Below are 132723 nucleotides of genomic sequence, written 5' to 3' on the forward strand. Positions count from 1 at the left end.
TCAACTCACAAAACTACAGTATATGGTCAAACGAAAATCCCCACGGGGTAGTGTCTAGATTTTTATTATACCTGCATCATAATCCTTGATTAAAACACGCAGATGCGTGAGCAATCGGGCCTTTAACATAGCAGTGTTTTAAAGTCGTCTAGGCAACAATAATTATTATCAATAAAAAAGGAGGTACTAATTTTTATACCCCGTTGTTTTAAACTGATTACCTACTATTTGTTAATTGAAAACTTGTAGTAACGTCTGCATTTTCACTGTTTGGTTGAAATTCCATAGGTGTTGATGAAGTTGATTCAGCAACAGATGTGTTAAGAACACCAGCAATGCGTTTGGAAACAACTATTTTGTTTGAAGTGGATTCTTCAATATTGCCACTAGCCACGCTCGAAGATTTTCACTTTAATTGACGTTTCAGCTCATTCACGCTCACTCAACTATTTGCTATGGTCGTAGCCGAACTTCGTCTAAAAGCATGACCGGTGTGTTTCTCAGCGTCTGGGAGATTCAGAAAATGGGCTACATGAAAAAGACATTTTCACATTTTCAAAAGTATTAATTCCAGCGACTTGCTTCCTGCATTTTCCATTGGCATACTTCAAAAACACTATCTGTAGTTAGATTTTTTGGACGGAGTGACAGATATTTGTTGATTAACTTGACATACAATATGTCAGAATCATCAATAATCGCAAAATTTTCGGCCTTTTTCCGTCTAAGATGGATGAATAGTGATTAATAAAGCAGAACCCTCTCTCTTAATGTCAGACATGCGCAAATTATAGACTTCATATCTTCTACATGATCCAAATATAGCACAAATAGCTACAACCTGAAAAGCAATAGCATTGATTAACAGATTTAAATGTGTTTTAAGTTGGTACTTACTTTCAAAAACAAGAACGTATCATCTGGGGCTTCGGTAAAAAATGTACGTAACTTTTTTGCTGGAAATACTAACTCATAGCCTTTGTTAATTCCTTTCGTAAAAGTGTGGAGTTTATGAAAGTCAGCTAAATTAATTCCTTTTTTAATTCTCAACATTGTCTGTAATTTTGAGTGAATGCACCAAAGTGATGACGATTTATATTGACTTGATTGGAAAATTAGTGATTAAAATTTAATTAACTACCGTTTTACCATTGCATTCATGTAAGCAAGCATCTCTGTTTCATCCACAATGTCGAAATTTTTTCTTGCCATCCATTTCACTAATATGTCGTATTCTTTATAGTAGGCAACCTTGGATTTCTCAGGAATTAATCTTAATTCTGCTTGTTCTGCCAATTTTTTAATATCTTCATTCATACTATTTTTTTTTTTTTTGTATTTCGAGACTAGTAGACGTAACAAATAAGAAGAAGAGATTGATGTCTTCTACCTCGACAGTTTCGCAGTTTAGTTTACCGCTTTTTCAAGACGTCTGCAAGTTGTGAGATTACATTAAATTATATTTAAATTATAATATATGACTTGCTCAATTATATACAAATAATAATTGAGTAAGTCATATATCATCATTTAAAAGTACAACATAATAAATATAAAAAAGCAGATGAAACAAATAACATCTAGGTAAACAACTACAAGAAAAAAAAATCAGTACTAATTCGATAACTATTTTTTCAGTAGTTTCATCATTTTCGTTGCTACTGCCGTCATACATAGCATTCAGTCGTCGTAGCTTTTGAGGAGGACAATAGACATTTAAGTTATTTTCCGAATCATTACTAACAAAAGATTCGTCAGAGTCAGAATCAGCCAAGGATATAATAAATGATGGCATATCGTCAACAGAAAAATCCCCCATTAGCTTTTTCCAATCAGCCTTAATAAGATTTTCTCAGTGCCTAACACTTTTCATCCACATATCTTGCGTATAACCGTCCAAGGCTTCTTTCCACAAATTAGACACTCTGTCTTTGGTGGGAGCTCGTACACGAACATGTTTGTTATAATACGATTTGCAAAACCCCACACCATTTCAATTGGATTATATTGACAATGGTATGGGGCTAAACGCAATACATTATAATTTTTCCTTGCGAAGATTTCATCAATATAATATTTTTGGCTCTGCTTGGCGTCGTCTAGGTCGCAAATTCCAAAGATCTTTTTTCTTCATTGAAATGTCAAAATTAATGTTTTGGTCCTTCAGCCATTTAATATATGTATAATTAATTTTGAAGAGTTTGAAATAGGGTCGAATTCTGTATCTTAACCTTTTAATAAGGGATCCGTTTGTTAAAGGCTTTATCGTAAAGGAAATGTGAAAGTGAATCCTTAAGGCTCTACCACACCTCAAGAAAATTTCTATTTTAAAAGATATGCAACTTGTAAAACACCCATGCTACCTCGTTATGACAGCTGCCACTCATCTCTAAGGGTTAAAATCGTTCACTTCGTTTACAATAATTAACTAGTTTTATTACTGTTATTGTCAGCGGGGGAAGTGTATCCCAGCTTGCAGGTGGAGCAGAGTAAGGAACTAAAATATTTATCTACTATGAAAGAAAACAAACAATATTTCTTAGCTTACGTTCGAGAAGTAAAAACGCAAAAACACGTCTACTGGTATATAAAAATTGCCATTTTGTAATATTAGTTTCAAAAGTTTTGGGCGATATTTGACAGGTGTATAACGTCATCGATAATTTTTTAAATAGCACCTCCTACCTTTTTTTAGCATAAAGTCCCTTGAAAGAGAATTTTTGATATGCGGTTTAACCTAATTTACTGTCATAAGAAAAGAAAAAAGCCAAATGTGTGTTTTAAAATAAATTAATAAAATCATTGTCAGAGACTGTTGAGATCTTTACTCGCAATACACACAACAAAAAAATGCTTGTTCATATATATAATTCCGACCATAATTCTTCCTCTTATTTTTAAATTCCTGTTTCCATAAAAATTCGTACATGTTGGGCATATTCTGTAAGTAGGTAGAAAAGTAAAATCTTATTCTCTATTGCATCCCTGAGGAGAAATTTGGGCGTTAGTTGGACTTTATGTAAAGGGACGAACGGATGTTTTTATTACGATAGTATACGCTAATAGAAAAGGAACGCTTACGTTTACCATTGTGTCAAGAGAGATGGAATCTATTGTACATAATCTTAAATTTTCACAATATCGGTATTGTTGGTGTGACGTAATTGGGAGATTTTTAAACTTAACTTTTGTTAGTTTATTAACGAGTGGACTAAAATTATCCGGAAAAATTTTGTTACTCAAGTTAAAAAAGTATTTACAATAAAGCAATTTTATTAACAAAAACAACAATATTTAGACTTTCAAAAACTAATATTACAGTATTGAAAAAGGACCCTTTGCTTCAATTTTTCTTAATTTTCCCCTGACCTTTAACATCATCCTTTCGATGACGTCAAGGCCTACTTCCCGTAACATTTTTTTGATACGAAGTTTCCAGACTTCTGGTGGATTTGGCTTCCCATCCTTCAGCGTAGACCATTGAAGCTAAAATACCCCAAAAATCTTCTATTACATTAGGATTTACACTTTTGGGTACAAAATTGTACCTCTGTCATGCAACCATTCTTGTGTGTTTTTGGCATAATGTGACGATGCCAAGTCTGGACAAAACACATAGTTATTATCAGAATGATATGTATTAATAAAATCATTGACAATTGGCAAAGATTCATTTTGATAAACGTCGGCGCTGATGGCTGGACCAGTCGAATCTCTGATGACAGGCTCTGAAATTCCATTCTCAGAAATTATCACCCACACTAAAACTTTTTTTTCAAATTTTGCTTTGGCCTTGAATTTTATGTTATCAGGAACATTTTCTTTGTTGCGAGTGTAAAACCCATCATTTCGTGGCATGTTGTTATGTGTAAAGGTGAAATATTTTTCATCGTCCATTACGATTGATTTATTGCCCTTCAAAATATCTTTTTCGCCAGCCGTCTTAAAAGATGTCACTTTTAACGTCAATTTTGGACGGAAAACTTGACGTTTTTGTGAGAGTAAAAAAAAGTTGCGTTACTAAAGTAACAACGTCATTTTTGCCTTTTTAATCCTAGCATTAATTTTTTTTTTAATCCTAGCCTTAAAAAGTTTTCAATTGTTTTATTTTGAGAATGAAATGCTATTAATATTTTCCAATTTTATTATTAACTTACATTGTTATTAATTATTTAAATTTTAAAATTAATATTGAATGTACAATAAGAACAACTGCGATTGATTTGGATTAAAGATTTTCCGTCACTATTATCATTTTTCATGCGGTCAGTAATAATATTTTGCGCTAACACTTCTACCGCTCCTGCTGTCTGGTTGGTCACAGTGTCAAAATTCAGGTTTACTGCTCCCACATTCCTACTTATTCCGTCTTCACGTGTGATCATTCTATTCGTAGTTCCACTACTTGTACCTGATTCTTCTAGGTTTACTTCGCTCACATTCCTATTCGTTGCGTCTTCATGTATTTTACTTGTGGTTTCACTACTTGTACCTGGTTCTTCCAAACGAAAAATTTTTTTTGCTACATCTTTTTTGTGTTTAAGAGACTCTTCTATGTAACCTTCGGCTACACTGTCAGATTTCCACCCACCGTGCCTCTTGAGGGACGTAATATCACCGCCAGAATCCACAAAAAGCGTGGCAGAAGTCCGACGTAGGCAATGTCCGCTGTGTTCTTTAAAGTTTTCTAGCTTTAAATATTTGGCTACTTCTTGGGGTACACCACTAATTTTATGAATGCCAACTACTTGTCGATGGCACATTCCGTCGACATATTTAATAAAAAACCGACCTTCATTAAACATTTTTGGACGAAGCGCAACATACTTTTCGTAAAATTTCAAATACTTTTCCCCCATAACCGTAAATGATCTGGGTTTTTTCGTTTTGGTATCAGGAATTTTTACCAATAAACCTGCTTTAATATTTTCAATATCTTCAGTTTTTATTTGTAATAGTTCGTGACACCGACAAGCTCCGCTAACGCCAAAGATTACAACAATCTGAAAAAAATTCGTAAAATAAATATAAGCTCTTCATTAGGTTATAAACATACTTTCATCATCAGGAATTTGAAATCCGGAGCCGTGTCTAAGAAAACTTCTATTTGTTCATTAGTTAAAACCCTTGATTTCTTTGGAACGTATCCTTCTCCTTGTTTCTTTATAAACGCTTTTAATTTTGAATACTTTCCGATTTCTATGCCATTTTTTATATTTAAAGTTGCTTTCACCATGGAATACTGCGACCACAGTGTGGATGACTTCATTTTTGTAGCCAATTCGGAAAAATATACCAATAGGACGTTCTCAGAATAAGTTTGAATCTTTTTCCCTTCGCACCATTTGATGAAGCGGGTATACGCGCACTCATACACTTCGCGCGATTTTGTTGGTAACAAGTTCAGTACCACGTTTTGTGCTTCTTCTAGCACATCGGGAGGTAACTCTTCTTCAGGATTCATTATTAACACTGCAAACGTTTTCACAAAACAATGGTATGTAAGCAAACAAAAAAAGCCTTGACGACGTGGATACCAGACTACTTTGCAGATTGATTCATTTCTGCTCGATATTATTGTTATCAATATTTTGTATTTTTGAGATTTACTTTTTGGCTGGCGAAAAAGTAGTATGTTTCATTCGGATTAAAAGTCAGTTTTTGACTCGCAATTTTGCATCCGCTCGGCTTCGCTTCGCTCCGCCTCGCAAATGCAAAATTTGCTCGTCGCAAAAAATGGCACTTTTAATCCTAATAAAACAATCTACTATTTTTCTCCAACCGTCATAAAAGCATGACGTTTTTTGACTGTCAGGGATCTCTAAGGTTAACGTTTTCTTTACTGAGATAATAAAAGATGGCATCCTAGCAACAAACAAGTCATTTTTATTATCTTAGGAGCTAAAGTGTTACTTTTACTCCTGCCGTGGAACTAGCAGGAAGAGTTGCTGAAGATCTGCAAAAAGTAATGTCTATTTTAACACCCTTAGGTACGTTTCCTCAGCCTAACAAAATCATTAGGCTTGGAAGCAAGAAACCTAACGTAAAGAGGCCACTAAAAATTATCTACGACTCTGAGTCTGTGGCAAGAGAAATTTTAAGGTCAAATAAGTCTAATCCCAACAGGGAATATCATTTTCGTCCTGACCTAACCGTATTGCAACGAGATTACAATAATCGAGTGAGAAAAGAATATCTTGATAGAACTGCTAATGGAGAATCTGATATTGTTTTGAAGTACAAGAATAATTGCCCGTTTATTGCTAAACAAAATGTAAAAGGAGGTCCATCAAAAAAGTAGTTCATTTTTATTATCACAATGTGGGTGGGATGCGAAGCAGACTTAAGGAGTTTTCTCTTAATGCTAACTCTAGTGTTTATGACATAATTATTATAACAGAAACTTGGTTATTCGATGAAATATCAAATGAAGAATTGCAACTAAGTAATTATAATATTTATCGCACGGATCGGGATTTGAAGAGAACCATGAAATCAAGAGGTGGGGGTGTGATGGTTGCTGTTAATAAGAGTTTAAATTATAATAATTATAATTAATAATAATATAAATAATTGCTGGGGATTATAATCTCGCTCATTGTGTATGGGAAAACAACAAAGTAAACTTAGATTTGCTGGGTAACTCGAAGGATTATTATGATGTCATTAATGCAACCTACTCTTTTTTAAATTTGCTACAAGTTAACGAAATTCCAAATAATAGAAACGTTTTCTTGGATTTAATCTTTACAAATATCACGGATATAAAAGTCTGCGCTGCCATTGATTCGATTCTCCCGGAAACTTATCATCATATCCCATATCATTGGTCAGTCTACTCATTATATGATTTTTAAAATGTTACTTCTGAATATGTAAGTTTTGATTTTGCAAATGGTGATTATCATTTTCTCAATGAATTTATTGCTTCTGTGGATTGGAAAATTCTTTTTGACGGTCTTGAATTTGAGGTGATGGTTTCTACCTTTTGTAATATTATTTTCACTGGCATTGAAAAATACATTCATAAAAAAACTATTAAATATTGTTCTAGTTCTTTTCCTAAATGGTTTAATAAAGAATTAATAGATTTGTGTCGTGATAAAAAGGTTGCTCATTCAACCTACATTAAATCGGGAAAATATGCGGACTATTTACATTTTAAAACGTTGAGAAGTCGATGTAAAGATCTTAGCGTACGTCTTTATAACTTGTATCTTGTAAATGTAAATAATAGTATTACAGATAATCCGAAATATTTTTGGAAATTCGTTAATGATAGGAAAAAGTCTCGTGGCATTCCGAATGAAATGAGTCTTTTTCATACGTTTGCCAATGGTGGAGAAAATATCTCTAACTTATTCGCTAAATTCTTTTCATCAGTGTATGTTATTGATGACAATAGCAACTCAGACTTTAACTTCAGCCTTGACGGAGAAGTATGCGATAGTGGATTAAATGTAAATCTTGTTGAAATATTTGAATTAAAGTCTTCTTGCAATCCTGGTCCAGACGGAGTGCATAGTATTCTGATAAAAAACTGTGTTTTTTCAATCTCATTACCATTGTTTTTGTTATTTAAGACTTCTTTATCTTTAGGGAACTTTCCGACAATGTGGAAAAATAGCTTTGTAAGTCCCATCTTCAAATCAGGCAATCGGAATAAAATTGAGAATTTACCTCAGGTAGTTTTAGCCAATAAAAACGCTTTATTTTTAAAAATTCGACCAATCAGATTCATAGAAAAAAAATTATTTCGAAAATTTTTTTGGCGTAAAAAATTATCGCGATAATTTTTTTATGTCAATAAGTCAAATAACTCAAAACATTGTTGATTTATTTTGAACTGTCAGAATTAAATATAAAAGTACACTTATTATAATTATAGATACTATTAGAAGACGCCTTCGCTTGCAGCTCATTGGTTGCAGATACGACAGTGTTCGATTCCTTTTCTTGCAAACGCATTTTCTTAATGATTTGTTCATGGTGTTCTGTGTCAATTTCCAAATAAGGCGCCAGTGAACTAGTACTAGCATGACCTGTAATTTTTATAATTTGTTGTTCGTCAAGTCCAGATTTTGCCAGGTGTGACACAGCCGTAGCTCTGTTGGAGTGGTTGGTTATATTGATGTTACATACGTCTAAACCAATTTTTTCTGCTGCCAATTTGGTCCATTTTCCTGTTTCGTTCTTGCCTACAGGACAATTTTTGTACCATGGGGAGTTGTCGTTTTGCCATTGCGGATTCGGAGTTAAAAAAAATCTCTCCGTAGTAATATTTGTGGTCCGTTTTGACGAAAGTTTCTTGAACAATCTAAATAAAAAATAGATACCATGAAAACCGCAACTGGAGTTGTTTGGCTGTATGAAACCTACCTTACGGGACAAATATTTAGGTCGTCCTTGTTAGCAATTAACCATTTACTGTTGGCCAAGGGTTTTGCACCTCCTTGTGTAGTTTTTGAAAACACCGAATTGTATTCTATTCTGCCAGTTTCCTCTCCCTTATTATTTTTTTCAATTTTAAAGTAATGGAGTAGACAATTAGCCGCCTCCCCACCACGCCATGCAAGTTCATACGCTGAAATTTGGTAGAATTTCTTTTGTAAACCGGCTGGTGTGTCCTCGTTCCAAGCTGTCACCATTTTTCGTATTTCATCACCAGAAAGAACTGTGGAACTACTTCTTCTTTTTTTTAATGAACTTTGCAGTTTTTCGTTTAGCATCACGAGCCCTTCTTGCTTCGTTAAACGTTGAGTCAGAAAAAGGGTTGAACTTAATATTGTACTTGTAGTCGTACATTTCTTGGACTTCTTTGGCAACTACATTCCAAAGCGTCTTTACGACACACTCCTTATATTCCTCACCATTCTTACGCCTCATATTGTAGCCCCAATCTTTCAAAATGTTGGCGATTTCTTCAATGGATCTTTGATGGTCCAGTACATAATTTTTCTCCTGACAAAAGGCATTAAATTGTTTCCACGCAGATTTTTTTGATTTTTTTGTATTTTCTGGGATATTAGAATTAATAATTGCTTCATCAATAGTTTGAAAACAGGAACTTCCAAATCTCTTAGAAGTGCACATTTTTCTCGTACGTAAATTATTTTACTTTTAATAAAATTATTGTTTACGTGTCATTGCCATCGATACTAACTATATTGGCAACTTGATAGAACTGTTGAATATAATAAAGTGCCGTTCATCAACGGTGGTTCCTTCGGCAAATTCTCATATAAAATACCACACGCGATGGAAATATTCTCAGATAATTTTTCTTCTGAAGCACTCGTGTCTGCTGTTTAATTCCCTCCTGCTTCGCAGTCGGGAATTATTACAATAGCAGACACTCGTGCTTCATAAAAAAATTATCGATAATATTTCCATCCCTAGTGGTATTACTATTGATTATTGCACTCACATGTCACATGATGTCAACTGACCAATCAAACGCGTCAATATTTGTAAATTCAACCAATCAGCATACAATTACGTGATAATTGCACACTGTGCAATTACCACTACCGATAATTATCACTAGCCAGATGTGCCAACTATAAGATAAGCAAGTACCAGTTAATTGCAAAAAAAAACAAGAGGTTACTAACCAAATATTTAATTATGAAACTAAGAATTGTAATTAATTATGGTACAGTTGTAGTAATTTACAGGGGTTTGTGTGCTTGGTGAAGTAGTAACTATATTTTTAGACATTTGTACCAAAGCAGACGGTGCGCAATTTGTGGATTTGTTATTAGACTCTTCCATAGCCGTTGAGTTGGCGCGTAATTTGTCAATCATTTGATAATGATGATCTCCATCGAGCTGAAGGTATGGTTTGATGGAGAAAGTATTGGCATGACCGGTAATCTTTATAAGCTGTTCTTCACCGACTCCCGCTTTTGCAAGTTGCGACACTGCAGTTGACCGTAATGAATGATTACTAATCTTCTTTTTCTTTATGTCGATGCCTATTTCTTCTGCGGCGGTTCTTGTCCATTTCCCCATTTCATTCCTTCCAACGAGTGAATTTTTGAACCATCCTACAGAACTAGGTTCTCTCCATGCAGGATTTGGCGTTAAAAATAAACGATCGGTGGTTATATGTTTACCTCTCTTGCTCAGCATTTTTTTGTAGAGCCTTAAATAATAAAATAATTATTATTTTGTATTTGAAACAGTATTTAATTACCTAACAGGGCAAATTCTAGGATCTGTGGTGTTTGTTGCAAGCCATTTGCTGTCTGTTAATTTATGGCTACCTCCTTGAGCTGTTTTGGAAAAAATACAATTGTATTCTATTCGCCCCGTAGGCAAACCACAATTATCACTTTCTTCCTTAAAATGTTTGATAGTAACGTTAACACCTTCACATCCCCTCCAAGCTAATTCTAATCCAGCCACATAAAAAAACATTTTCTGTAAACCATCTGGCGTGTCTTCGTTATAAATCTTTAGAATCTTGTTGTATTCTTCTAGAGTCAAAATTGAGGAACTAGTTTTGCGTTTTTCCGGTTGTATTTGTAGGTTCCGGCGTTTTGCGTCGCGTGCATTTCTACTACCCTTGAATTCCAGGTCAACAAAAGGATCAAACTTTATACCAAATTTATTGAAATACAGTTCTTGCAACTGCTTTGCCGTTACATTCCACATCGTTTTTATTACTGCTTCTTTGTAGTCATTACCATCGACTTTTTTCATATTGTACCCCCAATCTTTGAGGATGAATGCTAGTTTTTCCGTGGAAGTGTTTCCATCAAAAACATATTTGCGTTCACCGCAAAACTTCTCAAATTGCCTCCAGATTGAATTTCGTGAGTTCTTCGTATTTAGCGGCGTAATGTTTGTAATAGAATCATCAATTTCTTTTGGCGTGTTACGACCAAAACGAAAATTGGACATGGTTTTTTAAACCCACACAAATTTTGCAAAATGGCTGTTCTTATTTACTTGCGTCGCCATAGTATCGCACACCAAACTACTTCGTAAATCATTATAAAATTATTTTTAAAATGTTTGTTCTTGCAATAATCTGTTGAATATATTGCGTGCATCACAATGAAATCGATAATTTTGAACAACAATAATCTCTCATGCTTGTTGCCTAAGAAAAATGCACTCGTGCTAAAGCACTCGTGCGTTTTCAATGCAACAAGCATTCGAGTTATTGTTGCTCAAAATTATCGATAACATTGCGATGCACTTAATATATTATAACTGATAATTATAGGGGGGTATGTAATCAGTCAGTAATACCAAAAATATTAGATTTTATTGTGGCCAAACAATTACAGTGGATTTCTTCGTCTCTTATTTCTGTTAAACAAAATGGTTTTTATAAAAGTAGATCAACATTAACTAATTTGATGGAATACTACTGCTATCTTAATGATGCTTTCTCTCGAAAACGACAAATAGATTCTTTATACGCAGATTTCTCAAAAGCGTTTGATAAAGTCAATCATAGGTTACTTATTTTTAAGATGACTAAATTAGGTTTCAGTGGGAAGACTATCGAGCGGCTAACATCGTTTTTATTTAATAGATCTCAGCAAGTTAAAATTGGTAATCATCTGTCTTCTCAATACTTTGCATTTTCTGGGGTACCACAAGGTTCACATTGTGGACCTATACTGTTTCAAATTTTCGTTAACGATTTGACAATTGGATTTCAGAACTCTAAATTTTTACTATATGCTGATGATCTGAAATTATTTAGAACTATTCAATCTGTTGATGATGCTTCAGTTTTTCAACTAGACCTAAATACTCTGCATAAATGGACAGTGAGCAATTTACTTCCGTTGAATTTGAAAAAATGCTGTATTATTTCTTTTTTTAATGTCAAATCAGTGTTGTATTTTGATTACCAATTAGGGAAATCTTCAGTAATTCGTGTAAATGAAGTCAAAGATTTAGGAATCATTTTTGACTCCAAACTTACGTTCAAGGAACATTTTCATTATATATTCAATAAATCAATAAGCATGCTGGGACTCATTTGGCGTAACTGTCGTACATTATCTGTCTCTGCTCTTAAAACCTTGTATTTTTCTTTGGTGCAGTCAAATCTTCAATATTGCTCTCCTGTATGGTCGCCATTTTATAGGAAAGATATCGACCTTTTAGAAAGAGTCCAGAAAAAATTTCTACGAGTGTTGGAATTCAAACTTAATCGGGTCCATCAAAGAGGGGATTATTCGTAGATTATGTGTAATTTGCAAATATTGTCATTAGAGGATCAACGTAAAATGTACGATGTTTGTTTTCTTCATGGGCTAGTTAATGGTTACATAGACAATCCTAGCTTGTTGCGTCAACTAACATTTCTAATACCTCCTTCAAATAGTAGAAAAACTCGGAGCACAGTGATATTTAGGGTACCTGTGTCCACGACTAACAAATCACAAAATCATCCGATCAAACGGATGATGGAAACGGCTAATAGGATGGCGGAAAGTTCAATATTTTTATTATTTGATTGTGGCAGATCAAAATTCAAATCTAGAATTAAGTGTATTTTAGGTCTGTAAATTAAAGTGTATGCTAGAATGTTAGTATTTTAGTTTAATTCATTTTCAATTCTTTAGGAAAATTATTAGTGAAGGGTTTATAAGTATATAGATTTTATTTACTTAATTAGTTTTTTGTTTTTGTATTTTCTAAGATAATTTCAATTTGTATAGTTTATAGTATTGTAAATTGGGGTTTTCCCGTCAAATTAAAATTAAATTAAATAAAATTAAAAAGATAAAAAGTATTCAGGTATCAAAATTTAAATTTAGACTTTGGTTAGTACTTTCATCAAATCTTAATTGTTTATTATTTATTAACAGTAATATTAAACGTACAACTTTCACAATTACTAAAATTAAATAAAGCACTGCAGGAACTACCAATACCATCTTCCGTAGAAGAGTTTTCAGAGCAACGGAACATGTCCTCACTAGCTGATGAAATAATTATGTTTTCAAAAGTAGTATTTTGCTCAGAAACATGATTAAAACTTAATCCTAAAGTTTTGAGTTCACGCGATGAAGTTGGTCTTGGTATATCAGGTTGAAGTATTTTTTTTGCAATGATTTCTTTGCTTAAACAGGATTCTTCAATATACCCTTCAGCCACGGCACTTGACCTCCACCCTCCGTGGCGTTTAAGGCAGGTGAGGTCAGCTCCGGCGTCAACAAGAAGGGTTGCAGATTGCAGATGTCCGACGCAATGTGTGTCCCGTATAGTCTTTCCAGTTATATATTTAGCTTCAAAAATTTTGCAATTTCTTGTGGTACGGCACTAATTGTATGAATACCAACTGCCATTCTATGACACTTCCCATTAACATATCTAAGAAACAATCGACTTTCCTCCAAACCTGCAGGACGTAAACTATTTTCGAAACAGACTTAAATAATCTTCCGCCAACACTGTAAAAGAACGTGGCCTCTTCGTTTTAGTGTTAGGAATCGCTATAATCAAAGCCGATTTCACATCTTTGATGTTATCCGTTTCTACATTGACTAATTCGTCAGAACGGCATGCGCCTGCAATTCCCAATATTAAGACAACCTGTAAAAAATACGAATATTTACAAAAAAGTCTGTTTTTGTTTAAGATTTCAAACCTTCATCATCAAATACAAATTATCTGGTGCTGTATGTAAGAAACGATCAACTTGCTCCTTTTTAAAGACAGGTGCCTTTTTTGGAGTATATCCCTCGTTTTGCCTTTTAAGAAACGCGCGTAACTTGCAATATTTACTAATATTCACTCCGTTTTTAATATCGAATGTTGATCGCAACATTGAATACTGTGACCATAATTTAACGTAGACGGTTTCACTTTCTTTGGTAAGTTGGCGAAATACACCATAAGGACATCCTCAGAATGTATTTGAACTGTTTTTTCTTTACACCATTCCACGAAACGTTGATATGCACTTTCATAAATTTCTCGGGATTTCTGGGGAAGAAGATTTAACGAAACTTCTTTGGCACACTCTAATATATCCTCTGGTACTTTATTACAATCCATTTTCACTTTAACTTGCAACTTAATTCGCAAATTTGCAATATGGCGGATAATGTTTGAAAATTTTCCATGACTACATCGAAATAGGCTACTTTATTTTCCAACGAGTTTTTGGTTAATTTAAATTGTTCAAAAACAAAAACGAAATAGTTTCGTGATTGCGGTTGGAGAAAAAATAATATATATTATTCGGTTCTAAAGTGTCTTTTTTTGCCTCGCAATGATTGCTTTCGCTCGGCTATGCTTCGCTCCGCCTCGCAAATGAAATCATTGCTCGTAAAAAAAAGATACACTTTAGAACCTAATAATATAATATACTATTCCTAAATTACCGCACTTTTTGGGAATTTCCGCAAACTGTTTTTCGGTATATTTAGGGGCTTTCGGTCTTTTATAATATTTTACACCATATTTTTGCAATGTATAACGTATACAGCCTCTTGAAACTAAACATTTTCTTGATAATTTGCGCTGGGAGGCACCAAGCTTGTGTTCTGAAGAACGAACCACTTTTCTCTGTTCTTTGGTACTTAGGCGTGATGGTCTTCCTGCCCTTGCTTTATGATTGAAAGGCACATAATTTTCGAAATGTTTAATAATATCATAAATTGTAGTCGGAACATTTTCAGCCCGAAAATGTTGAATCACTAATTTTTTGTCCATACATCCAAGTAGTGCATAAACACGCTTTCTTAAATCTTCACTTTTTGACATTTTATTATCAGAATAATTAGTGTAAAGCTTATAAAACAAGAATTTACTCTAAATAGTGACACATATAAACTGACATTAAAAATTGTTTGACATCAGCCTATTACGTTTTTTAAACTTCCCGGATAATTTTAGCCCATCCGTTAGATACAAATAGTGGATGGTATTTACTTTAAAACTCTGTCCTGAGATAAACATCTCCATGCGGTTTTTGGAACTCCAATGCATCGTTCTATGCTATTTCTAGCTAAACGATGAACAAAAGTATATCGTCCTTCTGTAGTATTTGGATCTGCCCCATTAATTGGCGTCAGTACATAAGGTGTTAACGGATGTGCAGTGTAGTGTTTCTTAAATAAAACTCCATAGTTTCCTTGCCTTATTTAATACCCGCGATTATATACAAATAAAGAAACACAACTTCTCTAACTTAACGCTCTATTCGACGGCCATCATTGCTCTCGGCTCTGGCGCATGCTCTCCACTGCGTGCGCCCACACCTATGCAACTACCTACACCACACTACTCTCCCCTTAAAAAAATATAAGAAATCTCCTTAGTATCGGAAACGGTCTGGCGGTTTCAATTGACTACGCCGTCTCAGCTTTGTGACTAAAGAGCTTTCTTTTGACAACTCTGTTTGATTATCCTGCACGTCCTGATCAATCTTACAATCTAACAGAATTTTCCTATCCTCTACATAGTTCTTATCCTCAGTATCTACGTTCTTATCTTGTACATTCCGTAGTGCCCTATTGACTAACAGCTGATTTATATGTCGTTTCCACACATAACCTTCCGTTATTTCTACTAAATAGGTGCGCGGCCCTAACACCTTGACAATGCTGCCTGCACACCAAGCTGGCTTGGCGTGGCGATAATCACGTGCTAGAACAGTATCATTGACATGAAATTGTTGGGATCGCTTACCTTTATAATGTTTAACTGCCTGAGCTTGCTTTTTACGCCACGTTTGCTGCAAGCCTGCCTTACCAACATCTACGGCCCTGGTGTCGGGTCGTAACAAATCTAGTCTACATCTTAAATTCCTACCTAACATTAACATTGCTGGTGATTGACCAGTCATACAATGAACCGTATTTCTATAATCCAAAAGGAATTTGTTTAACGCTAAATTAAAATTTGCAAGATTGTCATCTTTTAAACATTTGTATAACGCCCTCTTGACCGTTTTAACAGAATTCTCCGCTTGACCATTCGTAGCGGGGTGATATGGAGCTGATCTTTTAAATCGGATACCATTAACTCGCAAAAAATTTTCAAATTCTTCCGATGTAAAAGCTCTGCCATTATCCGACACAATGGTTTTGGGAAACCCAAACCTCGCAAACAAACTTCGCAAAACATTAATGGTTGCTTGAGTTGAGATGTTTGTCATAACAAACGCTTCTGTCCATTTACTGTACGCATCCACCACAATTAAAATTTGTTTATTGAAAATCGGCCCTAAAAAATCTATATGTATACGTTCCCAAACTGAATCTGGAATTGACCATGGCATTAGTTTACTTAAACCGGGAGCCTCCCGCAACTTTAAACAATTTGGACAATTTGCAATAAAATTTTCTATTTGCGTGCTCATATTAGGCCACCACACGTACGAACGTGCTAAACTTTTTGTTTTCACAATTCCCATATGGGATCTATGTAGCTCCTGAAGAATATTATGCCGCAACGCTTTTGGAATCACGACTCTATAACCAAACAAAATACAATTCCCTTCTACGGTGAGATTATTCTTGTACTGTTCGTACCCCTTTAACTCCTTGGTTATACGTTTCGGCCACCCTTTTTGAAGATATTTCAACACCTTACTTAATGCCTTGTCCTTCACAGTCTCCGATGCGATACAAGCACTGTCGATAGGTAGGTCTGAGTTAGAAAAAATATAATTAAAATAAGTATAGTCAGCAGCTGGTTCCGTAAACTCGTCTGCTACTGGTAACCGCGACAACGCATCGGCATTATTATCCATTGACTTGATAAACCTAATATCGTACTCATAATTCGCTAATATTAACGCCCAACGCTGTAAACGATTCGCCGCTAAAACTGGTAAGCCTCGTTTAGGGCCAAAAATTGTAACCAAAGGCTTATGATCTGTCTGTAAAATAAACTTATGACCAAAAAGATATTGATGAAACTTAGTAACACCGAATATAATTGCTAAAGCCTCCTTCTCTAACTGACTGTATTTCCTTTGCGCGCACGATAACGTTCGAGAAGCGAACGCTATTGGTTATTCGACATTATTTACTACATGCGAAATAATAGCTGCAACCCCATGCTCTGATGCATCAGTCGTTAAAACTATTGGCAATGTCGCATCATAATGCGCTAACACTCGATCTGATGTCAATATTTCTTTTACTTGCATGAAAGCTCGTTCGCAATGCTCCGACCACACAAACTGTGTATCCTTCTTGAGCAATTCATATAATGGGTGCAACAGACTCGCATTATTAGGTATAAATTTATTGTAATAATTTACCAACCCTAAAAAAGCTTTCACTTGCTTAACATTCTGCGGTCGTGGAGTGTTCTTGACATCTCTCACCTTATCCTCACAAGGATGTAACCCAGTCTTGTCAATCACGTATCCTAAATACGTTACCCTATCTTGGAAAAATGCACATTTCGAAAATTCAATGGTTAACCCGCAATGTTGTAATCTAGTCAACACCGCGTGCACTCGCTCTACATGCTGGCTAAAATTCTCTCCCGTAATAAAAATATCATCGAGAAAACAACACACCCCATCTAACCCTTGTAAAATCGTCTCCATTATTCTTTGAAACTTAGATGGTGCACATGCTAGCCCGAACGGTAAGCGCGTGTACTGAAATAACCCCTTATGCGTTGAAATTGTCGTAATTTCTCTTGACTGTTCATCTAACCCTATTTGCTGATAAGCTCGTGAAAGATCTAACTTCGTGAAGGTTTCTCCTTTCAATTTTGCAAAAATTTCCTCAATCCTAGGTAAAGGAAACAAATCCGCCTCTACCGCTAAATTTGCTGTGATTTTATAATCCGCACATATCCGTACGGTGCCATCTTTTTTAATGATCGGAACGATAGGCGTTCCCCAATGACTAAAATTAACCGGTTGTAAAATTTCCAACTTAACTAACCGCTCCAGTTCTTGCTCCACCTTGTCTTTAATTGCAAACGGTAACGGCCTAGGTTTATAAAATTTAGGCTGTGCTTTTTCTGAAATATTTAACCGTATGGTGCTCCTATTGAACAACCCTAACTGATCTGAAAAAACTGTCGGAAATTGCCCTAACAATTCCGCGACGCTCCCATTATTATTATTTGCGGACTCAATTTTATTTAAAAATTCCAGATTAAATTTGTAATAAAAATCTCGACCTAGTAAAGGTGGACCTCCGTTTCTAATGACATACAACTTCAACTTATGGCGCAAATCTTTAAACTTAATTTCCACTTCGACATAACCTAATGGTACAATTTTCTGTCCATTATAATTGGACAACCATTTACCGTCTGACCTTGATGCTAAATTACAAAAATGTTCACTCCAAAACTTTTCAGAAATTACCGACACAGATGCACCACTGTCAAATTCAAACCTTAACTTGTCCTCACCAACTTCGACTTCTACCTGAATTGGCGCGTACCTGACCTCGTTCGTCTGCACCCTGAACATGGTTTCTTCTGCCTCCGTCGACAAAAAATTATGACTTGACCTGCCACCTTTCTTTGAACTTGAGCAAACCGCTGCTAAATGACCTCGAATTCCACAAATATGACATATGTAATTCTGATAACGACACTTACTGACATGGTGTCCCTTTTTACCGCAAACCTTACACCATAACTGCGATCCTGACTTGGCTGCTAGCTGGGAAGTAGCCCCAAATTCCGCCTTTCCTGTCACACGACCGTTGCCTCTTCTTAAACTTTTTGACTCTCTTCCCTGGCCTTGTGACTCTCTCCAAATTTTTTGATGAGACAACTGGAACATTTCCGCCTCTTCCTTCTTCCGGGACCTTTCTGAGTCCAATACATAACGGTGCCTCGACGCCTCCTTACTAGCCGCAATATCGACACTTTGCTGCAACGTGAGGTTACTCACATCTTCCTCCAATAAGCGATCTAAAATAACTCCTTCGCCAAGCCCCATGATAAAGCGATCTCTCAGTACCACTTGTAGTTCCGCCCCGAACTTGCACTTCGACGCCAAATGTCGGATTCGGGACGCCCACTCGACTATCTCTTCGTCTCGCCCTCGTACTGCATGATAAAACTTATACCTCTCTGGGAAATGTAACTTGGGGGGGACAAAATGCTTGTCAAACAGTGTAATTAACTCCCTGAATGTTTTCTTCGTTGGATCTTCTGGAACGCATAGATTCTCCAGCAACTTGTATGATTCTTCGGTGCAACAATTGATCAGTAGAGCTTGTTGAATTTTGTCGTCTGTGATGTTGTTCACCACAAAATATTGCGTCAACTGAGTATAAAAAATCTTCCAGTCTGAATTGAGTGTAAACTGCCTCAGATGACCCACATTCGTAAATCTTGCCTCACTTGATTTCGTATCTTCGCCGCCCATCTTGTTTTTTTTTTTCTTCCAACGCTTAACTGCCACGTGGCCACCGCTTTTTCACTCTCTCTTTAACTTACGCCGATCTGTCCATAATTTTCCTCGTCGCCACTGTAGTGTTTCTTAAATAAAACTCCATAGTTTCCTTGCCTTTTTTAATACCCGCGATTATATACAAATAAAGAAACACAACTTCTCTAACTTAACGCTCTATTCGACGGCCATCATTGCTCTCGGCTCTGGCGCATGCTCTCCACTGCGTGCGCCCACACCTATGCAACTACCTACACCACATGCAGAATCCCCTGGTAGCCAGGTTGTCTATCATTATTATTAAAGAAACGTCTCATAAATCTGAATATCACTGAGTTGCCAAATAGCTGCATCATGCACACTTCCGGTAAAACGAGCATTCATGTGCAGAATTCTTAAATCTGAATCACATATTATCTGGCAATTCAAACTGAAATGGCCTTTTCTGTTCATAAACACTAATCTTGGCATATCAATGTTCTCTAGAACTATAATGAAACTGACAGCTAATTTGCATAAAGTGAAACGTTAAAGGACCTTACCTTTATACAACGCATCTATAAGGGTCCTTTACGTTTTACAGAATAGGAATATACTTATGTAAAGGTCAATCGTTTTACTAGAGTACCTTTATACTTTACAGAATTTGGCCCTTAGGTAATTTGTCGACCACCATGTTTTCATAAGGAGCGTTATCCATTACTACGACAATTTTTCCAACAATTTTATCTAGGGCTGCTATTAGCTGGTTTTCAACCCAAGTTTTGAATATGTGACCATTCATCCTCTTATGGTAGTCCGTATCTTCTATTCTACTGTCTAAGAGATAACTACAAACCCTTCTTTGTGGTCAGCATGAAGAACCGTAAACCTTTTGCCTTCTTTTGGAGCCGTCTGGCTTTTTATCATTTTCTCAAATCCAACGACAAATATCACTTGATATATCCGCGTTTCGTCAAGATATATAAATTTAACGTTGTCATAAGTAAATCGACTTGTGAGGTGTCGCAAGTGTGTGGATGTTCTCTCTGTTTCTTGTGAGTTTATAGTGAATATTTACAAGTCATTTTTGTAATAATGGTGTATACAAATTAACCGTTATCCGAGAGGTAGTGGTGTAAGCATAGCATCATATTTAATAGTGGTTACTTTGTAAATCTTTAATTTAGTTAAGCGCGGGAACTCGTATACTGGTAAAAACATTCTTTACTGCTGTCGTGTATTTTCTTATGTTGATAATTAAGTGTGACCTTAAAGATTAGTGCAATGTCGAATTGCACTAAATGTAAATCTTCAAAAAAGGATGGTTTAATAGGCTGTGAAGGTATTTGCAATAAGTGGTTTCACTACTCGTGTGTTAACTTCACGGAAAATGAATTTAAACTGTTAGAAAAAAATAAGAACTTATTCTATCTTTGTGATACTTGCAAATGTAGTTGTCAGGTTTTAGAGAAATCCGTCTTCAATAACGTAAAAAAGAACATTACTGGACTTGCTGATGATATCGCTACTTTGTGTGCAAATTTTGAAAAATTTTCGGTAATTCAATCGCAGAATTTGAATAGTGAAATTGAAAAGATTAAAGTGGATTTACGTACTCACTTTGAGAATGAATACCAAGAACTTAAAAAATCACTTATAGAAGGTAACTCGATATCAACCTCAGGCAATAAAAATTATGCAGCAGCAATGAAAAATTCATCCACTGTCATTCTTCAACCGAAAGACGTAAAACAAAATATATCAGTGACCAAGTCTGATGTTCTGCATGCTGTTGATCCTGTAAAATCTGGTGTAGCGGTATCTAATACTAAGATGGGGCGCAATGGAAGCTTAATAATTAAGTGTCCTAATAAGGATGATGTTGACAAAATATCGGTTATAGCTGCTGATAAATTAAGTGAAAAGTATGTGGTAAAAGAATTACCGCAACTAAAACCTAGGGTTAAAGTGGTGGGTATTTCAGGTGATGAACTTATTAAAGATGATATGTTACCAAATTATATCGTGAATCAGAATAAAGATTTATTTTCTGATACTGCTGCTTGTGAAGTAATTACTTGGTCTGCTCTAAAGAATAAAAAGGGTAACAACACTTCTAATAAACCAGCGAACACTGTAAGGTATCAAGCTATAATTCAAGTGGATATTACGGCTTATAATAATATACTTAAGAACGGTTATTTAATCATAGGACTTGACTACTGCATGGTGTATGATGCTGTGGAAATAAGGCGCTGCTTCAATTGCTGTGGCTACCACCATTTCTCAAAGCAATGTTCTCAAAGAATGCCAACCTGTCCAAGATGTGCTGAACGTCATGTTGTTAAAGACTGCAATAGCGAAAATCTCAAATGCGTTAATTGTGTAGTATTGAATGGTAGACAAAAAGATAAAGTTGATGTAGAACACGCAGCTTGGGATCTTGCTAACTGTAGTGCGTATCAAAGAGCTACATCAGATTTTAAGCGAAATATACTTAGTATCCAATAGCAATCACTGCAATCAAGTTCCAGTTGCAATCAGTCTGTATCTTTTAAACAAATCAACATTTATTATCAGAATGTACGAGGTTTAAACACCAAAATTTTAGATATTTACAATAATACACTGTCATCGTTAGAATATGATATATTTTGTTTTAGTGAAACATGGCTAAACTTTGGGGTTAACAACGCTGAAATATTTGATCTCAATCAATTCAATGTATGGCGTACTGATCGCAGATTTATTCAAACATCAACTTCTAGAGGGGGAGGGGTTCTCCTAGCTATACGAAAGAACTATGAGGCAGTACTTGTTGATTTACATCCTTTGTATGACCATCTTAAAAGAATTCCATGGATAGATATAGTAGTAGTTCAATGTAAATTTGCCATAAATTTTTCTGTTTACATAGTTTTGGTATACATTCCACCGAGGTGTTCTGTGGATGAATACTCCGTATTTGTTGAATGTATAATGACAATGAGTTGGTTGTATGAGTCAAAAATTATTATTCTTGGTGATTTAAATGTTACGGAGTTCTGGAATTGTACTACAGGTGATGTTCTTCTTAGTAATAAAGTAGCAATTTTAGGAAATATGTCAAATTTTTATGAGCTCATCCAGTATAATAATAATATAAATTGTGATAATCGAATTTTAGATTTAATTTATGCGAACTTTAATCTCTCTGTAACATCGGCAACTGATTCGGTTACTCCTGAAGACCCTTATCATCCATCACTGGAGATTACATTCGGTGTTAGTAATGATAGGACAAAAAAACAGAAACATGGGGATCATATTTTGGAATTTAATTTTAAAAAAGCTAATTTAATTGATCTTTACACAGAACTAGCAGAACTTAATTTTGATTTTCTTAAGAATTTAAATAATATACATGATGCAGTTACTATGTTTTATGATGCCATACATCCAATTTTACGCAAATGTGTGCCTACAAAGAAAAAACCTGCCGGTAATTATCCAGTTTGGTATAATAGAAATATAATCAATCTGATCAAACAAAAATATAAATTTTGGCTGCAATTTAAGAAAACGAACTGTGTAATTGCTCATGAAAATTTCAAAGCACTGAGAAGGGACATAAAAAAACTTGTTAAAGATGCTTATTTGATATACATGCATAATGTCTCAGCTAATGTTAAAAACGATCCGAAAAGGTTTTGGGGATTCATCAAGGCCAAAAACAACATTTCATCTGTTCCTACTACGATGTCTTATAAAGAAAATGCTTTAAACAGCCCCCAGAACATTGTGGAAACCTTTGCAGATTTCTTTAAAACAGCTTTTAACATCTCTAATTCTGTTCAAAATTCTGATTACAATAGTTCAAATGATCCAAGTATCGACTACCTCAATATAGAGAACTTCGATGAAGAAATTGTATTCAAAGCTATGCGTAAATTGAAACCAACTATGACTGCAGGACCGGACTTAATACCATCATTCTTAGTGAAAGATTGTGCGACAATTTTGGCAAAACCGGTGACAATATTATTTAACATAATCTTGCGTACATCCACATTTCCTGATGTGTGGAAGCAGTCGAGGATTACTCCTATTTATAAAAATGGCGATAGATCTAATGTTACCAATTATCGACCCATAACAATAATTAACAATCTGGCAAAAGTTTTTGAACATGTCCTTCATATTTTAATCTATCCACACGTTTCGAATATGATCACAGATAGTCAGCATGGTTTTGTGAAAGGTAGGTCTACGGTGACTAATTTGGTGCTGAAGACACAATATTTATCTGAGGTGTTAAACGAACAGGGTCAGGTGGACTGTATTTATACTGATTTTTCCAGGGCGTTTGACCGTATAGATCATCGCCTTATGTTGATTAAACTAAAATATTTTGGTTTCTCAGATCATTTGATAACTTTAATAAATTCTTACCTCTTGGGTAGAACTCAGTATGTCTTTTTGAATGGTTATCGGTCTAAATGGTATGAACAACTTTCAGGTGTGCCTCAAGGCTCGGTTCTTGGGCCTCTATTGTTTAATATGTTTATTAATGACATAACTTTACATTTAACAGCGAAATGCCTAATTTATGCTGATGATCTAAAAATTTTCCATCAAATTCGAAATTGGAGTGACTGCCTTAATCTTCAACGTAATCTGGATACATTAAGTAACTGGTCTGTAAATAATAATCTTCCACTAAACTATAGTAAGTGTTATGTCATGACTTGTTCAAGAAAACAAAATACTATCGATTTTGATTATTCCATAGCTAGTAACGTTTTGGAAAGACTACACCATATAAAAGATTTAGGAGTTACATTTGACCTAAAGTTGAATTTCATGCAGCATATTGAATGTATCGTTGCGTCGGCGTACAAATCTCTTGGCTTTATCATTCGCAACTCCAAAGGAATAGAGGTGATAGATTCGTTAAAGATGTTATATTTTAGTTTTGTTCGGTCTAGACTTGAATATGCATCTGTAGTTTGGAATCCTATTTATAATATTCATATCAACAGTGTAGAAAAAGGGCAGCGACGTTTTCTTAAATTTATTGCATTTTTGGAGGATGGTGTTTATCCTATACAAGGTTTTCCAAATGATCTTTTGCTATTTAGATTTCAAATGCCAAGTCTGGTAAAAAGACGTAGCGTGGATAGTATCGTTCTTCTATCAAACATTATTAATAATGGCATTAATTGTCCTGCTCTCGTGTGCCAAATTTACTTACGTGTGCCTAGATCCAACTTAAGGAGTGGCAGAATTTTTGAACTCCCTCATTCTAGAACTAATATGTTAAAATCTTCGCCATTGTATCTGGCAATTTTGAACTATTTGAATGTAGAAGAAACTATTGACATATTTTGTTGCAAACCAGCTGATATTAAAAAAAAACTCCAAACTCTATCTTAATTATCTATTTAGTTCTTTCTATGTGTTTGGGGTTTCTTTGTTTGTTTTATTTATTTCATTAAATTTGTTTTCTTTTTGGTAGTTGTGGATCTCGGTAAATGGGTTACATACCTGTTGAGTTCCCGTATTTCAATAATAATAATAATAATAATAATAATAATATTTTAAATACATATTGCAAGTATTTTTTTAAAAAACAAAGTTTTCGTTATGTAAAGCGTGAATTTTCAAAGCTAATTCTTCTTTAAAACAAAAATTTCCAAAAAAAGTCACACTTTTTACAACGTTTATTAACTGAGGCAGAAATATCTTGGCCTTTTTCATGCTGACTTAAAATTGGTTTTACGGTACTTTTGGAAATCTTGAAGAGGAAGGGAACGAGGAAAATTTTAGGAAATTATATTTATTTTTGTTTCAATTCTCACCGAAAAAATCTTGTCAAGTTTATCATGCAAAAAGGATTGTTCGGATTGAAGATAGGCATTTTGCAATTCTTCGCTACATTTAATTGGCGCAATTTTCATTTCTAGCGACGACAGAGTCTTCTTTTTTCTGTCCGTCATTTTGCTATAGAGGAGAGGCGGTGATTGTGGAATACCCTTTTTGTTCTTGCTTGCAGAAAAAAATGTTTTAACAAAAAATCATGTAACTATGTCAAATGATAGGCTAATTATTATTCTATAAACCTCTCAGAAGATTTTTTTCAATTATGGATTTTTGTTCGATATATAACAAATTTTGTACTTTTATGTAATTTTCGGGGGTCGAGAAAATGGGTGGTTATTGTGGAATACCGCCAAAAATCTCACATTAGCATACAAAGGTACATGGAAATGATGAAATATTTGGATTGTTTTATTTAAAAATAATAGAAAATTCTAAAATATAATAAAAATAAAATAAACATTTTTTTCTAATTAATAAACATAATTTTTGCAACAAAGTTACTGACAAAAGTCACAAATATAAACGTCTTTTTCTGCGCCACCACACTCTTCGTGCGCCCACATGCCACACACGACGCACTGGACCCACATTTCACCTTTCTGGCTATCCAAAAACTTTTGCCTACAAAAAATGCATTCTACATTTTCGTCTGGATCTTCACGGATAGACATTTCTTCATCTGAAGAATCGTGGAACGAAACGTTGCTGCTGCTGCTGCTGTTAGCACTTCTGCTAGGTGGAGCTCCTCGTGGTTTACTTTTTCTTTTATTCTTCGTTGATGTTTTTAAAGAAATTTTGCTTGGTCCAGGTTCTGTAAAAATTCTCTTTTTAACGCTATCCCTTTTTTCCTTTTGGTTCATCGATTCTTCGAGCTCGTCCTTGTTCGGTGTTGAAGTAATTAATTTTGCTTTTCCACTCTTTCGCCCACGAGTACCTTGTGTTTTCTTTAACAGAGGAATGGGTACGATGTCCTCAGGTAAAACTACCATTTTTACCTGATTTTGAGCGGAAATTTCTTCATTTACAGCGTTTTTCTTAGCTTGGTGTTCCACAGTGTTTAAAACCTGAGAAGCTGCAATAAAATCTTCTTCTGTGAACACATCTCTACGACAGGGATAAATCCCAGTCATTCTAAACCCCTTCACAGCCCTTTCGCCTGATTGAACTTTTAGGTAAGCTTTTCCAAAAAGCTCAGATATATCGAAATGTGTGACTGCGCGTTGATGTAAACGCATAAAACATCTTATTTCTTCAGAATAGTAGGTTTTTAAAGCTCCCATGACCGTTTTGTCCAAGGGTTGCATTTTGTGGGATGTGTGAGGTGGTAGACATAAAATCGAGACAAAGTTGTTTCTTGCTTCTACAATCACGTCAAGGTTTCTTGTGTGTGTGTTATGTCCATGCAGTATTAGAAGCACAGGATTTTCTTTAGTGGGTTGGACTTTTTTGACAAAATGACGGAACCATTCCGTGAAAAGATGGGTTTGGATCCATCCTGATGGGTGAAAAGCAAAGAGCGTTTCTGGTGGAGCACCTTTTTTGAGAATTTCACTTGAATTTTTCCTCGGAAATATTAACATGGGTGGGATAAACACGCCACCTGCACTCATGCATAAAACTGCGGTTACCAAAGAGCCTCTTTCCGCAGATGTTATTGCTCCTATCTGACGTTTTCCTTTCAATGCAATAATCTCAGCAGTTTTAGACTGCACTATGCAAAGGCCAGTCTCATCCACATTAAACACTCTATTTGCTGAAAAATTAAAGTGTGCCATTAACTTTTCTAATTCGTTAAAAAATATATCCACTTGTTCTCTATTAAATCCAAGTGACCTGGAGATAGAAGTACCCGTAGGTTTTCTTATACTTAAATTTTGATGTCTTTTTAAGAATCGTCGTAACCCATCTTTCCCGGCGGTTGCTGAAAATGCGTTAAATGGATTCTCAATTTTATTTACTTTGGCCAACTGGTGAGCAATTGAACGCACATCTTTCCTCGTTAGGCCAAAAAATTTCGACTCCATAGTCAACAGATATTGAACAAGTTCTTCTTCTAGTTCTAATTTTTCTTTCTTAATTTCCTTGTTTTTTTTAACATATCTATATAAAGTCGTTCTAGGCACATTGAAATGTTTGGCTGCCCGCAAATAGCCAATTTTTTTACTTTTTACAGCTACGGCAGCTTTTTCCATATCGCTTTCGGACCATAGTATTGTTCTTTTTTGACTGACATAGTCCTTAAAATACAGGTAATATTAGAATTAACTTAAAACCTTAGATCATATAATAAATAGATACCACCACGCCGTGTTCTTTCCCTAGCAGAGCCTGTGACGACATCCTCCTGTCACACATCTCTCTTGTGCATAGAGGGATTACAATCAAGGTATCCTTGAGTGATCACTATTTGAATTTTGCGCGCCTAAATTTTAGAAAGTATGTCTGAACTAACTTCCTACGAAAGATGTTGACAGCTTGATTTTATAAATAATTCACAGTAGATAACGAAAGGAACAGTAAATTATTGGGCTGCAATTGTGATCCTTTATGATTACATCACTTAAAATAGGATCTTTATTCTAAATTCTAAAACTGTTTTTCGTACAAGAACTCGAAAGAGAGGTTAGAAGAAACATCTGTCAAAAGCGATTTGTTGCGCTGGTGCGGTACAAGGATGGAAGTGAAATAGACATATACAGATGAAATGCATATAACAAAGATGAAGATGTGGTGATCACACAAGGATAGCATTATACTACTCCCCTTGACGTAGAAAACGACAACAGATAGCTTCATGTCTAGTCACAGCTTTCAGTTTGAGTATTGGTATCTATTTATTATATGATCTAAGCTTAAAACCGGTTAATGTGGAATAGTTCATATTACCCTACTAGTCAGTATTCCACATTAACGCAACGAGCCTACGAACGATTTTTATTAAAAAATAATAGTAATACCTCATAAATAAATGTTAAATGAGATGGCATTTAACTGTTGATTAGAGACGTATTCTGTATGACAATATCTATGACTTTTAGAACACTTATATGAAAAATATAAAGTAAAATTGAAACTTACCAAAACTTTTCTACTCTGCAGAATATACAAATAAATTAATTCTTAGGTTATGTTCACAGTTAAAGCAGGTAACTGCAGCTGTGCATTATTATGCACCAAAGAGTGTTTGAGTTATGCCAGCAGAACACAGATAGCGCTGTCAATTTTTTCAAAATAGTGATATTCCACATTATCGCCCTATTCCACAATCACTGCCTTTCCTCTACTATTTGAAATTTTGGAATTTGAATTAACAAAATATCAGAACTGAAATGAAAGCAAATTACGTTTTCAATTTGAAAACTGTAAAATGACAAAATGTTACTGCGAAGGTTAAGGTGTAAAACACATGAACTTTTTAAAACTCCCTAAACGATCTGCAGGTAACCAACATAGGTAATTAGTAATTACGAATTTGACAGGTTCAATCCATCGTGTTTTAGTTTTAGATCACAACTGGCAGAAAAAAGTTAAGATATTCACAGGCCCGGACCGTTTAATATTTTTATTCTTAAAAAAAGAACCCATACAAAACCTCTCAGTCTTCCCCTAATTTCCTATTGTGATACAACAGATCTAGCACCTTCTTAGAAGGAATTCCCATCTGACCTGAAATCACATTCCACACTGTAAATATTAATGTCAATTTTGTAATCTTATTCGTTTGGTTATTGCCAGAGCATAAAAAACAAATTTTTTATGGCTATTTTCTGTGTTAAAACTAAATGTATTGCAAAATGTATCCAACTATGCAGCTAACTATCGCATGTCACGATTGACAGATCTGTCACAGAATTACTTCCCTTATACTTATCATTATTAGGGTTACCAACCTGCATCAGATGAAAAAGAGTACAATTGAAATTTTTATTATTACAATTTCCAAGTATTCATAGAGGTATATACACATATTGTGTATTATTTTATTAAAGAACCACAACACTATGTATGTATGTATACATGTATTTCTCCTGAATAACAGTTCTAAACTTAAAAAAAAAAAATAATAAGACAAAAATATCATATTCGTTCGAAGTAAGTTAACAATAAACATATATAAACAACAGTAAAAAACTAACAGGAAGAAGAAGCAGCACCAACTGAAAAGTCATATTTAGCCTTGCTTCTCACTTCTTTTAGGAGTCCTTTGTTTCGAAGACAGTAATCATAAAATTGTTCACAAGTCAAATTTTTGAAATTATATTGCACCATCAATATCTTTTTAATAGATTCCGGCATCAACCTGTTTCTTTGGTCAGTCCAGGTTGCTTTCATCATACTAAATATTCTCTCAACATTTGCGTTATGACCCGGAATGGCAAAAAAATAGAAACATATTTTTAAAAATTCAGAACTTGCTGCTTCTGTTCTCTCTTCAAAATATTGTACCCATTTTAAATCAGCTGAAAGCGTAGCGAATTCATTATTTGACTTTTTAATCTCGTCTAAAAATATATTTAAATTCTTGAATTGATCAAACAGCATGGAATCGTTTATCTGTAAGCCCTTTTCTTCAACCAGGTACAAAATACAATTTTCAATGTTATCTCAAGAAGGTTTATCTTCAAGTAACATCCACTCAAATATTTTAAATTCCTGGAAAGATGCCGTCCACTTTTGTAAATAGAGTATGCCTCTTTCATACACATGTACCAACTCGTCTTTCATTGTCGTGCTTCGTAAATTTTGTACATGACTGTTTATGATCTGTTTCACTTTCAGAGGCAGAAACTCCTGTTGCTTCCTCTCAATCAAACTAGATTCCACTGAACTTAAAATTTTCATTACTTCTATTAGTGAATTACTTTCTTTTTCCATGCCTTCTATTTTTCCATGAAAAATATACATAAGAGAATGTATGAGCCACAGATAAGCCTCATTCAAAGGATTCTCGAAAAAATTTATAATTATTACAGGTGGATGGTCCAGTGATGAAAAGTACGATTTTAGAGCTGGATATATTTCCAGCAATCTGTTAATAGCAGGAAATAAAGATAACCATCTTGTTTTGGAGTGGAACAAGAGTTTCTTGTATTGTATTTCGACAAAATTACAAAAATCATTTAAAGCCTCTGTTCGAACAGTGTATATAGAGAAATAATTGTATATTTTCAAAACGATGGATTCGATATCTATAGGAAGTCCATCTAAAGCATGTTGGATACAGTTATTTAGAATGCGAGCTGGACAACCTATGCCAATAAGAGACTTTTGTAAATGGTTTTTTAAATGTTGAAAAACGTTGTTAACTCCTTTTCTGCTTACACCTCCAAAATTCGTGTTGCAATTATCACCAGTGAATGCTATACACTTTTCTTTTAAATTGTTTTTTTCTAATGTAGCGGTTAATAAAGCACAAATTGTTTCCGCTTTTTCATCTGGAACTGACGTCATTTCTATGAGTTTGTGTGTTATCAAAAAATTGAATCAAAACTGGAAATAACTTCGTTGCGCCGTGATTCGAACCATCGGTACATACTCCAATAAAGGGAATACCATTAACTGTCTCCATAGCCCTCTGGAGAGAATGTGGTGCTAGCACGTTATTGACAATAGCCTCGGTTTTAGTACGAGCAGAAGAAATTTTGGAAGCAATTTCAGAATCCGAAAACATGTGCTTGTATAATTTTGTTGTACAATCACATGATTTATAACTTGCATGATGTTTAACCGTGTGAAAAGCGTGTGTAGCTTCTGCGCACAATATTTTTTCTTCTAATTTGGTGTGTTGTGTTACAAAAAAACCGTCAATTTTTTTTGAACTGCCCGCAGTTTGTATTCTTGTTTTATGTTTCACAGACGAAACATGTTGGTACAAATCAGCCTTCCCTTCATTTGCCACCGAAACCGTTACGTTGCACGATTCACAATATGCTTCGTACTCTATTTTGGTTTTTTTAAACATGGGGTATTTTGTAGCCAATTCATCAGAAAACTTGCATTTCCGACGTGACATCTTTCGAAACTATGTCCGGGAACTTAACCTATACCTATGAGCAATGATTGAAATTACAAAATATATATAATATATAATTTTTATAGTAGACTTCAAACCTTTCAGTAAATGTTCAGAGTCCGTAATCAATTCGCCTTTATTTTACGTACCAGGAAATATAGATAAAAAGTAACAACAAAATTTAACACATGGGAATCACAGGATACATAAGTGAGGTTATCACGAAAGAAGTACCTTATTTTCTAATTCACAGATGGCGCTCAACGTTCCGTTTCTCTACGTATAATTACTACATTTATTTCGTTTACTTTACTGTTTTTACCATATTTGGTATTTACTAGTTTCATTTCTGTTGGCTAAAATCTCGGACTTGCTGTTGTTGATCAAAAAAGAGCACATTTGCAGTTAAAATAAAAAAGTAAGAGTACTTCATATTTTGAGCTCTAAAAGAGTACATGTACTCTTTAAAGAGTACGGTTGGTAACCCTAATCATTATCAACATAAACACCAGAAAAGTTCACATTTTAATTTAAACAGACTCAGTTATTTCTGATCACTCGGCATTTGGTTGATATCATTTCGGTCAGGATATACCTGAATCATACAACTCACTTCGCATCACTCGCAAAGAAAGCGTTCATTTTCAAATGCAAAAAATCATTTCACGGTCTAGAACCAGAAATAACTATTTCCCAACGACACAAACACAGTCATAAAAATTCTTTGTCCATTGTCCCTAAAACGGGACAAGGTTTTGAAGAATTCCTTCGTCGAATTTTGATTTTATAAAGACGTTTATAAAGTGATGACGGTTACCAAAAAAATTCGAGAGTGATTAATATTCAGTTTTATTAAATTTATTCTTATCCGTATTTACTATACAATACATCAGATGTTTGGGGTGTGCATTCGGACTTTCCCTTTCTTCGGTATTTATGTTTATTGCACTTCACAGAGAAGCATTCCAATATTTCCAGTTGGTTCTCAACCACCGAAACTTTCTCGTGTATCCGTTACTCACTTCATTTTTAACGCAGTTTTGTGCAAATTTATGTCATTCAGTGTGAGTTGTACTTATTTATAGTAGGTAAGTTAATATCTAATAAAGTAATCATTTTAATTTTTACGTGTTTCTGTTATTTTTGATAACTGTACGTAGATAACAAAAGCAGTTTTTTCAGATAAGCTGGAAAGACCACCATTAATCACTGAAGATACTCCCACTGATTATGAAGAACTTACGGTGATTGTTTTTGAAAATGAAGCGCTATAAAATATTGCAAAGGTATGTTACTGCAATTTTTTATGAACTAATGCTAATGAACATAATTTTATTTTAGATTTGAAACAAATACAAAACACATGTGCGAAACGAAAGAAATGCTAAAGGAAACGAGTGAAAAAATCTCCCAACATGGAAACGTCATCAAATCTGACAAGTGAAAAAGAAAACAAAAATAGAAGTTATGCCGCCAAAACCACACCTAAACAAATTTTGACGAATTACAAGATTATGTTTGCATATTAGAACAAGCAGATTTCTTTGTAAGTTAAAAAAATACAATGAATTCATATATACATATATAACATTAATATTGGATATTATATACCGGTAGATGCCTGTAATACTACGATACTTTTTGGTAACTTACTATTTACACATACACATTTCGCTTCATTGTAAAAAGTATTGACAATGAGATTTTCCTGATAGGCTGTACGTTTTTGTCAATGAAACCATTTTACGATTATCCGTTAGATTCAAGTAAATTTAGCATTTTTAAAATACAGAATTTGTCTTCTGCTTTAAGCTGTAATCCCTTAAATTTAATAATAGTCAAATGCTTGCTATTGCCCATAGATGAAAAAATGATTGCATTTCCATTAATCCATGCACTCTAACGGGTTTTTCTTTTCAGTGCAATAAATTGAAGCAAACTTAAAAAACTTAGGTTATTGATATGATTGTTAAAACAGAATTAATTCTTAACGGTACTTTTTTGTGTGTTGGGGACAGTCAAGTCGTCGTGAATTAGATAGTTTTACATATACTGTGGTTTTACAGTGCATTTTCAATCAAGTAACTTCAACAATGCGATTCAATTGTCTTTTCCCTTTATTCTAGTTTTTTTTTGAATATTTTTTGTAAATAGATTTTTTTGTGTTTTTAAGACTCATCTATAGTTTATTATAGTTTTTTTATATTCTTTGTAACTAAATAGATTTCTTTGTGTTTTTAAAACTGATTTTTCTTTAAATAGCAACGTTTATTTTTGATTATATATCGTACAATATCCTTTTTTTTGTTTATACCAATTATACTCGTAATTACCTGTATGTAGATTTGTTTGTGTTCTTAGGAGTCGTTTATCTTTAATTTGTTTAATTGACATATTTTTTATTTGTTTATTGAAGTTCATTGTTGGTTGTACAAAATTGTAGTAAATTTAATTTTTTTAGAGTAATTTGTTTCAACTTTAATTAATATATACTTTGTTTTGGGCTTTACTTGGTGATTATAACGAATTATAATATTTTATTTAAGCTAAACAATATAAAAAAATAAAATTATTTCAGCGTTTTATTTATTGCATATTTTTTTCTAAAAATCAAAATATAAAAAACGTCTTAAAATGGACAATAAATGCCGTCTCTGGGACGTCAGTGAATCACGTCAATAATTCGTTACAAAATGACGACTCTAAGACGTCAGTACATCACGTCAATAGCTCGTGAGAAAATGACGTCATCTAGACGAGACATTTGACCGTCATTGCTACGTCAATATCACGTGAAATCTTTGGTCACTATGACGTAAATGATGACCATTTATTCACGTGAAAAAGACGACATCATGTTGCCTGGGAACTAAGTTATACAGGTGATTCATTGCATTCCTTTTATATTATACAAAAGATTGTTATCTAATTTCCTTTTTTTGCGAAAATTTGGATGCCTAAAGGCAAGATGGACTCATAAACCACAAATACAGGCGCATGTTATTTTATAGAGTACTATTTAAATGGCATTATCTACGCAAAATTTTGAGCTGACGTCACCAAATTGTTGGTGGGGGTGATTAGACAAATTTTAGGTACCATCTATACGATGTACATATATTTTAGGAATTATACATATAAAATTTGACAACAACTAACACAGACGACAGACAGACGGAGACGGGAGATTTAGTTTTTCATACTCTACGGGCCAGGAAACAAAATTATCTATTCCCTGGATTACACTATCACACTATCTATTGCCTTAGCTACTCTCGGAAAGTAAAAATCGAATTTTAAGACGAATAGGTGCGAAGTAAAAAAACTTTATTATACGATTTTATCTGTAAGATTCATGTATCAACTGCATATTTTTGATGACTGACAACACCGCCACAAATTCTTCGATATAAACCGAATTGCTTATAATTTTCTATCAACCCAAAATGGATCGAACAATAGGCTGAACAAACCCTACGTTGTTTGATATCTTCTGAATAAACAATTTCCTATTCTGTTATTTCATCCGTAGTTGATCAATATTGGCGGTTATATTTAGTAGAACGAATATCAGAAAAATAATTAATAGTAGTTTTTAATAAATCAATTTACCTTAAAATCATATCAGGCCTATAAACCTAGTTTATCATACGGGGTCCATTCATTAAATGTAACATCCTTTCTCGCAATAATGTTGTGCGTCCACCCCTATTTAGAGTACATACACAAACGTCCCTGGTAAATGTAATTTCCAGATACTACGTCGTTTTCTAGATAGTAGGTACTCTGTAACAGCCCCTATATTAGCCCATTGTCTTGAAGCGGTACATTCGTCAGTTGTATTTCTTTATTTTCAAACATTCAACAGAAAAATATATACCGAAGATAATCACATCTGTAACAAGAATTTAGTATAAGAGTACTTTTATGAATAGAACTATTAGTATTAGTAGCTTCTGTGTGAAAGTTTCTTTCTTCGTGGATATTTTAGATATTTGAATCGAAGTTTGTTATTTTTATAATGTAAAAAATCAGTCAGTTTTGAATGTTTAGTAATATTGATATTCATTTAAAGTCATATATTTTACATAGTATAATGTGCCTACATGGATGTTGGGTTATCCGCATAATGCGCAAATGTAATAGCTTCCGAGACATTGCAGAATTGCTTGTAAACTCCTTTCGAATTTTCCGCTAAGCATAGTTTGAGGAATGTTGGAATCGCTAGCCTTAGTTTAATAATTAAACTTTTCTCTGGCAACTTTTTGCTACACATTGTCAAAATAAATGCTTTTTGTAGAAATTTTCCCAAAACAACTGGGGTATATGTTCAGTATTTATTGCGGTTTGATAAAGTCTTAAAGAATTATATGTTAATTAACAAGTTAAAATGTAAAAAAAATGTTGTTTGTCTACGTAACTATTAGAGCTTTCAGAAGCTGCTCTTCATAAATAAGCTGGGGAAACGTGCCTTAAACCTTATATTTCACACTTTGAGACCTTCCTGTAAAAAAAGATCCTTTCATATCAGTAACTCCTAGTTACTTAATTTTTACATAGTAACGTCACTATTTGTTTAAGTGTGTCTCTAACTTCTCTTTTCACTATTTCATTCCTCATGTTTATAGTTTTAATGTCAATTTGGTTGAATAACACACTGTTTAATTTTTAACTTCCTTATGTAATGTTAACGCGTTTGAATAAGAAATCTTAAATATTAAATTTGGGGATATTCTACAATTGCAATTTATATTTTTTTCGTTCGGATGTATAAATTTATCAATGTGTAGAAAGCTGAAATAAATAAGCTTGGTTCAATGATCTTGTCCTTTAGCACATGTTGATTACTATTTTAAGCGCAGACGCGGGCCCGGAGCCCGTCCGGAGCCGCTCCGGGAACAGTCAAAGGTTTGCTACCAACCTGTTGGTTCCCGTAGTGTGTCTTAAAGCTATTCATGAATTGTTTCTTGTATTTTATATCGCACACAGCTTTCTCTGCTTAAATAGAAGGTGAGTATTTTGCATGTTTTTGTATTTATTTAATTAATAATAACAAAAGGGAAACTTCAGTATTTCATTGTTTGGTGCAATATGTCTGTTCATTTCTAAGCACTCATCGTGTTATAAAAATTGTTCAAAATATGTTGATAAAAAATAATTTTTTTTTTACAATCTGGTTATTTTATGGTAGTGCTTTTAATTCACTTTGTTAGGAAAGTTACATATTTGCAGGAATTTGGAGATATAGTTATCGTATCAGTTTTTATCAGTTTGGTGACAAATGCACTTATTATATGTATCCACAGAATTCATATCGGATAATTTCACTGTACAGAAATAAATGTTCTCGATATTGAAGGCCATTTACATTTTTTATCAAGTAATAATCCAGCTCTTTTTGTAATATTTTAATGTGTCTAGGATAAAGAACACCTGGTACATGTGACTCGGCAGTAGTATAAAATAAATATATTTTTGTTTTGTCTGTCATATGTCGCAAATATAATTGGAAAACTGTGAGTGGGATACATTATTATGTTAATTCACTCTTTTATTAGAAATACAGTATGGATATTATCGTATTCGTTTTGCTAATAGTAAATATTAAATGACTATTATATCGATTTGATGAAGATTTGTAAAACCCTAAAGGAAATCAGATACAGATAATTAAGAGTGACGCTTAATCAGTTAAATTTTTATAACACATTTTAGAGTTAGCAATATCAAAAGTAAAGTATAAACTATATTTACAAGTTTTCACGTCAAGACTAATAAGTCACTTTGTAATAATGTTACATTCTTATATTAATTATAACGAATTCTAGTCAAGTAATCAGTAAAATTTTTATGCGTAAGTACATTCTACTAGATCTGATAAAAGACTTGTTTAACTAATTAGAGCGGTCTGTCATTGATTTGCAATACATGACGTCATAATTTTTGTGTTGTTTCTGAGTTTGCAATAGTAGTTTTAAAAATCCGAATATGGAATTAAATGCCAGAAACAAATTAAATATTATCGTCATATCACGGTAGACGATTTATTCTACCACTAGTTTTTGTTGTTTAACATAGTTTTGAACAACAAAATAAATAAAAGCTAATGCAGTGCCTCTATACAATGTAGATTAATAAAAAAATCAGAATTTTAAATTGAGATACAACAGTGGATATATTCTGTGTTAAGTTAATATAATAATATAATGTTACACCTAAAAATAAACGTATTATTTCACTGATGAATTAAAAACACTTCTTAGCACGTACAACCTAAATAAAAAAATAAATTTTAGCTAAATATATAAATTAAACCCAAAAAAATTAAAATAAACTAAAATATTACACATTACTTCTTGCACTTTATTTTCTCGTAACTGAGTGTAGTTCGGATAATTTTAATTTAATACGAATTTATTTGAAATGAGAACACAGTGAAATCAAGGCTAAGACATTTATAATTTCGTTTTTGACAGATTTGAAGAACAGCGTAACGAACATTATAGAAAAATGAGCATATTTCGTGCTACAACTTATTCTTATAATTATTTAATTCCGGTTTCCATTAAGAAATTGGTTTTGTGTATAATATACACAATGTTCGGAAATTGGGGCACCAAAATTCTGTTACCGTCAGCGATAATTCTGAAGACTGTAAATCACATGAATTAGAATTCGAACCAACTTTTCGTAAAAAAAGCTAACAAAAGTTAACACAAAAGGACAGCATTGCATTTTCTAAAGTAGATGAAATAGTTGGTTGAAATAAGTAAACCATGCCACCATGCGTATCGTGGACAACAATAGTAATAAATAAATGTGTCCGAACGTATCAAGCTTGCGAATCAACGAAGACAACTCTGGATCAAATTACCAATTTTTTAACATAATTATTTTGACAGTTTTGTGAATGGTTTTGTGCTTTAAGTCCACTCAATTGCAGTGTTTCAGTAGTACCATCATGCAGACATCGCTTGGGTTTTTTTTTTTTTTTTTTTTTCAAATCAATCAATGTTAATACAATTGTTTGTGGAACTTTTTAATATTTCAGGCAATTATTAGACCCAAATCACTTTGAAACTTGTTAAAATCTCTCAGTAAAATGCAGTCGTTAATTGTTTCAAATAAAATAAATCTGATGATTTTTAATTATACACACAATTTAATAGATCGACATCGTACCTATGAGCACTCAGTTAGCTGGATGGGCGCAAGCAACAAAAATTTTTGCAGAGTGTAGTCTGCTTTTAGGATAAATCAATAGCGTTTGGAAACATTATTTTTGCCATAACAAAGTAAAAATTGTTAATAATAATTTGCTGTTAAAACTGAAAAATTTTATTAAATATCAAAAGTAAAAAAATTAACAACCAACGCAAAAGGTTCAAAATTTTGACCATGTACTTCACGCTACAGCTCGTCTTCTGACATTACTGCACTCTTTCAACCATTTCAGGGATTACTGTGGCTGCGGTTGACTTTATGCGTTCGATTACATCTTCCCGATTTGGCAGCGCATTACGATAAATAAGATTTTTCATATATCCCCATAAAAAAAGTCTGAGGACCTGGGTGGCGATGCAACCGGAGCACCTCGTCCAATTCATTCTTGAGGGTATTGTTCATTTAGTCATTGCCGAACTGTGACTGCAAAATGCACAGTGCCCCTATTTAATTGTATCTACATATTCTGGTGAACTTTCACTGGCACATTATCAAGTAGATTTTGCATTTTGTTGTTTAGGAGATCTAAAACCGCATTATGATCTGTTCTACGGGCAAGCACAGTGGGATTATTGAGGTAGTTATAATACCTTACCGAACGTTAACAGAACTCTGCTGTTGAAATCCTCTACGTCTTATTACATGAGGATTTACAATATCCCAAAAATTAGTTTTTTAATTAAATACTCCATCGCTAGTGAACGTGTATTTTGTTGAATCTTTTTTCTGCAACGACCGTTGTCAATAATTTGTTCGTGGTTCATAATGTCCGTTGTCCACGGCTTGCGCTTTGCTATAGCGTCAAGGATGTCTTGGGTGTGGATAGGTTTCCCTATACTCAACTCCCGACCTTCTGGCATTCCTATTATTTCTCCCCAGTACCAATTACATGTCGCAGAGTATTCAACGAATAAAAACATTTTGCTGCTAAAAATGAAACGACGCCGACGTTGACAAATGATTGACATTTTTTTACCGAATAAGAGCTGTAACTACAACTGTCAACAACAGTAAGATGTAAATTTTATTGTTGAGATAGGGATGTTGCCGTTGTTAATTCAACGTAAAAGTAAATTTTTTGGACTGGGGTTTAAAATGATTTCAAATTTAAAATTTCCTGTTTTGATTAACGTATTATGTTTTTAATATTGTTTTAAGTAATTAAAACAATTTTTGTAGTAAATTATAATCATGCATTATAGAAATATTTAACAGAAAAGTTAAATTTTAGGCTCCACAATTTGAATAATAAAGCCCCGATTTTTTTTTTTTCAATATTTCTCCCCCATTTAGTAAATGTTTCTAGGTATCTTCTTAATATTTTGGTGCTCGAATTTCTGAACGCCTGTATGTGAAAACGCTTAAAAGGTTTTTAATACAAAATCACATTCTGACATTGACCTGAAAACCGTGACTAGGTGTAGAAACATATATTGTATGATGTTTGCTTTTTGGAAAGTGGATAATTGAAAAACAATTCGAACTCCAAGTCTTACAAACTCATTTGTTTAAAAAAAAAAAAAATAATGTCGGAGTCATGTTCTGCGAAATGGATTATTATTTAAAAATAAAAAAGTACCTGATAAAACTCCATAAGGGCATAAAAAGTTACATAAACAATTGTAAGACTTATAAAATTCCGCAGAAATCAGAATTATCCATTGTACGAAAGAAAAATGGACCTTAGCAATTACGAAAATTATGCAACTTATTTCTGTACTAAAAGTGGAGTCGTCTGTTGTAAATAAATTGGTAGGGAGAAAACAATACATTTTCCGATGTTCACGTCAGGATAAGTGCTTTTCTCTAGCCATAATTTACAGTAATAATAGCTTTAGTTACGAAAAAGCAACTTGTTGATAACATAGCGCTAAGCTTTACACAAATTCTTCCGCAAAGAAAAGTAAAAGCAAAAGGCAGATTCTGATTATAGAAACTATGACAACTCGGGTGATAAAATATCAATGCCAGAATATGTTTCCAGAAGCAAACAAAGATAGAAAATCTTCATAGTGAATGGAAAAGAGAAAGCAATTTATTTGCCGAGCAGCAAATTGGGGAAAGTTTTTAACATGAAAGATGCAGTACTCCAAATGCAGAAATTGTATATTCTGGCACATTGTTAATGAAAAGAATCCCACACATTATACAATTTAGGATATTAAAGATAAAGTACAGTAAAGATAATATAAAATAAGTTTGATGGCAAACTCATTGAATCCTGAGAACTTTGAGCTATCATTGTTGTTTATTCCCTAATATCTGGCGTTTGAAAATGTTTATTGAATCGGTTATTCCTATTTTGAATTTTTAAATTTAAATCCTATTTGCCGTGAACAAAATCTAGCACTGATTTGATAATGAGATTTGATGAATTATATTTTTAGTAAATATTTATTAGAGAAACTATAGAATTATTTTTGTTTTTCAGTATAAATTTTGAAGTACATTTCAAATATTTGATGCACGGGAGACATCAATTCCGCAGGCGATTTAGCTTGCAACCTTCATTTCTCAAAGAAGAACCTGAAGTTGATAAGCGGTTACATAACAGCAACAGGTAAGAATAGAAGGTTATCAGTTATCACATTACTCCAATATTTATTTTATTAATGTGCCTTTTTCTTTTGTTTGTTTCTTAACCACATCGTCTTCACCGTTATGCATTTCTTAGGAAAATTAGTGTTTTCATTCCCTCATACGATTCCATAAGCTTCACAATCCACACATCCGCACGTGCATTTGAAAGACGAAACAATTGATATCCGGAATTTATTTTATTTATTTAATAAGATATTTTTCCACAATTTTTTCTTACTGTTTCGACTAATGAAGAATTTATACTCCTAATTGATTTAATCATACGACATCTTTTTAAAGTGTCTTACGCCATTAACATTACATTTTTTTTTAATTTGTCTACTATGGTATATTACCTACCGATTAGCAGTCCCGTTCTAGAATGACCCAAAGGTTTTCGATAATAATGTTTAAATCTTGCGATCGGCCTGACTAACAAAAAACTCACACTACTTGTTCCTGATGTAACCATCCCAAAGTTGCCCGACTTATGTGAATTTTGCATTGTCGTGATGAAACAATCCTTCTCGCGGGTACTTAAAAATGGCAGCAAACGATTATTTAAAACACCAATGTATTCTCTACGGGTGGCGGAAAATTTCTCGAATTACATTTGATCGAAAAACAGTTGCTCGAAAACAATTGATCGAAAAATAATTATTGGAAACCACAATTAGTCGAAGAAACATTTGTTCCAAAAACCCTTAATGGAAAAACAATTACTCGAAAGGTGAAATAAATTTTATTTGAAACATTGACCAACTACAACAATGAACAAAGAAGTAACGCAATAAAATTATACAGTAAAACACAACCAGAAAATCAAATTATCAACGCTATTCTATGTAAATATTCAATAATCTCATCGTTACTGAAAGCGTTGTCAAATTCACTACAGATATTTTTTTGTTTTTCATTAAGATTATCGTATTTGCGTTTTGGCATTTTATTTACACTTTGTTCCTTCACAATTTTGAGCTCTACCATCGTTTGCTTCTTTTTAAGCGCTTCTAAGAAATTCCATATTGAGGGTTTCTCTCCCTTTATCTGCGATAAAAAGCCTCTGTTCCATCCTTCCACACTGTTGTTTGTGAGGGGAATATTATCGGTGATATTTTGAAAACAATTCCAAATAGGGTAAGAAAATGTTGGTCAATTACGTGTTCGTCTTTCCAGCTTTCCAATCCAAGTGTCTTCAAGATAATACAAAAGCTGTTGCATTTCTGGGGGTAAAGTAACTGACTCTAATATAATCTCAAACGCCTGGCACGAATGCTATGGCTTGTAGCAGATTCACTTTTTGCTGAAATTCTACCTTCGTGTCGTACCGTTTTTTCAAGCCATATTGGGTAATTCTTCTATACAAACACTGCTTAAAATAAAAAAAACATTTTCCAATTTAACTTTGAAACTGCAAAACCGAATGTTCTGAAATTTTGGAAACGTTTTAAGGTTATCGTAATCATGGTAAATTACTATTAAAAATTTATTCGTTTATCGTATACCAAAAATGTATGAGTCATCTCAAAATTTTGCCTAATTCTAATAAATTCTCTCAGAAACAAGCAAACTATTGTGACTCTGTACTTGTAATTTATCATTGCACTTATAGTTTTCCGAATTACTTATGCAGGTTGACTCAAAAAAATTAATGAATGAAACAATTTATTTTACTAATTAAATCAAGAATGACTCAGTAATTTCGATTGGGTCCTAAAAAGCAATTATTTTGCTTTTGGGGATGTTTTAGTGGTTTGCTCCATTATAACAACAGCGAAAACAACGGGAAATCAACTGGAAACTAATTAATTTCGGGAAATAAATTGGCGCTAACTAGCAACAATTTTATTAGTTTGCCTTCAATGATGTTACTACTGGAATCGATTTTTTGTTTCATTCAATAATTTTTATTCTCATCCTTGCTTAAAAGAGAAATTATTGCAATCGACCATAAAATCATCTATGCACCATGTGGATAATCAGTCGTTATTGAACCGCCCTTTTTATTGGATTGGCTCATTCTTCGCTCGTCGATAAACGGGCTTGTTCAATAAAACCTTTGATTATGTACTTGATACATAAATATTAACTATTTTGAACTAACGGGTTTTTAATTAAAAATATAATTAAGAGCGCTTCCTTCTACTTTATTGTATTTTTCCGTATGTCGCAGTGTTTGCCATTGTGTTAGAGACAGTTATCACACATTCAATGTCAAGCTCAGTTTAAAGATTATTAATTCACAACAGTCGATGCGACAAGCGGATGACAGCTTTCAAAATTCATTTCGAAAACGACATACGGAAAAAAGGAAAAGCTGCTGACAACTTTCTTGACCAGAATTTTATTTAGACACCCGATACGTTTTATAATATTGACTTTTCGGTTGCCAGTTCAATATCATATTGACGTTTTTTACAGTCAGTGCGAAAGATGGACATTTTTAATGTTTTTCTAATTCCGTTTCATAATATCGACTTTTCGATAGTCTATTTCAGTGTCATATTGATGTCGTTTTTCGCACACAGTGCAAGAAGGAAGTAGACCCGACTCGATAACAAACATCAAGCCATTTCCAAGAAAGTTCTGTTCTTGCGTTCGGCCACACCGTTTTGTTCCTGTTTGTATTGTCAGCCGACTAGAAATGTCCTTCCTTCTCCTTCAACAATTGATCAAATTCTCGACTAAAGAATTCCGTGCAGCTGTCAGACTAGATGCACTTGAGCTTTCTTCCTTTTTGTTTTCTCGTGAGGACGATGGCCTCATGCCCTTTCTCGGCAGCTTTCACTTTTGGATTGTAAGGATCTCACTTTTCACCATCCGGAATGATTATTTATAAACTTAACAAAATATTTGGCCTTATCGTGAGATTCAGTGCACACACATCCGCGTGAACCAGGTCTAGGTAATGTGACTTGATCTTGAAATGTGTAGCAATTAGTAACTTTTATAAAAAACAAATATGTCCTTGGTATTTGTGGTACCTGTGTTTTTGGCAACAGGTATTTTTTGCTTCCAGTATGGCGATCCTGTTACTGTCATTTGGCTGTCAATAGTGTCAATTGTCTTACTGGTACCACGTCCTCCATGACTGTCGGTTGCCTGTGACATTTTCTCGTTGGATAGGGCTGGAGTTAGTTTGAGACTGGAATAGTGTTCTTTTCGGTTCGTTGACTCGATAATTCAAGTACAGTCTGTCGTAACCTCAAATCGTAAACACAGCAAACTTTCTTTGGCAGTTCCTACATTTGATAGCGAAAATTACTAGTCTCGCGCTATCTTTGTCTAGCACATAGGTTAGGTTCGTCTCTGTCGACCGCCGGGCACTGGCAGTTTGCCGTACTTTCTAAAAGTAATAATAGATCTAGTGACTTTAGGTCTAGGAGCTTCGAATTCCCCTCACACATTTTCGGGAAAGAAGTACGCGTCATCTTGCCGTAGTGGTAGATTTTGTAGGAAAATTTACGTTCTGTTAGATTCACTTAATTTTGGACCGATCACGATTCCACTATTTAAAGCGTTTAGGGATGCCACAGTTATAGTATGGGATTATTTCCACGACGTGAAAAGAGCGGATTCTTTCCATTCCCGCCGCGATCCGCTACCGTCAGTGCCGTGTGATAAGGCATCGTTGCGCTGTAACACCACTGCCATTCCACTGCGCAGCCCTTCTAGTCATTTTGTCAACTGATAGCAGATTGGTGTTTAAATCGGGCACATGCAGGGCCAAACACCTTGGCCATGAACAAGGCGACACCGATTGAGGCGAGTTTGATTAACTTTTTGTTAGCTAGACTCAATACCAAATCAACAACTTCTTCGAACTTCTTGGATGTTGTGTGGCTCACTGCTCTTATGAGAGCCGATGCCACTCTCTAGCTAGCTTCTACATCTATGACTTTCTTTCATAGTTACACGTTTTATCTGTACTTCTTTCGCACTGGAGTTCGCCAGTGATTTTTCGATGCACTGCGTTTTCTAAGATGTCTCGTGTACTCTTCTTCTTGATATCATTTTCTTCCATTATCTTGGTCTTTAAGAATTCCGGATCAGGCAAATCATCGGGGGTGTTCCAGCGGATCGTTTATCTGCTCTAATCACGACTTTATAGTCATTACTTGGCATACGATCCAACGCAGTTTTGAACAACTGAATCAATGCATGATGTTCATGAAGTATTTGCTGCAAATCTTGAATAATTTCTTTTTTCATTGCGTTATTGACTGTTTGACGCCGATCAAGCTGGTCCTATTTACATATTGCTCATGAAGTAAATTTGTAAGAATTTATGCTGAGTCTTCAACCGGTTACAATGATCCAATTCTATGGTGAATTTGTAAAGTCGACACCAAAAATGAAGATTATTCTCTTATTAATAAAAATTACCTTACATGTCGGATTGAAACCGCGTTCTTCGATAATATTTGCTCCAAATGAAGTTATTTGGAAACATACGGTACGTTGTACCTTTGAGCGTTCGAAAGAAAATGTCGTGATTCTTGAGTTTCGCCATGAAGCAATGAATGCAATGGCTCAGGTGGCGAAGGCAACAGTGGTAATTTAACCTTTCCAGGCATTTCTCTAACGAACTTAAATGCACCGCAGTGGACACACACAACCTTCTGCTTCTTCTTCTTCTTCTTCTTCTTCTTCTTCTTCTTCTTCTTCTTTTTCTTCTTCAATTCGAACGAAAGGGTGCCAGCAAATTAACACTTGAAACATTTCTTTTTACGGCTCGACGTTGTTGATCACTGTGTTCTGCTCGACGATTTCTCCTTGCCAACCGAGGTGTTTCAAGTATGGCCTCTCTGTGTTCTTGTTTTCGTGAAGCACGAAGTCGGGTCATACTAACACGGTGCTCCTCTCTTGAAATTTATTCTTCATCTGCAGTGGATTGATTCGAAATATCTCGCAACTGCATTAAACTTCATTGTGAAAAAATCGATCTTTTCATTGAAATGAACACTGTGGTATTTTTTGCATTTGGATTTCATGTTGTTTACTGAAGTTAACATTGTAATTTTTACAACAAAAGCTGGTCAGTCATAGCAAATGCTTCTTCACTTATTTTGTAGCAGATGCTATTACTTTGGACTAACACTTGTCAGTAAAAGCTGGTCCTATAGTAACTACTCAAATAGCAAATAAGCTCCATTTTTATTCACACCACCCATTGATTCAACAATGGAGCTCAAGACGGTTTCGAACTCTTCATAAACTCAGTAAGTAACGTTTGTTAAAACGTTTTCGAAACAATAAATATAAATATACTGACTTTATTAAACTATTACGGAATGGGACTATTTGGCGCGGCCAACTTGGCGCGACCGACTTGGCGCGAGCCATTTTGGCGCAAAGCCAACTTGGCGCAGGGACACTTTGGCGCAAGCCATCTTGGCGCGAGTACGTCGGTATATAATATAAAAAATATTTCTTGTTCGTACTGTGGTTTTAAGACCCTGTTATTTATGCCAAATGTAGGCAACCAAATACACAGTTTCATTCGCACAAATTCCAATAACTAAATGATCCACGGAGCAAGAAGTTCCACGTTTAGGAATATGTTTATGAAGGGGTGCAGGGTGCGAAGCGCCCGTATGTCCATTAAAAAGTCGACATTACACCTCCACGCGTTGGTGACTATAAAAATCAGGTTATGCTAACCACGGCTGCAATTTTTGTATATTTATATCTATTTCTCTTGGTGCGAGTTCATCCGCGCCAAGATGGCCCGCGCCAAGATGGCTTGCGCCAAAGTGTCCCTGCGCCAAGTTGGCTTTGCGCCAAAATGTCTCGCGCCAAGTCGGCCGCGCCGAATTGTCCTAGACCGAAACTATTAATTGCTGGAAATAGTTAAACTAAGTTGTAGAAAATCAGGAAAAAATATGTAGTGAAAACAAAATGGGGATATTTAGGAAATGGAAGTAGACGGAGTATTATCATTTACCATATAGTCTGTTTCTTCATCTGTAATTTTAGAGTTGGAATCATCTGGTAAGGAAGTTATAATTTATGGGATAACTTCCACATTAAAATTCCCCATTGCTTTACGCCAATCTTCTTCAATAAGTTTCTCGCAGTGTTGAATACAATTTTGCCACATTTCTGATTTAAAATTGGCTGTCGTTTCAGCCAACAGGTGCACCGTCCGTTCTGGATCGTTAGTCTCTATATTTATATTTTTATTATAGTATTGTTTCCAAAAACTCCACCCCAATTCAGTTCGGTTATATTCACAATGATAGAGAAGCAATCGTAAAACGTCCGGAGGTAGAATAAGAGGAGGGAAGATAGTTTGAAATTCACAACTATCTGAATACTAAACTGAATAAGTTCAAAACTTAATACAAATTTCGGAATTAAATAAATGTTCGAAAAAATGATTTTACAAGTTCCAGGAGAAAACAATGAAAGGGAAGTTATAGAGAAATGTGCAAAAATCAGGATTGAGTTATTCAATATTCATTTTAAAGTTTCATTTAAATGTTATTAGCGTTAAAATTACAAATATGAAGGTGTCCAGATTATTTTGTTCAGCAGTGCAGTATATTACATATCAAGATTAGTAAGAAGACTATTACACACCATTTTGTTTTGAAGTTAAAGCCGTAATTCAAAAGAGTGTGTAATAGACACTTACTATTAGAGTTAAGTAAGTACTATAATGTTTCTACGAACGTCACAATTAAAATTTAAAAACATGGGTTGGAATTTTGTATTTGCCTACCAAGATCCATGTATTTTTTACATATGTCACAAAATTTTCCGGAGATGACAAAAGATCGAGATATTTTAGTTTATGTGTCAGGGATTTTTAGTATAAAGTTTCGTATAGACTCTTCAATTTCTGCCAATTTTAAGAGGTAAACTATTGTTTGCTGCAAGCGCCACCAAAACTGTAATACTTTTATTTATGTTTTTTAATTCAACAAAGAATACATAGTATATGAATTACAAGAATCTAGTAAAAAAACAAGCTTCGATATCACGACAGTGAAAACAAATAGACAGGTACAACATAGAGATGAACCTAAAAAAAATTATAAAATTCCATTATATCGATCCCAAATGTAGGAGACGTATCGGTTCGGATCACTAAGCCTAAATCTTCAAATTCTTCGTTTAAAATAATTGGATATGTTTTGCGAATTCTTAACTTATTAAGAAACTCGATGGCTGCATGTTTTGAGGACAAATACCAATTAGGTTGTATTTTATCAAAAAGATATAACTCAACAGTTCGTCCAAGTTCTAAGTTCAATTCTGGGTTAACAACATCCTTGCGTACATTGCGCTGATCAAAAAATAATTTACAGGGGCTATAAAAATTGAAATCGTTGCAGCTCACCCTTGCCAAACAATGACCGCATTCATGACATGCTAAGGTTATCAAATCAGCTTGATGCTTTTCAGAGTCAGGGCTTCCCGCCAGGTTACCAATACATATAACAATTCCATCAATAAGGCAGGCGCCACGAAAACCGAACAATGGCAAAAAATGTTCTACTATATAACTTTTCATGGAACTAATTTGTTTTCTTATCCATTCGATACTAGAAGGGAATTCCAGACAATCTTTTAAGCAAGACTGAAATGCTTGTAATATTGCATTACTCAATAAAGATGTAACAACAAACTCTTTTATTTTGCTGGATGCAGGCACAATTTCCTTGATACCTTCCGCTGGCATTAGTGCTTTCGTTAAATATTCGTTTATTATATTATTAAAAAGTTTAACTTAGATTGGCTTGCCCCCGGTAGAACTCCAACGCTCCAAAAATGCCTGTACATTCATTTTTGTATAATGCGACCTAGATGTTTCTGTTTACTAGAATAAGGTGTTGGTTAAATAAATTGTCGATGACGCAGTCGCGTAGTTCATCCAGGTGGAAATTATGCATTTCAACCGTCTTTTGAGTGCAGGGTGACAGAGTTTTCAAAAATTCTTGAAAATTGAAGTTCCCTTCTCAACATTTTTCTTGACTGGATCAAAGCGGTTAATTAGGTGCGATGACGTCATCGTATTGATGAAATTTTCAAGCAAATATCCGATTATGTTATTCAGTTTCTACAAAAACCTATCAATAACTTTAAATTCTCATTAAACAAACGTTTTCTTCATCAATTCAATCGTTGAATTATCTTCGTTTGTATGGAATGGCAACCGAAAAGGTTTTTTCTACAAATCCCGTAAGTTCAAATATGCGAACACTAAAAAAAAAATAACAGACACTCCAACTGTCAATATCAATGGGACCAATTCCTATAATGGACACAGTTTTTAGCAACAGGTATTCTAAGTCTGGAGCATCGTTTAAAAATTTGTTAATTTTTTCTAGGGTTAATGTTTTTGATTTTTTGCATTTGAAGCCATTTAACTGTGGCTTTAAAAACGATCGCAACTTTTGATAATTTTCAGTATGAATATTTTGCTTGACATTTAGTATGATACTCAACATTGAATAAAAGGACTAAAGTGAAGAAGGTTTGAAATTTTGTGTTAAATTATTAAAGTATCTACGCCAGTAACGTCTTTTGGGAGAAACATTTAACTTTATTTTCCCCGCGCCAATTCATAAACTTTTGGTACACTATTTTGTACCTTGAAATGAGCCAAAGTTGAAGATTTTTCAAGCAACAAACTTACAGTCACATTAGCTGCCCCGTCAGTAATATAACTTGTGGCACACTTAGGTACCTATTTCAATAAATCGAAAACGATAAAACGAAAAATCGTGCGGGTTTGTATGATGGTCGAATTTTTTTTAGAAATGTTTGCCAATATACATACGTTGTCCACAATATTGAAAGGAGTCATTCATGCATACATAGCACGAGCAAAATACCTATCAAGAGATTCTTATTTATTTTGTGACGAAATGTCCACAAAAGAATTGAGGAATAAATTCCCTCTCTCTCCTCCATCTTCATCATCAAAGCTCTAAAATTGTACCAGATTGATTAAAAATACTTTCATAATCTTCAATACTACCTTAGCACTAGAATTTAAATATTGTGGGCTTTCCCCCAATGAAATACTTAGTTGAAGTAGTTGATAATATTGATACAGTATTGCCAGCCCCATTGTCTTTGTCAGAGTTGAATGCATTTCTTATCAACACCGGACATTTTTACACTTATTAACAAGATGTTTTTTCATTCGGAAAGGATTCGCCAAATAGCTTGCCTTGCAAAACTTACAAATGGCTGTATAAGACTTTCCGCCGCGTTTCCCTTTCCCTTTAGTAAAACACTTCCAAATTAGTCCTTCTTTCCTCGGCATTGTCAAATTATTGATTTATGCCTAAAATGAGGAAAAACGCAGATGTTTGGGACAAAACCAAGGGTGATTTGCAACTTACCACTGCTACTTATTAAAACAAAACTTGCGAAAATGCGCAGCGCAACACTCCAGCAGTCAGACACGAAAATATCCCGCTTCACGCACCATGCACACTTAAATTTTAAATGACATCCAAACTTTTGTTAGGAAATTGCAAGGAGTATGGCGCCAAATTTAAAATAAATATCCGACGAGCTATCAATGTAAATAGCCGTGGATAGTGAACCTGATATTAATCCGGACAGTTATAAGAATTAAAATCTATTCTCGACACTACTGGGAACACAACCAGCTTTGTGGATTCCCGCAGGTTGGTAGTACCTACATTTTTCTTTCTGGTAATTAACGAAAAATCTGGTGTGGAACTTTTTTTGGGTCGAATCGCAATATATTTTCTAATTATTATTTCCACTAAATTGTTTTTTTCCTGGAAATATGACAAACGATCTATCTTTCTTAGTTTTTAAATCGACGAGCTTGACAAAAAAAACGTTGGCCGTCAATAAGGAAATTAATTCCTTGCTTCTACAGGCTCCTGCGACGCCAAAAATAAGAATGACCTATAAAATATACCTTCATTTATGCGTCTGGAAAATATTAGCATACATACTTTGTTTAACAAAAAATGGTATTCGTCCTGAGCGTTCAATAATACAGAATCCACATTTTCATTGGTTAAAATCAACGATTTTTTTGGCGTATACCCTTCTCGTTTTCTTTTCAGATATAGGATAACACTGGGGAATTTGATAATGTCTACGCTTTCCTGTAAGTTAATCGTGATACACAACATTGAATACTTGCTCCATAAGCTTGATGCCTTATACAACGCGAAATCTTTATTAAAGCATCTTCATAAGTTTTCTTCATTTGTTTCTTCAAACACCACCTCTTATATGCATTATAGGTCTCTTCGTAGGGGATAGATGGGCAAGAGTACTCACTTAGTGTTAATTAGTCATCACAGCAAAGCTGCTTTGGTATAAAAATTAAAAGTAACATTATCTTCAGGAAGTCAGAACTAATTTTATCAGCAAAATATTTTTCAGTGCAATTATAGCCACGATTTTAGTTGCAAACTATTAAATTTCTAAACACTGTATTTGCGTACTCTGACACTACTAATACTACAAGAGTACGCATCAACCAGTTCAATAGTACGCGGCCAATCAAATCAAATGATAACGAATTACAAAGCCAGTAAAAGTAATTTGTTTTATTTAAAAACTTTTATTATAAAACCTAACTTCAAAGAACAATAAAAAATAAGAGTAATTCTTTATCTTAACATTATCTAAATTTTGGCATTTTGGTAGATTTAGTTTTGTTCGATCGCTTAGCGTATCCATCTAATGATGATCTTGCTGATGCAAAGTGCCAAAGAATACTGCCTAATATTGTGATAATTTAATCCTAAAACACTAAGGAAAACTTGCGGAATTACCAGAATCTATGCAAATTGCTTTGTCAGCTACCGACAAAACGATATTTCTGCATTTACACGACACAAAACTATTAGAAAAAGCCGCCGGGAAAAAGACATACCTAACTGAAGTTGTTACCTTATTCTGCACTTTCTTTTTTCGTTAACCGAAAATACCTTTAGTTAACATCTTTTGCCTTTCCAACAAAATTGTATATGCTTCTACATGTCATGATAAACCCTTTTGATACGCACCCATCTTGTAATATTATAATTAAAAATTATAATAATAAAGTTATAAGTTTCTGCTACGTTTCTTTTTTCAATATTTTAAAACATAATCCCTTTTGTTTAGAAAATACTCGTAAATCTTTGTTTTTTAAAATAAAAATATATCCTTATGCTAGAACATGGAATTAAAAAATTTGCATTAAAACGATGTAAATAACTTATTTATAATAAAAAAATGGAGGTATGCTTTTTTGCCTTTCAGCCACAAAAATATCAAAGATAGTTTTGATTTTTAAATTGAATTTCTGCTTACGTTTTGAATTTTTTATGAGTGAAGATTCTCATAAATAACTCTGTATTTATAGTAAAATTTAATCAGATTTGTACTGTTAGTTCTTGGTACCAAAAGTTGAAATATAAGTCTTACTAGTACTACCAGAGCTTTGTGGTATATCAATAGAATAAGAATCATCACTTTTATCAAATCTAAACTTTTTATTAATTACAAATAGAAGTAGACGGTGATCTTAATATTCGTGTCGCCGTTTCTATCTTGCTGTCTGTCAACCTAACTTTCGGCCACTCTTTTTGATCAGTATTATTTTCTTGTAGTATATAATATTCAACACAAGCCCCAGAAATAGCAAAAATTAAAGCAACGTATAATAATGTCAAGGTTTAGAGTAAACTGTTCAAATGATAACTAACTGATGTCCTTTGTTATTAGAGATTTATGATGTTGATAAAGTTTCAAAATTTTTGGTTTATATCCAATTGTTCCTTGCTTGAAAAGTCCAATTAATTCAATATGTTTGAAAATATCGATGTTTTCCTTTAGGGGTAATATTGCTTTCACCGCGCTATAAATAGACCAAAGGCTTGTTGTTTCACATTATTTCTTTTTCATTGAAAAATGCTAGCAAAACATTTTTTAAATACCTTGTAATATCTCTAGATTGACACGAATTAATAAACAGTCTATAACGTAAGTCGTCTCAACTTTGCTGTTAACAAGTTGCACGTGCAAAAAATCGTATTGTATTTAACGTTTTGTCCAACTCGTCCTACGGCCTCGTTGCACAATCTTAACGTTGCGTACAATAAACAGCACTCGAGCTTTTGAAAACATCTATAAGCATTTCATTACTGAACAAAGCACAAACATGTTACTCATTCTTGTGTCGAGATATGCCAAAATGACGTCTTCCGTCACAACGGTCTTTTTAGCCTTCCATTGTTTAAAAGTGAGGTATACTTCTCATAAGCATGATTTTACAAGCAACAGTTTTTCCCGCAGTTCGTTGCCTTTTTCTAATGCTTCGTGTGAAATGTTTTCACACATTTTAACGATTCTTTTATGTTTTATTGAATTTTAACTGTAGCACTCCAACATTCTTTCCACCCAATAACACCGGATAAAAAATCTTCAAAAGCATTATTTTAGAAACGTTTATGATATTCTATTAATGTTAGAAAAACTCTTGGAGATAACGCGTGTTTTACAGTTTGAATCTCTGTCTTTAGTTTACTGCGAACTATCTTTTTAAACTGCCTATTATAACACTATAATTGTAGTAGTAATTAGTAATTTCACCGGTGTTCCCCTTAACATTTTCAATAATATATTTCGTTATATAAGGTTTACAATATTATTTAGAGTTCTCAGGTCCCAGAAAAGTGAAGATGCTGAAGCATTGGAAAAGGATGATAATTTGGGTCCCGTTAACAGTGTTCGGCATAAGATAGTTGTGATGGGTGCAGCTAAAGTTGGCAAGTCTTCCATTATAACGCAGTTCCTATACGGAACATTCTCTTCAAAATACAAACGCACAGTGGAAGAGATGCATCATGGTGATTTTAATGTCTCTGGTGTTCATTTGACATTAGATATATTAGACACTGCGGGATCCTACGAATTCCCTGCTATGCGAGCACTGTCAATCTCATCTGCGGATGCATTTGTGCTTGTATATGACGTCACCAACAGTTCTACATTCGAAGAAGCTAGGGCCTTGAGAGATCAAATTCATGAAACTAAGGCTACGTCTAATGTGCCTATTGTTGTTGTCGGAAATAAAATCGATTTGGCAGGAAATAGAGAGGTAAGAGTCTGTGTGGAGCCTCAAATGTACGTAGGCATGTACTTATGTATGTCACTAAATGTTGCGTCTGTATATTGCCAAAACTTGAAACGAATTTAATTTTATAAAATTATTATTAGAGTGAAATATTTAATTGTTTTCATTTAGTTGTACAAAGGTAACTTTATAACTGTAAAAATACTGCCCACCTGTTGTATACTTTTAAACCTCACTCTATACATAAAGTTCAGAAAAACTTCCGAATGTGTTCAGAATGTTTAAAGCAGTATTACAATCTACGAAATACTCGTATACTTAAAGGTGTTCTACTACTGAGTTATTTACAGAATGGTCCAACAGTTCTTAATGAAATTTTCTAACAACGCGAAATAGGTTACGAGACCAACAAATAATATTCTTCGTTAATACTTCTACTTGTTCTTCTAACCTTTCTTAGGCATATGTGTACTGTAGTCTTTGATATTCCATGCATTGATACTGACAAGGGTCCCAAAACCAATGAAGGACTACTTGAATTTGCTGTGGCGGAGATAGAGCATGGTTCCTTTCTGTTTCGTGTACAAGGAAGGGCAAGATGTACTAATTCTTCGAATTTTAGAGAACTTAATCTAAATCTTTCATTGCATTCAAAAATTGTTACAGAATTGAAGTTAATTCGGGGTTTAAAATGTCGTGATCGACTTCGAGCTCGCTGAATATGAACTTGTTCATTTTCGTCACTTTCTGAGGTATCTGCTAATACAAAATCCATGATTTTTTTTAATAATCACAAATTTTGAGCAAGGTCTTTTGACTTGTCGTTTTTTGCAATGAATATTTATAAATCGACAGGCATCCAGTGCCCACTAATTGCTTTATGAAACACTTTACTAATCATTTGCTCATATCAATGTTTTTCATTATTAATATCGTCGATTTAAGCATGAAATAAGTGCTCCATAGGGTCGAAGATTTATAATTATGTTTTGTTTTCTCCGCAAAGAAAGCCAAATGAACGTCTTCATTAATCCCATTAACCTTCTTCGCCTTACACCAATCTTCAAAACCTTGGTAAACCCTGTTATATCTAATTTTTGATTTTTTTGGCAGCAGGTCCGCCATGGCCTCTGCTGCCGCTTCTTCAATAGCTAAAGGAACTTCGTCGCAAATATTTCCTTTGCAAGACATTGCAAAAAACTTGGGCACAAAAAATTCAACAATGACGGTTTTTGTATAATTACAATTTTTTTCTGCGACCTTAGAAACCAGCGAAATGCATTACTAGATATTTATAGAAAAACAGATTTTTAATAATTAATAAATTCAAAATTAATTTTTATTATATTTATAGTCAACGATTTCATAAAAAAATAACACATAACTCGTCACTAAAATGTCCGTACTTGATTCGGAGCCTTAAAATTCTCAACACGGAAGTGCCTCGTATTTCAATAGGACTCCTCGACAGTAGTGACCCATTTTCCTTACTTTTATGTAAATAACTATTGTGGAATAATAAAATCGACGAATCCTTAATGTTTTCAAGAGTCATAACAAATGTATTGTGCCGGTCTTCCACTTGAATTATTACACCGGTACTTCTCATAGAAATCCAGACCCACATATTTACAGAAAAGCGACCACTGTTGTTAGTATTTTGCAAAGTATTTTTCCTCGAATCTAGAATTTCTTGGACGGTAAACTGTAATGTGACCATTTCTAGATGTTTTGAAAACTTTTTCATCAGAAGAAATTACACTTGACCAAAATGTCTCATCTTTCAATAAATGCTAGAAGTAAATTTACCTTAAGCGCAAAAAATTTTTCGTCTGGTGCTTCAAGTAAAAACTTTCTAAATTCTTCTTTGGTAAAAACACTGGCCTTTTTCGGTCGATATCCCCTATTTTTTGTCCTTTAAAAAAACAATTAACGTAAAAAACTTCGATATATCAATAGAGTCGTGAAGAAAAATTGTCAACTTTAACATCGAGTATTCAGCTCATAAACGTCCTGGAGTTTTCAGTATTTCATTTCTTCTTACAAGGTACGCCAGCACTTTTTCCAAATAGTTGTACTTTTTCTCTTGCACCAGTCTTTGAAACTTCGATATGTTTTCGTAGCGGTCTCTCTATTTGGCCGGAATGAGAGTAGAACATCCCACATTCCAAGCTTCTCCGATTTCGCTTTCATATTCACTAAATTCACTCATTTTCACTAGTTTTAATTAAATGTTAATTGTAAAATTTTACAAAAAACTGTAATGGCTGCATTTATTTATAAATTGCTATAGTAACGTAATATGGATATGGAAACTTGCACAGATATCTATGTTTATCTCTCTATGAATTCAATCGCGCAAAAAACGTCATAACTCGTAAGCATCACGAACGTCAATAATTGGACTCGACGCTCCGCTCCTCTCCAAACAATTGTCTTCGATCGGTAAAATGTCCTTACCGTTCTTGATACTTAATATACTATTACATTTGTCAAGAGCAGAAGGTGCGATATTTTTGACAAGAGAAAAAAATCTTTCAAAATGTCATATTGACGCAAATGCTTCGTTCAGAGCTAGTTTTTTTTTTGAAGTGACAAAAATAACGACCAAAGACTTTTGACCGTAATAGTACTATCTTCAATATAACCTGAATCGACTGTATCCATTTTCCGTGTCTTTTTACAGTCAGAAGAGTTGCGGATGTACGGCGCGTGCTTTAAACATACATTTTTCACATATCATAATTATTTTTTGGGCAACCGTCCTCGAAGCGACCATTTCGTATACGCCACATGATCCGCGAAATCGAATTTCGCAGCCGTTACTATATGTATGTCACTCGCATTTTTCGCCAGATGAATCAGAGTGGAACAGTTTTTGGAAATTATGTATTATTAAATAAACAACAACAACTATATTTTTCCAATTGTAAAGGTTAAAATTGTGTTTTAATCATTGTTTAGTAACTATGAAAGTTAACCTTTATTCATTCAATAATGAAAATTTGTTGATCACAAGTGAGGCAAAAATTTTAATCACTGGTCAAATTTCAAATTTTTATACAATGCAAATGACGATTCTGTGCTAATAAAAACATATTTATTCACAATTAATATTAACCGTAGAACAAGAATTAAATATAAAAACACGGTCTGAATTATTATTTGAAGACGGCAACTCCATCGTGTTTTCCAACGAGGCATCTGCCAAGGAAGGCACAAATTTTATAAAAGATGACTTGTTCGCAGAGCTTGAAGAGGTTGTTTCTTCTTAATCGTTTTTACTGGCAACCGTAGGGGCAGCTGATGTTGAAAGCATTAAACATTGTTCCCCACGGTTGATTTCTTTAGCTGCATCTAGCTTTAAACAAAGAGAATCCTCCAGATAGCCTTGGGCAACCGTTGCTGAACGCCATCCTCCATGCCGCATTAAAGTCAGCTGGTCTGTTCCACCATCGACCAACAACGTGGCCGAAGTCCTCCTAAAGCAATGGCCCGTGTGGTTCAAATAAATTTAGATATTGAGTAATGGTTGAGGGAATTTTACCAAACGTATTAAAATTTCCGTAACTGATATTTTTTGGTCTTAGCTTTGAATATTTTTTGCAAATTTGAACGTGACTATCAGTTGACACAACGAAACTTCTTGCTTTCCATGTCTTTGTTATGGGAATTTTCACGAATAAAATGTCACCTTTTTCTTCAGCATCATCTACAGTAAGACGGTAGAGCTCACCACACCCACAGGCACCTGCTACTCCCGTAGCCATAACAACTTTATGCAATAAATTTGTTTATCTGGTGCTTCTTTAAAAAACTTTTCAATGACTTCTCCCAAAAATGTTTTGGATTTTTTTGCCACATAACCCTCAGACTGTTTCTTTGTAAAGGCTTTCAACTTTAAGAACCTAAAAAAACATCTTTTAAGGAGAATAATATTGTAGATCGTTTACAAACCTGCTAATGTGTATATATTTTTTAATCATTAGAGTCTTTTTCAACATCGAATATTGGGACCATAATGACCTCGATTTGACACTTCGACTTTTTCGAAAAAATATGCGATCATTACATTCTCAGAAACACCAGTAACTTTCTTTTCCTTTTTCCATTTGAGGAAACTGTCGTACTCCTTGTTGTATCTTTCAGCTGATTTTGTAGGCAGCAGCTGTCCAATTGCTGTCCGTGCTTCTTGTTCCACATCCGGGGGTGTTTCAATTATTTCCTCTCTCAGTTCTTCCATGATTTCTTCCGAAACAGCACCACAAACATCACTTTTATAAATTTGCGATAAATTGTTGATTTTATTTTTACGCGTTACTAAAGATACTCGTACTTATCAGCTCTGCCAACTACCTTTGTGCATTCCAGTATTCCACAAATTAAATTTTTAAACAATGTTGCTTTTTTAATTTTATCTGTTACAACGTTACAATTGGAAAAAACAGTATACTTCACTCATGAGGGAGCGACTTTTAATCATTCGTAGACACTTACCTCATTCGCCTTCGGCTCATGAGTTAAACTGTGTCCACTCATGATTAAAATTCATAATCCCTCACTAGTTGAGTAATATACTATTTTACAAATCTTTACAATAAATATTAATATTAATGGTGCATTTGGTATTCTCAGTCACATCTATTCCAGAAGCAATAAAATCTAAAGGGTTAGAAAAATTGTAATTTGACACTGTAACGCTATTTTCGTTTCATTGCAACTGAAACGGACAGGTTCCCTTGGCCCTTGATTTAAATCACGCTGTGATATACGAGTAGTACCTGAAATTGAATTTGCAATTTTGTTTTTATTTTCTATGGTCTTCGACATACGATTCTGCAACGGTGGTAGATTTCCACCCACCGTGGCGTTTAAAAACTGATATGCTAGCACCGCTGTTAGCAAGGAGGCTAGCAGAGCTTCTCCTAAAACAATAGCCTGTGTAGTACTCCTTACAGTTCGGCAATTCCATGTAATTTGCTATCAAACTCGGTATTTTTCCCATGGTATGTATTCCAACAAGTTGTGCGTAGCACCTTCCTTGCTTATATCTTAAAAATAACTAACGACTGATATGTTTTGGATGAGGAGCGGCATATTTGCGATATAGTCTTATGTAGCCTGGATTCCTAACGGTAAATGTGCGGTTTATGTCCGTTTTTATTTCAGGAACATACTATTAGAACATTGTTGTCATCCTGGATATTATCAGTGATGATTTTTGTTAGATCATCGCGTTTCATGGCTCCTGACATTCCTACAGTCAAAACTACCTAAACAAGCAACAGTAAATTACCCAATTTAGGGGAACCTTGTTCATATTTATCTTCTGCAGTCAATAATTTTCATCGTTAGCTTTTCCAAAAATAACTTAATTTACATGCAAAACTTGATTAGTTGAAACATTGGCCCCAATAACATATGTTGTACTTGTAGATGGCGAGGTAATTTGCAGTCGTTTTCCTAAAATTATTTTCGAAGCATCGATTTTGCTATTCATTGAGTCCTCGATATGGCCTTCTGCTACGGTCTGCACGACATTTTAAGGTCAAAAATTCACTTCCGCTGTTAACCAAAAGTGAAGCAGACGTCCTACGGTAACAGTGACCTGTAAATAATTCAGGTTCGACAAATTTAAAAATTTTGCAATTTTCTGAGGTAAGGAAGTGCATTCCTACAGACTACACATTACATTGACCACTCCGGTAATTTAAGAACAAACGTGACATGTAGCTATGTTTGTTTCTTAACAGCATGGACTTGAAATAAAGTTAGACAATTGCTTCCATCATCATCTAAAATAGCAAACACCATATGCTTCTTTTCGTGTCCGGTATTGGGAACACGACCATCGAATCTCTGTCATCAACATCTTTAATTTGTATTCGGGGTAATTCATTGCACCCAAAAGCCTCAGGTATACCCACAATTATTAACAGCAGATTAAATGAAAAAAAAAAATAAATATCAGCATTAATCTAATAAAACGATTTTCTGTTTACTTTCATTAGTAGAAAGGTCTCGTCTGGTGCTGTATCTAAAAATCTTTGAACTTCCTTTCTTAACAAGATTTTTGATTCATAGATTCGTGGCAGTGGATCGACGCTTGAGGAATGCTATTAACTTTAGGAATCTATGGAAAAATGCAAACCGTTGTCTGCGTTGATAGGTACATTATCTGTTCAATCAATTTTTTGGCAAGACTGCGCTGCGGTCAGAGGTTACAGGAAATTGTAAATTGAAGTGTGCATATTCGCAATTAAACGTTAAACTATCATAAAATCTGTAAATTTCCAGCAAATTACTACAGAAAATCATAACTTCAGAAAAGACAAAGTGTTGTGTGTATTACCTACTAGGACAAGGTAATGTATGTCTTTATTTCCAAAAGTTCAAATAAGAAAACTAAAAAAAAAGTAATTTACAGAGTACATGTAGATTACAGATACTATTTACGTAAATTATGACCTGAAACGACCTAGCAATAAAGAAGGATTGCACTTTCAAAAACTTTCTACTTAATGGTTTGGAATATACTCTTAAGATTGTCCGAAAAGCATTGTCAGTATGAATTTTTCCAAAACTACTAACCGAAGGCTTCACTAATTGGGATAATATAGTTTTAGAAAATAATTGCTTTTGATGAGAGCAATCCATTAAAGTCTCAATTTTTTTTGAAAACAAAAAAGTGATCGCTTTTAAACCATTATTTTCAGCTTTTAAATATGGTATTATATCTTCCACAACGTTACTTATTTGATATATTATAGATATGAAATATTTTGTGGGATATCGCAGTGATCCCATATCGCGTAAATGTTATTAACCCTAACAAAGGTGTACACGCACTGAAGCTAGTAAATTTTTCTAAACAAGAGCAATCAATTCGTTCTTCCAATGTTCGAACAACATATCTTGTCAGCATAGCCACAGAAGCAGATTGCAAACCGTAGCCCACGTTGTCAGTTTCTTCGCCCAAATTTTGAATACTTTCTTTGATATACTCCAGTAGATCTAGTTCTTCTAAGTCATCCTCTTCATTTAAAGTGTTTTTATTATTATGCCAACAAAACTGGTGTATGAGGCATCGTTTGCAGAGACATTGGTGCTAGTAGTCAAAACAGCATGTACAAATGATGGCAAAATCTGTTGCAGCGGATAATGTGCAGTTTTGGCATCAGTCGCATCATGAAGTCCTTCTCCCATTCTGAGATTACTATACAGCGTTTCCACCAGATCTGAACTAAATGCCCTTGTTAGAACAAAGTAAAAATCACCGTCATGCAGCAAATATTTTACACATTCGCTTGTACTTTGAACAGTAAATACCAGTGCTTGAGCTGTTTCTTCAGTTAGACCTTTTAAATTTTTATTTTTCGAAACCGTTTGGATGGCGTTTATATACTTCGGTAGTGTTTCTGTTAACCATGTTGTCTCCTGTCACTGACATCGTGGAGTTTAAAAAAGTCCGACATAACTTCTAAATATTCAATTGTAGCTTGTGCGTTTCCGAAACCCATTGATTGATTCATATTTTGCCAAAAAATTTAGTGCAGTAGTAACGGCTCGAGAAAATATTTGCACCCCTCGCAAAACATTAATCTTTTCGAAGGTATTCGGGTACAAATGGTGCCTAGTAAGAAATGAAATTGTTTTAATGAGCCCAGACTTTTACGTCTTATATAATTTCTTCAAGTAATCCGCTGTTATAACACCTGTACTTGAAGACATATCGTGCTCGAGAAAAATGTTACGAGCGTTTTTTACCATATGGCAGTATTTAAAACTACAAAATAGCGGGAGCTGTGGATCTGCTGGATGGGCAACTCTGACTTTCAATTCACCATTACCAATTTTTAAAACAATGCTACGTTGGACTTGTGATTAACACAATTCGCAAAATTTTAAATCCACACGAATGAACCTTCTCCATAATTTCCATCATTATTAAAAAAAAAAAAATCTGTTGAGAATGTCTTATGGAAGAAGTATCCAACAATTCTTTAAAGTCCGGGTATTTACTAACTTCACTTTATTTGGCTTTTGTCAGTTTCCCGTCTACTTCTGCTTGTCGTCGTCTTTTGCGATTTTATTAGACAGATCTCCGAAAGTAACGAACCGATTATTGTGAAATTTTAGATGTACTTTAAAATATCATGTAAATCTGTATGCTATTTAGTAAAGAATTCTAAGCTTTTTATATATTTTTGTGAAAGATGTTTTTCCGATCTTCATGATTCGAGATATTTGCAAAAATTTAAAATGCTTCCCACATTTGAGGAGTTTTATTATGCCGAATGGATGATTGTTCGACCATCTGCACGAAAAATATCTGCTGATTCGAATTTTCTACTTTCATTTGTAAATTTAATTTATCTCTAATTTTCCTGGATTACTGAAAGAGAATTTTAGCGGGATTTATAGCTACTTCGTAGACTGAATCGGAAGCAAAAACGTATAGACGGATAAAGATTGAATTGAACAATTTCCGTTTTACCACGTGGTCTTATTTATAACGCAACTTTAGTTACAAACGGCAGCGATGGAAAAACATCCCTATAAGCGACCAAATGACAAGTTCGGATGTTCATTCCAAAAATAAACGAAACATAAAAAAGTTGTAATTCAAATCTTTAAATTAAGTATCTAAGCCAAAAGATGTAATTAAAAAAAAAATCCTTTTACTGTAAGCGATAAATTGGTTAAAACACCAATGAATGCAGTATCGTATAATATTGTTACCATGTTCGATGATTTAAAATCGACGTGGTAAAACTCAACAATTTATTTTTTAGTAACTCTAATATACACGACTAATTGTACAGCGATTATGTACAAAATAATTCCGACTGCGATGGATTTGACTCGACTCAACGTCTCCCATTGTCTGGACTTCACTTGTTGGCTGAGACTTACTCGTTCGCGAAAGGCGATTCTATTTAAATCCATACTTCCCTTCCAAATGTTCTGCGATCGACCTATTTCTGGAATACCCATCGCGACTTCCGCTTCCAGGCTTTTCTTTAACGAACGCCACCTGGCCTGGCCGACGTCACCGACGATGAGTCATCCATCATCGCCATATATACTAGAACCCATAGGCGTCGAACCGAAGTGGCGTATGGGTTTATTTCGTAACCATATAATAGTTCACATGCTAGCATAAACGTCAACCTTTTAAGACCAAACTGAATTACAGATATTTTTATTACAACTTATCGAAATTGCATTTTGCATTTGATGTTGTCATGTTTATTTAATCAAAATATTTTTCGTTTCATTATACATATATGTAATATTTCCTTAAAAACTAAGGAAAGTGTACTAAACTATTGAGAATATAATTTAACGTTATTCCTCAATGCTCACTAGATCAGAATTGCAAATATTTTATTAATGGATGAAATTCAATAAATTTGTGATGGACTTGTTATAATATTACTAACTCGGCCCGTCTATTTAAATACACTTTTTTGTAATAAGTATCTAAGTATGAAAAGTTGCTTTAAGGACTGTTAGGTACTATGTAAACAACGTCTTGACAGCGCTGTCCATAAAGAGTCCGTATATAAGAGTAGCCGTAAAAACTAACTCACTAAAGCAATCAATAAAATCTTGAATAGACCGTTTTTTATAAACAATAGTTAACAATGACAAGATCCCGCACACTCTTATTCATTTATAGACTTACGGCAAGGATATTCCAAAACCTTTATTGTGCAAAACCCATTCGTTGTGTTTTACACCCCTGTCTATTTTATCCGACTCGGCCTACGGCTTGTCTTACAAACTTTCTGGCACAGCCATAGAAGTTACCTTAACCGACTTTGACTGTAAATTATTATTCTGGTCGGATTATCTACCTAGTTTACCATGAATGCAGTATATGGCCTTGGAATTGTTCTTCATGCAAAGTTTGCTTTTAGTATTTTATTGTTATTTTTAAGTACCAAAAATGACATGTATCATGAATTTGTATACGAAATGTAACAAAAACTACTCCTTCGATGTTGCTGAACGTTGAAATAAACGACAATATTATTGTCTTAACAAGTAATCAAGATTATTAAAAAATCTCTGAAATAAGTGTATGTAACTTTAGAACGAATATGTGCTCTGTAAAATACTACTTAATATTTTGCCACCAATTGTTCATCGCTTACGGTTAAAAAGTAAAAGAATATATGTTTATATGTATATGTAACTAGAATGAAATTTGAAAATCAAAAGTTAATTTCGCTTTAATTTGACAGGAGTAAGAACCTTTAATATACAGCTTGCGCTAGACCGCCATGTTATGTATTATTTATGAAATGGCTAACTTTCTTTCCGAACGTTGTTGAATTTCATTATTTTACTTTCACTTATACAATTTTAAGAATATTAAGTTTTAAATTCGGCGAACAAGTAGTTTTGGAGTTTATAAAACATCATTTTGTGGTAACAGTCCAAACGCATATAAGACTGCTAGCTTTCATCGATTCAGTGATCGCAGGAGTTGTACTTCAAAGAAAAATCCACATGCATAAAATCATTATCCCTGCACTATCAGTTTTTAATAACGTCTGAAGTAGGAGAAGGTTGTCAAAGTACACTTATCTTGATGTCTAAAAGTAAATATGCACAAAAGTATGGTTGAAGAATTAATACACTATGGTAAAAATTGATAAAACAGGTCTGTATATTACTTTGTACAATTATAATATTTGTATAGGTTCCTTCAATATATTTCTAGCATTATATGTCCGATATTTACCCTCGTTCAACATTGTGTTAGTTGTTTTACCTTGCTTGCATGTTAGACGTGTAGACGATATGTACATTAGAATATGGATATTCGTTGTTTGAATATATTATTTTTAAAATGGGAATGCATTTACATAGGTAGACACTGCCACAACGGAATCAGTCGTAACGGTGGACTGGGAAAATGGGTTTATAGAAACATCGGCGAAAGAAAATATAAATATAAGCAAGGTTTTCAAGGAACTTTTAACTCAAGCGAAGGTAAAGTACAACCTCAGTCCAGCTTTACAACGTCGTAGACGACAGTCTTTGCCGCCTCAATCTGGTCCGCCGCCTTCTACACCTTCGCAGGCTGCAATGATTCCTTCGGCCGTCCAAATTCAGCATTTACAACAAATTAGAGATCGTCATGGAAAAAGAAATTCTTGTATTATTTCTTAAGACTATGAGTATATAAGATTTTCCTTTGTATTTAAAATAATGACTGAAAGCCCAAATTCTTTATATCCAAACAGCTTTTTGTTCTACGAGGGACAAGTAGACACATTTCAGCCACTCAGTCGGATCAGTAAGTGTAAGCGTCTGAACATTTGATTCATTAAACTTAAAAAAAAACAGTCAGTTCATTTGTAATTTAATATTACCTACATATCGACATTTTTTTTTTTTGTTGATGTGAGTGTCCGTTTTAATTATATATTTCATTTCGTTCCAAGGTATGAAAAGTATGTAATTATATATAGTTTATAAAGTAAACCTCCTCGGCGTCAAGACTCAGGGTATGGAAGATTAGCAAATTATAAAATTAGTTGACTGACTACGTAACATATATAAATGTAATATTAAAAGTTACATTAGTACATATTTACCATTTTTTAGAAAAACAAATAATTCTTTAAATCTCGGAATGATGCATATTTTATGTTTATTAAGTATTATTAGTATTATTGTTAACCATGATGAACTGGTGGACCTGACGCACCAAAAGCGAACGGTCTGCTGTAATTAATTGCATATTTTAACGTATTGATATTCGCCACAACAATTTTTTGTCTAAAGAACACGTAAAACTAAAATAAGATATAAATATCTGTACTTTTTTGTATTAAGTAATAATAACAATAGTTGTCAATGGACAAAATTTTCTATTTTTTGGTTCATAGCTATCATTCTGAAGTTTGAAGAGTGCTAGTAGCTTCTTGAATCCTTGAAAGTTTTTACGTAAAACAACAAAAAACACATTTAATGAAACCTGTAAACTTTGTGCTTACAACACGATTCTGCTCTAAATATTCATATTAGATTCAAATTATTTTCAAATAACTTACTTGTTCGTATTTTTCCTACTTACAAAATTGTCCGCAAGTTTTTCGATTTCACTCGCAATATGCTTGAAGAAGCTTCATATACCGCGTTTAAAATATCCGCAGATAGAGAAAGTTTTCTAGTAAATTTTCTTAACTGTTGGAATTAATTGTTCACTTTTTGAAAAAAAGTTGCTTGTTGTTATTTGGACGGAAAATATTTTTCACAGTTGCTGAAATGGTACTACGCAACATTTCCTACTTTATAAAAACATTGAACTTTCAAAATTTATGCATATTTATTCCAAATGTTTTAATATACAGTTTTATAAAATGCGAAAAAATAGTATTCTCAACTCGTTAGAAAAGTGATTTTCCTGCACGCGTTGGTTTTTTAAGTCACTCGCTCCCACCATGACTCATTTGGCAAAATGACGCTTTTTTAAACTTATTGTGGAAAATATGTAAATTATTCAAGGTCCGTCGCACGGATATCGACGCTTGAGAGAAAGGTATAAGATAAGTAAGTAAACCTGAACATATTTCGTTTTTTCTTTGTAAGACGAGCGACGAGCAATACTGCTAACTACTATTTACGTATCTTTCCTGTGCCAGTACAAAAGGTCATTTTGTAAGTATTTATGTCTGCATAATGTAGTCAAAATTATGAATAACTGAAATGTATTTTACAGTTGTCCTTTCTGTTTTTTGCCAAATAACTGTGAGTGTACTTCTAAAACTGTTTATAAATAATATTAATTAAATTAGCCGATTTCAAAGTACGTGTTTCATTTGACTGTATTGTCGCAGAATATGTGCTTCCGTTTTATTTTATGAATTTGAACACCAAGGGCGTGGCGTCATTATTTTTGTACATCAAATAAATTCTTCCATATTAATAAATTTGTCGTTACTTAAGTAAATGTTGTATATAAGTATAGAAAATAGACATAAGTTTAGAGCGAATAAGGTCTTATATCTGTTTTACTTTTTAAGGTACAATGTTCAGTGCCATCAATTGCATCAGAAATAAAATAGATAATTTAGTTACATAACTTGGGAAAAGTCGGTGCAGATATATACAAAATTGCTTGTCTGAAAATCTACCCGACCGCACTAATTTACCATGGTTGGGCACATTTTTTTGCCGCAAAACCGAAAACGAAATTTGGTTTCCACCAGATTAAGATGAAGATCTGTCCCCTACCGTAATTAATCGTTCGATATAATTAAAGGAGGATTAGAGTTTGCATTTATAATTAACTGATATTTTTGATGCAACTGTAATATGTACCTGTAAACGTGAAAATTAATCTTATATATATAAACATGCTAACAGTATGATATAACATATAAAGACGAGATTTATCCATTTAAGTTTTAAGAGCTTAGTCATGTTTTTCTTTTACATTGCGCCATACACATTTCGCTGATTAAATTTGCTCTAAAACATCTAAATTTAAATGAACTTTTGTTACCCAGTATGTATATATTTATCCTATATAACCAGGAATTTCATAGAATTCAACATAATCAGAAAAATAAATTGCTCTTTTTTAGCTTTTGACCCCTACATTTTTTTTTACAAAATGTAATGCAAGGATTTTATAAAAAATTAAGTGCAATTCATTTTATTTATTTCTACCATAACGCAGTATATGTAGTCTGATGTAGTTGATGGTATTCTATGGTTTAATTTTTGTAATGATTAAACTTTAAATATCCAAAAGAATTGCGTTGCAGAGTATTTGGTAAATTGTCGTTGACTGGGATTTTGTTTCATTTTACCATCTAATGTGGAGTGCTAGTAAGACATCAATACTTTACTTGGAAATCTGTTGTCATATAAACTAATAGTCTTTAAAAGGAAAATATAATTTCGACTATATTTCTAATGTTTTCACTACTCTTTCGTTAATCTAAAAATTGCACTGCAAATTTGCAACTTTCAGTTTAAAATGTTTTCACTGATTATCTTTTCCTTATTGTTTCTACATTTTTCAAAACTGTGTCCTCCGGTCATACATGTCATATATTTGATCACTTTTTTAAAGAACTCTCATACTTAGTTCTGTTTTCCATCAAGATGGTCTTATTAAAGGAATCTCATTCAACTTTGGGTTAAATGTAAGAGTGTTTCAAAAAAAAAGTAGACAATTTTACAAGAATTGTGCTCATCGATGTCAATACTAGTACCAGTCTTTATCAAGACGGGTCTTACACCATATTATAGTGGCAGACAAAACTTAACGACAAAGTGGATTCGCACTAATAGCTTACACTTGATTTGTCAAAATTCTGAAGCTTTAGTCACTGCATTGAAAAGTGGCAGAAATCACAGATATAACACTGAATTGTAATTAAAACCACTTATAATATACGAATTGCCTGAAAACTTTGACAGGAATGACGTTTCTTTGTCGTTAAGTTTTTCCTACGACTTTAGATTAAATCGTTTGCAGAAAGATATGAAACAAAATCATTGCCCATCTCAGTTTTTATAAATTTTCAGGACCAGTTTTTTTATTTCAGTCAAACGAAAAATACTTGTATATCATTTATATATTTGTATCTTCATTTTATTGTCCCTACTTTTTTTGAAACACTGTGTGTATAAATATATTACTAATTAATTGAATACCTAGGATGTATCAAGAAAAATGTCCCAAGTCAAAGGTACTTTATTTATAGTACAATTCATTTAAATTTAAGATTAAATGACATTTTGGGAAAATACTACAAGAAGGTCCTATGTCCTTTTTTTTTGTCCAGCCTTACTATTACGCCAAACAGTAGTCAGCATTTTTCACAATTCGTTCGTATATAATTTTTCTGAAACCAACAATAATTAGTCAGATATCATAGAAAAAAGAAAAATTGATGAAATTACAAAATTATCAAACATACCGTTGAAAATATTTTCAAGCGAAACGGGGATAATTGTGATAAATACAGAGCCACTATCACATTCTCTTGTATTTTTTTTATAGTTTTAATTTGTCATTTCTTGTGAAGTCAGAGAAAACATCAAGTAACAATCAATTGTTATACCATTCAGTATATGTTGCAAGTGTTGTAACGAAAAAACAATGGTTACATTGGCCACACCCATGGATTATTATTATTCATATTTTAAAATAAAAAATCAAAAATAGGAGAGAAACTAACATTGATTCTGAACAACGTTTCTTACTAGTTTCATTTTTAAATATTTTACATGGCATGGTTAACAATTTTGTAATGAACTTCAATTCTTTTTTTGTAAATGTTGTACTATAAGCACTTTGTTAGATCAGTTCGTTAAAAAAAAATGTGTGACAGTAACTATAAGAGAATTCGCGTCGTATAATTAAATATTTAAACATCTTTTAACATACTAGTAATAAAGGAAAAAATGGCATATGGGTTAGCACTTTCCCAATAATATCATTTAATCAGTGGAGACAAATTGGACTTTAAATAAACCAGTTGTAGCTTGAGGCATTTCTTGTTCTGCACCTAGTAAACTCGTATTCATTGCTAGTTGATAGAATTGTATCTAATTTTTAATTTTAGTTTTCTTCTTGGTGAATGTGACTTAAATCTTGACAATCCAGTTTAATGTTATGGTTAATAAGTAAATCAATAATAATGAGAATAATAAGTGTCATTAGTTTTAAATAAAAATTACAGACAATGTATTACTACTTATTCTTGCTAGATCTTGCCTGTTTAGGGTAATTCGAGGGGACGCGGCCATGGTTTACTTTTTTGACGATTTCTATGTTACTATGAAAGCAAATGACTTCAAATTTGAAGGAGAATGTTTTGCTAGACCATAGATTTCATATATCAGTCAATAAATGCAAAAGACCTTCACAGTGAATTTTTGAGAATTTTTGTTGTTTTATCGACGGATAGCCATCTCTCCTTGAAGGGTGAGGTGAGAAGGCCATACTGTGTAGGGAGTAATGGCCATAGCATTTTTCACAGACATTACGTATAAAAAAAATATGTTTATAAAACATCTATTAAAAAAGACAAAAACAAAGAACATTCGTCATAAAAACTTCAAATAAAATAAACAAATTTAACAAAAAAAAAGGTGGGTACAAATCCAAGCAACTAGTAAAAATGTTAAAAAGAACGTTCAGATTATACGTTTAAACAAAAATCGCATATGTAATTTTTCGGTGTATTTTTTCCACTGCATAATTTGTGCACCCAAGTTCCGCATGAAATGCAGCGATACCAGAGTTCCGATTTCCCTTGTTCTCCACAAATTATACATGTTTCATCATCAGATTCATCATTAGTACACTCAAATGAAGAATCTGAAGAATCCTTTCTCTTCTTTCGGAGCGAGGTAGATGGTGTTGTTTTGTAAGATTTCTTGCCACCAAGTGGACGCTGTGATTTCATCTTACCACTGGTTTTTTGACTCATATTTTGCTTCTTTACCTGATTAATTCTACATTTTTGTATATGCTCTGGTGAAGTTAGCAAGCAAGCAACACTTTTTGCTCGCTTTTTAGCTCGTTTCACAGTCAGCTTCGGTACTTCCGAGATGTTTTCTAATATTTTACCTGGAGTTTCTTTTTCTTCTTGTTTTCTGCATGTGATGTACTGGGTTGTCACTCACCTTTTATCTGGTTTAATTCCACAGCCAGCATACCGATATCTGAAAAGCTTTCCACTGCTTCATGGCAGGTGTATTTGTCTTCTTCTTCTTATAGAGAGTGCGAGGGACCAGCCTGGTTGCGGTTCATCAATGGTTTGCTGATTAGAGTTATGGTCTTGTTTTTTAGAATTTGCTATAACTTCGTGTTTTTTCTGAATATTACTCTCGTGTGATTTACGAATTCGAATCTCAGGATGCCGACGCGGAAATAGTTGAAGCCAAGGATACCCAGCTTTTTCAGTAACTTCGTTAAATCGATTTGGGATTTTGCATTGCTCAGCAAATTTAAAAGCAATGTGGGGTATGTCGTCTCTTGTTAGCGGAAATCCCATTTTCTGCATTTTTTTAATATGTTTTTTTTTTTCCATTTGCATCCCCAAAAAGACCAATCTACCTTTACTTGCATTATTTGTTTTTAAGAATCGTTCTAATGTTTTTCGCGGAATGTCATATTCAATAGAGGCACGTCGTACAGCCATTCGACCTTTATTTACGGCCTCCATTGCTTGTATTAGACCTTCTTGGGACCATAATCACGTTTATGTAATGCCTTTCGTTTATATATGTTCGGCAACTGAAAAATCAATCATAACTATAGGATAGATAGCCATGGCGAACTATCCTTAAAAAATGTTGGCCAACTCTCCTTTCTGTAGAGGAGAGATGACCATAGCCTCCACGGGCGACACATCCACATTTCATGTCGGTTTGAGGTTATATTAATCGTGAGACATTATTTGAACACTAAGGGAACAAAATAGAGCAATCAAGAATCTTATATACGATATTATTGTACCAGAAAGTGGATGCTTAAAAACTTTTGGTTGTCATATCTACGTAACACCTGTAAAACTTGCCTTCAGAAGCCAGAAACTATACACGAACAGAAGCATAACCAACACAAATAACTCTGTTTACGCCAGTAGTACCGATATCTAGTAGTGGGTTGCTTGTATATAGGTGTTGGCCATCTTTACTCTATGGCCATATCCCCTCGAATTACCCTATATCAAATGGTTATGTGCCCCATACATATTATATATTATGTGCTGAAGCCCAACATTTTAAAAGGTTATAATACGTCAGTTCAGCTTCCACATTTCAAGCATTTCTTGCTAAATGGAACAGAAGTATGTTGGTTTCACTGATTACACCGACTGATGAGGATGGGCTTTTCATGCTGCTTTCATCACTTATAAATTACTGTTATTTCGCTATCGTTATTTCGCATTTGTTGTATAATTTTTTCCTGGTGTTCACTTGGTAATCGACTTGGAGGTAACTCTTTAACGAAGCCTGATTTGAATGTCCGGTTACTTTCATAATTTGATTTTCGGAAACTCCAGCCTTGGCAAGGTGAGTAGCTACCGCGGCACGATTCGAGTAATTTGTCACTATTATTCTTTTCGTGTCCATTCCTATAGCTTCTGCTGCCTGCCTTGTCCACTTCGAAATTTGATTTCTTCCTAATGGACAATAGGTAAAGATAACACATTTTTCCTTTACAAAGTGAATTATTTATATGTAACATAACCAATAGCAAAGTAGTAAGTAGGTATAACAAAGTTTATGGCTTGTTATTAAAATAAAAATTAAATGTAGCATTGTCATGCCCTTCAATATTAAAAGAAATCCCTGAATGCAAGTCTTCTTTCCAGAAATGAAACTGCTGAGAAGTGGAGGATGGGCCAGGGACAAAATCATTTGGCACAGCTTGCACACTTGCAGAACTTTTGGTAGAATCTTTTTTAGACAGCATACTTGCGATTTTAGTTGTCATCTAAGAAAGTATCTACATAGCTCTCAGCGACCGTAGTCGATTTCCATCCTCCTAGTTTTTTTAATTAAATAATGTCTTAGCCACCATTTGCAAACAATGTTGCAGCTGTCCGCCGGAAATAATGGCCAGTGTATATATTTATGTTTAATTGTACATAACTTTCGATTCTTTTTCGGAAATTGGGAAACTGAATTATGACCATATGGCTATTTTGTCAACTTGCCATTTCTTAACTGCCAGAAAAATCGATCACGCTCAACATTCTTGCGTAGATTAACGTAACATTTTAAAATTTCTATCCACTCGATATCAGTTACGAAAAATGTTCTTGGTTGGTATATTTTTGTGTCTGAAATCACAATAATTGCTCTCTGTTATTGTAGATCTACATCAGCAATTTTCATCGTAAATAGTTGGTCACTTCGGCATGCACCTGAGATACCAATAATCAAAGTAGCCTAGAATATTTAAAACTGTAATACAAGTCAAAAAATAGATACCTATGATCCATACGTTCTGTGGCAGAAACTGAAATGGAGCGTTTTTTAAAAAGTTTTCAATGTTTTCTTTTGTAAATGTGCTTGATTTTTTAGGATGATACCCTACATTCTGTTTTTTTTTAATATGCTATTAATTTAGCATATTTTGAAATGTCAACGGTGTCTTTAAAACTAGTCGTACTTTTTAGATTTAGTCGCGTCACCAAAGTACGCGACCAGGACGCTTCCTGAAGTAAAGTTTTAAGACCCTTTTTACGGCATCAGTCGCGAAAGTTTTTTCGTAACGTGCTTCACTGTTTTCAGGTGGAAATTCAATGTTATTTTTAATTACATTACAATAAATAACTTAAATGATATGAAAAATGAACTGTTTAGTATGTATGGAACATATAAATTTAATCCATTTTACGAATATTCGATAGTTCCTAGTCTGTTATTCATGGCCACATGGCGTTCCCTACAACGTGATCGGATCCAAGCAAAAGGGAAACTAAGACCGTTGACCGAAGAGCCGAAAGACCGAATGATTCATCAATAGATCCCTGAGCCTTGAATGACTATGAACGAAATGAACGACATTTGATGACCGGGTCTTCGCAGGGATCATAGAAATAATATTATATGGAAGTAACTTAGAGAGAGACACGCGTTGTCAACACAGTGGGACAGAGATAGGGCTCTCTGGGTGGCAAAACATTGACGCGAAACTGCAGAGCACCGTGTTTCTGGAGGTTTCTTTCATGCTGTCGCATGGTGTTTGAAGGTGTATTTTTGCAAATTTACGTTTTTTAGGCTCAAGTTACCTTATTTAAATGTCTACAGTCTTCTTAAGTTGTATTTTATTGTACTATTTGTTAAACATCGTGAAATCGTATTGTGCCTATAATTGCATAGAACATGCAAAGAAAGCAATCCTGTTTCATTTCGTAGGTAAATAATCACATACACAGACGAAGGATTTCGTAAATAATTTAAAAATTTTGTTAGATTCCCTAAACATTCCGAGTTACGAAAAAAAACGGATTATTGCTACAAAAAGAGGGAATTTATATCTATTGATTATTGTTTTAGTAATGTACGTGGATTTAGAAAATAGATTTTAGTAGAAAATTCCACACAATTTAATATGTTAAATTTAATTGGGCACCCTGTCACTTTTATCGAAAGTTTAATTACTTTTATTCTAAAAATTTCAGAATTATCAATGAACATACACTACAAGATTAGTTAACTTGTAGAAGATTATTGTACTAACTGAATTCGTAATATATTGTAGATTCTGTATACATTTCATTTTATTAAAAGACTATCTCCACCACTTAACATGATTTTTGTGATTTCACATTACATATAATTTTAATGTAAACTGTAAAAATATAGTTTCCATTAACAGACGTTTGTTATAATTGATTGTTTGAACAAATTCGTAAGAAAACGTATTCATTCCCGTTCAAATGAAGCGTTTCTTGCCACCCAGCACGTGATACGTGGTCAGCCGTCCTTTCCCCACTGATGCATAACCGCTCTAGCTATTTCTTTCTTATGTTGATTACACTCGCTCGCGTATGGAAACGTATACAAGGCTCCCTCCACTCCTTTATTAGATCAATGGCAGGGATCGAACGATGAACGATCCGTTCGTAGTGATGACCAACGCGCGGAATTGTATCTCATACGCTAGAACCAGTGCTGTCCCGGCGATTGTTTGATTACAAATATATTTTTCTTTTGGACTATTTCACCATAACATAACATTTCAACATCACAAATCTGTGGTCCTATGGTTGAAAAATTAAAAAGGGCATCAAGTATTATTATTTGAAGTAATATAGTAATATAGAAGTAGTTTTTACTTCCCGAGCGTAAGCAAAGGAAGTATTGTAATCGAGTCCGTCGGCCGACTCTCTACTTTTACGTTTTCTCGATCTTTCATGACCCCTAGAAGACGAAGAAATAGGTCTCCCATTTCCGTCTGTCTGTCCGTCTGTCCGTCCGTCTGTCCGTCCGTCTGTCCGTCCGTCTGTCCGTCTGTCCGTCTGCCGTCCCGGATTTTTATTAGACAGATAATCTCCGAAAGTACTCGACCGATTGTTGTGAAATTCTGTACTTATATTAAGAATATCATGTAGATGGTAAAACGCTAACCAAAATTTGTCTAATCATCCCCACCACTAATGCGATGACGTCACTTCAAAATTGTACATAGTAAATGGGTTTTCAATTGTATAAAATAACATAGTCCTACACATGTAGTTTACAACTCTGAATCGACTTTTCACCCGAAACGTCCAGATTTTTGGAAAAAAAATCAAAATCATAAAACAACATTTTGAAATTTAATTTTTAATCTGCTAACCAGAATGCTTTGAAATGTTGCAGATGTTTTAAGGCTATAAAGAGCATCATAAATCTTTAGTCAAAAAATATTTGCTTATCCCCTCCAAAAACTTGATGACGTCAGCTCAAAAGTTTGTGGAATAAATCATATCTAAAATGTACAAAATATGATGAGTCTATACTTGTGATCTATCACTCCATTCATATTTTTTGGATTTGCATATACAGGGTGACTCAAAAAAATTAATGAATGCGTAAATATATTTTATTGATTTAATCAGGAACTATAAAACCGAATGCTCTGAAATCTTGCAGATGTTTTAAGGTCATAAAGAGCATAATAAATGTTTAGTCAAAATATATTTGCTTATCCCCTCCAAAAACTTGATGACGTCAGCTCGAAAGTTTGCCGAATAAATCATATCTAAAATGTACAAAATATGATGAGCCTGTACTTGTCAATAATCACTCCATTCATATTTTTTGGATTTGCATATACAGAGTGACTCAAAAAAATTAATGAATGCGTAAATATATTTTATTGATTTAATTAGGAACTACAAAACGGAATGCTCTGACATCTTGCAGATGTTTTAAGGTTATAAAGAGCATAATAAATGTTTAGTCAAAATATATTTGCTTATCCCCTCCAAACACTTGATGACGTCAGCTCGAAAATTTGCCGAATAAATCATATCTAAAATGTACAAAATATGATCAGTCTGTACTTGTGATCTATCACTCCATTCATATTTTTTGGATTTGCATATACAGAGTGATTCAAGAAAATAAATGAAAGCGTAAATTTATTTTAATGATTTACTCAGAAACTACAAAACCGAATGCTTCGAAATCTTGAAGATATTTTAAAATTATCATAAGCATGGTAAATTTTTGATCAAAACGTATTTGGTCGTCCCCCCTAAAAAATTTATGACGTCACCACAAAATTTTGCTGAATAAATCCTATCTAAAATGTACAAAATATGGTGAGTCTCTTCTTGTGATTTATCATTCCATTCAAATTTTGTCGATTTGCATATACAGGGTGACTCAAAAAAATTAATGAATGCGTAAATTTATTTTATTGATTTAATCAGGAACTACAAAACCGAATGCTTTGAAATCTTGCAGATGTTTTAAGGTTATAAATAGCATAATAAATTTTTAGTCAAAATATATTTGGTTATCTTCTACAAAAAACTGATGACGTCAGCTCAAAAGTTTGCCGAATTAATCGTATCTAAAATGTACAAAATATGATGAGTCTGTACTTGTGATTTATCATTCCATTCATATTTTTAGATTTGCATATGCAGGGTGACTCAAAAAAATTAATGAAGGCGTGAATATATTTTATCGATTTAATCAGGAATTACAAAACCGAATGCTTTGAAATCTTGGGAATATTTTAAAGTTATTATAAGCATGGTAAACTTTTGTTCAAAATGTATTTGTTCATCCCTCCTAAAAAAATTGATGACGTCACCCTTAAATTTTGCTGAATAAATCCTATTTAAAATGCAAAAAATATGATGAGTTTGTACTTGTGATTTATCATTCCATTCATATTTTTTAGATTTTCTTAAGAGGTGGTTGAAAAAAATTAATGAAGTCAATTTATTTTATTGATTAAATTAAAGGCAACACTTATTATTAGTATTACACCCCAACCAACCCAATTTGGTAGACACAAAATTTGTTAAAGGAAAAACTCGGTTGAAACATAAGGGTAGCACGCTTATTTACATCGACTTTAACATTACAGACCTGCATTTGTTTTATGCGTTCACTTGGTTCCGCGAATGTGAAATAGACATGTTTATAATCAACCAATTGTGAATTTCACCGTCAAGAATTAAAATAAAACCCAATGTTTTATATAATAAGCGGAAGTCGAAGCAATAAAACCGATGGTCGTTTTGTTTACAGTTTCTCTGTTTGACTCTCACGTTACGCCTGTCATTTTTTTATTTTTTTTATTTTATTAATTAGGTCCCCCAACAGGCACTGAGGCCCAATTACAGGGGTACGGGACATACACGTTACACCCAGAGCCATGGCGGGAATCGAACCCACGACCCAAGGTGTAGCGGGCAAGCATGATGCTAACTAGCCCACCCCGGGTCCTCATCATCATCTTAAATTAAGAATGTTTATACATACACGATTTTCAGTTGCCTCTGATACGTATACGTGAGTAAATTGTTTCGTTATTTTATTGATTATTACAAATCAATATTCAAAACGACCCAATTCATTTTCCCGAAAATTTGAGAATATAATAATTTTATTCTTAGTATTACACTACATCTATCCCAAATGATATACGTGTCCTTGCAAAAATGTTGATGACGTCATCGCAATTTTTTTTTTAAATTCCCACTACAAAAATGTAATGAGAAACAAAACACAATAGGCATGCAGTCGTCAAGTTTCCGACAGCGAGGGAAGTACTGTCTAAACTCTTTAGACCAATTTTTTACTAGCTGTAAACACTCCTAGCGACGCACTGGCTACGACCTTGTGGACCAGATCAAGGCGTCGCGTCGCCGCTACTCGCCGTAAAACACACCTTACTTCAACTGGGGAATTGCAGCGGTGAAACAAATTCCCGCGTACTGGTGATGACCGAATCTGCCCATCCCTAGTATAGAGATATAGCCCTTCTCTTCTCTATCCAAGGTCCTGAAGTCCTGAGCCACGGATAATAAACTAACACAGTCGAAGCCTAGAGACCACAACCAATCAAAAATCAGACGGTCATATGACGTCAGCGGTAGACCGTGGGGTCTATCGCTCTCTGTTTAACGCGTTGAGCATCTGGTAAATTTCATTTTTTATAAGACGCAAACTGACAAGGTAGATAGTACCTGTTGAAATTAAATCAATTTAATATTGTGATAATCACTGATAAATGAAATTAACTCTTCTTTCTTTACACTATTATTATAGAAATACTTTTTGTAAAAATGGTTTCACCGCTGCGAGTCAATGAAAACTCATTAACATTTATTCAGAATTTATTTACTAATTTGATAAAAAAATAATATATACTTAAATACGTTCGTATTTCTCTTTAATTTATTATTGCACTCACATGTCACATGATGAATCAAACGTGTTAATATTTCTAAATTCAACCAATCAGCATAGAATTACGTGATAATTGCACATTGTGCAATTACCACTAGCAATAATTACCACTACCTATAGTTGCCAACTAAGTACAACCATCAGTTATACAGAGGTATTTTTTTAACTCTGAACATAGACCGTACATGGCATTATGTTCAATTTTAAAAAACACACATCAATACGTGTAATATTGGTTGCATAACTACGCTTTATTACAAAATACAAAATGGTGTTGCAACTTGCAAACTGTCATTGTGCTATCATTAGTATCATTCAACATTCAAGCAGACTCAAGTAAACACGATTAACGAACATGTGAAATTTATTTACTAACAGAAACAAGTACGACATTTACTTTAATAAATACTCGAAGTGACCACCTTCATTTTCTAGGCGGCATGGTAGCGGACATGCGTAATGTTGGTTGCATAGTTACCAATGCATTGATGTGTTTTTTAAAACTGAACATAAGCCATTTGCGGTCTATGTTCAGAGTTAAAAAAATGCCCTGTATGTAACTACGGCTAAAAAAAATTGGTCGAAAGTTGTTTCGACAGAACTTCCCTCGCTCCTGAAGGACAATGATAACTTTTTTTGAGTCATCCTGTATACGCAAATGCAAAAAATATTAATGGAATGATAAATCACAAGTACAGACTCATCATATTTTGTGCAATTTAGATAGGATTTATTCAGGAAAATTTTGGGGTGACGTCATCAATTTTTTAGGGAGGATGAGCAAATACATTTTGATTAAAAATTTACCATGCTTATGATAACTGTAAAACATCTACACGATTTCAAAGAATTCAGTTTTGTAGTTCCTGATTAAATCAATAAAATTCATTCATGCATTCATTAAGGTTTGTGAGTCATCCTGTATATGCGAATTCAAAAAATATGAATGGAATGATAAATCACAAGGATTGTCTCATCATACTTTGTACGTTTTAGACAAGATTTATTCGACAAACTTTTCAGCTGACGTCATGAATTTTTTGGAGGGGAGAAGTAAATATATTGTGATTAAAATTTTATCATGCTTATCATAATTGTAAACCATCTGCACGATTTCAAGGCATTCGGTTTTGTAGATTCCAAATTAAATGTCAAAATATTGTTTCCTACTTTTGATTTTTTTTTTCCCAAAAATCTGGACGTTTCGGGTAAAATCTCAATTCGGAGTCATAACTACATGTGTAAGACTATGTTATTTGATACAATTTAAAACCCAATTACTATGTACAATTTTGAAGTGACGTCATCACATTAGTGGTGGGGATGATTCGACAAATTTTGGTCAGCGTTTTACCATCTACATGATATACCTAATATAAGTACAAAATTTGACAACAATCGGCCCAGTACTTTCGGAGATTATCTGTCTAATAAAAATCCGGGATGGCAGACAGACGGAAACAGGAGACCTATTTCTTCGTCCTCTAAGGGTCATGGGTTGAGAAAATGCAAAAGTAGATAAGATAGTAAATTTGAGCAATACACAACCCTCACGTGGTCCATGACCATCGTTATCAATGGCGTGCAGCTGTCAGTGTGTGACTGGGGCTTCTAGCACATCATGTCATTGCACCTTTTTTCATCGAATCTGGATTGAATGCTCAGAAGTAGGACAATATGCTAGCTCAGCAAATACTTCCAGGGACTCGAAGGGTGCGGCATCTGCAGCAGGTCTTTTACATGCAGGACCAAATCTCCACCCATACAGCTCGCATAAATGTTGTTTATTTGAACCACCATTCTCCCGCAATGTTGGAATGGAAAGTTTGGCCTGTGCATTTGCCGGATCTAAATCCCTGGGATTTTTTCTTTGGAGATTTCTTCACGACCATCTGTATTCGAACAATACTAGCTATACAAACAAGCAATCCAGCAATATTGTCTTCAGATTTCAACTCAAATGCTAATCAACACGCGTAGGAGTTTTGAAGATCGGTTTACTTACTGTACAGCTGCTGAGAGCAGTTATTTTCCCACAATAATCATCATACTGGATAAAATATTTCAGTTTGAGTTGTTCGTTGATTTCTGAGAATAATTTCTAATTTCACTTTGAAATTTGGATTTTGCATGGTTAATCCAAAGACGCGATCGCCGAACTTCGACAATGCGACGGAACATTTCGCGACAAATCGGATCGGGCACGAATTTCAAAATACAAGCTTTAAAATATTTTTACAGTAAATGAGCGCGATGCAACGATTTGAAAAAATCCTGGCCGATAGCCCTCTGCAACCTCCACAAAGGCATCACTCAATAATAGCTTTAAAGTGATCTGGGGAGATATTATAAAATAAAAACCAATTTGCCATGTTAATTCCCTATGTCCACACTTGCATGCGGCACCCTGTATATGGATGGACAAAAGAAAATTACAACCAAAATTTTCATCAAAAAATGTAATTTTTATGTATGTTATTAATGTAAACATCAAGATAATTTATTAATTATTGGATAAACTGTACGGCGGTTGAGCTCTGGTACGAATATAATACAATCCAGACCTGGAACAATTTAATTCTTAATTAAGATGAGTCTTTTTTATCGTAAAGGTGTAAGTTTTTCTTTATAGCATGTCTTCATTAATTTAATATATAGTAATTTTCTACCCCAATTTTCTACTCGTTTTAGCTTTTCCAGGAAAAAAAATTGTTTTAATACCATCTTATAGATATTCTATATTATGGGCAGTTTTTAATTTTAAAATTTTTAATAAACAATACGCTGTTTTTGAAAGATAGAGTAATGTTTTTGTAAACAAAAGACTAATTCACCGGTCTGCAAAATTTGAATGTTAAAAACCGCTTTTTGTTGTAACAATTGTTTTGCAAATTTGTTGTATTCTTAATTACTTACGAGCACCATTTTATGCTATAATGTAAGGTTCATTTGGAAAAAAATGTGAAAAACTAAAATTTAAGAAATACACAATGTTAAAGAAAAATTAGATATTTGTTTTATATTTGCTTTTTTTTTATATATATATATGTATTAACAAAAATACTTTTGTTCACTTATTAATAAAAATCTTTGTGAAATCGTCGTTTCTTCTCAAAAGGCATGTTACTCATGTTTAAACTTTTTCTTCTAAATTTTCAATTTGACACTAATTCTTCATTTTTGACTTGCTCAACCATCTGAGGATCACTATGCAATGTACTTGAAATATATTATTGCATTTCGAACCGCTGAAAACCTACTTTTTTTTAAACTACGTAATGAAATGCTTAACTAATTTTTTTAAGGTAAGTAATTACTATCCGAAAATCCATCGCATTTATCTGTTCATTTTAAGTCAAGTTTTTCATCGAAGGCCTGTGTTATGTTCTCTAATTTTAGTCAAGCATTGGCAGCGCATTGTACTCCGCCTCTGGTGTAGATAACGCCACCGTTCGTTGTTACCTTGCGCCCCCCGACAAGGGACCTCCATTCAAAAGAAATATATAACCGGTGTACGATCGTCGATCTTCCACGCTGGCCTTCCAGTCGGCGTCCGCGAACGCCCTGATCGGCGAAGGTGAGCCCTACGTCCATCGTCTCCTTCAAATATTGTAGAACTCGTTTGGCCGCTTTCCAGTGCTCTGCACCATAGCAGTTGCTAAACTGCCCCAAATGACACACGGCAAAGGCGATGTCGGGTCTCGTGGTCGAAGACAAGTAAATGAGCGCTTTCATAAGTTCGCGATATAGAAGCGCGAAATTCTCTTGAGTCTGGTCAATTTTCTTCTCCAACTTCATTCCTGGATCATTAGGCGTCGCGACCGGCTTGCAATCGGACATGCCGAAACGCGAAAGCACGTCATTTATGTAGCCTCGCTGATGCATTGTTACCCGGTCGTCTTCCCGCTAAAAATCCACGCCCAAGCAGTGCCTCACATCCCCCAGAACCCTAATTTCGCCTGTCGTAAACCGTAGAGCAATTTCTTGAGCAAGCAAACTCTATCGCCCTTGCATAGCGCCTGGAGCAAACAGGTGGCTTTCGCTACGATCGAGGTATCTGTCTTGGCGTCGATGATGCTGCTAAGAACCTCATGGAACTCCTTCGTCGGTTCCATAAATACTTTGTCGTCTAACCCATCGTTGAAGTATGCAGTTGCGACGTCAAATTGTTTGATTGCAATGTCGTGGCGGGCGGAAGCCATTAGTCTAATGGAGCTGAAACGAGCAACAGGAGCAAATGTCTCTGTGAAATGTATACCTGGTCGCTGGCTAAAGTATTGGGCAACTAATCGAACTTGCCTTCTCTCTAAGATCCCATCTGACTTGAACTTATTTCTAAGGACTTCGCTGGGGACGTTCCACTAAAGTGAAGGTGTCATTCTTGATAGCGGACGTCAATTCGGCCGCTATGGCCCGCCGCCAGTCGCCTGCATCGAGACCGCTCAGCGTTTTCCTCACTGCAATCTCGGACCGGAAGCTTTGCTCGATAGCATCCGGGTTCGGCATTGCTTCTTGGTCGGCCACGTCGACTTGTTTTTACTCTTCTTGAGCGATCTATATCCTCGTTGCGCTTGTATACTCGCCGCCGTTGTCTGACTGCAAACACTTAACGGTCTTGTCCTTCTGGTTTTCGACGAGAGCCAAGTACTCCTGTATAGCCTGGAACACCTCGGCTTTCGAGTCAAAAACCGAGTCTCGAAACATGTGGATTTGTCGTCGATGAACTCGACGAAGTACTTCGCACCTCCCAGTGATGGCATCCTCGTTGGTCCGCATACATCGGTGTGCACCAGGTGCAGTAGCTCCGTATGGTGTCGACGACGTCATCCCTCGCGTTCGCGTGTTCCGATCGCTTGTGTAACAGTCCGAGCGAGATTTTCTTCTCACTACAACCCCAACGCGCGTCGTGCTTATGCCCACTTGCTTACATAATATAAGTCTCCGATCCTGTCCGTACACAACTGCACGTTTCTGTCCGAGTCCACGACCACCGCGTCGTCACGCCGAAATTGAACTTCTAGTCCGCGGTTCGTGACTTTGCTCGCGGACATTAAATTCGTCCTTATTTAGATTGGATACGTGGAGAGTCTCACTTATCGAAACGCTCACCGTTTCGCCGAACACGCGTGCCCCAAACTGTACTATACTTACGCCTACGCCCATTGTCGCAGTGGACGTTTCGTTCGCAAGATTTATGCCCCCTTATTTTTTACTTCCTCTTGTTAAAAGCTCATTTACTGTCGTTTGAACTAACTCGTTAAATTAGTCTTTACACGCACCCTACCTGTAAAGCGTTACCATGACAGCTTTACAAGCACCGGAATCAAACACACATTCGCTGTGTCCACCTTTTGCTTAATCTCACTAATACTAACGTTAAAATCACCTTCAAACTCTTCATCTTTATCGAATTCCATAATTAATAGAGCTCAGAAACAAAATTAAACTATTTAAATTATTAATCGAATTTACGAATTGACAGTCGCCTTATCTTCAAACAATTCAATTTTCCATAGTTACCAGAGCAAACTTTGGAAAATAACTATAATTTCTATGACTGTAATTTCAAGTAAAAATTCTAGAGATGCTAAAGTTGTTAATTTTCAGGATTTTCAGCAAGAGGAACTAAAACTTTCTACGCGGCTCGCTTGCAATTAGCCTTTACAGGGGCTCACCGGATTACAGAGCTCGCTCGCCGGTAAAGGCTAATTTACTAAACTTGCCACGTAAATAACTATAACCATGATTAAGTTCCGAATTCCTTTGCACAAGCTCACTAACGAAGATTAAAGCCTCGGTTACTTAAAGTGTACCAGTTTTCGATCGGTTGATCTCTATGAATTGGCTCGCCTTGTTACATAGATATACCAAGGCCCCTCTGTCCAGGCACCAGTTCAGACTTGAGTTAGTAATCCCTTAGCGCTGAAATACCGCCAAACAGACGTTCCTTGCGTGTTTTTCGCGCTCGCCCCTTTGTTTGCTTCAGCACTCGGATGCCTTGCGCCATAACCGTCCGCACTTGAAGCAGCGAAATTTCGAGCCCACATTATTCCATCTTCCACTTCCGCTTTCTCTTTGTCCTTTCGCCAGCCGCCATTTTTGTTGGGAACCATCGCACCGGATGTGTCGCCCCCGCCGCTCGCGCAGCTCTTCTGCGCGTCGCTGTCCTCTACATTTTTGATACGCAGCGATTCCAGCGACGGTAAATCGTCTCACGATTCAATTGCACATCGGAACACCTCGAAACTCGCGGGTAGGCTATAGATTAGCAGGATAGCCAATAGGTCGAGATTGATGTCCAAGTCGCATGTCATTTAGCTTGTCCACAGAATCAAAAAACTTACGCAGATGGTCGCGCACCGCGCACATCACCTCCATCGTCCATCTTACCCAGGATTTTTTCGCGAGTTCCTAAATTAAAAAAGGTAATTTGATCTTCGACCTCATAAAATTTACCGTCCCTTGGCCATCGCAACCAATTTACCTATATGCAATTTTCGGCGGAGGGTCAAAAACCGACTATGGAAAGCAACTCGTATGTACCCTATTTGACATTTTACAAAAAAATCAAAGCTAAGTTAATATAACGAAAAAAGGTACACGCTAAAGTTTTGAGACCATTTCTAGGCACATGCATAAATTATATATAGAACGTTGATTACTTACTTGTAAGTTTCTGCTTGTCCCATGTAAACTTCTGTTTCTTCGTGACAACGGCCGTATAAAGCTTCTTCAACAGAATTGCAGCGTTTGCTTTTAAACGCATGTTTATTTCTTATAGATTCAGCAAAGAAATAATAAGCTCTTGCATGATTGCATACCAAGCTTTCACCTACTTGCCCTAAAATCAAGAGTTCTTGTTACTGAAGCAAAAGACTGTTAAATGTGTAATAGAATATTACTAGATTAAATCTAAAACATCTCTCAATATTTGTCATAATAATAATAATTGTTAAAAACTATTAAAACACATTCTGCATGATAAACCATTGACTAGTTACTTATAGTAAACAACATTAGAAAAACTCTTAAAGCTTCCTTCTCAAAACATTTGTGTATGAGAGATCATTTTAAATGGGCGGACCCTAAATAATGAAGTTTATCTAGTACGACTGTTTAGTAACTGTTCTATTCTTTATACAAATTTTTGTAGTTAGCTATGTCCGTTATTACTCGCTTGATTGTAGCTGTTAAAAATTTTTTTTCTACTTTGCGTTAACAATGGCCTCATTATTAAACCGAAACCAGTTTAATAATGGGATCAGTTGTTAAACTGTATGACGTGCATGAAGTGGGGCCCCCTTCTTCCATTTTTTGAAGCAAACTTAGGTTAGATTGTTAGTGTTCGGTGGTTAGATGTCAAACTTTGACATTTTGAAGTTAGCCACAACGCTACAACTAACCTTTCGAATTAAAAGGCCCTAAATTATAACCTTGAATTTTTATTAATTTTTTGTTTCCGATCAGATGCAAAGTAGAAAAAATAGTATATTATAATCGTTTAATAAGACGCATTGTGGCACTTATTCCTTTGGAGCACTCCTCGCTGCGCTCGTCGTGCCCCAAACCCATGCGTGCCACAATAAGACGTCTTATTAAACTAGTATAATAATATACTATTATTTATTATTGCATTCATGACCATCAAACAACGCCATTCTTTTATGGTTACGCTTAAAAAAAAGTTTGCTTAGATTATTTCAAACGGTATTTTACGTGTTTTCTTTTCACTGTGTTTTTATGAAAGTAGAGAACGACAGTGATGATGAAATGGTCTGCACCCTATCTGAAATTAGGGAAGCTATTTGAGCTGCTACTTTATAGTTATTGCCCAAAAAATCCAAGAAAAACTATGAATCCGCTTACAGTACATTTATGGACTGAACAACTCAAAAAAACATCAGTTTCTTTTCGGAAAATAATATCTTGGCGTATTTTATTTATTTGTTAAAAAAATACAAGTCTTCTTCGCTATGGAAGATGTACTTAATGTTAAAGACAACGTTATAATTGTCCATCAGTACGTAAACATAGAAAATTACAAAAAGCTCCGTTCATTGTTGAAAAGAACATCCCATGGGTACAAACTGAAGAAAGCTGCAATCTTCACAGCGAAAGAAATAGGAAAATTTTTTGACAAAGCCCCTGATTCACTGGTCAACAGCTAAGCTTTAACTTTTGTAATACTAGTCAATTACAATTTAGTTAACGATTTTAAATACCATTATAAACGGCTAAACCAAAACTTAGCTCTCGTTTAAAAGTAATCTTATAAAATGTTATCTCTGAAAACCACAAAAATCGTACTATTAATAGGAAACTTTCTGTTAAGCTGTATTTTATTATTGTCAAGTAGGCGTTACACCAAAGCATCACTAAATGTCAAATTATTAGTGTCTTATAGAGTTCTTGAGCAAACTGTCCAGTTTTGTGTTAAAATGCCGAGAAAGTGTGTTAATAATCCCGACAATTTTTGTTTTATTTGTAGACATGTTAAACTGTTGTCCCAAAAAAGAAAAATTAATTCGAAAGTGCAGGAAATTTACATGTCTTGCTTTGGAATTGCCATGAAGCATCTTGACAAGACATGGACTCCAAATGGTTGTTGCAATTCTTGTTTTGTAAATCTATATCAATGGAAGAGAGATAAAATTCAATAATTTCCCTTTAGTACTCCCACACTGTGGCGTGAACCAAATAATCACATAGATGATCGCTACTTTTGTCTGACTACCCCCCTTAGAAGTGGCATTTCTAATAAAGAGAAGAATTCTGTTGGTTACCGTACCGTATCATGCGTCACTAGGCCTCTAATCTTCGTCAGCCTCGTCAGTTCCATCACCATCTGGAGAAGTCGAATTTGAAACCGATGATTGTGTTATAGCTAACATACAATCTTCATCTAACAAACCTGACGACGAATTTGTTTGTAATATCGAAAACTTGTCTCAGTTTGTTACTTTCGAACACGATCCAAAAGCTTAGTTGCTTATTTCAAAATAGAAGGATCTATCACAGTTTGCACCACAATTGAAGAGCTAATGGAAGAACTCAGTATTGACTACAAACCCGAAAGCTGGAGACTTTTTATAGATGCCAGCAAAATTAGCTTGAAAGCTGTCTTATTACATATTGGGAACAAATTGCCGTCTATACCGGTTGGATATGCAACAAATATGAAGGAAACATACGGCAACTTCAAAAATATTTTGGAGAGCATTAATTACGAGAAACACCAATGTCTTATATGTAGTGATTTGAAAGTAATAGAAATTTTGTTAGGTTTGTATATTTTACTCTTTATTGTTATTTTCATAAATATTTTACTTTATTCATATTCTATTAAATCTCCAGCCAGGCTATACAAAATAGTGTTGCTTTCTTTGTGAATGGGACAGCAGAAACAGAACTCTGCATTACATAAAGAAAGACTGGCCAAAACGCGAATCTTTTGAAGTAGGAATCAAAAATATTAAATACAAACCTTTGGTTGATCCGGAGAAAATCATCATACCCCCCTTACACATTAAACTGGGATTGATGAAAAATATTGTTAAGGCCATGAATAGAGACGGCGACGCATTTCTTTATCTTAGGTCAAAATTTCCTAATTTAAGTGACGCAAAAATAAGGAAGGGTATGTTTATTGGACCTCAGACAAAAAAGTTATTCAACGATCCTCAATTTGATGAAGTGTTAACTGGATTAGAGAAGAAGGCATGGAACTGTTTTAAAATGGTTGCTACAAACTTTTTGGGAAGCACTAAGGCAGAAAACTACGTTCAGTTAGTAGAAAAGATGTTGTCATCATACGAAAAATTAAAATGTAACATCTCCTTAAAAGTGCATTTTATGCATTCACACCTTGATTTTTTTTTCTAAAAATTGTGGTGACGTGAGTGACGAGCATGGTGAACGCTTCCACCAGGACATTTTGTGGATAGAAAGACGTTACCAAAGTCGATGGAACCCGGAAATGCTGGCAGAATACTATTGGAGCATCAAGCGAGAGACCTCCAATGAAATCTACAGGAGGCAACCGAAAAAACGTCGATCTTAGAAATTATAAGATTTATGCTCTTTTTTACAAACACAGAGACCAAACGGAGCCGACGATGGCTTGCAAGTTCTGTCACTACGGCACGCGTGGCATCGCACAGGGGTGTATTTAAGGCCATATGCACAAAATCTTACGTTCACTGTAATCTTACTATTTTCTACCTACGACAAACGATTTGTCGTAGAGAAAGATGAAAGTTTAAAACTGTATTTCAACAGGTGTAATAACCGTTTGGTACAACACAATTGGTTCAAGCAAATTAAAATATGACAGGAAACAAACAATCCACGTGGACTAATTTATAGCCGTGTTTACTGCTAAGATGACTAGGTTTTTCGCTCCACCTACCTCCGCAACGATGAATATACCATACCACTACTTGTGTATAGTGAAGAGAGCTTCGTTTTTATTGACGAGATTGAACTCAGAAATTAAACAGATTAATGGTACTTATATCATAACGGAAAAGATGACATTTAATATTAAATACGTCTCTCTGTGCAACGTGTGCCACAGTTACGTCAGAATTTGCAAGCCATCGTCGGGCGTCGGCTCCGTTTGAACCGGTTTTATTTTATTTTTATTCGCAAATTTCGACTATATGGACGGCTACTATATCTATGCAAGCTACTATAACAAAGCTTGTCTTGAGATACAGTCGCGGCCAGAAAATCTTGAACGTCATTTTCCTCTCATTTTGAAAATTTTGATATAGTCCATTTGCTTTATTGTCAGTTGATATTTGAAGTTTAAAAGATTTGTCACGTCGCGTCCAGTGGTAGCATGCCTGCAGCATCAAAAACAACAAAACTAAAGAATAAGGTTACAATACTTAAAGGTGTTTCACATTTTGAATTGATTTTCAAAATTTTTTGGCCGCGACTGTATATTCCTGAACGCATATAACGTCGACGCTTTCTGCATTGCCCTACCAATTCTTATTTTTTTTTTTTTTTATTTTCAACGGATTCTTGAATATAACTTTCAGCTGTCGTTGAAAATCTCCAGTGACCATATGTTTTAGTGTAGACAAATTTACACCTTCATCGACCAAAAGGGTTACGGAAGACCGCGGAAATGAGTGACCGGTAAAATTTTCCAGTTTTGGTAATTTCAGGAATGTGGCGATGTGTCTTGAGAATAAGGCTAATGTATTTTTAGCAATTGCCTGAGTTGAACATTTTCCACTATTATAGAACAAAAAAATGCGACGATGTTGTGTGTGAGGGGGACGTACTGTAGCATATTTTCTGCCATGTCTGTAAATTTTATCGTTTCCTTGTTTTTGTTGACTACGGTAAACACTCGTTCTATTTTGGTTTTTGATGTTTTGATGTTAACAATTAAAGCAGTACCAACTTCTTCCATATTTTCGACAGACAAGTTTGTCAGTTTTTCTCGCTTGCATGCCCTCGCGATACCCAAAATTAAAGTTACCCATGAGAATAGTTAAAATTTTATAAACCCGAATAGTTAAAAGTAGAGATGTACCGACTGTAGGTCTGGCCGACTAACCGACTAGCCGATTGTTCGGCCAGTAAAAACCGACTAATCGGCCGACTGTTCGGCTTTGCTAAAACAGGTTTATAAATGCGACAGACACTGTTTTTTTTTTTCTATTTCTCTAACTACCTTAAAAATTTGTTAAATTTGTTTGGATAATTTTAACATTTAATTTTTTTGGTAACTCAGTACAAAAATAAAGAATAACATAATTTAGGGCCAGTTTATATAATATTTTAACTGAGAGTAAGTTGATCGCGCATTTAACAAGGCCATTAGGGACGTCTGATTGGCGTAGAGTCGGTCACATGGTACTTTAACGCGGGGTTAAAAATTAAATCCCAATTATAGCTATTAAGATAACTAGGTATTTTATAGGTGCTTTAAAGGACGCGGTCCCAGTTTAAATCCGAGCGACCGAAGGGAGCGAGGTTTTAATGGGACCGAGTCCTTTCAGCTATAAAACACCGCGTTATCTTCAATATTTTTTCTAACACTGAAGCTTATTTGATCCGAAATGGTCTGTTATTAATATTTTATCGGGAGATTTTTAGTGAGGCAAAATGTTTCTTGAGGCTGCCGTGGGTAGTAGTCATGGTAATAGTATCAACAAATTTTGAAAAAAAATTTTGTTCGTCAAAATGTGTGAACGCCTTTCAATCGGAATATTAGAAAAAGCCAATGAATTACGCACCAAATTATTACCCGCAAAATCAAAGAACGCTTATGAGAAGGTGTACGTGGCTTTTAATCAGTGGACGTCAGAAAAAGGTGTAAAAGAAGTGACGGAAGACGTCATTCGGACTTTCCTTGATGCAAGCGTAAGTACCAGTTTTAGGCTGGGTTTATACTCATCTATCATATATCACCTATACATTTAGCATTTTTAAATTTTTTAAACAGTAGTAGCGACGATTCCAATGTAGACGTCAGCAACCAGATTAGATGTACAAAGCTGGATTCCGCGTTCGAAAGTAGCAGAGACAACCAACATCAACAACAAGAATTCACCCTTCAAGAGTAATGGAAATTTATATTTTAATAATTGTAGTTTTGTATTCAATAAATAGATGTTACGAAAAATGAAGCAGCGTACTTTAAATAGTATAAAGGACGTTACCATTGACGACGTACTTTATAATTTATAAAGAACAGTGGATTTTATAGATAACTTAATGGTCGAGTTTAAATGAATCTTAGAAACGATTTAAAATGTCAGTGTTAGAAAAAATATTTAATTGAGGTTCTGTAATCCGGGTTTAGTTGTTTTATATACTATTTTAATTTTAATAAAAAAAAAGCCGACCGATCGGCTGTTTAGCCGACCAGTCGCCGACTGCGGCCGACGATGGAAAACGGCCGAACAGTCGGCTTATCCGACCGGTCGGCCACTAGTTGGTACATCCCTAGTTAAAAGTGATATCTATTACCTTTATTGCAAAAAATTATCATAGGGAGCTTCTTGGATGAATTTCATGTGTTCTGCTGAACACTTCAGATTTCTTTGGTTTGTATCCTTCATTTTTTTGTTTAAGAAAAGCTATTAGACGATTATGTTTACTGATGTCTGTTTTTTCTTTAACTTATAAGCACACTCATATCATCGAATTATGGGACCACAAACTAGAAGACTTGTACTGTTTCGATCCTTCAGCAAAATAAGTAAGAAAATTGTTTCATATTTTTTATCTTGCAACAGTTTAACAAGTTGGTGTACGTTTTGTCATACTTCAATCTTGATTTTTGAGGAGAAGGTTCAGTGTGACCATTTTCGCTGTTCCCACTATATCTGGCGACGTAGATTGGCAGTCTTCTTTGTTGAATTCCCCAATTTCACCATTAATATTCTATTAATGTCAGGTGAAACCCGTTTTTTGCAGAATGGCTGACATTGTTTACGCCGTTTGTACCGAAAATTGTTCCATCGGTATTATGATTCTTCATAAATAAAATACAAATTCATAATTTTATTATCATGTTCGGTTGTGGTTAACGCTTCGGACTATAGCCTCTAGAAAACACTTTTTTCTAGGGGTTATACTTTGGACATGGAGTGATATGCATAAAGTTTAGTAATTACTAAATACTGAAATTTACAAGTAAATACTGACTTTCGTATGAATAATAATAAGTATAAGCTTATAAGTATTTACTTATTACTTGGTCTTGAAAAATTTTCTAGGTTTTACTTAATTTTCCAGTAAATACTTCAAGTTGCATGCATAATAACAAGTACTTACTTGTACAGTTTGGGACACGGAATTTCAAACGAGCTGTCAATCATAATGACAATAAGGTATAAGACTACAATGTTTTTAAATGTCAGAAAGTTGGTTGTCGTTTGAAATTCCGTGTCCCTAACCGTACTTGCAAGTAAGTACTTAACATTTTTCAAGCTACTTTTTAGTAGACTAGTGATTATACTAAATTGAATTCAGTCAACGTGCAGTGTGTCTTAAGAAGGTGATTGACATTTAAAGTTTAGGACAGTTTAGAATGGCGCTATTTCTTCTTCCTTTTCGTCAACAGAAATTATATAAACCCCGGAGACAAGCGTTTCCGAATACGTACAAGGCAATGTACAGATTCGAAGAAGAAAACGTGCAGTATTTAGATAGATAGATGCAAAATTTAATCATTCCTTGGGGTCAATGAGTGATATGCATAAAGTTTAGTAAATACTAAATACTGAAATTTACAAGTAAATACTGACTTTCGTATGAATAATAATAAGGGTAAGCTTATAAGTATTTACTTATTACTTGGTCTTGAAAAATTTTCTAGGTTTTACTTAATTTTCCAGTAAATACTTCAAGTTGCATGCATAATAACAAGTACTTACTTGTACTTGCAAGTAAGTACTTAAAATTTTTCAAGCTACTTTTTAGTAGACTAGTGATTATACTTAAATTGAATTCAGTCAACGTGCAGTGTGTCTTAAGAAGGTGATTGACATTTAAAGTTTAGAACAGTTTAGAATTGCGCTATTTGTTCTTCCTTTTCGTCAACAGAAATTATATAAACCCCGGAGACAAGCCTATCCGAATACGTACAAGGCAATGTACAGATTCGAGGAAGAAAACGTGCAGTATTTAGCGGATGTATTTTTGCGTGATCAAGCTGAAACTCGTGGGGGTGCTTTATCGGCAAAACTGAAAATGGAAATATTTTTAAGATACATGGGCGATCCGGGATTTCAAGTGGGTGTTGGGGAAGATAGTGGTACCCATCAAAGTACCGTCTCAGGGATAGTTCACGAAATCAGTAATAAAATTTACGACAGCGCCCATCAATGGATAAAATTTCCGGCAGAACAGAGAGAAGTTGATGCAGAAAAACAGGAGTGGTTGGAAAAATATAACTTTCCTGGTACATGGTGGATAATGGGATTGCGGTCACCACTATCCAATAATTTTATGAAATCTTCCTCCCATCGTTTGAATTTAATTTGTTTATTTCCTGTTTTTTTCAGTCGGTCTTTTTTTTTAATTTCTGTTTTCATGTTGTTGATCTTTTTTAATATTTTTGGTTCCGTCATAGATTCTCCATAATCTATGGCGTATTGGCTTGCGAACTTACTTAGAGCAGCCTTTTTTTTCTCTCGGCTGTTTGGTGTTTGCGATTTGGTTCATAAGAATATCGGCTATTTCTTTAAAATCTAAATAAATCTTTCCTTCTTGTTGTTTATTTCAGTAGTTTCAACACTTTCTTCACCGGTTTCGGAGTCTGAGGAACTCATGTTGCAACCAAATTCGTACGTATGCCACAAATCACAAAATTATTTTTATGACAGTTACGTTAATCAGTTTTTAAGTATTTACTGGAAAATTGCAAGTATTTACTTATAAGTATAAGTAAAAGGTTATGCATATGAATTTCAGTAAATACTTCTACTTGTAGTAACTACTAATAAGTAGATGCTTTTACTAAAAGTTTTTACTTTTAGTAAATACTTATTTTTATGCATATCAGCCAATATTTTGGCGAAAAAAACTAGTCCCCCTCTTTCCTTGTAATTATTGTTCGGTTTATGAGGACATTCCCTTTATTACTTGAGGAAGATCTACATCATTCTTCACTGTCTATAAATTTTAACAAAATCTCTTTTTGCGCCTCATAAGCTTTTCAAATGAACAGATTGAACAAGAACTTCAGCTTTAAAAAAGCGAATTTTCAGCAACTTTACCAAAAACTAATATATTAAGAAAATCAAGGCAAATGCATAGATTCTCCATAATCTATGGCGTATTGGCTTGCGAACTTACTTAAAGTAGCCTTTTTTTTCGGCTGTTTGGTGTTTGCGGTTTGGTTAATAATATCGGCCATTTCTATAAAATCGAAATAAATCTTTCCTGCTTGTTGTTTATTTGAGTAGTTTCAACACTTTCTTCACCGGTTTCGGAGTCTGAGGAACTCATGTTGCAACCAAATTCGTACGTATGACACAAATCACAAAATTATTTTTATGACAGTTACGTTAATCAGTTTTTAAGTATTTACTGGAAAATTGCAAGTATTTACTTATAAGTATAAGTAAAAGGTTATGCATATGAATTTCAGTAAATACTTTTACTTGTAGTAACTACTAATAAATAGATGCTTTTACTAAAAGTTTTTACTTTTAGTAAATACTTATTTTTATGCATATCAGCCATTTGCTGATATGCATAAAATTAAGTATTTACTGAAAAGTAAAAACTTTAAATAAAAGCAAATGCTCAATAGTAAATACTAAAAGTAGAAGTTCTTACTAAAATTCGTATGCATAAACTTATACTTATACTATTAAGTACAAAATACTTTAAATTTTCCAGTAAATACTTAGAATAAAAAAAAAATAGGCGGTGTCACTCAATGAGTGATATGCATAAAGTTTAGTAAATACTAAATACTGAAATTTACAAGTAAATACTGACTTTCGTATGAATAATAATAAGTGTAAGCTTATAAGTATTTACTTATTACTTGGTCTTGAAAAATTTTCTAGGTTTTACTTAATTTTCCAGTAAATACTTCAAGTTGCATGCATAATAACAAGTACTTACTTGTACTTGCAAGTAAGTACTTAAAATTTTTCAAGCTACTTTTTAGTAGACTAGTGATTATACTTAAATTGAATTCAGTCAACGTGCAGTGTGTCTTAAGAAGGTGATTGACATTTAAAGTTTAGAACAATTTAGAATGGCGCATTTGTTCTTCCTTTTCGTCAACAGAAATTATATAAACCCCGGAGACAAGCCTATCCGAATACGTACAAGGCAATGTACAGATTCGAGGAAGAAAACGTGCAGTATTTAGCGGATGTATTTTTGCGTGATCAAGCTGAAACTCGTGGGGGTGCTTTATCGGCAAAACTGAAAATGGAAATATTTTTAAGATACATGGGCGATCCGGGATTTCAAGTGGGTGTTGGGGAAGATAGTGGTACCCATCAAAGTACCGTCTCAGGGACAGTTCACGAAATCAGTAATAAAATTTACGACAGCGCCCATCAATGGATAAAATTTCCGGCAGAACAGAGAGAAGTTGATGCAGAAAAACAGGAGTGGTTGGAAAAATATAACTTTCCTGGTACATGGTGGATAATGGGATTGCGGTCACCACTATCCAATAATTTTATGAAATCTTCCTCCCATCGTTTGAATTTAATTTGTTTATTTCCTGTTTTTTTCAGTCGGTCTTTTTTTTAATTTCTGTTTTCATGTTGTTGATCTTTTTTAATATTTTTGGTTCCATCATAGATTCTCCATAATCTATGGCGTATTGGCTTGCGAACTTACTTAGAGCAGCCTTTTTTTTTCTCTCGGCTGTTTGGTGTTTGCGATTTGGTTCATAAGAATATCGGCTATTTCTTTAAAATCTAAATAAATCTTTCCTTCTTGTTGTTTATTTCAGTAGTTTCAACACTTTCTTCACCGGTTTCGGAGTCTGAGGAACTCATGTTGCAACCAAATTCGTACGTATGACACAAATCACAAAATTATTTTTATGACAGTTACGTTAATCAGTTTTTAAGTATTTACTGGAAAATTGCAAGTATTTACTTATAAGTATAAGTAAAAGGTTATGCATATGAATTTCAGTAAATACTTCTACTTGTAGTAACTACTAATAAGTAGATGCTTTTACTAAAATTTTTACTTTTAGTAAATACTTATTTTTATGCATATCAGCCATTTGCTGATATGCATAAAATTAAGTATTTACTGAAAAGTAAAAACTTTAAGTAAAAGCAAATGCTCAATAGTAAATACTAAAAGTAGAAGTTCTTACTAAAATTCGTATGCATAAACTTATACTTATACTATTAAGTACAAAATACTTTAAATTTTCCAGTAAATACTTAGAATAAAAAAAAAATAGGCGGTGTCACTCAATGATGACAAAATCTTCCCGACATTAAAGCCGTGTGTGCGTATTTTGTAAGTGAGGCCTACATAAATCCCCCTTTGTTAAATCATGACTAAACATTAGAAACCAGAAAATTATAAAAAGATCAAACAAACATGGTACTTTATATTCACTGCGATTTGTGATAAAGTGAAGATAACTCTTAATTTTACGATAACACTACCATAATTTTTACAACATTTTAAAGCACGGTTTCCAAATGAGTATAAACTTCCTTCTTAAAAATTTTAAGTTTTAATAAAACATTATGACACAAACCATTTATCATTCTTATATTTACCAATTATTGTCACCGACAATTAATTGACCTAAATAATTTTGATTTAATTAATGTTGTTTAAGGAAATGTTCATACAAAAGAACTCACAGATATCATATATATCCGGACAACCAGGCTGCCATCGTCCACCATTTGGATAAAAATCAATGTGGCCCATAGGTTGTGCAATACTAAGTACTCTGATGTAGGTGTGAATAATATCAACTAGCTTTGCATCTTTTACATCAAGTTTTAACTCTGGATCAACTTCTCGAAAACCAGGCGCTGCAGGATCTAAACCTAAAACAGTGTAAAAGTTATATGTATTTGTTATAGATACTGTCGAGAAAAGTGAGATAAATATATGTGTCTGGTAAGAAATTATTCGCGTGTTGATTTTTATCCGATACACATGTTTAACTTGAACGTGTTGTCCAAAAAACTAAACAAAAAAAAATGCAGTACATAAATAAATATACAAAAAGATCAAGTAATAGCTATTTAATAGGAAAGCAACGAAAAAACTACAACAAATGCCCTGAATTAGCCCTTTTCTTGCAATGCGAACTTTAGCACGTCTCAGAGGTGGATAATTGTAGGGTACGAAAAAGGATCAATTTTTTTCTTCAAATTCAAGCATATCCAGCATTAAATATAAAACTCAAAGATAATCGCATTACATACCTACTTACTTTTATTAACGAAAATTTTGAGCAAACATCATTTCTTAACATAATAATTAATTCAGGTTTAGTTACTTAAACTGCAACCCTAACTAAATGCAGCGACGACGCAAGCCTATGGGCTACGTGAAGGTTACCCTCACGAATCCACTCTGTGATAATTACAGTTAGCATACGTCTTAATCACAATACTAATCTGTTTAAATTTCCAGGCTATATGAAAATATTAATTTATTGTTCACCCTGAACTCCAGACGCAGCATGTTCTCCCATTCAAACTGTTAATAGAAATCCAGAAAAAATATATTCATAAAGTAAGCGATCATTTCCAAAATTTTCGGAACCTTGGAATTCAATCTTTATATGCATTCCCAGTTTTTTTTTATCAAATCTTATTTATTGCATCAATATAGTTGACACTGTTGATTGAGAAGGGAAGCACATTAACTACAATGCCATTTAACAATTGCATTTATCTGCCTAGATAACTTGTAGTTGTTATTGTTGCAAGATGCGTTCAGACTTGCAAAGAGATAAAATTGTTAGTTTATTTCACGAAATCTCTAGAAATTATACATTTTATTTTCTGGTATGGCAACGAAGAAATAAGCAGTTTTATGCAAGCCAGGTATGGAATACAATATTCAATTGTGATATGTCTAAGGGGCTGGATATGTTTTCCTATTCAAGATTTGAGTTTTAAACATGGTATATAATATCATCGTGAATTCAAAGAGGGAAACGAGATTCTTTGCTGACTGTATGTTATCATTTCGTCGCTTAATAATTACAAAGTCGTAAGTAGATTTCAAGATAATGACGTCTGGAGACCTCAAATTTTATGCATTAGTTTTCTTGATTACCCAACAATGTAGTTTCCGTAAGTCGCAATATGTTTTGATTTGGTGCTACGAGGGCCACTAAATATATTTTCTACCTGATTATGAAACAGAAGACATACGATTTTGGTGATAATTTTATTTTTCAATATAATCACCTCCTACATAAATGCACTTGCCCCATTTACTCTCCAATGAATTTATGCCCTTGAAAAAAAATATTTCTTTCTGATCGTCGAAAAAATGGTAAACTGCTTCTTTTAAGCACTCATCAGACTTAAAACGACGTCCGCGGAGGTGTTTTTTTAACAATCTGAATAAATAAAAGTCAAATGCAGCTAGATCAGAACTATAGGGGAAATCATCCACTCCAACGAACCTAAATTCTTGCACAACGTGCTGAATTTTAGCCGACCTATGCACCGTCGCATTGTCGTGCATAGGTATACTTCTCTTTTGGTCAACGTGGGCCGTTCCTTATTAATTGCCTTTTTTGAGAGTGATGGCACAGTTGTCTACTTTTATTGTTATGCCTTCCATAAGAAGGATGCCTCTAATGTTCCAAAAGCGATTGCCATCAATTTTCCGGCAGATGGTTCCGTCCGTACCTTTTTTGGAGGTGAAGATCCTTTGTGAACCCATTATGTTGATTCAGATTTTGTTTTGCGGTCCCAGTGGTATACCCAATTCTCGTCATCGGTCACAATTTGAGACAATAAGTCGCAATTCTCTTCAAATGTTTCCAAATGATTTCGTGAAAATTCCATTCTGCGCAGTTTTTGTTAGGATGTCAGCAGTCGGGCAGAGACTTTACTCATTGTGTAAACCTTAAGACACCGATCCTCGAGGACCATAGCTTCAACTTTTTGAATCATTTCTGCATCTATTGCTGTTTTTGGTCGTCCATTTCTGGGGTCGTCTTCGATGGATTCACGTCTCTACCGAAATTGTTTAGACCAAAATTTTATTAGGTAATAAGATGGTGCATCATTTCCATAAACTGCCACCATCTTCGCACGAATTGTCTTTGGCTGCTGGCCTTCTTTTGTGAGAAACCTTATAAAGCTGCGATCCTCTAATTTTAAGTTGCTCACTTTTCTTTGTGTAACAACTTATAAAACCGAAATAAATAATCCAAATTAAGTCAAATTTTTGGTACAGGGTTAGAATAAAGGACACTATTTGACATATTAACGATAACGGTGTCAATGGTTTTATTCATGGCTAGGTAGATAATATTTCTAGTTACCCTCGTATATGTTATTAAAACGCTCCGCTCCGCACTCGTATATCTATTGTAAAAACTCGCTTGATATTTGTCACTTTCGACACTTGTTACGAAATATATTATTTCAGATTAAAGTCACTATATTTTCAAAAACATTACTCCCTCCGTCCGAAAATATGGTATACATTTGTAACTTTATTTAATAATGCTATCATAACGACAATTTCAATTTATATGCAATGGGACTTTATTTAGCGCTTCTGGAGAACATACCAATCTCGTTGGTAACCTTCCCTCTCGATGAAGTTTGGATTTATTAAGATGAGGAATTTTATACTTAAAATTAAATGAATAAATACATAAATTAGATTATTTATAATATATTATTATTATTAAGACCCACCACTGACCCGGAAATGACCGACATTCAGGCAAGACTTCTATGATTACGGGTACTAAGACCAAGTAATGATATGCATTGATTAGATATTATTTATTATATTAAATAATTTATATAATTTAATTATTCTTTCTAAAATCTCTTATTTTTTAAATTCAGCGGGTGTCGATTTATTTTGTTGTTATTGTAATAATTTTCTTGGTCACCTTTTTAACAGAAACAAACGTAGATCTCAGTCCACTATTTATATGATGTTCCATTACTATACAAGTTACAAACAAAATTGCTTGATTATAATTTGCGGGTCATCACATGTTAATTACAATAACTTTGTAAAATGTATACTATATTTTCGGACAGAAGGAGTATTACTTTTCAACATTGTATCAACAAAAATGATGCAATTTTAATATTAATTAATTTATAATTATATATTACTATTATTGTTTAAACATTAGTAACAAAATCGATCAAATATTATTATTGCTGCTGTTTATCAATAGCATTATAGTATATTATTAACCAAGGTTGTGAAGACAATCATTCTAGACCGAGTGCAAATTGACCCTTTTCCTGTAAGCAAAGTGAGTAGACATTATATAAATTCCAATGATACGGAGTGAGACAACATCGCGCAGGTGAAGTCAGATTTTTGGAGCGCCAAGTTAAAATTAACCAATGAGCGACAGATTACGCATGTGTAGCTGGTTGCATTCTGTCAAAGCGGTTTGTTGTCACAGGCCTTTGCTCTGCTGCCGGAGTGCCGGATACGTGGTTTTGAAGATGCGTGCGCACGGAAAGTCACTATGGAAGTTTTACGATCTTACAGGAAAAGGGTCAATTAGAACCTGGGACGCGCAGCGTCGAGGGGCCTAAAGCGCGATGTCTAGAATTGGCTTCACAAACGTGGTTAATATACTATTTTTTCCACTAGTAACCCATTTGAGGTTTGTGAATTTTAAAAAAATTTTTTTTGAAGTGCATCAATAAAAACGTGTACTCACGTCATTTTACTAAGCTTTGAAATTTTGTTATTTGTTGACAGTCCAAAACTTTTGTTTTAATGTCCTCCATATTTTCCGTTTTTTGTGTGAAAAATGTTGGAAAGTGAACCGTCATGTACCCCTCCTGAAATAAAAGAGGCGGCACTCATTCCGTCGTACTTATGCGATCGCGATAATTTTGGCTGAAAAAGTTATCGACTTTTCACCGTTAAAGCGACACGGGGGATGGAAATCCTTCAGGCAAACCAAAACGTAACCATGAGGCAGTTTCACTCCCGTCAACTTCATTTTCACTCCCATCAACTTCATCAACTTTTAGTACCACTAATTTATCCTTCCATTTTGTTGACAATCACGACTCAAAACCAAATTTTAAAATTTTCGCGGGTCTACAAATATTTGTTCGCATGTCTTAATTTTGGCGAGGTATTTGGCTCACCACAGTACTAAAAATATAAAGTCGAATCCAACACGTTAAATGCAGCAACCTATTATGTTTTCAACCGCGTGGTGCTTAATATTAGAAAAAATATTTTGTCTACAGATCTATTCTGTACCTGTTATGCGTCCAATTAAGCCAGTTTTAATTTGATGACCAGCTATACCAGCAACGTGTGCTCCTAAACTGTGACCGACTAGATGAAGTTCGTTTAAAGCAACACCAGTGCCTGATAGCCAGTTCAAAAATTCTGCGAGAATTTTTCCTGCTCTTCTAGCTCCACCAACTGCTGATAGGTATTCAAATTCGCACAAAGATGACCAATCCATCCCTATGACATTATAGTCACCGGATTCCATATAAGCTGTAAATTTAGATTTAAAGTTTGCCTCTAATTTTGTCGAAGTGGACATAGAACCATTTTTATTTGCCACAAAAACATCCTCTTTTATGCTACTTTGAAAGCCGTGAATTATAATTTTTGTAGGATTACTAGTATTAAAACCTGATTTTTTAAGGCTGATCATGTCATTGATCTTGATGCGGTGGGGAGGGTGCTGTCTGAAAATCAATAAAAATTACTTATTTTTATAAGCAACGTCCATTTAATAAATGTCTGAATTTTATTTAGAAATAAAAAATAGTACTATTTTACTTCAAAAACAAATGTGGTTTGCTTCGATCTTATAAAATATAAATATAATATAGATGTGATTTCAGCGATTACCATTTTATTCGTTGGTATTTTGGATTCGGCTCCTTTTTGTTTACTAAGTGATTTAAAGGAAGTTAGGCTTTTTAACATTATTCTATCTGTTTTTATAAAATGAATGTTGTTTTGTGTACAAAGAGTGGAATTTTCGAGATGTCCAAACAAGCAGACAACATAAATCAAACCTTTTAAAAAAGTGGATTGCTTCGTTGGAGGCTGTGCATTAACTCTCGTATCGTTGCTCATTGCTCAAGATACTGACAAGTCCCACCCTTGCTGTCCATTTGTGTACTACTTACCTTATAATGGAACGAAGGTGTTAACTAAAAGGAACTTTCTCCCTTTGTATGACGGCTCAAAGTGGATAAATGTCAAGATTAGCCATAGATCGGAACACCTTGCCGGTCGCGAAAACCTTTTTCTCGCGAATTTTCCTGTGCTTGTTTGTATATACCGCACATAGGTATGCTTTTGTAAGTAAATGTCTCGTAGGAGCTTTCGAGTACTTATTTATTAATGTTCAAAAGTCCACTGTGTGTAGATGGATATATAGGTAATTGTAGTAACACACAGATTATGAAACTCCATTACATACTTACATTAGAAACGTTTAGTGTAGTGCTAATGGCAGCATGTGATACGAACCCTTGTTTCAGCTTAATAGGTGTTGGAGGTTATGGTTCAAGTCATAATAGTACTGTCTTTAAAAATTCAGCTTTTGGAATTGCACTAGAAGATGGTACTGATGATAATAATCTACCATATGTTTTCGTGGCCATTTCCTGGATCTAATCTTACCATTACACAACGTATTTTTAACTACAGACTATCACGCGCCCGACACTGAGAGTATATTTGGGATTTTAGCAGTGCGATGGAGAATTTTATATACAGGGTGACTGCGAATTATATGCAAATATTTTAACCACGGCATCCCCCACCCTAGTAGAGGCGAAATATAGAAAAAACAAATTAAACATCGAATGGGGCAAAACCCCCATGAACCACCCTCGATACGAAGGCACTGAGCCACCTTGTAAACAGAGTTGAAAAAACGTTCCAATAAAAACGACCTAAACACTTTCAGTTTCAATTAACAGTAAAACCGACTTTTTGCTGCTTATCATTCGTTCATTCATTTAGGTACTCATTCATCGTTAAAGGTCAGTGTGAAAGTTTTTTGGTAATTTTGATTCTGACGGATGTTTGGTCCTTGTCACAACGATTTTACATTGTTTATTGGAACAGAAATAAGAGCAACTTAGAATACTACTACCTTTTTACAAGAAATGTTGAAAATGTTGTCCTTGACTAGCAATACAAGCGTCAGAGCGTCGCAAGAGGTTTGTTGATAGGTAAAAAAACACCGGAGTAGCGGCTGCCACTTTCACTTGTTGAAGCTCTTCGATAATTTCTGGACACTGTTGACTTCCACAAACGAATTGTTTCATCCAACCAATACACGTTTCTCGAAAACCGTCTCTTGAAATCGTACTTGTTGACGACTATGTGGAGTTCTATCGGACAAAAAGTGAGTTACACAACGTGGACAATCAGCGGGCTCCAAACAGTGCACTTTGTCAACATGGTATGGATGTGACCGTGTTCTTTTAATGTAGGATGCACTACAAGCTGCGAAAATCCAAATTCTCCTTTCTGCCCCATCACGACCACCATCGTGAGTTTGAGGTTGAAGGTACCATGATCTCGGAGATGCTGTACCACTGATGCAAATGTTCGCCCACACAAATTGCCATATCGACACACTCTGCATTGGAAAACTGGACCATACACCGATTTCAACGACCGCTCGATAATGACTGGCCCTTTTCGTGTTTTTCTCGTTGCGATTAAAAAAGTGCCTGATAAAGTTACTTTTTTGGTTCTTACTCCGAGTCCCCTGCCCATTCATTGCAGTAATTATGTAGGTCACGAAACATTACCAGCGGCGCGTATAACAATTTACATTTAATTTCAAATAATTTTTTCTAGACACTGTTACCACTTTGGACCGTGAATTTTTGCCAGTGACATAATCAAATTGTGAGCTATTCCCCATTTTTTGTTTGCATGTATTTCGCATTCAGCCTGTATTAAAATAAATGCTTCTGTGAAAAATATTGACACAATAGTCAAAGCATACATATCCGCACACAATTTTGTAAAGATTGCGAAGATGGGGAATGGAGACGAGAATTTCAATCTTTGCGGTCTGTGAGTCGATTGCCCGCAAATAATGCAGCGCGTTACATAGTTGAAAGACAAGTTTGCATAGTGTTTCACAACAGAGGAAGGACGTGTGCCATGGCAGTGGGAGAAGATTAATGCTGGCAGACACCTACATTGAGACATTTTTAAATATAAAATGTAAAATTATTAATTATTATCATAATATATAAACTACTAGAAATCATTTTCTTCTTCTTGAACACCTTCTACAATTTTAATAATTTTGATTTTTGCTCTCTTCTTTTCTGGTGTTTCCATTCACTGTAACAGCTTGCCCGACGTACTGTCCAAAAACTTTGTCAAGTTCCTCAACATGGCTAGTGGTGTTCTTCTCCAAGTACGTTTTCATAGTTGTTCGCATGGACACTAGCGTTTCTTCCATATTTTTTACCACGACCTTATTAATAACTAATATAGTAGGTCATGTTTTTTACAATAGACTTATTGGAAGTGTGCCTTTTACGCTAAAGGTGGACAATGATAATGTATAATAATACATTGGTGCTTGCGATTTACATGTGATTCCGCTGATATATGTGAATATGAACTTAGATGGCTAGTGGTTCTTTGCTCTGGCTCAGATAATTGTGTCACCTCAGTTGCTGGTTCATCCAATTGTAAGGTTTCACCTCCGAGTTCTGAGACATTCGGTCTTCATTTATCATGGGCTCGTTACACTGGCCTTCAGGTTGTATTGATGTTTTTTTATTCTCTGTGTTTACGTGCGTACTTGCCTTTTTTGTGCTATGTACATTACTGTTCTTCATAGGGCTCGTGTCCTGAATGGGTGATCTTTTTTTTCTTTCTTTTACATATTTATCTGTTATGTTTTTCCAAGTTTTTTGCACTGCATCAGCTACAAATAAATAAGTCACTAATTTGGATATTCCGTAGAGGAAAATAACATTACCCTCTTTTTATACTTACTTTCTGCATTTAGGGCCAAACTGATTTTTCTCCACTTGTTTGCTCGTTTTATTTTATTCCCTTTTTATCATATAAATGAGGCGCCCCTTCAACTAAGTATCACTGTTTAATCACGCGTACAGTACATGCGGTTAAAGAATTCACTCCGAAAAACTGTGTGTCATGAATGTCTCAAACCAACGCAATTTCTGTTTGGCTGTCGCACGGATTTCGCAACACAAGACGCAGAAAATTTGAAGTTGAGGTATCTTTTTTTTGGGGTTGGATAAGCGGATACGCTTTATAAACAATAGACTTGAATACCAATACGTAAACTTTAAAAGTTTATAAATTAGCCTTAAGTGTCTATCTGTCAGCTTTATTTAATTTTTTTTTTTTTGAACAACCGGAATATGGTTTGTTCCTTGCATCTTGACCGACACTAAAAGAAGGATAGGATTTTGTTTCCTTAGCATTGCACTTAACACTACACCACCACAAAAACATTGTGTGCTTACAGCCGACTCCCGGTCTTCTCTCAATCTGGACTGCTCCTAGGATCGAGTTCCGCTTCCAAAAGATTCCGCCTTCCTCTGATTGATTTGATCAAAATAGAGGAAATGGCCTCCGTTCTGACCGAATTCCGAAAGTATATATATATTCAGAGCCTTCAAGAATGTTCGGGAACCATGTGACCAGTTAATTACTTCTAACTAATAAATCGGTTTGCACTAATGATAATAACTGACAAATTATGTTTACTAAATTGTCATTGTTTATTTGCTATTAGCGTCATTTACGGTCAGTACCGTCCATGCAGTAACAATTCTCGTTTTCGTTTTGTTTTTATTGTGTTTACTTCCCGAGCGTAAGCGAAGGAAGTATTGTATTCGAATCCGTCGGCCGACTGTCTACTTTTACGTTTTCTCGACCTTTCATGATCCTTTGAGTACGAAGAAATAGGTCTCCCGTGTCCGCCTGTCCGTCCGTCTGTTCGTCTGTTGCGGTCTGTCCGGATTTTTATAAGACAGATAATCTGCGAAAATACTGGACCGATCGTTGTCAAATTTTGTATTTTATATTAGGAATATCATGTAGATGGTATAACGCCGACCAAAATTTGGTTAATCATCCCCACCAATAATGTGATGACGTCACTTCAAAACTGCACATGGTAAATGGGTTTTAAATTGTATAAAATAACATAGTCCTCCACATGTAGTGTATGAAGTTGTGTTGAGATTTTACTCACGTCTAGATTTTTGTAAAAAAAAACAAAATTATAAAACAACATTTTGCAATTTAATTTTGAATCAGGAAAACCGAATGCTTTGAAATCTTGCAGATGTTTTGAAGTTATGATATGCATGATAAATTTTTAATCAAAATGTATTTGCTTATCCCCTCCAAAAAATTGATGACATCAGCTCAAAATTTTGCTATGTAAATCTTATCTAAAATGTTCAAAATATGAGTCTCTATACTTATCAATATTCATATTTTTTAGATTTCCTTATACAGGGTGGCTCAAAAAAATTAATGACTGAGTAAATTTGTTTTCTTGATTAAAACTGAATGCTTTGAAATCTTGCAGACGTTTTGTAGCATGGTAAATTTTTAAGTTAAATGTATGTGTTTATCAACTTCAAAAAATCGATAACATCATCTGAAAATTTTGCCGAATAAATCCTATCCAAAATGTGTAACTTATCATTGCATTCACATTTTTTAAATTTGCTTATACAGTGATTCAAAAAAATTACTGAATCAGTCAATTAATTTTATTGAATAAATCAAAAACGGCAAACCTGAATACTTTGAAATCTTGCAGACGATTTAAAGTTATTGTGAGCATGGTAAATTGTTAATCAAAATATATCTGTTTATTTCCCCTAAATAATTGATGACGTCATCTCAAAATTTTGCCAAATAAATCTACCCAAAATATCATGAGTTTTTACTTGTGATTTATCACTGCATTCATATTTTTTAGATTTGTTTATACAAGTGGCTCAAAAAAATTAATTAATGAGTCAATTTATTTTATTGATTAAATCAGGAACGGCTCACTCCATTTTCTCAGAAAATTTTGGGAATAGAATGGTGTTATTTACCAATCCAAGTTGATATACGTGTCCTTGCAAAAATGTCGACGATGTCATCACAAAATTATGTAAAGAAAAAACCGGACTCGAAAATGCTGGATATGTTTCATTGTACTTCAGGAGCGAGGGAAGTTCTCTTGAAGCAACTTTCGGCCAATTTTTTTTCCAAAAATCTGAATGCCAAGTGTATGTAAAAGTTCAACAGGGATTCATTAACCTACGTGCAGGGGTGTTATTTTGTAAAATTTAAATTACATTACAATTGAAAATTTTGGAGATGACATCCATCGTTGATGGTGGTGGATAGACAAATTTTGGTTAGAGTTTTACAATCTACACGAAATTCAAACCATACGTACAAAATTTGACAACAATTGATGCAGTAGTTTCGGACATTATCTGTCTAACAGAAATCCAGACAAACGGCAGACAGACAGGCGGAAAAGGGAGACCTTTTTTGTCGTGCCCTTAAAGCCATGAAACGTCGAGAAAACATGAATGTAACTAGTCGCCCAATGTAGTCGATTACAATAGTTGGTTAGCTTTCGCTCAGGAAGTAAAAAAGTAAAAAAATTTGTGTTACTATTATATTCTTCTTTATATACATATAAAAGGCAATGTCCCGACTGACCTATCAACGCCCAGCCCAAACCGCTAATGCTAGAAAGTTGAAATTTGGAGAGAAAGTTCATTTTATACTGGAGGCATCGTTTAAGAAGGGATTTCTCGAAATTCATTCCCTAAGGGGGTGAAAAGGGGTGATAAAATTTGTATAGGGCCAATATGTCTACTGTAAAATTTACACCGTTACGTGAAACCTGGTACATTTTAATTATCTTCAATACAAATAAGGAAATACGTATTTAAGCATTTTCGGAGATTCGACCCCCAAGGGGGTGAAAAGTGGTGTCTAAGTTTGGGCGGCTAAGTTTGTGTAGGAACCATATTTCTACTACAAATTGAAATTTTTACGTGAAACTTGATGTTAATGTTCTTCAACACAAATAATGAAACCCGTCTTTAAGCATTTTCTACAATTCAACCCCTAAGGGGGTGAAATGTGGAGGCTAAGTTTGTGTGGGAAAATATTTCTGTTGCATATATTTAAATGTTTACGTGAAACTTGGTTTTAATGCTCTTCAACACAAATAATGAAATACGTATTTGAGCATTTTCCGAAATTCAACCCCTAAGGGAGTGAAAAGTGGTGGCTAACTTTATTTGGGAAAATTTATTTCTATTCTAAATTCTTGGCGTGGAATTTAGGATTAATGAATAATGAAACACATATTTTAATATTTTCCGAGACTCAACCCCAAAGGGGGTGAAAAGTGCTGGTTAAGTTTGTATGGGAAAAGTATTTCTATTGTAAATTTAAATTTTTAACTGAATCTTGATATTAAATTAATGCGCTTCAAAACAAAGAATGAAACTCGTATTTAAGCATTTTCCAAGATTCAACCCCTAAGGAAGTGAAATGTGATGGCGAAGTTTGTATAGGAAAATATCTATTTCTCCTGTAAATTTAAATTTTTACGGAGAACTTGGTAGGTATTAATACTCTTCAAAACAAATAATGAAACACGCATTTCAGATTGTTCCGAGATTCCATCCCTAAGAAGATAAAAGGGGGTGGCAAAGTTTTTATGAGCAAAAATATTTTTTGTCGATTTTTACTGGAAATTGTATTAATGCCCTTCAACACATTTTTTACTTGAAGGTTAGTAATAACATTCTTCAACACAACGAATCGTTTACGCGAGCGATTACTATTAAGATATGCTCGTATTTTGTTGAGTTCTGCGCACTTCTAAAATGTCGATTAAAATAATGTCCTACCTGGTAAATAGTATAAACTGCACATTATCATCAGTTGTGTCCGACAGATTGGTTAAATTTTTCTTTTGGTTTGTTCTTGGTGGTTCTTTTTTATTTAAATTTCCATTGGTTGTAGCTACGACAACAAAGAATTATAACTGTTATTCATTAATAACCGAATATTGGCATATGATTCACAAAAACGTCCTTTATTGAGCCATGGAGTTAATAAAAAAAATTGGTCGAAAGTCGTTTCGGTAGAACTTCCATCGCCCCTAAAGTACAATGAAACATATCCATGCATTTCCGAAAAATTATAAAATTTGATTTTAGAAATTTAAAAAAAAAACTCATCATACTTTGCACATTTTAGGTATAATTTATTCGGCAAAATTTTGAGATGACGTCATCAATTTTTTGTGGTTGATAAACACATATTGACTTAAAAATTTACCATGCTTAATTAAAATAACTTCAAACGTCTGCAATATTTCAAAGCATTCACTTTTGCAATTCTTGATTTAATCAAGAAAGCAAATTGACTGTCATTGATTTTTTTGAGCCACCCTGTATAAGCAAATCTAAAAAATATTAATGAAGTAATAAATCAGAAGTATAGACTCATCATATTTTGCACATTTTAGATAGGATTTACATGGCAAAATTTTGAGCTGATGTCATCAAATTTTTGAAGGAGATAAGCAAATATGTTTTGATCAAAAATTTACCATGCTTATGATAACTTTAAAACATCGCTAAAATTTCACACCATTTGGTTTTGCAGTTCCTGATTAAATCAGTAAAATAAATTCACATATTCATTAATTTTTTGTTCTCACCATGTGTAAGCAAATCCAAAAAATATGAATGGAATGATAAATCACAAGTGTACTCTACATATTTTGGACATTTTAGACAGGATTTATTCGGCAATATTTTGAGCTGACGTCATCGATTTTTGGAAGGAGATAAGCAAATATATTTTGATTAAAAATTTATCATGCTTATAATAACTTTAAAAAATCTGCAAGATGTCAAAGCATTCGGTATTGCAGATTCAAAATTAAATTGCTAAATGTTGCTTTGTAATTTTAATTTTGTTTCCTAAAATTTGGACGTTTCGGGTAAAAACTCAACATGGAGTCATAAACTACATGTGTAGGACTATGTTATTTTGTACAATTTAAAACCCATTTACTATGTACAATTTTGAAGTGACGTCATCACATTATTGATGGGAATGATTAGACAAATTTTGATTAGCGTTTTACCACCTACATGATATTCTTAATATAAAAACAAAATTTGACAAAAATGGGCCCAGTACTTTCGGAGATTATCTGTCTTATAAAAATCCGGACAGACCGCAACAGACGAACAGACGGATGGCCAGACGGACAGAAAAACGGAAACAGGGGACCCATTTCTTCATACTTTAAGGGTCATGAAAGGTCGATAAAACGTAAAAGTAGGGTCGGCCGACGGACTTGATTACAATACTTCATTCGCTCACGCTCAAGAAGTAAAATGTAATTCGATGACTGATTAGAGGATGTTTAATTTCGATCATATGTTACCTTATATTTAATAATGCTTATACCGGGCGACTGACAAAAAAACTTTTGACGATATGTGTTGCTTATTTTAGTTTGAATAAACGATACACTAATAAAATTATTCTGAAAACATTGCAACATGGGTCAGTTTGATATTACATTTTTTTGCGGACTGTTTTCGACAGTCGACAATCGACAGTCAACTTAATTTTTTTAGATGGCACTGAATACATATACTTATGAGATATTTCAGATATTTGTTTATTCGATCTTATAAAGTATATTTTTCTGAATGTGAAAAAGGTAACGACTAATTCATACATTAAAAAATAGTCCAGAATTTGAATAAATTAAATCTAGTTACTGAAAAAAAAAACATAAAAAACCCAGAAAGTATTTTTCTTAATATAAAAGTGATTAAGTATGGCTTGATTATTTATTTGTGAATCACGCAATATGGTATTGAACGCAACAATTACTGATGTTTTTTCTAAAAGGTGTCAGCAATGCTTTGAACAGCAGGGAGGCAATGTTGAAGAACTTTTTACTAAAATAAAAAAATCTTATGCATTCGTATTTTAAAAACAAATATCCATAAATATAAACAACAAAATATACAGTTCCATTTAAAAAAGGAATCTGACTACTGTCTGTCAAAAACTAAACGTCATTTTTTTAGTCGATCACAATGAAGTATTTTTCAAACAATTTCATTTGATCTATCATTCTTCCGCATTGGTTAAAAAATAAACAACATACACCGTGAAAGATTTTTTGTGAGTCATCGTGTACGTATCAGGAGAGTTCAAAACACATTGAGAGAGTTATTATGGTTTTAATCATTTTTTGAGTTATATGATGCATTGCAGTTGCTATTACAATTTAAATTTTGTGGAAAATCTGCATTACAGATGCAACGTTCTCCAATTCACTTACTCCTCTGACTTACAATTAGACTTATAATCGTTAAGTACTATCTAAAAATTATACTTATACCTACTTACCAAATACAAGTAAAATTACCGAAGTAGCGGCTAAAGCCAAACCCGTAAGAGTCGCTAATGCACACATTTATAATAATTATACAACTGAAAAAAAAAGTACAGGCAGTCGTATTCATCAAATTGTTGAATATAACGGTAATGGCTCCATTGTACTTATGTATCTAATCTTTTCAATAGTCGTGTTTCCGTAATTTAATGCGGAAATGGTTACCATTGATGTAAAATTTAATGTTTCTGAACTCTGAATAGCATATTTTTATTATTTATTAACGTAGCGTCCCTAAAAATAAAGAGATATTAATATTTTCAAACCTTGCTTGTAGTGGATATGTAAAATGTCATGGTTTACTCATTGACGGATAAGCAAATAACTTGTAAAGAAGACACTTCGATGACGAAAGTATTAATTAAATATGGAATATTTCAAAATTACAAATTCGCCTCTTGCTCAATTTCCGCAATCTGTGGTGCGATTTTCGGACAAAGTACAGGACTTTGTTTCTTTTTGTGTGTTCATCCTGAGTGTTCATGAAACTGATGGTTGTTCTTGTCTTTCAGGGGTGTACAACTAAGACAGAATACCTGCGTGCAAGGTTTTAAAAATAGGAAAGGCCGTTATATAAAGAAAAACAAATTGTTATTCCAAAGCGTTAGAGTGATATAAAATCCCCGATATCTTTGGTGCCATCCAGGTCCTCCAGCAGTGTCAAAAAACAAGGCAACATTTAGAACAAAGATGAAATGATTTACCCCGTTATTTCGTCCGTAGAAATAAAATAATAGGAGTACTTTTTATTCGGAATTTCGAGCAAAAACGTTTCAATTAGTTCATAAGAAAACACATTAGATTTCTCCACACTGATCTCTTTGAAGAAAACAGATGCCAAATTTCTTGTGAAGAACCATAATTTTCTATAAAAGCAGGTTATGATGCCCAGCTTCGCTTTTCACAAGACACACATCGACTGCCAGTACGTTGTAAGTATAATAATTCCTTGCACTACTATGCGTTTAAATTTTCGGAACAATTGAAGATTCAAAAGATAAATGATTGAAAGAGTAGGTACATTGCCATGGATGTATGGATTTTTATGTCTCTAAGGCAGCAATTCCAACTAAATTTACAAGATCCATATCTGCAGTAATAAAATAACTATTAAAGAAGAAATTATTGATTTATTTATTTTTGTTACTTTAAAAATATTATCCAAACAGTGATTTCAGAAATTGCCTTTGTGACACACCATATGAATAAATTTTACGTGATACGTACCAATTGTAAAATAATGGACGAAAACTTTCCAATGCGAAATATATTGGTGTGATGACTGTGATGTAATATGGAAATGGAAACTTACACAAAAATCCATGTTTATCTCTCTATGAATCTGTATTAGGTACCTATTTAAATGCTATTACTAAATTCAATCGCGCAAAAAACGTCATAAGCATCACGAACGTTAAGGTCCGAATATTTTTTCCCACAGTCTCGTTTGGTAGTCCTACAAACAGTTAATAAAATATTGCTCATGTATTTTGACGATATTTAGATGCTAATAATAACTCATTGGAAATGTGTTTTCTTTATAATAAAACAATATAAAATCAAGTTGGGTACTTACATGTTGTTGAAAATTATTATTAATACTTACAATCAAACATTTAAAGAACAATATAGACGGTGAACAGGGAGAAAGCAATAGGGAATTTATTAATATTTTATTTCAAATATTAGTTATATCTAATCAATTGATTAGCAACTAAGTATTTAATAAAAATTTTAATAGAAAGAAAATAATTCGCCTCATGAGTTTCAATTTTGCGACAAAATGGTGGTACAAAAGCAAATAGCAAAACTATTTTATTTCATTGAACGTCGAAGACCCGCTAGAAAAATCGATATTTGAATTTCCCGCTTTCTTATAAAAGTTGGAGAATCAGTGGCGCCAGTGGTGTCGCGTGCATTTTAAAATGTCTACAGACTCTCTAGCCTCTCTAAAAATGTCAGTTACTGCTACAAAAATTATTTATCTCTGTCCATTGCTATAATATTTCACGGTGTATGCAAAGTGTGGACATCTTGATCAAGAAATAATTACAGGAATCTACATTACCTAGATTAAAACTTGTGTTGGAATGATTTCATTTTATTATGATTTTTATTATCTACTTAAATAAACTTAAACACATTTTATATAAAAAAAAATAAAAAAGAAAAATAATAATACTCAGAGACCGAATCAAAAATTTATTGTCATATATCGTAAAAAAGGACGCGTTTAAGACAGCATGGCATAAAGATTTTGGATATTGCCCATAAAAAATCATGTTGCCTTTGAAGGTGTGGCAAATTCGGCATCTGCATGAGTAAGAAAGAAGAATCAAACAAATGTATTAGACAAAGTAAGAATGACAGCGATAAGTTGTTCATTCTTATTAGTGTGGCACTAAAAAAATATGCATCTTTACGGAACATGTATCAAGTGTCCCACAAAATACTTGACAGTGTTTGCCAAAAAATTATTCACAAATATAAAAAGACAGAGATACAACATATCTATTTATTTCCTTTACCGTTCCCTCCACTTTCAAGTTCCCACTTCCCATTGCCCCACATGACATTTGAACCAGGTGTAGCTGATCCTTCCATCCCTACCACGGATCCCTATTGGATCTTAAGAACTGTCAGTGGTAACAACTTTTGTTTTTTTTTTGCGTTTTTTTGGTGCGAGGTGTTGTAGGTGTTTGGTTAGACAACCGGAAAAAATAATGGAGTTACTGACACCGTATTTAAATACTGTTAAAGTTCCATCAGCAAACGACAAAGTGTACAAAGATGAGTGTGTGTATTCTTTCGATAATCCGGTAAGACATTTGAAACGTTAAAAAGTTAGGTTAGGAACACAAAATTACTATGCAAATTTTTTTAACTCTTTAAGGAAACGGACAGTGGTTTATATGTGAGCCTAAAAAGCTTTTATGGGTTGGGAAGAGATTATGTTGAGAAACATTTTCGTAAAACTTCAGAGGCAGTGTATTTACATATTCGACGAATAAGACATGAAGTAAGCTTATTTGTTTAAATATTAATGTTTATGAATGATTTTGTACCGAAGGTAACATCCCCAACACAAGGAGATGGTCCAGAGAAAAAAATTACAAGATTGGCAATTGGTGTAGATGGAGGTTTCGATCCAGATATGGGCAAGAAATTTGAGTTCGAAAACATTTATAACTTAGTGATTTTACCCTCCTTCACAACACTTCCATGGCCAAGCGCGGAGATGCCTCAAATTGTAAGTGCTGACATTGTGGTGATATATTCAACACGAAAAAACTTTTAAACCAAAAAGTCAGTTATAATATTACATTAGTTTTTTGCATCATATATGTAAAATGATTTGAAAATTTTATTTTCGATCCCCACTGTGACCGGTTGTGCTTTACGTGATGTCCGCCGTTCCAGAACTAACATTTAAAATGCTCTTCAATTAAAATCGACTATACTCCTTCCAAAAACGTTGTGTATAAATTTGCTTTCATATGATATTTTAAAATTTTAATTTGGGGCTTAGTATTCCAGTGAAAGTATACCAGCTAATCTACAAGCAACTCAATTGTTTTCTCAGGTACAAGTCAAAATTAAGTAATAGTTTTGGTATATTGACATGTACTCATAAATTTAAATCATTTATTAGAATATTAATCATAAAACATTTTCCATAGTTTTCGCTATAAGGCCGAACATTGGCTTGACTTCATCAACAAATTTTTATATGAAAAAACTCACTAGAAACTTGCATTTTTTACCTGTACTTTAACAATTCACTTATATACTAATTTCAGCTCATAGGGGTTATCATTAAAAAAAACTCAAATTTAATTTTTATAATAATTATTTGAAGCCGCATTTGTTCGATTTTACTTTAAGGACGAAAGAAGTTCTGTCGAAAGAATTTTCAATCAATTTTTTAATTGTAATTCACGGACGTCATTTTTTATTATTTAGGTAATCATTAGCTTTCCAATAGTATATTTTTAACTTGTTCCTATATCCAACCTACTGTTTAGGTTTACGCGACAAATAAAAAATGGCTGTTTAAATGTTATTTATATACATATTGTATACAAGTATGTAAAATAATAGTAATGTCGGATACACGAGCTACTTGAGAAAATTCATTCTCTTGTCCTAGGACTTCTTCTGTTAAAGTTTTTCTCATTAACACTTAACTAGAAGTCGCCATTTTACTCACTGTGACTTCCATCCTGTATAGGTAAAAACATCGATTGAAGCAATATTAGAGGCTCCATCTGCAAGTAAGTTAGTAGAAATGGAAGCGCTGACAGGAACGTGGGATGGTGAAACGCGCATAGTGTCACAATATGCCAATGACTTACCTCAACTAAACAATGGGAAAAAGATTCCGCCTGCAGGATGGCAATGTGAAAAATGTGATAAAGCAGATAATCTTTGGTTAAATCTAACAGACGGTACTATTCTATGTGGCAGAAAATTTTATGATGGAAGTGGGGGAAATAATCATGCCATTGATCATTACAATTGTACAGGTTATCCCCTGGCTGTAAAACTAGGCACGATTACAAAAGATGGTAAAGGTGACGTGTTTAGTTACAAAGAAGATGATATGGTGGAGGACCCCAATCTGGTTCAACATTTAGCTCACTGGGGTAAGTGTTACCAGCTTATTTACTTAGGTACAATGTTTCTAAATTAAGTATTGCAGTATTAAATAAAGGGAGATTTAGATTTTATCTGATAATTATACTTTGTAGGAATAAATATTGCAAATATGGAAAAAACTGAAAAGTCTATGGTAGAATTAGAGCTTGAGCTGAATCAAAAATCGAATGAATGGTCGGCGTTACAAGAGAGTGATGGAAAATTAAAACCCATTTATGGACCTGGTTACACGGGAATGACAAATATGGGCAACTCGTGTTATCTTAATAGTGTAATGCAAATGATTTTTTCACTTCCAGACTTCATACAAAAATATTATCATGAAGCTGAAACATTCTTTAATCAACTTACTGGAGATCCATGTGAGGATTTCAATGCACAAATGTGAGGCAAACGTGATCTGCTTTACGAATTACTAACATTTTAGTTTTTTGAAGGTCTAAACTAGGAGTTGGTCTTCTTTCAGGCAAATACTCGCTGCCTCCACCAGTAGGATCTCCCACGGATGCAGATTCCCCAGGAATTTGTCCTTTAATGTTCAAGGCTTTAGTAGGCCGAGGACATCCAGAATTTTCAACGAAAAAACAACAAGATGCTCAAGAGTTTTTTCTCCATCTTATTGCTTTATTAGAACGTAACAACAAAAATAAAGTTAATCCTGGGGACTGCTTTAAATTTAAAGTGGAGGAAAAGTTTCAATGTAGTGCTAGTAAAAAAGTAAAATACTTAACACGGTCTGATGTTATTTTACCTCTTATTATTCCAATGGACGCAGCTGTGAACAAGGACGAGGTATGCAATATTTTTCAATAATAAAAGCTCAGAAGTATTGACAAAAATTTCTAATATAGTCCACACTTCAAATATACAAAATTTGAAGACTTTTGCGCGTATGGGATTTAATATTGCTTAACTTTTCGTATTTTAATAGTGTTCTTCCTCAATGGCTTTTTGCTTTCCGAGCATAAGCTAGGGAAATACTGTAGTAGGGTCTATACGGTGAATAGGTTCTTTCATGTTTTCTCGGCGTGTTATAACCCCTAGAATATGAAAGAGTAGGTTCCCGTTCTCGTCTGTCTGTCTGTGCTGTACGCCGATTTTTATTAGACGGATGATTTCTGAAACTACTGTCAAATTTTAGGTATTTTAGATTTATTTATCGTGTAGGGTGGTAAAACACTAACCAAATTTTAACTCTTACAGTTATGAATCCGTCTTGATTTTTTACCCGATACCTCCAGATTTTTGAAAATCATTTTCCCCAAAAATTTGGGAATACTGTACTGTTATTAGTACTATACTGCATCTTTTCAAAGTGCTATAAATGTCGGTGCTAAAATGTTATAACGTCATAACATAATCGTGTTATGGAAAAACTCACTTGAATACGCATAGCATGTTTCTTTAACGTGTACTTTCATACGACACATACACACATCTTTATTTTAACTTTTAAAAGTTATCAAAAAAATATACAGTGCATCTATTTTAACAGTGGCCGATGTTAAACTCAAGAGCACATGTTAACTTTTGTTAGGGTAAACACCCAAAGATAATTTGTGCTTTAAAAAATTAAAATTATTTTAATTATAAAATGTTGGGACGTTATAGAAGGTTTTGACTTATCGTTTTAACTTGTCAGTTTTGATCATAATTTTAATTTAAGCATTAAATACCTTTATTGCGGTTTTTGGAAAAGAAATAGAATGATGGAATTGAAACACAAATGAAGAAAATAAAAGCTAATTTTACTGAAATTGCGTTTTTGATCTCCACGATCAAGAAAACCTGTATGTATCAATCTGCCATAAAATTTTTAAATTGTGTTCTGGCGGGGTATGGGATGATATGGGAATGCTGTAGTGAAATTGTGTCCAATTTCTCTGTTGTCGATAAGTCTTTAATATAACCATCAGTGACCATTTCTACTTTTTCTTTAATTGTGTACTGGGGCATGTTGACGAACTTCGGTTACTAAAAACCAGTAATCGAACGAGTAATCAAATTTTAGAAAGATCAGGTAAATGTCTGTTTTTACATGGTTACCTAGAATATTACCGACAAAAATATCCAAATAATTTATTTTTTTTTATAGAAATATCCTTTAATTTAAAGCATAACCTTTAATAAAATCGTCAAAAGATAGCCCAACTTACATCCAGGAAAAACATACGTTAGCATGGGGTATAAAATTTAACATTGGAATCCCTATGGCCACTTTTAAAAGGGATACACTTTATATAAAATTCGCAAAATTAGGTTTTCTAATTTTTCAAAGAAGCTGTCTTTGATTGACTACTTTAGAGCCGAGTTAAGTTCAGTCCAAATAACCTTACGTCAGTTTTTTTCTTCTCTTCAGTAAAGTTTATTATTGATAATATTATCATGTACTGTTAATATTATAAAGGTTACAGTTGTGTGATATGAACCGTGACCAGTTTTGACGGTGTAATTTTATAACAAAACTAAGCATCGACATGTATTCGTTTGCAACGGCCCTGTATTTCGAATGCTCAGTTTTGCTTACATGAAACAAATTTTTGTTTGAGATTATGAATTCGGTTTGGAGCAAAATTCTTTTAATGAATTTTTTAGTGTTATTTATGATACAATGTTAGGGTGAGGTGACAATAAAAATTCAAAGGTAACATTTTTAGGTTGCTGCTTATGATGCAAAAAAATTGGAAGCAGAAAAAAGTGGGAAAAAACTGCTTCCGAACACTGTGGTGAGGCCGAAAATAAATTTCTTGTCATGTTTAGAATTATTTACACAGTCAGAAGTAATAAACAATTTTTATAGTTCAGCCGTCAATGCTAATGTAACAGCTCGCAAGTGAGTTTATTGTATATATCTATACATATGTCTTAATAAGAACAATAATTCCAGAACCACCAGACTATCAACGTTTCCAGATTATCTTTGCATTCAGTTAAAAAAATTTATGCTTCGAGAAGACTGGGTACCCATTAAATTGGATGTTTCCATTGAAATGCCTGATATATTAGACATTTCTAGTCTGCGTGGTAATGGACCACAAGCTGATGAAGAACTGTTACCAGAACCAAAAGTTCAACCTCCTGCTCCTGTAATGGATGAAGCTGTCTTAGCTCAACTTGCTGATATGGGTAAATCTTAGTAATTATATACAACTGTTGTTTAACAAATTAAGAAAATATGCTTAACAATTATTATCTCCTGTAGGTTTTCCACCAGAAGCTTGTAAAAGAGCAGTGTTTTTCACTCACAATTCGGGTTTAGAAGCAGCAACAGCATGGATTATGGAACATATTACTGATTCAGATTTTTCTGATCCGTTTATTCCTCCTGGTACAGAAAGTTCCCAATTTACTCCAAACGCAGAAGCATTAGCTACAATTATCAGCATGGGTTTCACACAGAGCCAGGCCACTAAAGCATTAAAGGCTACTGATAATAATGTGGAGAGAGCCATGGATTGGATATTTTCTCACCCAGATGAACTCGATAACGTTACATCTCCAGCCGCTCCAGAGTACCGAGACGGAGACTGCAGTAAGTATAGCAGTAAATGGAATCATTAACGGCTTTACAAACCGCATCTGCAAAAATATTAACGATAGACTTACTCATTTGAAATATATTTTATTTTTTAATGGAACACATTAAAGGAAAAGGTAGGTGATGAGTTGTCAATGATTTCATATACACTGTATTGTAATTCGTAAACACGTCATCAAATTCCAACAGGGCAGCAAAAGTTTGAAGAATTGTATAAACAATTTTGACATTTCGAATTTGGAAAAAATACATTATTTCCCACCACGTACAAGCTTACATTATACATGTAGATATTTATAGTAAGCAATCTTGACAATTATATATTGCTCATCTCTCTCTCCTTTTGGTCGAACATGTATTGCAGCTCGTTGACCAACAATATTCAAGTGATACCCAGAAAGTTAGTCAGGAGCCGGAAGAAATAAAATTTCCTTGTATTCAAAAACCAAGTTAAATTTAGCGATCAAATAATTTTGCGTTTGTATTATCCGTGATTAGTGTTTTCATTAATTTTTGAAAATATGCCACTTTGATTTAGTTAAATTGAAACGACCTTCAAACTCAAGGTAAAAAATACAGATTAGCTGAGGTTTTACTGCCCATTCACAATGGACATAAGGCGTAACAAGTACATAAAGCTTACATAAATACATAAAGTTGAAACGATGGAAAACGTATACCCCTGTTCACAGTGGACGAACGTAATTCTTATGCTTATGAACGTTTTATGGAATCCTTGTGTGCGTACACAAAGTTGAAATAAGTTCAACTTTGTGCACAAATTATGTCAAAATTATGTTAAAATTTAGAGACTTTTGAATGCTGCTATTGAATTCCCTTTGACAGTTGGCACTTAGCACTTCACACCCTATGCTTAGACGGCAGTTATTCTGTTCTGCGTTTGCGCAGTTTAACAATTCTTACAGAGTTCACTCTGTCCACTGTGAACTTACATAAGTTGTACGAAGTTTATTTATTATGGATTATTTTGTAACATTGATAATAGAGGTTGTTTTCTTGCCATGCGTACGAGGTTGTGTCAAAAACACTAAAGAATATTTTAGTTGCTTGAGTTATTATTTGAAGTAAAGTTTTGAAAGATATTCTAAACAAACAGACTGTAGTGAAAAATTGATTGCAAACCTGTGTATCTGCAAAGTTAAATATTTGTTGTTAACGTTTTTTAGGTCACGTAGGTAACAAACAGCAATATTTTGAATAATCTCTTATGCCACTGTACTCATAAATAGTTTCATTTGATATTTTTCTTTTAAAGATAAAGGGTCATACCCTGATATGTGTAAGCAGCATTACATTATTTGGCATCTTTATTACATAGGTACTTGTACAAAAACAAAATTTCAAGAAAGCACGCAAATAGTAACAACATCTATCTCATTTAAATTTATTGGTTATGTTTGTATCTTTTTTACTTCTGTCTTTGTTGCAGAATATAAACTCGTGGCATTTATATCTCACATGGGTACTTCCACAATGGTTGGTCATTATGTAGTCCACATTCTGAAGGAAGGTCAATGGATCATATTCAACGATAACAAGGTGTCTTTATCGGAAAATCCGCCAAAAGATTTAGGGTACATGTATCTTTATGAACGACTTTAATAGATGTGCTTCAGTAAGTTGTTTAGCGTCATTATTTTGTATTTATACAAAATTATAATAAATTATCATTTGAATAGGGATTTGTTAGCATTTTAAGGAAAAATGAAATTAAAAAAAAGCGCTTTTCTTCTTATACCTGTCTATTTTATACATAGTATGTTAAATAAAAAAAAAGAGCAATAATAACGTGCAACCGATAAAACTGGTAGTCTAGTTGACGTTGGATCTCCTGCCATCTTTGTCATCCCATTGTGAGTAATTGACGATGAGAACGCGGTTGTTCGTCGAGCACCAGTGGTCTTTTTTTATTATTGACATTTTATCAGTACGTCCCAACCGTCCGCCAACAACCATTAAGCTGTTATCCAAACAAAGGTTACACTCTACAGATTTTTTTTATTGCAATGTTCAAACGAGCATTCAGGAGACGAATGCGGTGATTCAACACCACGCCCTTTCAATCTTCAAGGTGTAGTGTTATTTCACGTTCTAACATTTAATAGTAGGCAATGAGCGAAACCACGTTCCGTAGAACCTACAGCACGCAAAACGTAGAAAAAACTGTTATATCTATGGAAACAGAAAATGCAGTTCCTATTGGCGATTGCGTACGTTAACGTAAAATACGTTGTACGGAACGTACACAATCGCCAATAGGGACACTGCATTTTCTATGTTTCCATGGATGTAACAGTTTTTTATACGTTTTGCGTGCTGTACGTTCTACGGAACGTGGTTTCACTAATTGTCCAAAATAAGTGGATATTAATATCTTTAAAACACTTGCTCGAAATACAGCAGTTTTCCACAAGTACTTACGCTATTGTTTTATTAGTACCCTTTGAAATCATCATGTATTTATTACTTCAAAAATGGAAATAAGAATTAATAATGTAAAATGGTTGAATTCGTGATGTGACATCAGTATACTTTTCGTTGTCAAAAAAATGAAAAAAACAAAATTAATTTACAGTCTGTCATAAAATTAATTGTCAGCACAGTTGGTGACAGGTTAAGTTGAAGATAGTATTAGCACTAAGAAGAATGTTTCAAACATTATGGAGGGTACAATTAATGGAAGTGTAACCACATTCACTTCCGAGAATGTTATATTAATTTGAAGAACATTTCCTCTGATTTAAGAAACCGAACAATTGTAACTATGATAATAACAATCGTTACTATGGAGTTAATCAGAGATTAAATTTGATTTGCGTTTATGCAACCGGCCCTATTAATGTTTCAGATAATACCAACTGTACTTTTCACATTCATTTAACAAAGTAAGACCGGGTTTATAGAAAGCGAATTAAAGTTAATTTGCGATAACGATTATTGAAGTCCGTTGCTAGGCAACGTGCATGTATTAACCAATCACGGGCTCATTCTACATTTTAATTCTCTGTTAAATTAATCGAGGATTAAATATTTAATTCGCTTTCTATAAACCGGCTCGCAGATTGTTTATATTTGAATAAAGCTTTTGAAACATTTGTTAGTATATTTTATTTGACGTTACAACGTACACCTGCCAGATTAATTAAACAATTGACATTTAGACTTAACGTTTCTCGGGTTGTTCATCTTACCATAGTAACTTTAAAACACGGGCGTTTGTGAAAGTTGGATTTAAACACGCTGAGGCGTACTTTAAATAGGGTACCAATTAAAAAAAAATGTTATTGTTGAGTACAAAGCTTTAGCTGTTCCTCCAGTCAGACCTAAATGACTGAAATATAATAGATTGCAATGCAAACGTTCAAAAAGAGACTGCCAAAGATCCAGAATTTACATGAAAAAAAAAAAAATTAAACACTTGATGCAGAATGTACTTTTTGGAAGACTGAACTATTGTTTAAGAAAACTGCGTCTGTATCACGACCAAAAGCAAGTGTAATTGTTGTCGTCGAATTACTAACGGAAACGGTTTTAGTACAGGTTTATTTACAATACCAACTACAAAAATGATAACAAGGTCCAAGGTTGTATGTGTATGTCCACGTGGAGATCTTGAAGAGAAGAGGACGTCTGTACACGGTGAGTGGTCGGAGAAGAAGAGGACGTCTGTACACGGGGAGTAGTCGGAGAAGAAGAGGACGTCTGCACCCGGTGAGTGGTCGAAGAAGAAGAGGACGTCTGCACCCGGTGAGTGGTCGGAGAAGAAGAGGACGTCTGCACCCGGTGAGTGGTCGAAGAAGAAGAGGACGTCTGCACTCGGGAAGTAGTCGGAGAAGAAGAGAGTCTGTTTTACGTTTCCACCGTGGCGTTTCCTCTTTAGGCTTGCGCGGTGTAACTGCCAATCCGGTGGCTGCATTATGTATGTATAACTGGTTGCCTACTTCCAGGCGGCCACAGTAGTCCCCTCCCAGTGACTACGTTTCGTAGTCGCGGAATTTCACTGGTGGCCTGGCTGTTCTTCCTGACCTTGTAGTGGTGCTCGTCGACGCAGGTGTTGTCGGGACCTGTTGCGTTGGGGGCTGCACATGAGGCGGAGTGCAGGACTCTGCCGATATGAAAGCCGGTTTTACTCGGTCCAGGCTCACTGTGGTTTCTCTACCATTCCTGCTTATTACTATCACCTTGTCCGTACGCCGTAATACGTGGTGTGGTCCGGTGTAAGGTGGTTGTAACGGCTTCCTGACTGAGTCATCTCTGAGGAAGATGTGGGAACAGTCAGACAGCTCTGGGTGTACAAAAGTCTTGTGGTGGCCATGGTGGGTTGCTGGTCTTGGTCGGACGTTGCGCATGTGGAGCCTCAGCTTGTCGACGAAATTGCTGGGATCGACTTCTGGCTCGTCGTTTGCGAAGAAAAATTCCCCCGGGATTCGTAGTTGCGTGCCGTAAGTCAGCTCGGCTGGGGAACACTGAAGGTCATCCTTGATTGTTGTCCTTAAACCTAACAGCACCGTAGGTAGGATGTCGTACCAGTCACTGGTCTCGTGGCACATGATGGCGGCTTTGATCGTTCTGTGCCACCTCTCGATCATCCCGTTGCACTGTGGTCGGTATGGCGTGGTTCGGCAACGTTTAGTGCCCAAAAGGTCTGTGAGGGCGGACATCAGTGTGGCCTCGAACTGCCGGCCTTGGTCAGTTGTAATACGGTGGGGGCAACCGAACCGCGCAACCCAGGTTGCGTAAAAGGTTTTCGCCACCGTCTCCGCCGTCATGTCCGTCATGGGAATTACTTCTGGCCATCGGGTGAACCTGTCTGTCATCGTGAGGCAGTACCGGTGTCCCTGTGATGGTGGTAATGGCCCAACGATGTCCATGTGTACATGTTCGAATCGGCATTCTGTAAGTTCAAAATGTTTTAGGGGTGTTCTAGTGTGCCTACTCACCTTTGACCGCTGGCAAGGAAGGCATTCGCGCGCCCATTTTTTTATGTTGCGTTCCATGTATGGCCAAACGAAACTTTTATGTACCGCCTTGAATGTGGCTTTGCCGCCTGGGTGTGATTTGGAATGTACCATGTCAAATACCCTTTTTCGTAAGTGGAGGGGTATGTAGGGGCGAATTCTCCCCGTGGCTGTGTCGCACCAGATCGCCGTATCCGAGTTCATGGGTGTGAGATTCTGGAGTTTCAAACTGGTACTGGAGTTCAGCAGGTTTCTCAACTCCAGGTCTTGTTCTTGGGCGGAGGCGAGTTCGTCTGGGTCGATCACTGCTGCCGTGTGAACTTCGCTGATTCGGGATAATGTGTCCGCCACCATGTTGTTTTCGCCCGGTATGTGTTCTATCTCCGTAGTGAACTGACTGATGAAGTCGAGTTGGCGTAGCTGCCTCGGGGAAGCTTTCTCTGAGTTCTGTTTGAAGACGTAAATCAAAGGCTTGTGGTCCGTTCTAACCGTGAAGACTCTCGCTTCTACCATGTAGCGAAAGAATTTGATGGCTTCGTATATCGCGAGCAGTTCGCGGTCGTACGTGCTGTACCTTCGTTGGGTGTTGGTCAACTTTTTTGAGAAAAATCCCAGGGGTTGCCAGTCGCCTTTAACCTCCTGCTCCAACACAGCCCCCATGGCTGTATCCGAAGCATCGGTGGTCAATCTTAATGAGGCGTTCTCGGAAGGGTGTGCTAGCAGCGCAGCACTGGACAACTCGCTCTTGCACTGGCTGAACGCTTCTTCCGCCTCGTTGGTCCAGCTGATTGGCGTCTTGTCATTTTTTTTCGAATTTCGCAGATACACATGTAGAGGTGCTTGGATAGATGCGGCATTTTTGACGAAGCGACGATAAAAGTTGATCATGCCGAGAAACTTTCGTAAGTCCTTCACAGTTTGCGGCTTAGGAAAATCACTTATCGCCGTCACTTTCGCGGTTGCTGGACGGGTCCCGTGAGTCGAAATGCTATGTCCTAGGTACTCCACTTCACTTGCCCCGAACACGCACTTTGCTGCATTAACCACGATTTGGTGTTGCTTCAGTCTTTCAAAAAGCGTTTTTAAATGTCGCACGTGCTCCTCTGGGTTCGCGGAAAAAACTAAAATATCGTCTATATATGCGAAACAAAAGTCTAAATCGTTGAGCACATTATTGAGGTGTCTTTGAAAAGTTTGCGCGGCATTGCGTAGGCCAAAAGTCATCACTGTGAACTCAAATAAACCGAATGGCGTACACACTGCAGTTTTTGGGATGTCCTCGTCGGCCACTCGAATTTGGTGGTAAGCACGTACCAAATCTATCGTGGAGAACACCGTTTTTCCCTCTAGTCTGGCCGAGAAGTCCTGGATGTGTGGTATGGGGTATCTGTCTGGGATTGTTACCCCGTTCAGCCTCCGATAATCCCCACAAGGACGCCATTCCCCAGGATTCTTCTTCTGTACGAGGTGCAGTGGGCTGGCCCATGGACTGCTGGAGGGGCGACACCAACCTTGCTCCAACATGTACTGGATCTCAGCTTTGGCAGCCTTGAGTTTCTCCGGTGGTAGTCTGCGTGGTGTTTCAGCTACAGGAGGGCCTGTTGTGTATATGTGATGCACTACGGAGCTGGATATTTGACTTCCCGGACGTGGTGCTTTCGTCAGTTCCGGGTATTCCGCCAGCAGGTTGTGGTAGCTGGAGGTTTTTGCCACCGTCGTAATACGTGGTACGGAGCAGGCCAATACGAAACCAGGGGAAGAGAGATGTGTCAAGGGGTCTACCAGCTTCCGGTTTCTCAGGTCCGGTAGGAGGTGGTAGTACTCGAGAAAATCGGCCCCTATTATTGGTTTCTCGACGTCCGCGAGGATGAAAACCCATTTAAAAGTTCTGCGTAGCTTCAAGTCAACCACCATGAATTTCTGGCCGAACGTGCGGATGGGTGTGTTGTTCGCTGCAAATAGGGCGGGTGTATCTTGTGTCTGTGACTGAGCCTTACCTGAAAACGTTTTCGGCAGGACTGAGACCTCTGCTCCGGTATCGACTAGGTACCTGATACCGGATTTGGGATCCGTGACGAAGAGACTGTGGCGGCACAATAACACGTCGGTAAGCAGAGTAAAGATAAGTCGTCTCGTAGTGTAGCGGTTAGCATACCAGCCCGGATTGCTTGGAGACGTGGGTTCGAATCCCACCGAGGCACAACATTTTTCTCTGCTTACCTACATTGGTGACCACCGACAGGCAGCACGCACGCACGCACGCGCAACATCCTTCTGCCACCGCCCTGTGCCCGCTGTGTTCGGGGTCCGCAGCACCGCCAGGGTTCGAACGACGAACGTAAGAGTGGCAGGAGCGACGCCAGCAACTATCTCCTTCGCACCCCAGCACGACCGCGCGCTGTGTCGCTGGGGGGGGAGTACTGTGGCGGCACAATAACACGTCGGTAAGCAGAGTAAAGATAAGTCGTCTCGTAGTGTAGCGGTTAGCATACCAGCCCGGATTGCTTGGAGACGTGGGTTCGAATCCCACCGAGGCACAACATTTTTCTCTGCTTTCCCACAAGACGATGATGACGCGCGTCGTCGTGTACCGCCTCGATACCCGACGGCGCCTCTAGTTTTCCGGCTGTACAAACGTGCAAGGTTTGAAACACTTTCGGGCGTTTACACCGAACTTGGCGTGGTAATAACAAACGCCATTTTGATCCGTGCGTTGCCTGCTGTGTGTCCTTGACCGATTTCGGCTGTCATTTTGCCGTGCTTGTGGACTGCGCCCTCTCGTGTTGGTTAGATGAGTTACGGCTACCGATAAGGCCGCCATCTGTTTCTGGAGGTCTGCTATTACCGTAATGAGGTTAGTTTCCTGCGTTGGTACGATGGTGTTCTGCCGCGTCGTGTCGCTGGTGGCGCCTATCGCGTTGATACTGGAAGCCATAGCGTTGCTTCTGTGTATTTCCGCCAATTTGTCCGCGATTTCTGCCATCTTTTCCAACGGTACTCCCTCGCTCGCAGACAGCACGAGTTGGACATGTGGTGGAAGTCGCTGTAGCCAGAGCGTTTTTATGACTTCGCTATTCATCTGTTGCCCCGCGAGTGCCTTCATTTCGCGGAATAACTGGGATGGTTGTCGGTCCCCTAGCTCCATCTCGTTTATCAGCTTTCGTAGCTGCTTCTCCTCTCTTTGTCTGGTAGGTTCGCTACGATGTCTGTGACTGGCTGGAGTGTGCTGCAGTCTAGCGCCGCTACCACGGTGCAATACTTCGTCTGGTCCGAGGTTATCCGTGCGGTGTGAAACTGTGCTTCAACCTGTGCGAACCACAACGCTGGATCGCGTCGCCAAAATGTCGGTAGCTTCAAGTTCGACGATGTGACCTTTACTTCGTCGAGGTTCTTGAGCAGCTCTTCATCTCCCGTGGTTTTGGTTGCTCGAGTATTGGCGAGTTCTTGCTCTAGCTTCCGGATGGCTTCTTGCTGTTTTTCGAGTTGCTGTTGCAGTTCTTCGGCAGTCGGCATGTTCGTACCCGTAGTTCTTCGATCACGTCGGGGTCACCAATTGTAATTGTTGTCGTCGAATTACTAACGGAAACGGTTTTAGTACAGGTTTATTTACAATACCAACTACAAAAATGATAACAAGGTCCAAGGTTGTATGTGTATGTCCACGTGGAGATCTTGAAGAGAAGAGGACGTCTGTACACGGTGAGTGGTCGGAGAAGAAGAGGACGTCTGTACACGGGGAGTAGTCGGAGAAGAAGAGGACGTCTGCACCCGGTGAGTGGTCGAAGAAGAAGAGGACGTCTGCACCCGGTGAGTGGTCGGAGAAGAAGAGGACGTCTGCACCCGGTGAGTGGTCGAAGAAGAAGAGGACGTCTGCACTCGGGAAGTAGTCGGAGAAGAAGAGAGTCTGTTTTACGTTTCCACCGTGGCGTTTCCTCTTTAGGCTTGCGCGGTGTAACTGCCAATCCGGTGGCTGCATTATGTATGTATAACTGGTTGCCTACTTCCAGGCGGCCACACAAGTAATACTTAAAAACATTCTTATTTAGCATACAGTCCGACAATTTCCCAACGAGTTTTATGATTTAATTCCATACAGCTGACACAATGAAAGTTTATCGCGAGCATAATCCAAAAACGTCATAGTAATTTACAGACAATATCACTGAGTGAGGGTGAGTTTTATAATTCACAATTATTTACTTGAATATGTATTAATAACTTGTTCATTCACTTTATTAATTAATTACAACTTTTGGGAAGAATGCAATTATTATCACGAATGAATAGATTCTCGCGGATCATCTGAACGAATCAACACGGGGGATACTTCTGAACTAAAAATGAATTAATTTAGGTTCCTTATGTGAGGAAAAAATCTTGATGCAGATGTGGAAGCGCTTCTTGCATGTGTATGCAAACCAATTATTCACTATGGACTTAACGTTGATACCATAACACCTCCCCCGTTAGATTGGAAATTTGGGAAGCTCGCGATCCCGAATTTTCAAAAGTCTTCCGGTGGTTGACCTGACAACCATCCAAAACAATGCCTGTGAATTTGGATCCCGATATATTTATGCCAAATGAAACAGATTATTACCTACTGCAACAATAAAAAAATGATAATTATTATTTTGTCCAAATATTGATAGAATATGTGATATATATTTTTGGAGGTCTCGTTGTATTTCGTATATCTTATGGTAAATTAGGTAACTGGGTCGATGTCTGCTAAGTCTACTATTTCGAGTTGCAGTAGCTTTTGTTTCAAAATTTCTTTTTTGTCTTGTAGATTCAATGAAATGTTGGTGTCAGCAGATTTGGCCAGAAATATAGACATTACAGTTTTGTATAAATGTCACGTATTTCTGGGTGATTGGTTTTTCCTTCGTGATGATCTCTTATGAATTTGTTTTGTTCATTTTTGTTTTCATTAATGTTATTCTTTTGGTACACCGTATGAAAATTGATGCTTAGGTGCTAAACGTTTCGTTGTATACCTGTAATATACCAGCTGCCTCTTCACAGATGTCGATTGTGTGGTGACCGAATTTAAATCAAACTTTTCGCGCTGAAATTAATTGACAACGGCGCGAAATCACATTTGAATAATTTTAATTTGAAAAAAAAAAAGAGTTCAATCACAAAAAGGAAATCCTTAAACATAGGCAACCAAATATGCATGGATGGTCTAATGCACGTAGCGCTTAGGAGTTAGTTTGCATGATCTTTGGGTTAGATGGCAGCACGTAGCGCTAGGGTAATTTCAGTTAGAGGGTTGGTAAAAAAACGGCATGGTAGGGCATTACGAATGTGGCTGTGTGTGTGTGACCACGTGGTAAGAGCTAGGTTTAAATTAGTTGGTTTGGTAGTTAATAAAACGGGAGGAAGCCTTTGTTTAACGACGATCAAACGTATTTTTCATAATGATACAGTTGTCCCCAACCCGCGCGGTAAATTCTTGCGCCTTTTAATCGAAAATTGCAGACTTCCGGTCGGATGCGAACACGTGTTGTGAATCTGTTTCTTTGTTTGTAAATTCACCAATCAAGCTAGTTTTTCTTAATAGTCAGCTAGTGCAAACACAATTTAACAATCAGGATTATTTAAATTAACCATTTGCTAGAAGATTTCATGAAATTCACTTAGTCAGGAAAAACACCTTATGTTTAATTACGAATAGGTCTCTGGATGCATATACGTAAGTGTTACATTATAACACTTCTAAATTCTTCACACAAGATTGCTAATAGTTCATTTACGGCAGTTAAACAAGTTCATTATACTGCGGACTGGCGGGGGGTTATGATATTTTCTCCCCTTAGGTGGTTATCATCGTTATCACGATTAATTCATCGGGGCATGTTTCGCAACGCCAGATTGATTAATTAATTAAGGCATGCCCCCAACGCTACAGAAAATTCACGTTACCGAGACGCTTTTTCCTCGCAACGATTTTGGATATTTACATCACCGAGACGCTTTTTCCCTCGGAGCGATGATTGGATATTTTTGTATTTGTTTATTATGTGTTTTGTTGGGGTAACCAGTTCGTAGTATTTTAACTTCTCAAAGTAAATTATTTTTGAAGTAACCAATCATTTAGATCATGATATAATTTGGCATAATGTAAACTCTTTGTTTGAACCGTTGATAAAGTGTGGCACAAATTAATCTCATGTAAATTTTGTTAACTCTGCAAATTTTCACATCATACAATATTTCTTTAATCTCACAATTTTAACCTCAGTAATTTTATTTGTTGTATAAATTTAATTGAACGTAAATTTCATGTTCTACAGTTCTAACCTCACATAACATTTCTATTTGTACAAGTTTATTTCACACCAGATCTTTCGTCTCATAAATCCTTGCTAAGTTTTGTTTTGTAAATACTTTGTTGATGAATGTTTTCTATCATATAAATTATTTGATGTCCAACTTTAATCCCACATAAGAATTATTTGTTGTTTAAGATTTCACAAGATTGTATGGCGAATTTAAATGTTGTTTATTGCTCTTTGAAACTTTAACACTTGTTCAGTTGTTGTTAACATCACAGTTATAAGAGATTGAATGTTTTAAAATGGAATTGAGGTTAAATGACACAGAAAACGTGGCAGAAGCGAGGTTTGGTTCCTAGTCGAGCTGGCGAGATTTATCGTGCCACCTGTACAAGTCCACAGGTTTGGATAGATTCAGGGGGCGGCCGCCGACGTTGTGAATTTCTCGATTTGGCCCAATAGTCGAGATCTTTGCGGGTTGGACGACCGTAATGGCCTAGTTCCGCAGGGCAAAGTTCGTCATGGGATATGCGTGTGGGGTAGGCTTTGCGATAGATAGAATCATCGTCGCGGGGGGAGAACAGTTCCAGACCGGTAGCTCAGACTCCGCTTATGCTACAACGCTCCAGGGGTACTTTTGTTGTGCTCCTATTAACTGCCGTAACTTAAAAGGGGAAAAGAGATCGGCCGCCACACGCCTGTAATAACTTGTGTACTTGCATCCAGTTACTTGATTCGGTTTTTGCTTTGTTTTATTAAACTTGTGATATTCCAATATTTGCATTGATTCCAAACAGATGTACCGAATTTCCGTTTGTTCGTTTTTCGTGTGTGTATGTCTGTCAATTCGCGAGTGTTTTTCTTTCACATATCTTAAGGTGTTTGAAATGTAAATATATGTCGTCCGGGAATAAAACCAAAGGGGGTTTTTACGCTGAGGGGTAATTCTTCGCAGCGTCTTTCCCCCTGTGAGGGTGGTGCCGTTTCTCCCCCTCCAAACCAATTTTTGTCTATTATTTCTTGCGCTCCCGACAGTGTATGCACTTGTATGAAAGAACGTCTTCCCGCCATTTTTCAAAAACAAAAAAAAAAAGAAACACAACGTAGGTTCCTATTTGTTAGACGATCATAGCCAAGGCCAAACTTTGAATTTTTGAATTTTTCGCGGGCCTTTCAAACTGTTTCAAGGTCAAATTTTGAGGCGGGAAGTTTGGGTTATCACAATTGTTTAATTATTTTTTCGTCGTAATGTGGCTGATGTTGTTTTTCTTTCATACTGGCTGTTTACTGATTGACTATAATCATGATTCTACATTTCAAGTGTTTCCTGTATGATTGATCTATGTTCGTGTGGTGTATTTGTTCGGTTTGTTCCTGAAATTGCTGATATCGTATGTAGGGTGGGATTTTGTTTCTACCGATACAATAGGAAGCGATAAATGACAAGGACGATAAACGACAATGCGAAAGAAAAAGACGACCACATTTTATCGTAGAAACAAAATCCCACCCCTGGTGAATAGCTCGCTTATAAAT

General features: G+C 34.9%; 7 protein-coding genes and 1 long non-coding RNA gene across 9 annotated transcripts; 3 read left to right on the top strand and 5 right to left on the bottom strand.

Annotated features, from left to right (window-relative positions):
* Nucleotides 1-9606: 9606 nt before the first annotated feature.
* LOC135143348 (uncharacterized) lies at nucleotides 9607-11203 on the bottom strand. Its single transcript, XM_064075204.1, has 2 exons — nucleotides 10199-11203; nucleotides 9607-10147 (listed from the first exon to the last, which is right to left on the bottom strand). Exons 1-2 carry the CDS (start codon nucleotides 10906-10908, stop codon nucleotides 9634-9636), a joined length of 1224 nt encoding a protein of 407 aa, XP_063931274.1. The 5' UTR covers nucleotides 10909-11203; the 3' UTR covers nucleotides 9607-9633.
* A 4095-nt stretch (nucleotides 11204-15298) lies between these two features.
* LOC135143239 (uncharacterized protein K02A2.6-like) lies at nucleotides 15299-19342 on the bottom strand. The gene is made up of 3 exons (XM_064075119.1): nucleotides 17024-19342; nucleotides 15673-16867; nucleotides 15299-15630 (listed from the first exon to the last, which is right to left on the bottom strand). Exons 1-3 carry the CDS (start codon nucleotides 19340-19342, stop codon nucleotides 15299-15301), a joined length of 3846 nt encoding a protein of 1281 aa, XP_063931189.1.
* Nucleotides 19343-22327: 2985 nt separating this feature from the next.
* On the top strand, nucleotides 22328-24335 carry LOC135143240 (uncharacterized). The gene is made up of 2 exons (XM_064075120.1): nucleotides 22328-23588; nucleotides 24301-24335. The coding sequence occupies exons 1-2, from the start codon at nucleotides 22328-22330 to the stop codon at nucleotides 24333-24335; spliced, it is 1296 nt and encodes a 431-aa protein (XP_063931190.1).
* Nucleotides 24336-25707: 1372 nt separating this feature from the next.
* On the bottom strand, nucleotides 25708-27565 carry LOC135143241 (uncharacterized). Its single transcript, XM_064075121.1, has 2 exons — nucleotides 27509-27565; nucleotides 25708-27447 (listed from the first exon to the last, which is right to left on the bottom strand). Exons 1-2 carry the CDS (start codon nucleotides 27563-27565, stop codon nucleotides 25708-25710), a joined length of 1797 nt encoding a protein of 598 aa, XP_063931191.1.
* Nucleotides 27566-36114: 8549 nt separating this feature from the next.
* Nucleotides 36115-68341, top strand: LOC135143321 (ras-related protein Rap-1). Of its 2 annotated transcripts, none has more exons than XM_064075183.1 (4): nucleotides 36115-36233; nucleotides 40879-41007; nucleotides 53682-54126; nucleotides 64987-68341. In XM_064075183.1, the coding sequence occupies exons 2-4, from the start codon at nucleotides 40910-40912 to the stop codon at nucleotides 65287-65289; spliced, it is 846 nt and encodes a 281-aa protein (XP_063931253.1). In that variant the 5' UTR covers nucleotides 36115-36233; nucleotides 40879-40909; the 3' UTR covers nucleotides 65290-68341. The 2 variants fall into 2 exon arrangements, with proteins under 2 accessions (XP_063931253.1, XP_063931254.1); XM_064075184.1 differs by having other exon boundaries at nucleotides 53691-54126.
* A 12687-nt stretch (nucleotides 68342-81028) lies between these two features.
* LOC135143243 (phospholipase A1 member A-like) lies at nucleotides 81029-111756 on the bottom strand. Its single transcript, XM_064075122.1, has 7 exons — nucleotides 111682-111756; nucleotides 109143-109257; nucleotides 101770-101912; nucleotides 101470-101715; nucleotides 96867-97058; nucleotides 85192-85366; nucleotides 81029-81089 (listed from the first exon to the last, which is right to left on the bottom strand). The coding sequence occupies exons 1-7, from the start codon at nucleotides 111746-111748 to the stop codon at nucleotides 81029-81031; spliced, it is 999 nt and encodes a 332-aa protein (XP_063931192.1). The 5' UTR covers nucleotides 111749-111756.
* Nucleotides 111757-114371: 2615 nt separating this feature from the next.
* Nucleotides 114372-121680, top strand: LOC135143357 (ubiquitin carboxyl-terminal hydrolase 5). Its single transcript, XM_064075215.1, has 10 exons — nucleotides 114372-114546; nucleotides 114621-114746; nucleotides 114798-114977; nucleotides 115959-116373; nucleotides 116479-116770; nucleotides 116824-117178; nucleotides 119044-119219; nucleotides 119274-119512; nucleotides 119589-119918; nucleotides 121375-121680. Exons 1-10 carry the CDS (start codon nucleotides 114451-114453, stop codon nucleotides 121545-121547), a joined length of 2382 nt encoding a protein of 793 aa, XP_063931285.1. The 5' UTR covers nucleotides 114372-114450; the 3' UTR covers nucleotides 121548-121680.
* On the bottom strand, nucleotides 115776-116072 carry LOC135143358 (uncharacterized). The gene is made up of 2 exons (XR_010282766.1): nucleotides 115938-116072; nucleotides 115776-115885 (listed from the first exon to the last, which is right to left on the bottom strand). It is a non-coding gene; the product is annotated as an uncharacterized LOC135143358 (long non-coding RNA).
* Nucleotides 121681-132723: the final 11043 nt, after the last annotated feature.

This window comes from Zophobas morio, unplaced genomic scaffold (assembly GCF_036711695.1).
Source record: "Zophobas morio isolate AGI-343-1 ecotype UQ-CSIRO unplaced genomic scaffold, CSIRO_AGI_Zmor_V1 ptg000058l, whole genome shotgun sequence".
NCBI classification, from domain to species: domain Eukaryota; kingdom Metazoa; phylum Arthropoda; class Insecta; order Coleoptera; family Tenebrionidae; genus Zophobas; species Zophobas morio.

Excerpts from the sequence above, each read along its gene's own strand:
- LOC135143348 (XM_064075204.1), bottom strand. The coding sequence starts at position 10,908 with ATGTCCAATTTTCGTTTTGGTCGTAACACGCCAAAAGAAATTGATGAT. Across the intron at positions 10,148-10,198 it reads CCTAGAATTTGCCCTGTTAG|GCTCTACAAAAAAATGCTGA; the intron begins GTAATTAAATAC and ends TTATTATTTAAG.
- LOC135143239 (XM_064075119.1), bottom strand. The coding sequence starts at position 19,342 with ATGGGCGGCGAAGATACGAAATCAAGTGAGGCAAGATTTACGAATGTG. Across the intron at positions 16,868-17,023 it reads TTGCAGCTATTATTTCGCAT|ACAGATCATAAGCCTTTGGT; the intron begins GTAGTAAATAAT and ends TTTATTTTACAG. Across the intron at positions 15,631-15,672 it reads GGCAGTTAAACATTATAAAG|CACGTGATTATCGCCACGCC; the intron begins GTAAGCGATCCC and ends ATACTGTTCTAG.
- LOC135143240 (XM_064075120.1), top strand. The coding sequence starts at position 22,328 with ATGACAATGAGTTGGTTGTATGAGTCAAAAATTATTATTCTTGGTGAT. Across the intron at positions 23,589-24,300 it reads TCAGCATGGTTTTGTGAAAG|TTTTGTTCGGTCTAGACTTG; the intron begins GTAGGTCTACGG and ends GTTATATTTTAG.
- LOC135143241 (XM_064075121.1), bottom strand. The coding sequence starts at position 27,565 with ATGTGTGACAGGAGGATGTCGTCACAGGCTCTGCTAGGGAAAGAACAC. Across the intron at positions 27,448-27,508 it reads GGAAAGAACACGGCGTGGTG|GACTATGTCAGTCAAAAAAG; the intron begins GTATCTATTTAT and ends CTGTATTTTAAG.
- LOC135143321 (XM_064075183.1), top strand. The coding sequence starts at position 40,910 with ATGCACGGGAGACATCAATTCCGCAGGCGATTTAGCTTGCAACCTTCA. Across the intron at positions 41,008-53,681 it reads CGGTTACATAACAGCAACAG|AGTTCTCAGGTCCCAGAAAA; the intron begins GTAAGAATAGAA and ends AATATTATTTAG. Across the intron at positions 54,127-64,986 it reads ATTTGGCAGGAAATAGAGAG|GTAGACACTGCCACAACGGA; the intron begins GTAAGAGTCTGT and ends GCATTTACATAG.
- LOC135143243 (XM_064075122.1), bottom strand. The coding sequence starts at position 111,748 with ATGTGTGCATTAGCGACTCTTACGGGTTTGGCTTTAGCCGCTACTTCG. Across the intron at positions 101,913-109,142 it reads CAGTTTATACTATTTACCAG|ACAGCACCCTCCCCACCGCA; the intron begins GTAGGACATTAT and ends ATTGATTTTCAG. Across the intron at positions 97,059-101,469 it reads CTTAATTGGACGCATAACAG|GTTTAGATCCTGCAGCGCCT; the intron begins GTACAGAATAGA and ends ACACTGTTTTAG.
- LOC135143357 (XM_064075215.1), top strand. The coding sequence starts at position 114,451 with ATGGAGTTACTGACACCGTATTTAAATACTGTTAAAGTTCCATCAGCA. Across the intron at positions 116,374-116,478 it reads TCAACATTTAGCTCACTGGG|GAATAAATATTGCAAATATG; the intron begins GTAAGTGTTACC and ends TATACTTTGTAG. Across the intron at positions 119,220-119,273 it reads GCTAATGTAACAGCTCGCAA|AACCACCAGACTATCAACGT; the intron begins GTGAGTTTATTG and ends CAATAATTCCAG.